The sequence below is a fragment of the Molothrus aeneus genome, chromosome 3 (genome assembly GCF_037042795.1).
Source record: "Molothrus aeneus isolate 106 chromosome 3, BPBGC_Maene_1.0, whole genome shotgun sequence".
Taxonomy (NCBI): Eukaryota; Metazoa; Chordata; class Aves; order Passeriformes; family Icteridae; genus Molothrus; species Molothrus aeneus.
In genome coordinates, this window is record NC_089648.1 from 35,071,294 (window position 1) to 35,193,189 (window position 121,896).

A 121,896-nucleotide genomic window follows, 5' to 3' on the forward strand; every position below is an offset into this window, starting at 1 on the left:
GCTTTCTTGGCTGGATTGCTATTTTAAAGTTAAACACAGAGTCAGTTAACTTGACATCTGTATTATATTCCTCTGCTTACCGTGGAGTCAGTAAGTTACTTTTGCAGAAATCATAAAGGGCATTGTATTCAAATGTGGAGTGTGCTTTTTCACAGTGAAATTAAAAGGGGCGGTAAATGCTCATTCTTTTGAAAATTGAGTCTTTTCAGTTCATGCCTTCACTCCTTTATCTGAAAAAATGAGGCTGTAATATTTGCTTACCTCTGTATGTGAAGAGCATATGTCAAAAGCTGGCCATGTCCATTAGTAGCAGAACATGAGAGTAGGTACTTCATGCATTGCTTGAAAATGATGGAAGTGCAAAGTGGAGGAATCCTTTTATGGTCAAGTTGGAGAACAGGTCTGAAAAAGCCAAAGGAAAGTCATCGACTTCCATCATTCTTTCTAATGTCAAAAAGTTAAACCAAAATTTGTACCTAACCATTTTCTTCTCTGCTCTTTTGACCTCCTGGAAAAGTGACTAATTTCATGTGTCATCTTGTGTGGTTTATGTTTTCTTTTCTACCTTAGAAGTGCCAGTAGAGGCTGATCTACAGGAAGATGGAAAGAAGGAGTGCTACTACAATCTGAATGATGCCAATTTCTGTGACAACGTGCTGACATCCAATGTAACCAAACAGGAATGCTGCTGTACCTTGGGTGCTGGCTGGGGTGATAACTGTGAAATCTTCCCATGCCCTGTCGTTGGAACTGGTAAGAGGAGGCCTTCTGTCCTTTTGCAAGCTTTTGAAGCATCGTGTTTATGTTAACAGAGTTTGCTTTGCCTTTAGAGAAGGCTTGCCCATTAAATCCCATATTTTTTAGTATTTAGTCATGACTTATCCATAGGAACCCTCTACAGAGGAAAGGGTGATAAGAATAATTTGTACCTGGTGTAAATCCATTGGCTTCTCTGCTCTTGCCCTAGGGATTAAAAGAGCCTGTTACTGAACAGTGATTTTAGGCAAATACGGATTCTCACAAGAGCTTTTTCCAGATGCTATGGTAACACTTTAGATTTTTTCCACAAGCTGGAAAACAAAGGTAACCATTATAATATTTTTGAGACTGCAGCTATTCTTTGTAGTGCTGTTTCTACAGCACGAGAGCTTACCAATATATAATATGGCATTAGTTTTACATTTTGCAACTTACAGAACATCAGTTAATAATGTTCTCTGCAGACCATTGTATAACCTCGAAATATTAAATTAGACAAACAGAGCCATGTGATATTTGTCACAAATTTTGAAGAGTACTTGAAACATAAACAGGGATGGCTGAATTTCAGAATCCAGCTGGGAAAAAAATCACATAAGAGAGAACATGCGTAAACCTTGGGATTAAATGCTAAAGATGACTTTTCACAGAAATGCATCATCATGTTTAATTCCTGTTTTAGCTATACCTTAGAATTGGTCAAATTGAAATGAAAAGCAAAATGAAAAAGGGGCCTCTCTGCTTGGATAGGTTTGTTTGATTCTGTATAGTCTCCAAGACACTTGAAATAATTTTTCTCTGTAATGCACACCATGTTCTCCTTTTGCAGTCAATTAGTGTTTTGCCTGTGTGAGGACTGAAGAATGTGGACAGGGGTTTGTATCTCAGTTGGAGTATGCCTAGATTACAGCTTGCAGCGAGCTCAGAGAGGCCCATGCTAGCTTTAATTAGTGTAATTTGGCTACTGGTATTGTTATAACTGCAGTGCACCATGAAACCTAGTAAGGACCACATTCTCCTGCCAAAAAGCAAGAGAAATGAGTTTGCCTGGAGCTGTGTGATGCTGTAGGCACCCTAGTGAGGTTTGGTTTTTCTCTGCAAACTGAGAGCAAGGGCAAGTCAGGCTGTGGCATTTAACATCCCCCATTAAACTAAAGGTGTGTATGATTGCCTGATAGATGTAAACAAGGCTAATATCTCAAAGTACCCTGAAATACATGTAACACTACATATGTGAATACCTTCTTCTTAACAACATAATTTTTTTTCTTTCTCTCCCAGCTGAATTTACTGACTTGTGTCCTGAAGGAAAAGGTTTCATTCCCTCTGGAGAATCATCTTATGGGCTTCTTGCTCAGAATTACAAAGGTCAGTACTGACTTGTATTAAGTTTAATTATTTCAGAAGTTCCGGTAGTTGATTGACTAGAAATATGAGCCAGGAATGTAAGCATACTAATTCAAATTTTATTAGGTGATAAAAACAGTTTGTAGTGCAAAACATTGCTGAAAATCATTCTACGGGTTGTTAAGAATGTTAATTACACAGTCTCTGTAATATTCTGGTTTAATTTCTACTAAGTGCTATATGCTGTGAGAATAGGTGCTGTGACCACAAACCACAGATACTTATTTACATATGGAATACAATGCCAGTTTAAATTTGTAAATATATGTATGAGGAGCAGGAAGAGAGGAGAGAATTCTGTTGAACATTTGACCTGCAAGGGCGAATGAATATTAAAACTGAAGAGAAGTTCAGCAACGATATTTTCATTACAGACCTTCACAGAATAATTACTGTTGGTAGTCCAGTGGTAGTAAAGAAATCAGAGTGATAGAAGTTGGGAGGGAGCTGGCATCACCAAGAAGGAAAAGTAAGATCAGCATAATTTCTTTTCAGTTTTGAGAAGTAGCCATCAATATTAATAATTTTTAAGACTGTCACAGAGCTCATCTAAAAGTCTTTGAGAGTATTTTTGTTGAGGGATTGTTTAAGGGGGTTGTTTATCTTTAGAGATCTAAGATTTCTGTGTATATTCACAATGAGGATTTGGAACTTGCTGTGTGTGAAGCATATCCAAATTAGTCTCAAATAAAATCTGTTTTGTTTTTGTGCTACCTCAGGGTTGGTGATATCTCTAGCTGCTATAAATACTGAAATGTATACTGAATAAATACTGAAATAGTCCACCTGGAAATATCTTCCACAAATCCCTGTCATAATAAGACTTTTTCCCTTTTCAGTAAATTTGTGTTAGGAATGGCACAAAGGACAAACTCTAAACAGATAAATAACTTTTACTAATGTGCTCTTTTCATAATGTGATCTTTCTCTGTTACACTAACTTAAATGTTACTGTTGCTTTTGTCCACAAGCTTCTGCTTGTAGGAGCAATTCCTGTTTTCTTATTGGAATTATCTGTCAGAAGTGAATAGCCTGGTACTTTCCTTGGTTTTGCTTCCAGGATTTCCCATTTTTCTCCAGACACAAATTCGTGTTCCACAGGAAAACCACAGATGTGAACATGACATTTTTTATTAATCTTTGCATTATTCTTGCTGCTAAACAGTCAAAATATTTAATGTTTGTAGCCACTTAGTGGCTGGAAGAGTGGATGTAAAAATAAATAGTTTTTTAGATCTTTCAGTTCTTCTGGAGAAAAGGAAACATTTGAATTATTTCCCTTTAAAACTACTGTATAGCTGGAAATAATAGCTTTGGGATAAAATCTATGGTGCCCCAGAATATAAATGGGGAGTAAATATATAGAAGACAGTGGATTAAAACAATTGGTATTGAGAGAAGAATGACCTACTTTAAGTTGTGCCTTTTATTGCCATTTTCACTGCAAACCTTGCTTTAACAGATTGGCTCTAAGTAGGTCTAGCAAATGAAAAGTAGGCTGGAAAAAAGGAAGTGAATGGAATTCCAACAGTAACAAATACATAAATATAAGACTGGGAAAAAATGTGTACAACTGTGAAAAGCAATATATGAGCTGGCATATATTTTCCATGAAACCTCCTTGAACACGTTTAGCCTCATTTGAAAGCATGGTAGATTCTCTTTTTCAGCCATCGCTAGTTCTGTAGTGATTGCCACCCAGTGTTCAGCCACAGACACAATTGGTCCTGTGAGGGGGAAGGCTGCACTCAAGTTGTGCTTTAAGCAACAAAACCATGAGCAGTGCAGATAGGAAGATTTCCTGCTGTGCACAGCAGAGTCACCAAACTCTATGCAAACGGAAGAGTAGTCACAGAGTCCATCCATAAGCATAACTGATTAGTTAGTTTGGTAACCAGATGGTGTGCTTAAATTACATCCATGGTAGGAACACCTTCAGTAAAGCAAATTATATGGGAAAATACAGGCTATATTGTTCATCTGTTTTGCTTGGAGTTAGGAGCAATGTGGTACCAAAGGAACGAAAGGGAAACTGCAGATTATTCCAGTCTCTCTGTGCCATGGGACTTAATTCTGACAAAGAGAAGTAAGGGTCCACCAATTTTTCCATTTCCATTCTGGCTACATAGCCTCTTCCATACCAGTTGTCTGAGGGGTTTTTTTCTGTGGATATCTGTGCTCCTGGGATTTTCTGTTTAAACTGAAGTTTGCTTGAACAGAGAAGTGTATAGGATTTATTCCATCTTGTTTGTCTACATGGCACCATAATAACAATGGTAACACAGCCTTTATGTTTTCTCCCCAGATGCTGATGAATGCCAACTCTTTGGCCAAGAAATCTGTAAAAACGGCTTCTGTTTGAATACGCAGCCAGGTTATGAGTGCTACTGCAAACAAGGCACATACTATGACCCTGTTAAGCTCCAGTGCTTTGGTAAGTTTATTTAAAGTGGTCTTGTCACTATAATGGTATGCAGATGGACAAAACAAGCAGACTCCTATAGCAGGATTCCCATCACAACTGTGGCATTTCCAGTAAGGGGAGAAACACTGGGCCTCTGGACTCCTGTAGCAGTTTTGTAAGATGCATTGGGTCATTTCCCTTCCTTCTGCTTGGCTGAGCAGCAATTCTGGATGACATGGCTGTAGCATGTAGAGCAGGGTTTGCTTTATTTGCCTTCTTTTTCAGCAAATTACTCCCAGGAGTTTTCATCTCCAGAACAGCCTTTTGTGCTCCTTTGAGTGCACAGTCAAGACCTGGTGCCAGCTTTAATGCAGGCAGCACAAAGTGATCAGAGGGGGCTCCCTCCTTACATGCACACTGCTGCTTCAGTGTGCCAAGGGACAGTTTAGCCTTCTGTTCTTTGTATTTGAGGTGAGCAGTGAAAGCCTGTATATTGAAGCTCACCTTTCATTTGGTAAGTGTTCTGGGTTTACTTTATTAAATCAAATTAATGCAGACTTTTTTTTTTTTTTTGTTTCAAGGACAGCTATTTTCCCCAAGGAGTTAATATACAATGTGAAATTACAGTTGAGGTCATTGATAAGACCATTTTAGCCTGCACAACCTTGTACTCTTTTGGTTCTGGTATTCAACTGAAAATTACTTATGACCATGACCCTGGCTTTTGCTTTGTAAGCAGAGAACCATGTATAATGTGCAGAATGGCATAATGAAAGGAAGAAAGTTTTTGCAACTGCAATAAGAGAGCCTTTTACCTTGGGATTCTATGATTATTCTTTACAAAGGGTGGGATTTTAGCTGACTACATGTAATTTATCTGAAGTGGCCTGCTCTTCCCTTTGAGCTAAATTTCAGCTTTTGCTTTCCAAGACAAACTAAGAAAAATAACTACCATGGCTAGGTAAGGTGATCTCTTCTTCTAACAAGCTCACAAGAAATCACTAAGAGTATGCCCACCTGCCTGCTGGTATTGTCCTAAAGGGAGAGGAACGTGGGAAGTAGTAGCAGCTATACTGAGTGCAGGGTATTCCTGGCACTGCAACCCCTACAACAAGCCTCTTTATCCTCCCAAGTACTTCTCTGTACTAGCTCCATAAGACTTGAGGATCAGAGGTCAGCATCCTTCAGATGTCTGTCCTTCTCCATGGGCACAGGCAGGATTTTTTTGCCAGCAATGGGTATTTGTGGTAATTTACAGAAGGCATGCAGGGAAGTCTGCTCCTAATATAGGAAAATAAAAACATAGATTAACACAATGCAAATACTTTGTGCTGGCTTTCCTTGATACATTTCCTTCCATTTTAAAGACACGGATGAATGTCAGGACCCAAACAGCTGTATTGATGGCCAGTGCATTAACACAGAAGGATCTTACAACTGTTTCTGTACACACCCAATGGTTTTGGACGCAACAGAAAAGCGATGCATCAGACCAGCAGATTCAAGTGGTATGATCCATTATACATATTACTGAAGTGAGTACACCTCTACGAGGTGGTGCTGACATGGCTACAGACCCAAAGTCTAAGCTTAGACTGGGTCATCCTTGGATGAGCCTGCTCTTCTGGACGATTTTGGAAGGCAATGCTTGGACCGTCATCTGATGATCCAGAAGGCACCATGATGTAGGACTCCACAGTGCTCCACTTTGCCCATACAGACAGGACATTGCTGGAAGTATTGTGAGATTAGGCTCGGGCTGAGGAGTCTTCAGCCAGTTCAACAGCTCTGCGTCTGCCTTGTCCAGCCTTGTAGGTAATGAGGCACAGCCTGCTTGCTGTCTCAGTAAGGCTGGGGTTTGGCTGCAGGCTAAGTCTCGAGATTCAGTTCTACCAAAGTAAAATAAAAACAGGAATGACAGGATATAGGAGGAAATAGCTAAAATTGTATGTGTGCTTTCAATTGATTGACTTTGAAGGCACATTGAGCTCACAGTTTCAAGCTGTGGGCTTCAACGTCAGTGCTGAAGTAACATTTTTGCGTGTGCTTTTAATTTCAATAGACACTTATTTCAGAAAAAAAAGTTAGATATTATGAGATTCTTGGAAACCTCTCAGAAATCAGAGCATTATGCGGTCTGTACAGCTTTGTTTATGCCACTCATATTTTCGACAGAGGTGTTACAATGGGTTTGATTTAATGCTGGCACTGTATAGCCATAAATCCAGACCTCTGGTTCCTGCAACTTGCAGTGAATTTTCCTGAGATGCTTCTGTAAAAGGAAATGGGAATACAGACTGAATGCCTGCTTTAGTCACTCCAAATTGTAAGGCTGAGATTTTGAGGAGTAATGCGGTCGCCCTGTTGCGTGAAACTGTGAAAGAACCACAGCATTTCTATTGTTCAATCTTCAGTTAAACAAACCAAGAGCAGGATTGTCCTTTGGGTTCATCTAGGATGTGAAGAGAATGCAAGAGCCCAAAGGGTCTTCTGTCATGAGACATTCGGCTGACACAGCAGTGAACATCTCAGCCAGCACAGAGCACTCAAGCCTTGTGTCGCTACTGGCAATGTCCCCCTCACACACAGAGGGAGGGGGCAGGCTGGTTCTTTTGCTGCCAGCAGAATTTGGAGTCAGTTGCAGAGACCCACTGCTGCTTTTCACTGCATATTCTGGCAAGCTCTTAGTAGAATACGTATCTAAGCTGTGATCACCTTCATGCTTTCAGAGCTCCGTTTTGCTCTTGAGTGAGGTTTCAGTTCTGTACTCAGCCATGCATAATGTAAAAATGCAGTAAATGGATATGCATAGACAAAACAGAACCTTGCTTTGTGACAACACTTATTTTTCACTCTGTGTTGGAACAAAATCAAAACCTTGCAGATGTCTTCACAAGACTATTGTGCTGAGGTTTTTACATTACAAGTGGAAGATTAAGTTTACAGTTCCTCTCCTTCTGATCAGCAGTGATCAGAACTTGCTGGGACTGGGAATGGTTTCTTCTGAGATCTGTGTCAAAACTATTATGCCTCTGAAATATTCCAGCCTTGACAAAAATACAGATTTTTGTTAATGTTCATAAGAATGTGACAGTAGTTCACAGCAGTGTTCTGTCTTTAACAATAGCTGTAAGTGGATGATTGGAGACCAGGAGGGCAGATAAACAATACTCCTCTTCACCCTCCCCAGCACTCTCTCAGCCTCCAGCTATTTTCAGCTCAGGGGATTTCCTGAGACTGATGTAGTTTGTCTGTTTAGTTAATGGGACTCTGTCTTCCAAGTATTTGTCCAGTCTCCCAGGGAGACCATGTAAAATTTTTGTTCAGCTCTGCCCTAGTTGTAAAAGTTCTTTCAGATGCATTGATTGCAATATAAGAAAAGCAAAATAACAACTTTTAAAGATCTATTGTGTGGATGGAGTTCCCCAAACATTCACCTCTCTCCCAATGCTGTTTTTTGTCAAGCTCTGTTAACTTCCATGGGAGCCGAGCTGAATCCCTGTTAAGTGTTCAGCAATGACTATGATTTAGAAAGATCTGGTTTTTGGATATCCAACACAATGTGCTTTTAAATTGGCCTAATGTGACAACTCAGGACATTTTAAGATTTTTCCAAAGCTGAACATTCAAGGGATGAGCTACCTCATGACCTTAAAAAAGGTCATGACTTCTTAGCTTAAATTTGTATTCAGCAAAGTCTGTAAAGCTGAGTTATTTTTCTTATTTAAATTTACAAATTTTATCATTATACCAGCAGCTTATTTAAATAACAGTGCTGTGACAATGACCTAATCCTGTCTTCTCCATCAGAACAAACTGAAGAAGCTGAGGTCTACCAGGACCTTTGCTGGCAGCACCTAAGTGACGATTTCGTCTGTAGTCGCCCGCTGGTTGGAAAGCAGACGACGTACACGGAGTGCTGCTGCCTGTACGGGGAGGCCTGGGGCATGCAGTGCGCCCTGTGTCCCATGAAGGAGTCAGGTAAGGAAACACACACAGCACTGCTCCAACAGTGCTTGAAACACTCCATTGCTTTCATCCCTTGCATTTGTACCTGCACCAGTAACATGAAAAAGAACAAAAAACCCCTAGCCCCTCTAGTTAAGAGAAATGGGTTACCAATAAGGACTGAAGAATTTCCAGAGAATATAGTTTAGTGTGGCATTCACGTTCTCTGAAAAAAATCCCTTCGCCCAGGATTTTTCTTCTGGGAAGCTGAGAGGCCTCAGGGAAAAGGAAAACAATTCTTATCTCATTTGCTTCTCCTGTGCTGTGCTCTTCTGGAATGTGTTTGGAGATTGTTTACCCACAGGTGATATTGTTTCATTGGATTCTGGTGTGAGTTGTTATGACTCATTGGCCAATTGGGGCCAAACCATGTCAAAACTCTGGAAAGATTTTTCCACGAGTCATGAATTTTCATTATTATCTTTTTAGCATTCAGTAAGTATCTTTTCTGTATTCTTTAGTATAGTATAGTATTCTTTAATAAAATATAGTATAATAAAGTATTAAATGAGTCTTCTGAGAACATGGAGTCAGATGCATCATTCCTGCCTTCATTGGGGCATCCCGGCAAATACAATCGTTTAGTGTTAAAAAGAAAGCTGGCTGTTGTATTTTGAAAAGACTGTATTTTGTTTACGTGTTTGGAAATCAGATACTCTTCTGTGATAGTTCAGGTAGTTTCAGGTAGAAGGTGTTACTTGTGGTGACTACAAAAGCTGAATGGATACAGAGAGACATGTCTTCGACACACAGATTTATTTCTGGGTTCTGGAGAAGGGGCTAGTGGAAGCAGCATAGGTAGATGTCATGCTTTGCCTGAGATACATCAGCCCTGGTTACACAGTCTGGTGGCATGATACAAACTTCTTATCCTCCCCCCCCGCAGTATAAACTGTTCCAAGGCCTAGTTTGAATGCAGCTTTCTTACTATAAATGTGTCTTTCAGTGACATATCTTTCCATGTAGGAATACCAACCTGCACTGGTAAAGCATTTTATTGTGAACATTCCTGGATTTTCACTTGGGCCTTTGTTACTCTAATGGTAAATGTTGTGGCTAAAGCAATACATGTTTTACTTGTAGGAAAAACCCAGGAATTAAAAAACTACGTAGAGAGGCTCAGTGAAGCATTAATATGGCTGTTTCTGTCTGCTTGGGTTGTATGCTTTTATAATTTACTTGCAAGGTCCCTGAACCTGTTCTTAGATATCTTTACTTGTTTGAGTTTGCTTTGGAAATGCAGCAACTGAAAAAAAAGCATCTGATTTTGATGATGTTGGCTGGAGTAACTGCTGGCTGATGCTTACCCCAGGAAGAGACTGAAGAAGAAAAACATGGACACGACAGCAACTTGATTTATAAGATTTGGAAATCTTTGAAATGTCTTTGTCAGAACAAATCTTACATGAGGACATCGAATTACTATACCTGCTAGAATAACAAATGCAGTGGAAAGAAATGTAATGTTGCCCTGTATTTGAAAGACAAATACAGGGCAACAGCTAATAGCAGGAATCATTACTATGGCCTGGAACTCCTCAAGTGGAAAGATTGAGCAGATTAGAGGAGTTTTTCTTCTTACAAAGTTCATCACATGGTGAAAGTGTCCCATCTGTGTCATGCAATCCTGAAGGAGCAAAGAAAAGCTGTTCCTGTTAGAGAGAGTTAAATTAGGTATAAGATTTACTTCTGGAGATTTCTACCTAGTTACATTTAAAGCAGGATAAATCTGAAAAAAAGAGATAAGGACCACCAACATGGTCCGGCAAAGAGAACCTGCCTCACAAGGGAAGATGAAAAATTTCAAACATAGCTGCAGAACAAAGACTGCAAATTCAAAGACTCTCCTCTAGAGCACAATCATGGAGGATTCCCAGAAGCTTTTAATTTAAACAAAAGTGCAGGAAAAAAATTGGAACTATTTCAGTCTGAAAATACTAGATGTATTTTGATCATTAGGAACACAGGATTTTGGATTCTGTGCCAACAGTGGGGTATAAATCCCCAATAGCTCTATGAAGGAAATTGAGAAATTCATTTTAAAAATTACATGGAGGTTCCCAATGGATAACATCCTAAACGTCAGTTGGATGATCCTTAGTCAAAGCTGAAGAACATTATGCTGGATAATAAAATCTTTCTCCCTCCGGACGCAAGATAACTTTTATGTGGTTTCATTTGCATTGAGAAGTATCTGCTTTAACTGAAACTGAGGCATACCCTTTGATCCCAAATACTTTAAATTATCCCTATAGATTGGAACATAGCTAAAAAGAAAAGCATAGTTAATGTTTATTATGTCAGAACAAACATGCAAGCTCTCATATTTTTAGTGGATATGGTATGTGCTCATTTGTCCTCACACACATGTGCACTCACCCACACAGAAACCTGGAAGCCTTTCTCTGTGTTCGGGAACATTTACCAAGAAAAATTTGAAGCTGACTGAACTGAATAAATGATTCATTTGACATGTCTTCAGTCTGTAGCCCTTACAGTGATATCATTGGCTCAGGAGAGTGCTTTCACACCTCCAGGCCATCAGGTCACAGGTTCAGGTCCTGGCTGGGGAACCTGGAATTTCTCCATTTTTAAATACTTAGGTATTGTGTTGGCTGGGTTTACTACTGAAGGTGTTTGCTTCTTTCCCCACTTAGGGGCATTCTGAAGATTTTTAACACATGTTAAAGCAGACATGCCGATGTGAAAAGCATTATTACCACAAGACTTCCACCATGAAAGGAGTTGGATCATAGTACAGATCTGTGGTTTCCTTTCACCTTGTTTATAGTCCCATTGTATTTGAAGATCTAGTCACCACCCTTAGAAAGAAGGAAATACAGGCCTATCACCATAAGTGGTACTTTTGCAAGTCCCTTCTAAAGATATTAATGCTTTATTAAAAAATAACCTCTAGCTTTTGTAACCCAACTTGTCTTTAAAGTGCTTCCATTTTTTCATGACAAGATTTAAATATGCTGTTTGAGTAGGATCCAGCATAAAACCAGTGAGAAGATAGAGCACTCTTGTAAGAATTTATCCATATTAAGCAAAAAGAAATACAATCTTATATCAGCCTGAAAACAGAACTTACATGGTTGCTACTGTTTCTAAAAGCTAATAAGCAGTGCTTAATTAAACAAATTCCACTCCAAACATTCAGAGACTGAGACAAAAATAAGTAGCATTTTTTGATATTGCAACGAATATCAACAGCAACATCTTAACAACAGTAAGACTGGTAAGTATTTCGGTGACAACATTGAGAACAAACTCAAATTATTGGTTCAAAGTCCTGATCAAAATACTGCAAACATGAGCTGTACTGCTGTGGTTGAGTACATCTGACTTGTGCAAACAAGAGAAGTAAAGAAGTTGTTTTCAATTACATTCAATTATCTTGTAATTAATTATTTCAATTATCTTAGTATATCATCATTGCGGATAAAGACTTTCACAGATTTCATCAATACCAAAATGTTGACTACTGAAATGTATTCTCTCTGAGCTCACTGTGCCATTAGTCTGTGTTTGCCCAAAGAACAGTAATAGAAGTTTTGTAGTTATTCTTAAAGCACTTCTGTGTTATTTTAGGTTTGTCATTGGCAATTTGTAGAAATTGACCAGTTGACAAAAATTAGAAAATTCGATACTTTTTGGTTTAGAAAACAACAGCAAATCATCCTTTCTTCATTGCACCTACACAAAAAAATACATGTTGGATGCCTGGCCTTTGGAAATTCTGCGTCCTTGGTCAATTTACTGTTAGTGCCTACCAGCCCAACCTTCTCCATCCAGAGTCCATGGTCTAGTAACTGGTAGCAGGACAGGCAGCAACAGGTTTAGCAGCTGGGCCAAAGCCTCCATGCCAGAAAACAGAGCAACTGGCCCAGACTGAAAAAATCTGAAATCTAAAATAAAGCCATATACACCTCAAGTTAACTTGATTTTGTAGGACCTGAACTGTAAATGTTCTGAGACTCCAGAAATTCCTGTGAGACCCTTAGGGGACTGGGATGGATTTTAGGCAAGGTATATGGTTACAGGAAACTTGAAGAGAGGAGACAGAACTATCATCTAGAAAATGTTGAGTGATGTGGTGTGCTGGGGTCAGCATTTAATTTACAGAGACAGCCTATTTTTGTTTTTGCAAAATGATAGTTTTGAGGCTATTGCAGTGCAGCACCACCTCTGCTTCAATAACACCTGAAGTTGCTGTAAGGTGTTATTAAGAGCCCCTGAACCAAAGAGATGTCAGTCAGTTAAGGAGGTAATTTCTTTTCTGTAGCTGTAGCCTGGAGAAGCTTTCATACAGTAAACCAGGGTGAGGTAGGTCTGGGACTCAGCAGTTTTAGGAGATGTTTTAATAACTATTGAGATTGGGGGTACATTACTACATCTGTAACTTAGACTTTTTTGTTGGTTTGAGTACTAAGATAATGTCATGAACACATTCTAAAGTACCTGGAAGAGGCACCAGCATTCTGTTTATCAGCCTGCTTATTTGTGTATCCTTAGAAATAATTTTTCTACTCTTTAACCTTTGAATTCTATTACTTTGTGGGGTTATATGGAACCACTTTATGTTTAGAAGATCTGCAGAAAAGACAATGGTAGATCTCCAGTCAGTAGACGTTTCAGATGTTCTGTGGGATTAGAAATCACATAAAGAACTGCAGTTCATACTGTATTTGAAGTTTCTCTTTATCTCCACCTTACCATTTGCAAAGCCCGTGCTGGGAGAACACTGAGAGTAGTGGGTAATGTGGATCACCTGGGCTGTTGTATAATGTAGGATTTCTCTTGGACAATTTCCTATTGTGGTTTTTATACAGAAACCCACATCAGTGCTGCCATTTTTTCCTTCCATCAGGAAAGATAAATCAGCACCCTGAGCAATATATTCCCCTGATGTGTTCTAGACATGTGCTTTACAATGAGATGCTGTCCTAGAAGTGTTTCTCTCTTTCCATGGATTAAAATGGACAATGAACAACTAATTCAGATGCAGATCCTCAGAGATGCCTACATGGAGTTGAATTCTGCCCATTTCTGGCAGAACAGATTGTTTGGATTGCGTTTTTGTTGCAAAGGAACTCTGTGTATCCTTTGTAAACATTGAGTAAGTTCTGGGCTGAGCTTCCATATTATGAGAACATAGTGTTCCCTTTAAGTTCTGGCTAGTGTCACTCATGAAGATCTGCAAGTACAGGGAAAGCCAATGTGTGTAAAGGATGAGTTTTCATCTCTCCTCTTTTGGGATGGTAAAGATTAGCAGAGAGGCACTGGATTCATTTCTGTAGATCATTGCTCATCTTTCCATTTAGGATGGCATTGTGGCTCCTTCCTTTGTGGTAAGGAATCTGGTCAAATGGATTCTGTCCTCTGGGCTTAAAATATTGCAGTGATTGGGCCTTGAATATTCAAATTCTTGTGTTTGGTTGTGCAGATTTTTGGCTGATTTAATTTCTGTTGATGAAGAGTTTCAGTGCTTTTTCTGAAGGTTAGGAGAGACATGCAGAGTAGCTTTGGCTAAAGGTTCTTTCTCATGGAACCTCACATTCCAAGTGTTCATGGAAATCAGCAAGGAGTCAGAAAGCCATGTGCAAAGTTGTGTCAGAAACAACCTGACTTTTACTACAACTTCTAACTATCTACTTGGAGCAAAAGGAATGACAAGATCATTTTAGGAAACTTAAAAAGCATTAGTAGTGGAACAAAAGGTCACCACCAAGAGGTTTTGAGACAATCAATTTGGTAATTATTTCAGCTTAGCAAGAGCTTTACATCCACTGTGAATCTTTTTCAGGTATTTCATTTAGAGTGTGTTCATGAGAGGATATAAACATCCTTCTTAACTAATAAAAAATAACCTTAAAGACTGAAACCCTTACCTTTTTCTTGTGCTGTAGAATAGATATCAATGCTGTTCACTGCAAACCTTAGCATCTATCCATGGGCAGCATCAACAAAGTTTTCAAAATTGTCAAATAGTACATCTAAATATAGAGCAGAAATACCATTAGCTTTAGTTCTCATATGATGCAGTGTCCTGAGACAGCATAAACTTAACCAGTTTAGAGTGATGTCTAGAACCTTTGCTGAAACTGTTACATTCTTAAATAATTTGAAGGATCTGGTTTGGTTTCTTAGTCTTGGCTTCTTCTGTGTGTGTGATGGTGACAATTCTGAGGAGCTGGAACAGAAATAAAGCTTTCTTTATGGGCAGGAGCTGGACTGGCTGTGGAGTAGTTGTTTCATGGTTGTGTCAGGAAAAGCTTTTTATATAATATTTTGCTTTAAATACATGAAATATGGAATAATGTTTCTGACATTAGGAATTTTAGGCCTCTGGGTACAAGTAAGACTCACAAGAGCCTGCTCAGTTACAACTCTATATGCAAATTAGATGCACATTTGCACAGCTGCCTTTCTGCTAACAAGAACCTAAAAGCCAGTTGGTCCATACAATTTATATTGTGTCATCTCTGTCAGCCAAGCTTTCATCACCAATTACAGCTGACATCTGTACCAGTACACATATAGATATAATCTATATGTGTCTAGATATAATCCCCTAACACTTGTTTAATAGGCAATACTTCTGACTTTAAAAAAATCCTTTACATTTTTGGAAGCATACATCAGCTTCCTTTGATAATAGACACCCTAAGTTATACAACAAGCTGTCTCTATGCTTCATTTGCAAGTTATGAGAAAAACTTAGAAACACGTGGACCAATGTAGACTAAGCTATATTAAAAACAAAGGGTTTTTTTTCTCTTGAACTGTAGTTATATTGTCCCTGATCACAGCCAAGAGATGAGTGTACAGAAAAAATCTATGTAAAAAAGATTTCTTCATTTATTGTGAATTATAGAGTGTTTTCTTTCAACTTTACTTGAAAGATTCATTTCAAAGTGAGCAATAATTTCTGTGACAACTAAAATGCTTCTGTCATTCATGGATAGTTACATGTTCTGTCTTGGTCTCTGCCCCCTCACCACCTTCTTGATCTCAGTCTCCTGTCATCATTTCCCTAGGGCAATGTCATGCTCTTCTTCCATTTGAATACTTGCCTGCAAGTTTCTGTGCACCAGTCATGCTTTCACGCACAAATCTTGCAGCACTCCGTTCATGCAGTTCCCTCCCCTGGGAAACTGTGACCAGCATACATCACAGTGACCCCAAATACATTATTTTTAATTTGAACTCTAAGAACATAGCATAACAAGGGGAAAAGTTTAAAACAACAGAAAGTGTCATTGCTGTAACTTGTTCTATCCTCCACAGGGGCACTCTGATGGGTTCATTTCTGTCAAGGATCCAAGTCTCAAGTCTACCTTATTTCAAAACACCAGTTCTCATGACCTTTCCACAATGTGCCCCCCCGTATACCTTTCAGTCTTTGAACTCTCCTCTCTGCACACCCTTTTTTTCCCTGGGGAAAAAAAAGAAAGAAACAAAGAAAAAAAAAAAAAAGACAAGCTGAGAAAGGTGAAATAGATAACTTACCATTGTTATTGGTCCTGAATTTCTACTGTTGGTTTCTTAGGTGAGTTGCTATTTCTCCCTCTGGGTTTATTGCCTGAGCACCTAGTGACCGAATCAACACAATTTAAAAGACAAGAGATCTAGTCTATACTACTTGGACAGCTAAACAGAACATACAGTATTAAGAGAGTATTACGGGTATAAGACCTAAAAATGCAGACATTCCGAACTTGATTTTTGAGGGACCAGTGGGGCAGGAAACAAGTTTCTGTTGTCAACATTTCTTATTTCTTCCTTAGATGTTGAACAACTTTGCATTGGCAGACATGCAATATAAAATAGTCTTGCACAATCATCAAACTACACAACTCTCATGTATATGAGAGCTCCAGCTGTATGGATTTTCAAAAGTTCCAACTGCTTTCTTCAGAACTAAAACACTGTTTATAACTACCAGTATCGCTAATGGCAAAATTAGCCCTGAGTAATCTGGGAAGCCAGTATACAGGTTCTGCTCAGCCCTTCCCATCAGGTCACATTTATGTGGAAGAGGCAGTGATCCCTAAGAGCTGCTTGTCTTGTCCCTTTGCCTCTCACTGACTGTTTTTATGTGGTGGTTTCCTCTGCACCAGCCAGATGAATTAGTATTTTGTGGTAGAACACAGATTTCCTTTGCCAAGAACATTTGTGGGCATCTGTGAGAAAGTGCTTTTACTATTCTGCATAGCTTTCCTGTGTGTCCATTCCATATGAATGAAGGGATCATTCTGAGATGATAACTTGTCCCCATGCAAGAAGGTTAATCTGGGGTTAGATGTGGGGAAGGAAGAATGGGGTGTTTCTGGTCCTATAACAACTCTTAAAACTGTGCTCATTATCACAGTATCTCAGTGGGAAGCTGTGCAGTCAGGGATGTAAGTAACCTTTGCTATATGTTGTTTATTTTGCCATGCTGGCTTTGTTTCCTCTGCCCTGGGATGTTGCTCTTGGGCAGTGTACTTTGTTCTCTGGGAGAGAAAAGTGGTGTTTGGATATTATTACTGTATATAAATATATTCTGGAGGACATACCTCAAAGGAAACCACTTTGCTCTTGCAGCAAATGTGGTGGGATTTACAATGATTTTTCAGTTCTCTGGGGAGTTCATGCTGCAGACTTGGACTGCCAGCCATGGCAGCTCTGGGTGTGCACAGACAAGCTTTGCCTGTACTGCTCTGTCTTGTGCTCTCAAAGGGCCAAGTTGTTGACCACAGAATTCAAACAGACTATTTGAACACTTTGGTGTTTTCAGTACAAAATAAAATCGTTCCAGGTGGAGGAGATACTACCTGTAAAAATAAAATTACAGTGCTGGACAGCAAGTAGGGCTGTGCTCTGTACTGTCTAGAGGCAGTCTGGACTTATCCAACTATTTGCTGTCTGGGACAGTTCTACACAGTGTGAGGTTTCTGGCTCTGCAACCATCTGCAATTCTTGGATTCTGTATCTGCTTAGGGCTTTTTTTCCTCCCTCTCTTTTGGTGGTTTTTCTTTCCCGTCCTTTCTCTGCCTGATTCTCAGAATACCAGGCAATCTTCACAGAACCAGAAGCTGAATAGACTGTAGCAACAGTAAGGGAGCACCTGAGTTGCTCTATTCTAACAATATTTCTGTTTTCAAATAAATTCCATTGTTTGTCTTTTACTAAAGGGTAGTAGAAACAGAGTTGACACAATTTTTATTTGATTTATAAGAGTCAAACTTTGCTTAAGCATTTCAAACATGGACTCTGACACCTAAAATGAAAAGTTGCTTTGGTCTTAACTTGTGTTGCTCAGCTTTTAGAGACAGGCACAAAATCAGATGTAACTCTTTCTCCTGTGTGTTTCCCCGTGCTCTGAGCTTCATAGCCAAGGAGACTTTGAACAGCACTTACACTTTTAATCCTGTGGGTTTAAGATACAGTTTGTGATAAGTGTGGGCTATTCTAGAAATATTTTCACTCTGATTTCTGCAGCTTGGCTGATACTGCCAGAAATATTGGCTGTACCTGCCCCAGTTACTTCCCTTGGGGAGGCTTCTGCTAGCAGCCATGATGGTCTGGGATAGCCTTTGTTCCACAGAACGAGGAGTATAAACAGAGATAGCCCTGGAGAGAAGTGCATCAGCAGTGGGATACACAGCATCCCTCAGCTCTTGCTTCTCATGCAGAGCAGAAGAACCTGACCTATAACTTTTTGTACAGTTATTGACTCAAATCTATCCCTAGTGTTATCCCTATTATGACTTAATAGTATATATTTGGCTCATTAACATGTTAATGACATCCTTCTTGAAGAGAGAATGCTTTCTGGAAATTTTCTTTCCTGCAGATTTATGGCGTTTCTAGGAAGAAAAGTTTATTTCCAGCAAACATGAACCACAGCTCACTGGGACTAATGTAATGCAGCCTGTGTTACAAGTGTGTTTACTTTTGTATCTTATTTTCTTTCCCCCCCTCAGAGGATTACGCCCAGCTGTGCAACATTCCCGTTCCAGGATCTCGCCGGCCATATGGACAGGATGCTTTGGTTGACTTTGAGGAGCACTACACTCCAGAAACCAATCCATACTTCGTTGAAGACCGTAAGCAAGAGTCTCTGTTATGTAAAAGACTCAAAATGAGATTTTTACTTCAGTTTTTTTTCCCCTGTAGCCAGTTTCATTCTTCTCTTTGCTTCTGGGTAGTGTGGCCTATTTATGCTTTAGTTATTCCTAGGACACTAGCTTTCAGTCAGGTGTTCCAGTTCAAGAGCCAGGTTTGTATGAGAGTCCAGTTGGGCTCAGGGTACAATTCATTTTTAATCTAGTGAAACAGTTTGTGCCAAGTGTACTAAATTTGTGTTTACCAACAGTTTTACAGCTCAAGGTCAAAAGGCTTGCCAATTTTCCTTCTCACAAATTGATTTTCCTTTGGAGCATGGGACAGATTTCTCCAGAGTGCGTTAAATTTAGAAGAAAAAAAAAACTCTTCATCTTTCCATGATTTCCCAGCAGAACTTGTATGGGTGAAATGAGAGCATGCAAGTCATTCTTGCTCAACAGAGAACATGTACAGCACAGTGTGATCAGAGCATACCCACATGTATGGACTTGAGGCTGGATGCTCTGGCCTGCCAAGCAGGGTGTGAGGGATTGCACACAGCATCTTGTTTGTACCTGAGGAATATCAGGGCTCTTTATGTTGGGTCAGGCCCAGCTCACTTTTAACATTTGTATGAGATAAATGCTTACAGATTTCAGCATCTTTCTCAAAATCAGGCAGTCCTGTACAGGTCCAGACACAGTTTTTATTATTTACTTCAACACAGTTTTAGAGAAGAAAAGTGAAAGTATCAGAAGGAGCTGGTAATTTCTCATGCTTTACCATATGTATGGCCTGCAAGTTGCCACTCTGTTCTTTCCCAGTCATTGTTACTGAGTGTTGATGTGTAACTGAAATGTCACACAGCTGAAAACTACTGATTACACCATGAAAACCCAGAACAATGACTGGCTAAGCAATGTTAATGTACTGTTAATCTGGAAAGAAGCATTTCACAAGGTATAAACAAGGTATAACATTTAGTGGTAAATAAATACGATAAATTGTGGAAAGTTTTGAATCCACAGCTGAGACCATGGAATGGCTGCAGTGGGAAGGGACCTTAAAGATCACCTAGTTCCAAACTCTTAGGGACAGAGGCTTGAGAGCTCATGGCTCTTTCTCCCATCCTATCACTGAACCAGATGGGGCATCAGAGACTTCAGGATCACAATCCTGCTGCAGGCTGTGTGAGGAATACAATACATCCCATCCCATGGCAGGGCCATGTACTTCAGTGCAGTATTTGTCATTGTGCAATCAGTTTCTACAGAAGCAAATACATACCTCAGAATTACAATACAGGTCCTATTGAGCTGTTTTGAACTAGAGTATATTTTGTGAAGTAGAACTTGCTGTGAATGATACATATTTTAGTTTTAGCTAGTTAAAATTACAACATACTGAATTCATGACAGAGAGAGAGGGAGAGAAAAAAAATATATATGTATGTACATAAGTTTAGGCACATGCCTATCTGCCTACATATAAGCTATATTTCTAATAAATTGAGGGGCTTTTTATTTTAAAAAATACCTGTGTATTTGGGAGGACATCTTTGCCTTTCTTGGCACTGTTTTCTAAATTAGAAAAGGTTTTTACTTTAAAGGTCTCTCCTGAGCTCTCTACAAGCTCTGCCAGAGAACTCCAGAAAGTAATGAAACTTGGTTACCTACATCATGACAATGCTCAATATCCTCAATACTATTGCACTGAGAAGTGATTTACAAGGCTCATGAAAAAGACCTCAATGTTTCCCATGTAATGTGCACTTGTATACATCCTGTGTATTATATATGTTCTTGAGATATGACATCTGTCAGCAAGTACTTTCTTCACATTATGTGTTCAGTGTCTTCAGAATCCACTCAGCCTATTACTGACCAGCTTGATCCTTACTCAGAAGCCCACCATGCTAGAAAATCCAGGATAGGAACAGTACTTGTAATCAAGAGAGGTGGAGTGGAAATGGCAGTATGGAAGTTAAATGGAAGAAGGTATGGAAAGGGCAGAATAGGAGAGGAAAAAGCAGGTCAGTAGAAAAGAGGGCCTCAAGGACCAAGAGAGGATGGAGTAAATAAGAAAAGACAAGAGAAAAAACATAAGGAAGGGAGAAATTCATATTCCAAGGTAGCTTAGCAAATACTGTATCACAGCTGTTGCAATACGAATCAGTAAACAGTTTTTCAATAAGTTGCTGGCTTGTTGGAGGAGCCACTACCTGTTACAGGACAGATGGGGAGATATATCCTACTCTATTCCACTCCAGCTCCAATTTCCCCTCTCTACTCATTGTGCTCTTAAACTTATGACTCAAACATTCTCAGCTTTTTCCACAGAAGTCTGTTTCATGTGATGGGCTGCCATCTGCAGTCCTGTTACATCACTGCTCCATGAGCAGAAAGCTAGTGAAAAAAATCTTAGGACTTAGAGGAACTTGTTCAGTCCTGTAGACAATCTCTGAACATTTAAAAATGTAAAATAATTTTGTAAGTATAAATTCTTCCTTATATATAAAAGCATAACTGTCACAAAAGCCCTAAGGCAGGGAGCACAAAAAGCATTATACAAACCACTGAATACAAAGACAACTCTTTGTATAAGAGGTGAAAAAAAAAAAGCTCAACTCTTTGAGCTTTGACTGCTCACCATCTAGAATTATGACAAGGAGGAATTGGTAGATTATAGGTATTTGTACTGGCACCAGTCACTGAAGCACAAACCAAAGGGCTGTTAACAAAAAACCACAACAGGAAAGCAGTCTCTGATTTCTCCTTATTTTCCTTATGGCAGCTGGGATTGATTTTTTTTTAATATGTTTTCTTCTGGATAAATTATAGTGCATCTCTTACCCCTCTACACACACACACCTTATTTTTCTACAATCCTGTTTTAAGAAACTTTCCCAAATTGCGTGACCATTTGTTTCCTTAAAGGCTGATAAACAAAACAATTGAAATAAAAGGTGCTATTTAGATAACACTAACTTACCCTTTAAAAAATAAACAAAGAAATTATGGAGTTTCCATTCTACAAAAAAAAAAATCACAGATTTTTAACACGAAATAAAACTTAAGAGTTAAGCAAGTTATTCAGTTTCCATCTTGAAACATATCACAGTACTTTTCTGGTACATTTAAAACTCCAGATGGTGCAGCTCTGCTAGAGCTGACCTATTTTCTGCAAAGTCAAGTCACATTCCAGTAAACTTCTGAGAGAATTTCAGTCTCCCAATATATATTTGGGTATACTGATTCAATATCTTTGTAACCTGCCTGTTTGCAATTATTTTTCCTCCCAGGTTTCCTGAACAGCTTTGAGGAGCTACAAGCAGAGGAATGTGGTATTCTGAATGGATGTGAAAATGGCCGATGTGTGAGAGTCCAGGAGGGCTACACCTGTGACTGTTTTGATGGTTATCACCTGGACATGGCCAAAATGACCTGTGTTGGTGAGGATAGCATATCACCTGTAATATCCCCTGTTATCTCCTGGTGGTCTGTCAGTTTACTTACTCACTTCCCCTTAGAAGGCCTTGAACAAAGGATTTAAGGATGATCACCTGACTTGTATTAAAGATCCAATCTTTGTTTTATTCACTGCAAAGGCTAGTAATTATTGTTACAAAAATGTCTTGGTGTTTCTCAGTGCATCTTGGTCATTACAGCTGTGTCCCGTTAAGAGAGTAGAAGCGAACAGATACACATTTTTGGAATTAAGCTTAAACTTATATCAAGACTTTAATGTACAGACCAAATGTTTTTTAAAGGCTTCAAGTAAGCTAGGAGGATGGAACTGGATCTAGAGCAGAAGAGTGATTTTAAGAGTGGATTTTTAGAGTGGATTCAGAGTGATTGCTTAAATATGCATATAACCAGCTGCTGAAGCTTGGCCCCTGATTTTCACAGGCTTCAACAGTCAACACACTCAACTATTTCTCTCACACTCAGACTAGTTAATCTGCATGTTCACCAACCAAGACCATCTATATCTTCAATTAAAACAACTAAACATGGGAACACCAAATGTCAGTGAGAAGATGAAGCAAAACCACCCCTCGGTGTAGAAGCCTAGTACAAACAGTGTGATTATTTCAGTTTAAGGTCTGCACTAACCTTGTTTAGCATTTTGCTTTGTGACACACAGCTGAAATCTTCCAGCTCTATGAGGAGGAGCTGCCTATGAGCCTTGTAATCTTCAGGGTTTTATGGCAAGCTGGCCTCCTTAGCAAGAAAAGCTGCTGTGTATGTCAGACCTAAGCTGTGTGGTGTTGAGTGCAGGTAGTTTGTCCTCACAACGATTCAGTTGACAGCACCAGCAGCTCCTAAAGTATTCAGCTGGTAAAGTACAGATGTTATGCTGAGAACTTCAAGATTCTTTCTTAAAAGTCACTTTTCAGTCATCAGATAAACACATGTATGTGGTTACTTAATTTTGTTGTGCAGCTGGGCTGAATTTGGACTTGGTAGTCTAACAGTTTAAGGCCCTTTAATACCCTATTGATTTCCTATGATAACTTCCACCTCTTCCCAATTCATCTTTTAGGGCTTTTGGCACAGCCTAATTCCACCCAATCGGAACTGAAAATAAAGCTCCCAGGGCATTTGTGCAGATTGTTCTGGTCCTAACAATGCTGGAACTAAATGAGTATTAACTACACACCAGACTCAAGCACATGTGTCTTTTGATGTCTCCTTTTTGCAGATGTGAATGAGTGCAATGAGCTGAACAACAGGATGTCCCTCTGCAAGAATGCCAAGTGCATCAACACAGAAGGGTCCTACAAGTGCTTGTGTCTCCCAGGGTATGTGCCTTCAGACAAGCCAAACTACTGCACACCACTGAACTCAGAACCAGAGAGTGAACTGGAGTAGAGGAAAATCTCCACATCCTAAGCCCATATACTCTGCACTGTATAAAGAAAAGGAAGAAAAGTATTTAACTTGAGGAGAGAAGGCGCCAGAGTAGCAAACAGAAGGGGAGAAAAGGGTTAAAATGTATCAAAGGTGAGACGTGATGGGTTGGTTGTTTATCAGCTTCACTGAAGTGACAGACCAAATGGACACATTGCTCTGTATGAAAGAAACAAGTATATAGTGTGTTCATAAAAAAAATCTTTGAAAATAATCAAAAACAGTGCTGTTATTTGAAACAGAAGAGCTTTGGTTTTATGTTTTTTTGTTTTGTTTTGGATTTTTTTTACTATTGCTTGATTAATTTGGCATTTAAATAGTGATGGAAATATTTTATATTACTAAGTCATTTTTTTGATTGTTCATTTCCTTGCCTACTGTTTCTTTTCAGACCTTTTTTCTGATCAGTACAAATTCTATGATACAGATATTCTTAGTCCATTTTATAAGAACTGTTACACAGGGTGATGCTCCTCCTTCCCTGGAACATTGGTCAGTGACTTTTTTTTAAATTTGCTAGTTGTCTGCCCTGTGGAGCAGGCACCATTTGTTTTCAAATGTTTATATACCTTGGCGAAAAGTCCTTATATTCATTTTGTATCCTCTATGGTTGTTACTGCACTTAAAGTCTTTAGAACCTTTCTTGCCAAGTTCAAAGCTGCTAGTGGACAACATTGGATTCCTTTTGTACATTAAACCAAAAGATTTTAGCTCACATCTCTATTGTAATGTGTAAATTGAACACAAGAGAGATCTTGTATGATTACCCTAACATATTAAAGCTGTATATGAAAACTCAATAAAATCACCTTTTTTTAGAAAAAAAAAGTACTATTTACTAATTTTGGCTCCTTTCCTCCCTCCCCCTTTTTTTTCTGTGTGTTTGTTTTACAAAAATCGGCCCTCAGGTGTTTACAAGAATCAGCCTTTCAGTACTAGATTTAATTTACATTTGAACAGTCTTAGGGAGTTGACTGGCTGGTTTTTCCTTCTCATTCTGTTTTAACAAGACCAGAACTTGAATTAGTTAATGCCTGAAGTTAGGCTTCCAGGGGGAAGATTTCAAACACAGACCTACAGAAACTGTTTGACTTGGAAGCTGATTCACATGGAATTTTTTTTTCTTTCCTGGTTTAGGCATGTTTCCCACTAAATCTGCAAATAACACTCTACAGTATGATGGCCTGGTTTTTAGAAATACTGAGGAGAAGGGGGAGAATTTCCTTTTCTTGATGAACTGTACCTTCCCATCAGCTCTTATTTTTCAGTGGAAGGAGAGAGAGATTAGGAGACTGACAGATGTTTCACTTTGACCTTCTCCAGAGTGAAAGAGTTTCTTTCAGAAATCCTGAAATAGGTCCTTTTCATATTTTTTGAATGAAATGTTTTGCTGTGTCTTCTAGACATGCCCTGCATTAAAGGAGAAGGATAACTTGAGATTTTTTAAAGTGAGTCAATATTCAGGTCAGCCACAGAACCAAAAATATCATAAGCTCCATCCCTTTCAGTTCTGCACACTACAGTAGATCTTACTAAAGTCCATGTGACTGTACATGTGCAGTATCATCTGTCCTTCCCAGGATGCTTCTCTCTGTCTGCTGGAACCTGACACTAGGACTAGAGGAGATACTGTCAAAATGCAGTAAAACATTCTCAATAAACTCTGGAAAGAGGGATCTTTAGGGAAGAGATACTTTTGAAGTGCCAAACTCTCTTTACTTTTCTAGAATTAGGCAGGGGAGGGTGGAGGGTCAGTTACTCTTCTAGTCAAAGAGGTGGATCACAAACACTAGAGCTGGTCTATAATTAGACTCACAAAAATAATTCTTGCTTACCTGCTGTGGTTAAGGAAGAAGGAAGGAAGGTCTAGTCTTTTTAGTGAATGCTGTAACTAAAGAGCTCTTAGTTGTCCTGCTTGAGGTTAATCCTCAATAAAGAGCAAGGTCACAGTTACAGCCTTCCACTGGGTTCAGGATGAGCTCTGGGCTGCTTTCAGCCACCATGAAAATTCATAGACAAGACAGTGCTCTCCTGACTCCCACCTCCTCCTGCTTCCGTACCCAGCTGTTTTCATCTCTGTAAGACAGCCTGGGGCCCCAAGCCACCACTGCAGCTCTCACTCCAGGCTCAGATTTTCAGCATCCCAGTACTCCATCAGTCCATACACAGGTAGCACCCGTTTGCAGGTGTGAGTGCCAGGACAGGCTGACAGATGCAGATGCCAAACGAAATGTTGTCCATGCTCTCAGCAGGGAGGCTTAGTTGGCTTATTTGTCTCTAGCTGTTCATCAAAGTTCACAGATGTCAGGTTGTGCTGGCCTTTTGCTCTAGTTTGCCTTATAGACATGGTTGAAATTGATCACAACATTGAAAGCTACCAGTAGGTTCAGAGTGATGGCTTGTGCTAGCTCTGGTTCCATGGAAAACAAATTCCCCAGCAAACCCGAACAATCTTTTTGCCTATCAGTTTATATTGGCAGCAGTTCTCAAAAAACATTTTGGTTTGTCCAGCCATCTTCCATTTCCCCTACCTACTTCAAGAGGGCAGCAGTTGACCCAAGCCCTGAATGAAGCTTGAAACATTCTGCTGGTTCAATAGCCATGTGCTCATTACAGCCACACACTTCTATCAATCGCAGACACTGTGGAAGCAGGCAGCAGACTTTGTGCGTGCTCATGCCTTTCCCTTCCACCTCTTTGTACCTCTAATATGCCTTAAAACACACAGGGAGCCAAAGGCAGACCAAGCAGCCTAAATCCCACTTACATCCCAGTGCTTAGCATTCCACGTTTCCTGGCTCCAGGCCTTCAGAAATGCTTTGACAAAGGAACCACAATTGGAGGAATTAAGTGAAATTCAGCCTCTGGAGCCCACCTACTTTGCCCCAGTACAGTGAGGCTGGTTCTGTCATTTCACCTGAAAAGCTGCAGGGCTTAGGAATATAATTTTGATTCATAGTTAAACAAACATTTTCTTAACATGATTAAGACAAGGGATTGGACACCATGGGTGTAGCCATTTTAGTTGTTACAAGAGCTGCGGTTTAGGTGAGAGCCTTCAAAATACAGAAACCACCACGTACAGTTCCATGATTCAAGTTTCTGAGTACAGCAGAATCTGGAACTGATTACAATTTATACCAAATGGCACCAGTACTTTATATATCCATATGGATCCTTTAAAAAAATCAGTCCTTTTTCAGGCAGACATTTCCTTGCTACAAAAAATAAAATTGCTGACATGGTAGAACTGAATTCTGCTAGTTCCCTTTTAATGCTGCTGTGCTAATGAGAATGAAGTTACTATGGAACTGGAGTTATGTGCATTTCAGCTAGAAAGGTATTTGATATGTACAGATACTTTCATGTTGGGATGCTATTCAGTGAAAAAACTAGCCAGTGTTAAAACTATCATAGTGACCACTAACATTCCTTGAGAAAAGACTCTCACAGCTGAACAGCTGAATTTGGATCCAAGAGACAGAGCTCACAGTGATGACAAATATTCAGCTAGTCAGTGGCAACTGACATAGTCAAGTAAATTCCTGACTAAGAGAAGTCCTGGAATGCTAAAGGCTCTGAAGGAGTTGTCATGACCTATTAGCTCACATTGATCGTTACCCTCGTGTGGGCTGAATCTGTGTTTGGCAACAGAGGGGCTCCTGGCTTTGGCACTTTCCTAATTCCTCAAAAAGAAAGGTGACAGACCCAATTAGAGCATGTCACAGGCCTGATCTGGGCAGCAATTAAACCACAGTGCATTCCTTCAAAGTGCATGGCAAACTCAGGAACCCTGCTGCTGCCTCTAGAAGACACTACAGTATTGTTCTTTTAACAATGCCACCCACTTTGAAGGGCAGTTTGTGCATGCTGGGGCCTCTTTTAACACCAGGCAGGCCAAGGGAGTTGTTAAGGAGCCATTCAAGCAAAGAAGGGGTGAATTGCTGTGTGTAACAGAGGCTACTGTTCACTTCTGAGACCATGACTGGTGTAGTCACTGCCCCTGAGAGCGTTTAAGGAAAGACTGGATGTGGCACTCAGTGCCATAGTCCAGTTCACATGGTGGTGTTTGATCATAGGTTGGACTCAATGATCTCAGAGGTCTTTTTCAAACTGATTGATTCTGTAATTATTTGGTATTTGTATAGCTTTTTCTATCAGAAGATCTGAAATTTACCTAGGGAAGCTGAACGTGATGCATCCAAAAGAGAAGCAGAATAACTGAGGGAATGAGGAGAGCCAGCCACATGCTGAAGGTTTCTCAATGAGTGACAATGTCACCTTATGAGAGTAACAGAGGCTGCTGCAGGACTGGCCTACTGTCACTGCTTTCAGCTGCAGCAATAACCTCACACAACAGAAGGACTAGAAAATCTGGACCCATGTACCAACAAGAGAACATGTAATGAAACAGGATTATCCTGTGACAACCTGTATTGGTAAGAGATTTTAATAGCTGTTGGGGAAAGAATGACATAAACCAAAGAAATGCAGGATGTCAGCTATGTCAGGTTTCCTTCAAGACCACTGGATCACCAGACAGATATTTTGATAGTCTTCAGGCTGCGTGTTTTGTCCCACATACATCTGAGGTCTGTGCTCACTTTGCTCTTTCCCCTCTAGACTGGAGAAATTACTGCTGAGTAATTTCACTGAGTTCTCACTGAACTCTCAAGTGCCCTGCCCAAGGTAGGAGATTGCCTTAGGCACCTCCAGAGGTCCCTTCCAAGCTACATTTTTCCATGAGACCTGTGACCTGGCACAGCAGCCTCTGCTGCCTGTCCTTAAATGAGATAGGTAAGGGGACAGAGGGAACATGACCTCCTCCCCTATTTCTCCCACACCTGAGCATGTGCCAGGTGCACTTTGGAGAGAACAGAGCACCAGCCTGCTCAGCCCAGTCAGGAGAATCCCATCCAGAAGGAGCAGCATGCACAATGTGCTCTGTTGCTTGCAATTAACCCATATGTTCTTCAAGAGTTAAGTGGCAACCTCAGGAAGAAGGGAAGTTCTGCATTTTTGTCCTGATAAAAGACACAGAGGAGAGAGGAAATTAGGGTATTCTTATTTTATTCAACATTGACTTTCCCTTTCCCTTCCCCTCAAGTCATGCTTTGCCACACACTGCTTTCCATTAGCTCTGAGCGGAGGAGGATGGAGAGGATAATGCTAGCCAGCATGGAAAATTTCTACGTGACAATTTCAGCATCACCTCCAATCCCTATCTACTCAGGCTGCCAGGATCCATTCTGAGCTGCATTTTTCCAAAGCACTCTGTATTGATTTAGCTCTCCTCCCACTGAAACCTGTGGCACCTACATGGATTCCAGTGGGAGCTGGGAAAAGGCTGTGCCAAACTCTTTTGAACAAAATCCCACCATGTGTGTCTAATGAGGAATGTCTCTGGCAGAAAAGTTTTGAGTGCAGCTAAGCAGATTTTTTGTTTCTTTCACATTAAAAGTTCAATTTCTGCCACTTCTCATCCAGGCAGTAGCTGCCCAGAAGAGTGGGTAAGATGTGTTCCAAAATCCCCAGCAGGATATTGTCTGTTTTCAGCTAAAACTGAAAGAAACTTTACTGTTATCAGGGCAGTCCCTGTAACTTTGTGAGTGGGCACTATTCTCAGGATGTGACACACCTGTCCTTCTTGCTGCAGCTCAGCTCTGGGCGCAAGGGCATTCCCCACTTTCTGTTCATTTGATACCCCTTTCCAGGAGCTGTCTGCACTGAAGTCCTGCTTTTGCTATTTTGCCCCCAGTACATCCTGTCATTTGCTCATGATCCAAAGCCTCAGCATCTCATGTATCCCATCCTTCCTGTTTGTTGGCATTGGAGGCCACAAAAGCAGTTTTCAGGCTCTAAATAAAGATTTGGCATGTGGTGAAATTGATAGCTGCTCTCCGGTGTTCAGGAAGACCTTCCGCCAAGGTAAACCGATCATTCCCTCACAGTGATCCCTCTCCTCACAGGAACAGAAGCCACCACCACCAAGTAGCAAAACTACCCAGAGAGATGGGACATCTTTGTCCTTCTTTTACCATAAGCAAGAAATTTCAAACATGCCTTTAGCAGTGAATTTGTTCTTTGGCCTGCAGCATCACCAACCGAGCTGAACAGCAAACATAGAATAAGGAAGCTTCAAAAATAAGACAGGAAAGGGAAATCCTTTGCTTTGCACAACAGTGAGCTGAATGAACACAGAATTTTCATTCACATTTGCTCATGATTATACTTTTTTCTTTTTTTTAAGGGAGAATTATTATTTTTAAAGTCCCTTAGGCTGCTAAGGAAGAAAAGGAACTATATTAGCTGTATTGCTGATTGTGATGTTGGTTCATTGTAGCACACTGGAGATAAACCAAAGGGAGCTTTTGAGGATTTCACTGCTGAGTGCATAGTGCATTCAGACCTTTATTTTAATTTTGCATCTGGTAATAGTTCTGGTATTGGGTTATTTCACCAGAAGGCAGCAATAACTGTTTTTAGCCAAAATGGCCCTTACCTCATCCAGTAAAATTCAGTTTATGTTTGAGGGTTTGCTAAACACATCTACCACACATGAGACCTAACAAAACACTTGCAAACGTGTACCCCAAGGACAATACTGTAGGAGACTCTAACACCAGGGGTATTTTCCCTGTCTAAACACCTAACTCAAAACAGGTCCTAGAGACCCAGGAGCAACCAGGACTCAAGGGCAAGGACCTGGAACAAGAGCCTCTTGCACGTGATCTACTGGCCTCCTGGGCAGGCCAAGCAAAAGGTCCCTGCAGAGTCTCTCTCACATTTTGATACCCTTATACTTCTAATTTAGTTCTGGTTTAGTTCCCTGTGATTTCCACTGTCATCTCTTCATTCTTCTTACAAGTACAGTTGACAGTATCTGTTAATATGAAGACTGTCCCACCTAATTTTGGTGCAACTCGATTTTTGGTGCACTCAACTGACTTCAGTGACTCACACAGGGAGTAACTCTGCTCCCAGTTTATAGGTGATTTTCTAACACTTCAAAATTTTAAAAATTAAAACCATTTAAAACTGTGAGGCATGAAGTGTCTAAAACCTTTTGAAAGAGATCTAGCAACCCTAGAGATATTTGCTAATTATAAGCTTTTTCTCTGTGTTTCATAACAAGTAGTATCTCACTGAACCCTTCCAACTCCCCTGTTGGCAACAAGACATATCGACTGAAATGTAGTAAAAAGGCAAATTGTAAGAGTCAAAACAAGGATTTTAAAGCTTTTTCTGGGTTTCAAGGGTTATCTTCATATGAATAATTTTATTGTAGGATTATAAATGGAATGAGGTATCATCAACTTGCAAAATTTGTTTATTTTATAATTAATAAATATTAATAAAAGTTAATAGAATTCTGCCATTGCACAGCCAGCAGATCTGAGTCCGACACCAGCTGTTCAACAACTGGACAGAAATTTAAGCAAATATTATAAAGGTTTGGAGATACTGTGGGAGAGATTAAGCCCTTAGGGTTTGTTTGGGCTGAACGCTTCAGGAAAGGGGGATGCTCCGAGGGAAGCTGCTGTCGGTGGGTGTGAGCAGCAAAGATGCTTTCTGTCCTCCTGACCTGTCACTAGAGGTCAGCGCAGCTCCTGCTGTGCCACGCTGCTCTCCGCAAAGGAATGGTAAGAAAAGCCCCAGCTCCGAGAGGCAAGCGGCGGAAACCGCTCCAAGAGGGCAGAATCTGTGTTTCTGCAGCGGGAGAAACGGGAAGCCCCGGAAAAAGAAGCACATAGCTGGAACGGAAAAGCTTGAGCCCCAAATCAGCATAAAAGGGCGCTAGAAGTTGAAAGTTTCCCGCGGATCAATTAAGTGAAACAATGGCTATGTTTAAAGCAGCCTAAGGTAGAAGTTGTCTCCTAACAAGTCCAGCTGACTCCCACTCCGAGGGCTCTTCCTGATGCATGGAAAATAAACTGCTCAGTCTCCCTGCATAAAAAAATTCCTAGCCCAGGCTGAGAACAGCTGGTCTAGCTCATGTAAATCTAGCTCGTACATGCAGGACGAGGAGACAGGGAAAGCATTAACTGCTCTGGAACAATTCCTGAATGGAAAAAGGAACAGACACTCATCTTCCCAACATAACAAAACAGACATCCACTGTGATCCTTGATGTCACTGAATAAACCTGGTGATTTGGGGCTCTCTCTGCCCTTAGTCCTGTCCTGGCAGGGCTCCCCCTCCAGCCAGGACCAGCCAGGAGGTGACAGCTATCGCAGCACTTGATGGGAATCGTGGTGGAGCTCCTCTTCCTCTTGCTTTTAGAAGAGGAGACTGCAGCAGTCATCGGCTCTCAAGACAGGTGCAAGGGAGAGAGATTTGGCGCTGAAGAAATGTCACCTTGTGGCAATCAAATTAGTCACTTCCCCTCCTCGCACATGTTCTGGTAGGATTTCTGGTGTTCAACCCACCACTCTAGCAGGAGAGCACAAGTTTTATAAGCATGACTCAGGCTCCAAAAACAAAGAACTGCATAGCAATACCCCAAAAAGCCTTTTAGAACAGGCTGCCCTACCTCAAATGGCAGCAAAGAGACTTGGGCTGCAATCTTTCCATAAACTCACACGAGGACATTTAGCACAACTTAACCTGACCTGTCTCCCCTGTTCTGGCAGATGCAGGAAATCAACACCTTGAAATCCAAAAATGTTTGGTCAGCAGTTGGTTTCACCTCTTGACGTAGTGGCAATGGAAACCAGGAGAATAAATTCATGCAGACATATGGGGGAAGTAATTCATCTTGGTCAATGAACTATAACTAAGTGAAACTAATGTAAATGAGAACCTAATTCCATAACCCAAACAAAAAGCAGAAATATTTTAGCCATTTTAAAATATTTTCTTCCCTAATCTATATTTGACTCTGAGGATAAGTAAAATTATATACACAAGCTTCTACCAACCATGAAAAAGTCAACTGATTCCTGTAGGAAGTATTTTTGCCAGGGATGCATTAGCTGTAAAACAGATTATCACTCTTTCTTTAATACATTATATACAAAGGAGGAAAAAAATTGTCACTGCTACGTGCTTTCTCACTTTTTTCCTTGGAAACTTCAATCCTAAAAGACACACATTATAATAAATGCAAGAGTAGAAAAGATCTAAAGTTTGAAGTGCAGGACTGCCTGAGGTCATCCACCCATTACTAATACTTTTGAGTCATAGTGTTTGGGAGTCAAAAACAGGCACCTTGCTGAGCCAAGTGCTGTGAAAAAGACTTTCACTCAACAGAGGTATCAAATGAGAAAATAAGATGGACAGAGGTGGAAAAAGCATGCAAATAAATGAGATAACACTAGTAACAGTGAGAGCAGCTGCCAACCCTGTACAAACACGGGATGCCATCAGGAATGGGGATTTCTGGCACGGCATCCTGAGCAGTCAGGAGAGCAGAGACACCACCCACAAAGATGGGCATTACCAGAAGAACCTGTTTGAGATAATTTCTGATGGTCCAATAACTTGTTGAAATATTATGTAGCCCCTTTTTATATTCCTGGAACAAAACACCACCTGCTGCCCTGCAGCAACAGCGTTGACATTTTTGGAGGATGGTGGCACGAAGGAGAGTTTTGCCAAACAGTGTTGTAATGTGGCAGTTGTTTGTAGCAGCTTTTCAGACAGGGGGAAAGAAAGCACATGGGTGCTTATATGACAATTTTACAAGTGGAAACAACATGAAATTGTGAGCTGTCTGGAAGCAAACCAAATTACACACACCCTGAGCAGGACAGAGGTAGCACACAAAGAACCTTGAATATAAAGATGTGACTGAAAACGGAACAGGAAAAACACAAAATCCAATTAAAAAAAAATATTAAAAGCAGGAACAACAAACAGCATAAGCTTTCCAAATAAAAGTATTACTTCCTGTGAGACCTTTGGCAAATTACTCTATTTCCCCATCAATATCATGGAGATAATATTTGCTGGTGTCACCACATCTATAAAAACTTTAAACTTCTGTTGTTTGTAGAGAAATCAATCACAGGGAAAGGTGGTGGGGATGTACAGAAGGTTTGGGCCTTAAGAATTTCAACACTCTGTAAGCAAAGTTTTAACTTTAATCTTCACTATTATGCTGCCATCAGGTTTAAGGCACGTTCTTCAACATATGGAATGAAAAAATATGCATTCTGTTTTGGTAAGCAAGGAGGTGAAGAATAAATTAGACTTCTTTTTGTGGTCACCCTTCACGACCACACAACCCATCAAAAGCACAGAGAGATAGGTTATGGCATAAGGGGTTACAGCCCCCAGCTGTGCTAAACTCAGGAGGCCACAAGCACCCTGGGCAGACCGTCAGTCTGTCACTTGTACGCTGACACACAGCCCGAGTCTGACCTGTGGTTTCCCTCCCTTTTATTAAGAGCACCATGAACATTTCTTCACCTTGCCCCATGGCTGTGAGCAGCAGATCTTTTGGGATGTGTCTATGTTTGGATGATTTGTTTGAGTGGCAGAGGGGAGAAAACCAATAAATCTATACAGTGAACATAAGCTACAATTAGAAAGGCCCTTAAACCCACAGCTCCTCAGCTGCTGTGAATTGGCACAGATACATTAAAACTAATTGGCAGGAGTCCTCAGGCAGCTCAAATCAGTGTCACTCTACTGAAGCTTATGGAGCAACCCCAATTTGTAGAAGCTGGGGATCTGGCCCACAGCCTGTGCTCCACTCCAGAAAGACCATCTGTGTTTAACAGAATCAGAAATCAAAAGGAAAGTCTTTACAGTTTACTCAGTATTACTGAGGCAACTGATTTTCATGGTGTTAAGTCAGGTAGACTAAACAAGAGCTATAGAAGATAAAAACTAGCTCTTTGTTTCTGCCTCTGTATAGTTTTACCAGGAAAATTATGTAATTTCTTGCAACATATTCCACGAGGCAATGAAATGTGAAGGCAAGAGGGAGACAACTGCAGAGGTAAGAGGGACAGGAATAACAGAATAAGGAATTCAAGCTACTTAATGAATTACAGGCACTAAAGTGTGCTTCCCTGCTCCTGTTGAATTGATGTCAAACCCATTCCCACTGATGTCAGTGGAAAGAGTGGCATTACACAATGCTGCTCAGCAGCCCAAGGGAGGGGCAGCATAAAAGCAGAGGAGAAGGTTCAGGTAGTTCAGCTTTTTATTTTGGAAGCTGTGCTGAAAATCTTCCATATTCAACTTTCATGGGAATTTGGATACCATTGTCAGCATTCTAATTGTTAAAAGCCAGATGCAGAGTTAAAACTAGCACAGTAATCGGAGTGGGGGAGTGGTGAGGGGAGATCATATCAATGCATCTAAATTCATGTTTAGATGAATAGTGGTAGTGAGTAGTTCATGTTTAGTGCTCTGTGGTAGAAATCAATATTGTTTGTGCAAAGCCCTTCTGGGATGTCCAGCAAAAAGCAGTGCTTTTGTCATGCTGCCATGTGGTAACTCAGTCTTAAGTATCCTGTGGTGAGGAACTTATGATTCTCTTTACTTTGGAGAAGCTGCATCTGCACACAGGAAATCACTGAAAAGAAAGACTTTGTTTATGTCTGTGACACATGCACACATGCATGTATTTTCAGGGCATGGAATGTAAATGAACTGCTTTGAATTCCAGGTGACCATGTACATCCCAAAAGTTCTGGGCACCACAGTGTTGCCCTGTATCTGCTCATGCAGTCACTGTTTGTCCTAGAGGTCAATGCATAAGGAAGAGTAAAAATGAGACAGACAGAAAATACATTTCTTCAGCTTTGACACAGGAAAAATTCACTGCACTTTACAAGCATCTGCCCTGAGCAACAATTTCTCACCCTACTCCAAGCACACTTGTGGCTCCAACAGCTACCTGATCCATTCCCAGGGGAAAGGCTGTAGTGAAAACTCTTTCAGGACAGATTCTCCTCAAGACTGAAACGGTGAAGTGGGAGTGAGAAAGTTTGCACACTGGGTGAAAATATCTTCCAGTGTGCAAAGTCAGAACAACTGAGGAGAGTAATTCTGCTTTAACTTTGCAATCTATTTTTAGTGTTTAGAGATGTTTTGAACGACACTGAGAAAATATGTGTGTGGTTTTGAAAGAAAAGCTACCAGCAAAATCAGTGCAAGCAGTCTTGTGCAACTGGGCTCTGCTGGCACAGTGCTGGCACAAGGCAAGCAGCAGTTCCAGACTAAGCCTCTCCCGGGCTCTGGCACTGCTTGGTGCTAGCAGCACACAGAGCATGTGTGATGTAAATTCAAGTCTGTAACCTCTAGTAACTCATTGAGAGGATTTAAGATTTCAACTCAACTACAGCTGAATAAAGGTATGTGTGAGTTTATTGGTGCTAAGCAGCTTTGCATTTCAGTGCTGTTATACCATGGAGACCAGCTTTGCAGAAACAGAGTTAGTAAGGCCTATTCCACAGCTGTTCAATTAACCTTTACACATTGCCAGTCCCTCAGCCTTGGTCTGAGGTCCAAAAGAGCCAGAAAGACTGCAGCTTGCCTTCAGTCGTCTCCATGGCAGAGTCTTTTAAGCAAAATCTGGTTCCATGTTTCAGCTGAAGTTGGTATTTGATCCACTATTCACTACAAAGAAATATATTTCTCTCTAGTCAGATATGTAGGACATGATCTGCAAAAATCAACATCCTCCAAAGGCTTTCTCCTAAGTATGATTATTAACACAAGAAAGAAGTACCGTAAATATGGTAACTGTCAGGTCCTTCTATAAATTGAATTCTTGATTTTGAAAGGAGTTTTGCCTGAAACATTCCATTTTGGTTTATCTTTATTTTAAAAGGTACTTTCAAGGAATACCTTGGTCCTGGGTCACTATTAATTCTCAAAACATCAACAATGTTTATTCACACACCACTAGTATATCTCTTCTTTTTCATGAACAATCACAGTCTTCTCATGGCAGACAGGATCTTTGCAAAGTTTTCAACAAGGCAGGCACTTTCCTGAAGATGACTTTTATATAAATTGCTCTGGCATCATGTAGTCTGCCTAAGGTTAACGCAGATTTACTAGTTTGTATACAAAACAGCATACAATCATGATCCTTGCCTACATAATGTCTGAAACAAAAGGTTTAACATTCTCCAAATTCCTCAAGTGCCACAGGTCCTTAAATCTCACCACTTTCAGCGTGACCCCTCATCTGTATATTTCAGACACAATTCTTAAACAGAAGAAACATTTTTCATCCACTTAGCAACAGTTGTCTTTCAAGTCTCTACCTTCCCACTTAAATAATCACCAACCCCAAACCATGCATTAGGGTCTTCAGTAAACACACAGCTATTCTAACATAAAAACTACCAATGTAAAAAGCAGCACAAAGGTTTTTTACAGCAATTTACTTAATTTATATAAAGTGAAGGAAAGGCATTGACAACAGAAAATGTTGGGATAGGGCAAAGAGATAAAGAAATACCACACTATATTCTCATCTTAACTGAGTATAATGTGAAAATCATTAGTTTCTTTTTTCAAGCTTGAAAGAGTCTTGGAAGCTTGGTATGTATTTTTAAGACCACTGAGCTGAAAAAAATTATATTGGAAGTTCTGATTTTTAAAAAAAGCGTATCAAAATAATTCTTTTTCTCAAATTAATTCATGGAACATATTTGAGGATTTCAACATAGTTGCTATCTGAGAGGTATAGCTGCACAACCATCTTCATTGAATACATGCAGCAATCTGTTTCCCTGCATGTAAACACAGTTTGCTTAAACACTACTAGTTTGCAAGAGAAGTTCCACTGAGGAAGAGAGTACTCAGACAAGAGGAAGATTCATAGACTTTATAATGTCATTCTTAACCATGGAAGATTTGCACATCCTATAAGACATATTTTGTCTTCTTAAAGCATGTTAGCCAATTTTGTCCTCTTTTTTAAGCAAAAAAAAATCCTTTTTCCAACACTCCAATCCCAAAGAAATTCAAATATTTAACCATAATGAAATCCTTTAAGGAAGTAATAATTACTCAAGAGACTAAGGCCTACTGCTGCTGTCCCTCCCCATTTTTTCTTGTGGACCACAAAAGATGACATCCTAGCATGTTTTTGAACAAGTGTTTTCCTCATGCAAAGAGAACTGTGTCTGCAGACCAATCCCTATCAAATTCTTTTACATATATTGGCAGGGGAGGGCAAAACCCCCTAAGATCTTTCCTTTGTTTAAATGCATTTCCTGCCTTCCTTACTGCTATAGACTGTGTTGTGACAGGCCTATTTATAGTCCAAAGAAAGGAAAAAGCAACACTGGAGGCAGGAAAACTAAGTTGGGAAAGAATAGAAGGAAGTGTGGCTGCCATTTAGCCAAACAATCTCGAACTAATTGAGCTCAAAGGAGCCCCAGCCCCAGTGAAGCTGCTGGGAGGGATCAGAGCACAATCCTGCTTCTCTCTGCAGGGCCCTGCCAGGGCTGCTGAGTGGGAGAGCCATGGGCAGGACACTGCTGGGAGCAAATCACCTCAGCATCTCGAGATCCTGAGAAGAAATCTTCGAAAAAGGAGAGTGGTGCAAGTTGGATCCCTGTCAAATTAAGGTAAGTGCCTCCTTCTGGCATTTCTGCTTGCTGCATGCTCCACTTCTTTTCAGGTGTGGCCAGGCTGGTAAACCAAAAAAGAATGATCTTTGGAGAAGGAATGGCAACTGACTTTTAGCTAAAGGTTTGGCAGGATATCTGATTTTTAGATAAAGAAATCTGAATTCACTTATGGACTCCTCAGAACTTCTCTTAAGCAAAAGAAGCCTTTGCCATAAATTCATGACATAGCTGCTGTTTTCCTGACTTGTGTCATGTTCATCTTGCAGATTGTGATTAAGTACTTGAGAAATGTTATGGTAAATGTATGCCCCAAAGGAAAATATGATGTTAACTCTACATTCATTTAAAAATATAGATTTAGAGAAAGACAGAGGGAGAGAAAAGTATATGAAAGATATCTTTATAAGAAAGTAGAGACTTCTCCCAGAAATCTCTGTGCTATCAGAAAGTAAGAAGTATATGAAAGATATATATATTCTATATGTGTTAATATGGAATATAGAAACACATCAAAATGTACATAATGCAAGTTTTGTGATAATTTAGTCTTATGATGTAGACTTGAAGGTAGGAACTTAGCCTGAATTAAAATAATTGAAAGTTTCTAGAGTTTTAGAATTTATTGTGACAAGTAATTTGTGTGTGTGTCTGCGTGCATATATACAAAAATATACTACATATAGATATCAAATCAAGATATAGTATTCATTGTTGCTTGCATTGCAATACTACAGGCTGTCATTCTGAGGTCTAATTTAAATTGACAGTAGAATATGAGTGGAAATTTCTAATCTGCTGATTTTCAGATACTATACACAATATCACACTATCATGACTGAGTGTGTAAAAAGCACCATTTTAAGATAGATCAGTGTACAGACCATATTAATTCACTGAGTCACCATCAATAAGACAGGCTTTTTAGATGGAAAAATTGTGGGTTTTAAGATTGTGTTTGATTTTTTCGACTCTCAGCATGTGATTTGAGGCAGCAGAACAGAAGCTGTAGAATAACAGACTCAGGTTTTCATCATGCAAATTTTATCTTCTTTGAAAAGGTTATTCTATGAGAATAACCTTTGTATTAGTCTTATTGGTGTTAACACATTGCCTCTAAGCATATGCTGTTCAGATGATTAATTTGTTATGCAGATGTTGTCTAGGATTAGGGGTTTATGGTAAAAAGTTGTGGTGACTACAAAGGAAGTGTGATGTGTTGTTATTCTACTGTATCCCCATAGGATGCTATTATGTTTAGAGTCTGCTATTGTGAAGATAGCAAGGCAGGATGTCACCCATGTAGGTGAAAAGCCTCGATAGGACAATTGTAAACAGCAGCAGTCTGCTGAAACCCTGAAACACCAGGGGGGTGCCAAGCAGCAGCTCCAATGAAGGAGATGAGAGCCAACACTCATGGAAAGGATCAGGCCTTTCTTTGTCTGATTTCAAAGTACTCAGCATTTACAGTGATTCTCAGTAATTTACAGTGGTTCTAGGTGGTTATAAGCCTGGTCTTGTGAAGACTAAAATGGCAGTAAAACTAGAAGCTTGTACAGATATTTGCAAGAGAAAGCTCTTTAGAGTGCAATTTGAGTAACTAGCATAGCATGCTCCAGTGCAGGTAGCATTCCTTGTTTTCAATTTCAGTAACTGATTGCCCTGTGCAAAAACTAAGCAGAAACAGAAAAAGAGCATTTTAATTTAAAAACTTAGGAACCATTGCAATTTCTGGTGTTGAATAAGTGCAACCATTTCCCTGAGATGCCAGCTGCACAGCAACTATAATACAACTACAGTCCAACTAAACAGTACACACCCTATCATTCAGATTTATTTACTCAGGTCAGCAGGACTCACCACATTTTTTAAAAGCTTGATACCACTGTATGAATGTAGCAAAACAGATACATTTCCTTAGCTCTAAGGAGAAGATCATTTACAAATCAGCCAGTTGTTGTAGTTTACAGGAAAAGGTGATCAAAAATGTACTGATGCACTCTCACATTTGTCTTTGGAAAAAATATTACCGATGGTACTTAAAAATTCCCTAATTAATACTCTTAATAAACACACACATATAAAGATGTGTTTCTAAACTGCAAGAGTTCACATGTTCATGAGTTCAAAGTTTGCGAACAGAGGGTTTTGTCCTGAAGATAGAATCATGAGGAAAAATGCTTCACTGAAAGAGTGATTGGGCACTGGAATGGGCTGCCCAGGGAGGTGGTTGAGTCACCATCCCTTGAGGTGCTTAAAAAAAGACTTGATGAGCACTCAGTGCCATGGTTTAGCTGATAAGGTAATGGTAGGTCACAGGCTGGGACTCCATGATCTCAAAGGTCTTTTCCAACCTAGTTTATTCTGGGATTCTGTGATTTCAGAAGGCTTAGAATGAAATTTACACCCCAGCACCTTATAAAATCTTACCACCTGCTAGGGTCTAAGTACTCTGCAGGAGATTCTTTCTACATAAACACTTTAGAGTGTTCACAAGTACTAACAGAGCTGCAATTATTAAAGCTCCAAGCTAAAAACTACATATGAGAATTTGATATACCAGAAGGAAGTTGAGGTTCACATGCTTCCTACCCTGACATTATTTTACCAGGTAATTAAAGAGGTTTAGGGTTGTCAAATAAATACCACAGTCAGCTGTCACTACTGTGTGGGCAGTATGGATTTCTGGTTCCAGGAAATCTGACTGACTTGAAGAAAAATCACATGACTTAAAAAGTAATGCACTTTGGGTGACAAGTCATGCCATGCTTTCCTGCAAAGCTAGTTCAGGTTTAGTAAGATTTATTATTCCTCATGCAATTGCTCTGGTGTAAGTATCTTAATTTCTCTCTAGGCCCTTATTCCACTCTACCAGACACTGTTACAAGGAAGCTTTGTACGCAAAGTCACCATTTAGTCAGGCCCACTAACATTATAGAAAAAAAAGAGCAGAGAGTTGTTTGGAGTAGTCAAAGCAAGATTTTTCAAGAACACATGTACAGTCTACAGTAGTCTCACTCAAAAAACAGAACAGGGGAAGAGGGAACACCAAAAAAAACCCAGTTAAAACACATTAGGAAATCAACATTCCATATTGGACAGCATCAAAATAGTTCTCCAAAGAGATGCAGCTGCCCAACACAACAGAAATATTAGTGTTAACAAATATTTTTTTATAATGTCTAAAACACCTAGCTCATAACTATGTGCTGAATAACATCCTGACTCGTGAAAATGTTTATGCAGGTGCTTAAATTTAAGCGTATGGGCAGTCTCATTGATTTCAAGCAAAATTATTTCAACAGACTGATAAAATTTAAAGCCTGGCAGAGTCATTAGATCATCTAGTCTGACTACAAACACAGAATGTTAATTTCACCATTTCTCTTATCCAAAACCCAAAAGCTTCCCTGCTTACAACAGAAGAGTATGGATAAAAGTTTAAGGGGAAGATCACAATGTTCTACACGCATGAGTAGTGACCCACAACAGTGAGACTTGTTCAGGCTGACACAAATCCTTTAGCTCAAACAGGAATTAAATGTGCAGCCTTTGCACCAACTTACTGCACAAGGGTGCAGGTCAATGTGTGTATGGAAGATGGACTGTTTCTCCCAGAAGCCTCTGTGCTATCAGAAAAAGCCATTAACTTTACTTGGGTTGCTTTCCTACTCTTCTAGTGGACTAGAAAAGTACTGTTGCATAAGCAAGGGTTTTTAAAAAAGCTTCTTTAAAACCAATCTTTATGCCAAAGTGCAGATATATTTTTTTACCTGAAGTTCTCTCATTCACCCCAGCAAATTGTGGTACAAAATAAGGAGCCATTGTTCAGGAACAGATGAAACATAGATACATTAACCAAATAGAAAAATACATCTTGAATAAATCTGTCAAATCTCTTACTTGGTCACACCTAGGCAGTTTAAAAAGACTTATTATCTGAACAACAGATGAGAAAAAGTGGGAGACTTGACCTGGGCTCTCCTTTCCAAGGATTAGTAGCAGTGGGTTTCTGCTGCATGTACACACAGCAGCAGCAGCGATGTTGAAGGATATGTACAATATATGATATTAACAAAAAAAAAAAAAAGGAGGGGGAACAAGAAAGACTGTCTTGGAGTACAAGTTCACCTGGTCAATAACCATGCAGGTATCTTCATATCTTAGGTTACCAAAAAAAAAATTGGCTTTGAGAAATATTTTTGTCTTTATCTTCTTCCTATGTAAGTTGAGTTTCAGGGTTGGTAATCTCCTTGTTACTTAGTATAGTACTTCCTGGGAAGCAGAGGGGTACCCTAGGGGAAGGAAAAGCTTTTCCCAGCTTTTGGCAGCAGAGGGAAATGGCAAACACTCTACCTTATGTAGAGGTAGATTCAGTCCTCTGCTCTTCTCCTAAACTCCCTGCAGCAACTTGCTCTCACCTGGATGTCATCTCTGCAGTGTCCCTTCCCAACCCCCTCTCTAGTCCCTGCTCTAATGGTTCTGTAGTGCAGCACCACACAGCCCCAGGAAAATGAAAATGCAAAGTGGCCACCCTGTTGCCAGTATTGCAATGAAGATGTGCCAAAACAGCAGAAATGCAGTGAACAGCCAGAGCAGTTATGGTGTGACACAGAGCACTGTGTGCAGTCTGCTCTGCCTGCATGGTCCAGCCATGCACCAAATAACTCCATTGGTGGGGCTGGACAAAAGTTAAAGTCAAGCTAACAGATCTAGCATGATCTCACTAATTGATTAATGACTGTTTACATTATAGAGCTGTAATTCACCTGGGTTAGAAAGAATAGAAATTAATGTGTACCAACATCTCTGTTTAGACAGCTCAGCATCCTTAGAATTCTTTATATTCTAACACACCTTTTTTTTCCAGCCTAGTGTTTCAGCATAGTGTTCCATTGTTATTTTGGATTATTACCGTACCACAATTATCTTGGAAGGCTGGAGACAAAGATAAATCTTCAAAGATGAGGTCATTACTAAAGGGAAAAGGAAAATCAAATTCAGTCTCAATTGAACTACAAAATATGCTTCATAACTTCATAAATGGGAACAGGCAAGAGTGACAAGTGGATTAATGCTGATTTTTTTCCATGCTGCTTGACCTCCTTCCCAAGCATGGGTAGTCTCTTCTTTCTCTCTTAAAAAAAAGAACTTTCATACTGCCTTCATATAGTGCTGTGCTTTCATACTGGAACACAGCCTGTGTGGAATTCTGGACCCAGCACATCACTGATATCCTTCTATTCATTCAGATATATTCCATTAGGAATAACTGTCTTAAGCAATAGTTAAAAGCAGTAAAAATGTAAAAGAGGAGGATAATGTCCTTATAACACTAGAAGAAATTGAACTGGAACTAACAGCAGAGAAGGGTCCAGAGTAAAACAAGTGTAATAAATCCAGCAGTTATATATAGAGACCTTGGCCCCAAGGGGCTCTGTCATACAAAATATTAAGTGTTGTGACTATAATAAGCAAATCTCCTCTCAACTAAGGAGTATGGAAGCAATAGACTCTCTCTTGTCTTTGCACTGAATACTTCATGCCTAGTAGGAAGGCATAGATGCATGCAAATTCACTCATCTCAGAGTAAGCTGGGAGCATGAACCCTGAGACATTTGCAGCAGATTTCAGACAGGCTGCTGGATAACAGAGTCTGGCTGATAAACATGCTGTGTGTGGGACTAAGTGGAGATCCTGCCTGACAGCTCTGTCAGCGTAGGCATTTGTGGTCCATGCCTCATTTTACATACAGTGCATAAAAATGCTACTGTTCATAGGCAAGCAGTGCATTCATTTTTAGTATTCTGACAGAAACTGTTAAAAAAGGTCAGGTTTTTATTCTAGAGAGAAGAAAATAGCCTTGGGTTTTTTCTCTTTCCTGGGTCTGTTAGCAGTCTCCATTGTTTCCACTCTTGCCATGTCAATGTGAATGGACTGTGTCATGCTGCAGCTTGGCACCTAGTGCTCTAAGTTGGTACTTACTCAGTACCAGCCTGAGCTGCATCACTGGGGAAAAACTGACTGACCAAAGCAAGAACCACTGTGACAGCAGTGGTGACAACATGTTTGTCAAAATTATTAAGGTGAAAAAAAAAAGTTTTTCACTATTCAGATGTAGCACAAATTTGGCAGATAACATTCTCTCTGTTGTAAAATTTGAGTGAAAATAATTCTCAGAAATTATTTATTCAAGACAAAGTTGACAGCAGTTGAACTTACAATAGGAGAGACAAGTAAAATGCAGAAAGCTAGGTACTTTCAGTAAAACAAAAATAAGTGCATTTTAAAACATTTGTTCACTGAATTGAAAACTTTCTGTGCAACTATAATTTCATTTAAAGTCTGAGAGAGGATGTCATGAAGAACTCAGAAAAAAGCTCTGATGTTATACTCTTGGTCACTTGTATTAGTTTCCACCAAGTGTGGGGAAAAAAACCCAGACTTTCTGGAGATTTTTAAATGGTAAAGGAAGCACTGATTAGCTCAAAGTTACCAGATGCAGAAAAGACAACAAAAACAGAGAGCTGCTGTACATTCAACATTACAGCAATGTCCCATCTTTGCTCAGCACATCACTCACAATGAGGATGGCTGGAGAAACCTGGAGAACAAATCTCTTCCAAATACACAAGTCTGTTTAGAAATCTTCAATCTAGACAGTATTGGAAAAAAAACCTTTATGACAGATGTGTTTTTGTGCTACTGTATCTAAGTCTAGAATTACTGGAACACACTCTTCAAGCTCTGTTTCTGAAATGAGCATATCCACCCTGTGGAATATAACTATTCAATGTAGTTGGTAACAGACAATGAAGAGCTTTTGTTGCTTTGGTTTTTTGGGGGTTTTTTTGTAATCATGGGTCTATTGTCACTGCTACAGAAGCTGTCCTTGGTGCCTGCTATCACTGCATGGCACAATTTCACCCTATCTCTTAGCAAGGGAAATGTCAGCCTGCTTTAGCATTCACAGTGCAGAACAACTTTTATTTTTCATTCCACCTCTGTACTTCAAGGTGAAACAAAATCAAGTAAAGTGAACTGGAAATAAAGAACAGTGCTCTTACAATTTTTGTAACAATTTTAATAATTAAAATTTCTTACACATGTCTATATAAGGAAGAAAATATAAATTTCCAGCTTCTCTGTGAATACTGTGGGCTTTGGAAAGGCAGGAATAAGTGTGATAAGGGTTGTCTTGTGGATGGGGGTATTTTTGTTTGAGTAGGTTTGAGGTTTTCATTCATCCCATCAGTCATTGTCATCCCCTTTCTAAATCTGAGAAGATAGATAAAAAATAAGACCATCCCCTATTTTTCATGCCAAATTTGTAATCCCTGAAGTCTAGTATCTCCCTATACTTCTTTAAAGAAAATATCACAAAAGTTAAGATACAATTCCCATTAACCTGCAGCTGTGAGTGCACAGCATTTCCACAAACCAGTGTACAGATTCCAATCTGGACATCAAGAGGAGGAAAGGAGGAAAAGGAGGGACCAGTAATGTACATGAGAGAAAAGGCTGCCTTCCACCTTTATCTTTAAGCTTCATTCTTCCACCTCCCATCTCTACCTCCTGGATCCTCTCTCCTTTACTCTTGTAGGTCTGTGCTTCACAGCTGGATGATGTTCATCCAAACAGATGATCCTCACAGGTCTCTTCAAACTGAGATATTCTATTCTATTCTATTCTATTCTATTCTATTCTATTCTATTCTATTCTATTCTATTCTATTCTATTCTATTCATCCCTTCCATTCCAGGCATACTGCTTCTGGGTTTTCCACTAAGCAGACCAAGTGGTTAGGAGAAAACTAGGAGCCATCCAAAGGTGGTGGAAAGGCAGCCTAGAGGACAAGGCAGAGCCCCTCTGAAACATGGCATGAGAAGCACTCAGGGCACAGACTACTGGCAGAGTGGCTTAATTCCCAGAGAATTCAGGAGTCACAATAACAAGTGAAAACCTTGGTCAGAGGCTTATAGCTGGGCTGAATGTTTACTAGGTCAACAAAAACATCCCCCATTGCCTGCCATGGTGCAGCTGAGCAGTCAAAAAGTAGGTCTGTACTTCATAGACTAGAACTATTACAGTTTTTCAACTTGAAAGACATTTAACAGAGCACAACAATTTTTTCCATCCATAATTTCTGACAATAGAGTTATTGGATATTTTAGCTTAATTCACAAACTCTGAATTTCAGGTGAGTACACAGCATATCAAACTTCCATTCAAATTATTATATTCTCATATACTTAAATCACTGAAGGGCACTGCTTTCCAATGAAAAGCAACCAGCAGCCTTGACTCTAAGCATTGCTCTAGGTTCCCTTATGACATTTAATTGATGATATAAAGGAAGGACTGATATCAAGGCTCATATCCAGGGATGCCCTAATTTGATAACTTATCCTCTCAACTCTTACTCTTTTAGAGGGTGTGACTACTGCGTGTACCCTTGGGCACGAAAGGGGAGGTACACTGGGCATTTGCAGTACTCCTGTGCCCCCTAGAGCATTGCCTTGAAGAACTGGAACTGACTTAGATTGCTAGGGATGTAATATAGCCCATAAATGTTTAAAACTGATTTAATGTAATGTAAGGTTGAGAGCCTTATATGCAGTATTTTCAGCAAAATTTCTTATCTGATCTGCCCCTCATATGTCCTTTAGCTGGAAGCTGCGTGTAAGAGCTGTTGCACTATTTATAGCAGCCCCTTTAATCAGACTTAGGTATTTATAAAGCATCCTGTCTGGTGAAGGCTTCTATGGTCTGTTTTCATTCACTTCAGCTGATAGTGACAGCTATATAAGATCTGGGACAGTGAGGCAGACCAGCAAACCAGGCAGTTTCTCTGTTAGGTTTGAGTTTTCTATGCTCTAAAATACTGAAGTCTAATATAGTGCAGCCATTTAGGAAAAAAACCTAGCAACACAGACTTGCAGTTAGTATAACCTGACATTTATGTCCACTGAGAGTCTTACACCTGTTCCATAAATTCCAGAGGATCATATTAACAGAAAAGAGACATTTTCAGGCAACCCACAAAACAGAGGTCCATATTGCCACATGAAGAAAATAACTCTATAGTTCAAAATTCTGCACAGAATCAAAGCACTGATGTTGAGATAAGCTCTCTATCAGTGAGCAATTTCTAAATTAAAACACCTACAGTTAATTAAATGACACAAACAAGGCATAACCAAGTGCATTAAAAAAAAAAAAGAGAAACAACAGTTTAAAAAAGCCATGAAATAAAGCCTCTCCTACCATAAGGAGAGGCTCTGGACCCATTTATCCAGCATCAGTAAAAGCAAAAATCTTCCCAAACCAAAATGGACAACTGTTCTGTTCTTTAATTCCTTAAGGCTGTTCTAAAAGCCATCCATACTATGTGGCATAAAAAATTTTACCTTACACATCCCTATCGCAATTCAGTGCCTTATTCTGCACTTATTTTTTGTTACTCCTTTTCAGTACTTCTCATGTCTCATTTCAGCATGACTGAGAAATCTGTGTTCATCTCTCAGTTTTTATTTGAGGCATTAATCATTGAATCTTTTGAGTTGTAAGGAACCCACAAAGATCATCATGTCCTACTTGCAAATGAATGTCCATGGAGAAAGAAATGTACCCTTTTCAGTCCAGTCTTCATTTGTTTTCTCAGCAGAAAGGGAAGGCAGAATACAGTTGTAGTCCACACAGCAAAGCTTTTGTCATATTTAAGATGCTATCTGATAGATGTAAGAACACAACACTTAATGTTTTGTAGCTGCATTAACTACCTGATCTTTTGTATGTTGGTATTTTTTTAAAAAAACAGGAAAGAATAGAAAAAAAGGAAAACCTCCACAAAATTTTAAAGACCTTTATTTTCAGGAATTATTTCCTTGTTCTATTTCACAATGACTTAAAATTGTCTGTCTAGCATGAGGATAGATAAACTTTTTCCCACATAAACCGCAGTTTATGGTAGTATTTTCAGAGCCATAAAAATTAATTTATTTCTCTACTCATTTCGAAAGTACAAAGGCTACTTTTCTTTTTAGGGAGTGTATCCCAAGCTGTTTGTGGAATATTGCCATTCAGTCATTCTCATCAAATTATGTTCCTATGTGGAGCATGGCTACCAAATGGAGCCAGCTATTCAGTGCAGAGTGATGACATTGTGCTCTGTGCTACTTCAAATGGCCCAGGTACAACCAATATTTAATCAATTATATGAATGGTTGCTGATAAATGTAAAAGAGTGCAGATGATATTGCATAGTCAGAGAAATGGGCAAAGTAATAACAATGGTATTTGTGGACAAATAGATTATTTTGGAACACATTTCAGTCATGTTTTCTTCAGTATCAAAAAGGAGTAATTTTGCTCAAAGTTCTAAAGAAATTTAGGATTTAATTTAATTTTAAAGTTGCATGTAAAGTTACCTTTGATCTCAGTGCATTTTAGGGGAAATTAAATGGCATTTATCAAGAATAACTGATTTGGTCAGTGGGCTGTGCCTTAAAGCACAGTGAGTGCCTTCTCCTTTCTCTGAGCGAGGCCAGGAGTTTATATCCAGTTCTGCAATCCATGGCCAGGGTCTGCTGGAACTTTCAACTCAGTTCTGCCAGGGCAGCTCCCACTCCCTTTTGGAAATTGCCATTCCTCCGGTGGCCTAAATTTAAATGAACTCGTTCTTCGTGGGTTTATTTTGCATTTTTAAATTCATAGTTTTTACAGCCTCCTTTTTTAGAGCCTCCTCAGCAGCTGTGCTGGGTCACAGAGCCCCATGCCCTGGGACAGTCTCCCAGAGTCTCCCAGGACAACATGAGGAGCAGCTTGCTCAGGTGCTGCCCAGCCTGACTGCACATCAGGACACACCTGCAGCAAACATTCCCTGTTTCCAGGCCTTCCTCCTCCCTCTGAAATGACCTCACTCAGGCCAAGAGGAGGCCAGGTCTCATGCAAAGCTCAAGCCTTTTGAGGAGGAACCCCATCCAGAGCTCCTTTGCCCCCAGGCTGGGACAGGCGCCTCCTTATAGCTGGATACACCCATGCCTGGCTGGGTTGGGAGAGCTCCTTCAGGGCAAGACGTTGTTCTCTGGAAACTTGTTTCCCAGAGAAACAGGAGAAGCTCACAAAGGCAGGCGTGGGTAATTAGCACAAGGGCTTCTTCCCTGCTCCAGGCTATGCTGGCAGCACTGCTGGCTGCATGGTTTTGTAACCATGTGCTGGTTTATATAATATGAAGAGCTGGGTAAGGTCAAAGGAAGCGACCCGAGTTACCCTTTGTCACTGCAGACTTCATCTTCAGGGATTTGCTGGCTTTCATTGGATTCTGACAAATGTGCCAGCTAGATATGCAATTCTATTTTAACAATTTTACAAACAGACACTGGGTCTGAGAAATTCCCTTAATCTGCCCAAATCTTGGTTCCAGCACTATCTATTGGTGCAGTTTGTATTTCAGAAAAATGCCCTGTAATGCCCTTTGTAATCCAATGAGACTGTGCCGTCTTGCAGGATCTGGATTGCTTACCAAACATCAAAATACCATTACCACACCATATCCTGATGGACAATTGCCTGTGTACCTTCAATCTTGCCAGTATGCAGTACTGCAAGGGTTTCAGCACAGTGTATCCTATATGTGGGATGGGAATTTCAGAAATTCAGAAAATGATCTTTTGCACCTCACCCTTGAAATACCATTGACTGTACGCCTTTGTCCTTAAATACCTAAATATCTTTAAATGTGTGACCAAGCTAAAGGGAGTTAAGCGTAAAGTCTCAGTTGAATTTCAGTAATGTCACTACATATCACCCTGGAAAATTCCATCAAAATCTGTTCCTTTCTTGACTTCAGCATTTCTCCTTCATTTGTCCTACATCTGGGAACGTGGGGATAAGGAAGCTTTTTTTTGCTCTCTCTGTTTGGACTGATAGTCCTCACCTTAAAGGGTCTGTCTCAGCCTGACTATACAATGTCTGGCAAAATGCAGCCACAAAATCCATTATGTAAAAGTGCCAGATGCCAAAATTAAAATGATCTCCTTTATTAATACGCACCATTCTACTGTCCAAACACAAAAGATAAGTAATGTTACCCTTACAAACAACTAATCTCCAAAAGTGGGATCGTTCACATATTTTGCGTGATCACTGGAGTGGCCTGGTATTAAAGACACTAGGAATGCAACAGTATTTTAAATTTTACTCTTCCTGTTTAAATTCCTGCATTAAAACACAGCAAAGTCTGAAGTCAGAAAAAACCTGAAGCAATCAACAGGGTTGTGTTTAACTTTCCACTTGTGCTGCCCCTACTGTTGATTAAGGCTTATCTACTGTTTGGTGTTAGTCATTAAAAAAAACCCTACCAACAAAAAACCAGAAGTTATGGAGCACACAGCGCTGTGTTCCAGTCAAATGCTCCAGCAAAGGCTGCTATTATGAAAAGGATTTTCTAATAGGGGGAATAATGATCTTCAGATTCTAACCTCCTGGCACGGCAGTGCGATTTATCAGGAGGGGCATGTGACTAGTTAAGACACACAGCCCCAGCTTGAAGGAAACAGCTGCTCATTTCATGCTTTAGCACTTGGCAGCTGGACAAGGAAGGGTGATGTTTGTGTTGAATACCTCTGCAGAACCAAGTACAGTAAGTGATTTTCCCTGTTTTTGATTTTTTTTTCCTAAACTGTCACTGCTTTCCCATTTTCATCCTAGACCTTTCATAAAAATACTTGAAAGAGTGAAGCATATTTTTGAAACTTCATTGATAAGCAGTCATTCATGCTCAGATTGCCTGCATTTTTCTGACCTGTGATTAACAGCATTGTTTTTGGTCTTGCGGGAACAAGGCAGGAACGGCGTTTTGCCCTCGTGCTAGCCAGGAAGGGACTATGGTGCTCATTTACTCAGATGATGGAGTGAGGAGGCTGTTTGTGATGATTGTATTTTCCTTTTCCTGTAGAGGTAGTCAATAGGTAGGGATGCAACTTGAGTATAGAGAAATTTCAGTGTTTGGCTTAAAAGTACCAGTGTAAGGAATTGACAGAGGTACTCCCTCAAAACAGTGCGATCAATCTGAGCAAAATTGCTTGTGACTGGTTACTTTCTGAGGGTGAATGGAGAGATTTTTTTAAAGGAAAAGGTACAAGTAGAGAAATGCAGGAAGACTGAAGATGTACTGATTAAGATACTATTGAGCCATTCTGAATAATAATGAATAATTAGACTGTGAAGATTGAAAAATTGCAAAAAACAGGGAAGGAGTCTCCTAAATTTCTTCAAGTTCTTAATTCAATTTATTTTTGGGTGCTTGCATGTTTTGTGGTTTTGCTTCATGAATGATTGATGTCCCTGTCTGATAATTTTTGACTCTTACAGTCTGAAGTTTTCTTTCAAAACCAGAGTGTAGGATACATAAAAAGGAACTTTTGATCAATTATTTACATAGAGATGAATCAGGTTTCTTTGGAGGAAGACTTAGGAGGAACAGGAGCAGGTGAATGAGTGATGGACCTTGATATGTGATAAGACTAAGGTGCTCTGGGGAAGGTTAAGGTGGGGCAGACAGAGCAGTGGGGTCCTGTTGAGGAAGGTCTAAGAGTAAACACTGACAGGTTGCATGCAGTCTCTCCTTTAAAGGTGGGGAGAATAAGCTGTTCAAATATTTCTTTCATAAGAAAGTGAAACATTATTTCTCTTTGAAGACTTTTCTTTTAAATATAGTTTATGATTTTGACAGTTGATTGGAAATTTTATGGGAAAATGTCAATCGGTTTCAATTCTTCACAAAACCAGAAGTCTGTGTGGCTTCCTGCCTGTTTGTGTCTCCAAGGGTAGACTGCCTTTGAACAAAGAGCTGAAGCACACTGCAGCCCTCCCACAGGGATACTGTGGAACACCATTAACAGAGCAGACCCACAGGTCCTGAGGTGCCTGGTGCTGTGGCAGGAACCCGGGCTGCCCTGGGCACCTTGGCTGCAATGGGGCCCCTCCAGCCTGTCCACATCTCCATTCCATGTGGGGCAGGGAGAATAACTTGTTTCCTGTCACTTTTTATTACTGATCCCAGAATAAGTTTATTTTTCTTCAGAACTGTAAGAATTCTGATTTTGAGTAAGATTATGCTGTGGTGTGCTTGTTTCCAGCCACTGCATTGTGTATTTGTAATGAGTGCTCTGTGTTAAGCAAACTGCCCAGGACTTGTTGTAAACCTAATTTAAACCCCAAATCCACCAGAAAATATGAGATATGAGCTCAGTCCATACCTGCTGTTGCTTCTTCCTCCCTGCTTCTCCAGAACCACTGTGCCAGGGTTGATGCAGGAGGTTGATGTAAAGCCATAATATGGCTCTGCACCAGCTGGACTGGGAGCCAGCTATGTGTGCCTCTTGTGCAGCTGATTAATTCTCCTGCAGAGCTGGGAGTTAAGTGTAATATAAAAGAGGCAACATCATGATTGCAAAGTAAACATTAGATAAGTGCACTACGGAGCTTGCCTTCAGGTAATAATGTCTGAAAACATCTTCTTACAGTGATAACTGAACTGTCTCAAAGAAATGTGGTGGGAGAACTCAGTTTTGTGCCTCTTTACTGTTGGTTATAAAGGTAATTTGCAATCAAGAAGAATAACTCAACACTTGGATCTGCAAAGTTTAAGCCAAAAAAAACCCTGCTTTATTTACAGCTTCCAGCTGTCATTACTGTATCTGATTCTGATACAGTAATGTAAATTCAGGACTCATGATGAGACTTTTAAATTCTCTGTCCACAAAATAAGGACAACCCGATCATCACAAGATTCTCAAGAGTGTAACTGTTTCAATCCTTATCACTAACTCATTTTGATATGAATATTTACTGTTAAACACAGCCAGTGTACATTGAGAAATAAGTGCAGTCTTCAGGCTCTTCTCATTTTTTGGCTTTTCTCATGAATTCTAACTGCAATATCTGTCACTGCAACACCAGACATGGAACACCACTGGGGCACACACTGATTTTGCACTTGAGCAGAAAACACAACCTCTGTACCACCACCTTTTTACATTATTTTATCATTTCCTGATCTCATAAAAAACAATGCTCAGCTTCTTGAATAGACACCCCCATTACGTTCATGTAAGTCAGGCAGGTCTGCATAGGCATGAAGCACAGTAATTAAATTTCAGCATTCTTTGCTCTGCCCTTGGATTGCCCCTTGATGGGTCTCTAGAAAGCCAAATATATAACTGAAAGTTCATCCTGGATGGTTTTTTATTACATTGTACAGGAGACTGGGTAATAGTGGGGACACTGCTGTCCCTGTGCAGAAGCTCAGTGCAGACCCTTGTCACTGAGAGTGTCGTAAGGTTCCTGTTAAATCTTTTCCCTTTACTCTGAGGAAATGATCAGGGCAGCCTGGCAGGTCTCTGAATGGGTATATTTCTGCTCTATATCAAAACATGCAGCTGAGAGGCAGCTGCAGTTGTGCTAGCCCCTCTCTCTATTTGAAAATGCCATTGTACCAAGGAGCCACTCCCAGGATATTTCTGAATAAAGAGAGGAAACTACTTTTAAAAATATTGTAAGGGCACTTGTGTCATTTTCTTTTTTCCTAAGCTACCCAGGCCTGGTTACAATACATTTGTACAGGTACTCTAAACAACTTGCACTGAGTGTTTTCTTTTAACATATTTATGGCATATTCACTTTTCACTGCTGAATTTGATAAATTTGTTTTCAAGTTGGCCCTTCCTTACAAGCCAGAAATAGCAAGGTTCTATACCTAAGAGTTTGAATCAAAAGCCTGAAACAAATTCTCAGGTCTTCTGATTTTCGCTCTTCATTGCTTTTCTCTGTGGTTTTTCTATTCAATGTGAATAGCCAGTGAAGTAGTACTTTTTCATTAAATGGTTTTCTTATTGGTATAACATATCTAAAAACCACCTGACCACCAGAATAGAGGTGTTGTAATAGGGGGGGAGCTTTTCTCTTGTAATGAATGTAAAAGATTAACAGCTACAAGCACCATCAACAGCAACAAAACAGATTTGGTGAGTCCAGTTAAGCTACAAAGACTAATCCTGCAAATACATAGGTGTTTGCTGGGCTGAATTCATGAGAGATCCCATCAGAAACCTCTAAGTGTGTATGAGGTCAGGATCAACGTGTGGGTGGGTGGAAATACCCACAGGGCTGATGTTTACAGCTCAGCAGAAAATACAATTACCCCTGAGAACTACTCTGGTTGTTTTGGTGGCCATCTGCTGTCTCAGTTCTCTGAATAACTGCTCCCCTTGACCACATTCAAATAAGTGAAATGGTTTGACTCTCTCTACAGAGTACTCTCCCACCTGTGATTTATGCATATGCTCCTTAATAATGATCTGGAGTTTCTCAGGCAAGGGGAGTGGGCCTGAGCATCTTGAGAACCTGCCAGGCATAATAATTTCTGCAAAATTAGTGAGACCTGAGCTATTCTTGTTCAGATACCTCATATATTTAGTTCCTGCAAAGAGAAAATAACTGTATCACCTTAAATTAACACAAATTTAATATTAATGATTCAGGAGTATGTCTGCTTTGGACTACCACAAAAGTCATACCAAGCTTAATATACAGCAGCTGATATACACATATATTGATATTCCATGTTATATATATCAATACATTTCCATATACAACTCCTTCCACTCCTGTTAAAACTGCCTCTCTTTTCAACCCCTTCTATGGAAACCTGTTCCACTCAGAGCAGTGATGGGCATGTGCAAGGGGGTCTGGAGTGCAAGTGTGTGCAGGAACAGGATCTCCAAGATGAACAAGGATTTTCCATTACTTCTGAAGTATATTTTACTCCTCATGCCTGAAACACATTGAAAATTTTCAACATAGAAATCAGTCTTAGAGACTGGAATTTAAGTCATACATGATATGATCAAATAGACTGAACATTGTTTGTATGGGGGATATTTGCTTGCTTGCTAAACCTGTTGATAAGGCTGCCTTTGACACATGATCAAAGGTTCATATATTCTTTGTCATAATGCTGTGTTCTTGTTCATGTTCTTTAGAAAGATGAACATTTCTCCAGCTTAAACTCTGGTCTCAACAAATTGAATTTCCCTAATCTGAAGTAGCATTATTATAGAAAGGCTTCAATTCATAACCCATAATTCAATTAGATTCACCCAATCCATAACCTTGGTGCTGATTCATGTGGCACACATTGGTAAATTGGTTGTTTCACAGCAATGCGTTATTCAAGCCCAGAGCTTGTTTGGAAATTTCTGGTGTTTCCAGTGGGAAGAAAAAAAAACCCCAGCTTATGCAAATAGATAATTGATTACAGTGGGGAAAATTACATCAGAAAAAGTTTGCTGAATTGGGGCTTGAGTCAACTCACTATCTGGATATATAGTGATTTATCCTCCAAATCAGAATAGCCATGACATTCCAGCCTTATCACACTGTTCATGAAATAGCTTCCTTAAAAGACTAACAATCTCCTCTGCTAAAGATGTCTTGCCTGCTTTAGCTTGGTTACTCATGTTCTACTTTGCTGAATTCATGAACACATACTTCCTGGAACAGCTGCCACCCTTCCTAAAACTCTTGGTTTCCAGGCCCTGCCCTGATGACTGTCTGTATATTTTTATCTTAAGTGGGAATTGGGGCAGGAACTAGAATTCACCTTTTCCCCCCCTCTTGAGTGAATGCTCATCCCCTTAAATTACACAGTCATGCTCTTGCTTGCTTGCTCCCTGCAGACCAAAGAAACTTCATTATTTCAAGTAATATGGAACTACACTGAGGATCTGAGGATGATGAATCTCCTCTGTAGTCTCAGCCAAGATAGGGTGAGGTCTGGAATCCTTCCATGAACTGGAAGAGTTGATCCTGTGCCTCTCATAGCTTTAAGGAGTGTTCAGAGCTCTTGGAAAAAGGAATCTGGGCATCATGATTACACCTATGTAGCGTGGGATTGACATGTTAGGTGTGACTAAAGGATGCTTAACACAGACAAGGCAGAGGACTTTCATGTGTACAGATCCCAAAAGGATTTAGGAGTGACCAAACTAGGGAGCTTCTTGATGTTACTGACTCAGACTTTAATATCAAAAGTACAGGGAGTGGTTACAAGCTCTAGACAGTCACCTTCTGGGGTGAGGAGGTGAGAAGTGAGAGACCAGGCTGAGAAACACACCCATGGAGTCAGGCTGTAAAAGGGAGCCAGGATTTGGGCTCTTAATCCTCCTTTTGGATCTAGTTGTCAGCTCATATTGCAGAACTAAAATAAGAGTCATGGTTTTCAGATGCATGTATCTTAAGTTTACCTCATGTCTGTGTTTCAAAACCATCTCCTTTTTGAATACTCAAACTGATTTAATGATATTGAATTAGAAATTGGTGGAGAATTTGACTTGAGCATGCTTACCTGCTATTCTACTGCTTATAGAATGACAGTGTGTTCCTGTAAGTAAGCTTGAAAAAGACCAAGGTGTTTTGAAAACTTGACTGCAACAGCAGCCAGTCTTTCAATGAGAAATACTGGGGGAAGAAAAACAAGTCCCTAAGCCTCTAAATCAACTTTTAAATCAATATCTTCCCAGCTCCTTCGTCCTTTAATTTCTTCCCCTTACTTGACCATATTTTTCACTTGATATTAGCTTTACTAATAGCCACAGGATTTTTTTTTTTTTTTTAGAATTATTGGAGTTTAGCAGATCCGTAAGGAAATTTTGATAAGGTCCTTAAATTTGATGGTAATATGTAAGGAGTAAAGAGTTATGGGTGTCCTGTATGAATTCAAAACAAACAGTTTTGGTTTAATTCAATAAGAGTCTTTCAAGTTGCTTGGGATGGTCTGAACTGGCCACTGCAAAGTTGTTATACTGCCAATTGACTGGCAGGGTTTTATCTACCACACCAAAAGTGTACTGGGTGCAGAATGTGATTCTCAGCTGTTACAGCTGCAGCAACTGCTCTTGCTGCTTTTCAAATAATGGTGAATCCTTAGCATACATGAGCTTTAAAGAATTACAGTGTTGGATCTTAAGGCATGAGCTTCGCAAACTTAACCAAGAGGTTTTGATAAGGTTTGTTTTTCTGAAGTCCTATGGCAGTAGTGTGTTCTGTGGCTGTGGAAGTGGGATATTTGTGTAGCTGCAATCCTGTGATAGATATTCTTTCACACCATAAATATATAACTGCCAAAATAGTATTAGCAAAATAAATATCAAAGTTGCTTGTTTGAAGTATTACTTATTAAAGCAGGAACTGTTTTAAAGACACTTTTCCTCTTTTTTCTTTGAGATTTTATTTTCACACTGCTCCTTCCCCTTTTTCAAGTTGTCTTGCTGTTCTGTGTATTTTTGTATACAGTACATTCTTAGGTTACTCTTTTTAAAGAAGGCATTTAACTTGTTGGCTGCAAGCTGTCTTATTGTTAGGAAGGTATGTGGTTATTAATAAAACTCACTCTGGCCCAAGAGCTTGGATATAGGAATATAGGTGACACTGTTCTCATATCCTGTACTGTGGTGACACTGTTCTCATATCCTGTACTCTGTAGACTTCTTGTATCATAAACAGCTTTAGAGGTTTGCTGTTTCTTTGTGCTTGTACAAACCAGTGCATGTTTCTTAGTAGATTGCTTTGTGAGGAAACAAAGTTTTGTCAGCTCACTGATGGTTGTTGCCTCTGAAAAAAAAGAGTACAAAATCTAGTCAGACACACTGAAACCAGGTAATAATCTCTTTGCTGCTCTTCTCTATTGGAGGTTTAGTATTTAGAAAAACTCTGAAGTCGCCCAAGAAGCACTGTATGCCTATGTTTAAAATGCTCTCTTTTCACCATTAGGAAATCTGAAGATGCCATTGTTCCACCCATCTTCCCAAGGGAAACTCAAAAATAATAACTAGAGGTGAGAAGCTGCTTACATATTTTGATGCCCAGCATCTGCTGACAGAATTCCAAAAAGAAAGATACTGGATCTCTCCTGACCCCGGGGCTGTTTTCACTCTACAGCTGCTTGCCTGTGAGTCGTGAGGCGCTCGTGACTTCTGCAGCTGCAAAACCACCCAAGCCAGGCACCCCTGTTCCGTGGGAGTGTGCAGGAGAGAGCAATTTGCACGGGCTCCAAGGGTCACACAGCAGGTCTGTGTGCCCCATGCCTGTCTGTTACCTCTCCCTAGTGCTGTTTTCATTGGCATTCTCTCCTTAAAGAGCAACGCTCCCAATGGATGGCAGCTGCCACCAGGGACTGAGAAGGGTTGTGGCCATTAGCAGCTGGCCCAGCCACACTCCTAGTGTGGGACCTGTTAACAGGTCTGTGGGAAATAGCAGTTCCATGTGAACCACTTTCTGCACTCATCAAAGGGAAAACAAAGGATTATCCCATTACAAATGCACAGTAACAGCCAAATGAGTGAAAGCAGCCAAAGCTCTGTCCTGTCCTCTGTCCTTTTAACTCTGTCTTGCTCCGTCTCAGACATCCAGTTTCCCATTACTTAAGTCTCTGAAAGCCTCTTCCTGCCTTTATTGTTTTACCAGTTGCTGCCTTCAATTTACTGCACTGATAAGTACTTCCCAGGCTGTAAATATGTGGTTGAGACATTTCTGAAGCCAATCTAGGTTTTGATTGTAGTCACAGGAGGAAAGGTCAGCAGCAAAACTGCTCTCACTACACAGGGAGGCCACTCCTCACTCTAGGGTAGGTATAGATTGTGAATTCATTGGGAGAGATGTGAGGGAATGTAAGGGTTAACAGGACTGAAGAAGAAAAAATGGAACATTGCACTTAACCTCCCCTTTTCACAAGGTGATACCCTTGCTTTTAGTACCTGTACAGTAACTGCAGTTGTTCTTCAGTTTGGGAAAGGTCAGAAGCCAGAAAGAGGGAGAAATCAAATATGATCATTGCTGAAAATGATAGCAGGTAAGTAGGAGGTGTTGATTTCTCCCTAGTGGTATCTGTGACTGCAGAGAATGCTTTTCTCTTTCCTTCATACAAAATAGTTGCAGAGATGGCCAGTGGAAGAGGGAGAATGTTTTAAAATTTTACTTTTTGGAACACTTAACTATAATCTCTACTGTTTGGGAAGCCAGCAGAAACCTGTAGAGCTTGGTGGGCTTGAGAAGCTCCATGTGTGTCTGCAATTCCTATGGCATCATTAGAAAGGGGGTACTGATGTTTGCAGGGGGGCTGTCTCCCACTGTAGGGCCCAGAAAATATTGTTCCATGAGTAATTAGTCTACAGTGGGAAACAACTGGAAATTATAGAATTATATGGAGTGAAAAAAGCTTTTTCTAAGGGAAAAAATTCTTTAGAAGCTATGGGTTTATTAGAAAAGAACTTGATACCTTGGTAATTTACTGAATTTTAATATGAGTTACATGCTCTTATGACTCCTCTTAGCCTTAAAATTGATTGAAAAGTTGTGTGAAACTAAAAGCAGTGCTGATTTCTAAAACTGTCCTAACTCTTGGAATATTTCACAGCTTGAAAGAAGTCACTACATAGGGACTATGCTGCTACTGAAAAATTTTGGCTTAGTTAAAAATAAGACATAGCAAGTGTTGTGGTAGATTTTCAAGCTGAACATACAAGAAAGTCTAGGCAGATAGGGCCCAGGATTTCTTAGTAATCTAAACAATAAATGTGATTTTTCTGGCTTGTCTTGAAGAGAACATAGCTGGTTAAGGTAAACAATAATAAAATATTAAAATATTTTGTAACAGATATATGGTAATAAATATTCTGGGGGTTTGTCTTTCAGAACTGAAGGGTTTATTACTTCCCCAGATGTTTTTTTAAAATACCTAAAATAATTGCTTTTTACTTGGGCAGTACCAGCCTCATTATAGGCATGTAACAGTGTAACAAGTTATGAATATATGCTGATAAGATATATTTTAACCCTGACTTGAGTAGGTTAACAAAGCAGACCTACTCTTGAAAGATGCTCTATGCAAGTCTGTGAATAGCAAAGGTAATCTCCAAGAGTTTCTCAGAAGGCTTACAGGCAGTAGCATAACTTGTAGAAGGCATTGATGGTGTCTTGCTTGGCTTCTGAAAAAAGATCAAGTTAGAGTGTGTGAAACTCTTACTACTGTTGCTGTCCTCTCCCTCGGTGCTAGAGATCTCTAATGTGTCTGAAGCACAAAGATTCTCAGAAGAGCTGCATCCCCTGGTGTCACACATGTTAATCAAATGTCTGATATTGGTAACTTCACTGGGAGTAGCAAAATAAATTTCATTACAAATCTACTGAGAAATATGGCTGGGAGTTTTCTTCTTTTGAAAACAAATTAAAGTTTCCTTAGCTCTCCCTTTTAACCTGATGCATTCTGGGTAACTCTACTACCTTGACCTATGCAAAGTGGAAGATGTCATCAGCATAGTATTGGAACAAACCAAGGATGTCTGCTCAGATTTTCCTGACATTTATTAGCTGGAGTTAAACTACAGAGGCAAATACCAACAAAATAAATACAGGAAACAACTATAGAAGTGGATGGGACAAACCTAAAGTATGCTAGATAACCAATCCAATAAAATGCTTGTATTGCAATTGGGAATGTAACCGTTGTTGTTTTTACAAATCCAGTTATTAAGCTGTCTATTATTTTAGGTGAATTATAATCGAGAAAACCTGGGGGGTGGTGGTGGAGGTGTTCTGCTGTCTCTGAAATCCTCTTGGTTATGTTTCACAGGAAGAATGCTAAACAAAATGCTATCTAAGCAGCTCAAGCCTTAATCAAGTGACTTTCTGATTACTGAAAGTTTTTGGTCATGTGACTGTCCATTGCCATTCCTCATGATTTCTGTAAGCTTCTTTTTTATCTTAGGTCAGCATGCATTGTACTCCATATGCTAATTTATCAACTTGTACCAGACACCGTGGTCTTCTGTGTGTGGGTCTGAACACACACCTGGGTACTCCATGGGAGTGGATCCATAGATCCCCTTGGTGTCTTACCTGTGGCCCTATAAATTTAACCTCTGTTTCCATAGAAGACTAGATATCTAGGGCTTGAAATGGCTTGTAGTACCCTTCTGTGTTCATTGGGTGACTTGTGAAAGTATATTTTAAGCTTAGTGGAGCCTTCTCTCAAAATTAAGCATAATAAAACATATTTCGAGTATTTGTAACATGAATACTTTTGTGCTAAGGCACAAGTGCTCATCCCTTAGAGGCTAAACTGGATGCAAATAGCCAGGGTTTAGCAGCAGAGAGTCTGCAGGAATGGCCTCTGTGGGAGAAGGCAGGGGCTGCCCTGTGTCAGACACAGCCATTTCCAGCTGTCTTTGCAAGGCACCCTGTGCAGCTGAGATCATCAGCCAAGCTCATGGCACCTCTGGAAAAACATTTTAAAAAAGGCAGAAAATTCTGAGGAGGGGGAAACATGGAAAAAACAAGGGAATGGCCAGGAGGAGGGAAGAAGAGAGGGAGTAATAAGGTCAGAGGACAGAGAGGTGCTCTGTGGCAGAGCAGGTACTTTCCTGAAGAGCCTCTGGCCCATTGATAAGTTCATGGAAGAGCAAGTGCACTTCTGAAGGGACTGTGGCCCACAGAGAACCCATGCTGGAGCACAGGACAGAGTGAGAAGGGAGCAGCAGTGGAGAGAAACTGCTGAGGACAGTCCTTGACCTCATGCACTGCTGGCTGTCTCACCAAAGGATTGGCTTCAGCTAGCCACCAGCAGAGTACCTCTCCTACCTTCTTTTCAATCACAGACATCCCACTCTGTTGTTCAGTGTCTTTTGAAGTTTCCCTTTGATCCGAAAAACAAAAAAAACCAATGTGAATCAAAGCAATAGGCTGCAGACAGTTGCTGTGGTTTACCGTGTACCATCTGAAGGTGTGCAACAAAGGTGAATGAGTCCTGGGAAATCAGATGAGCTCAGGACTCCCATATTCCATTTTCATACCTCTCCTGCCCACAGCGAGACTTGCATCTTGCATTCATGGAGCAGTGCCACAATGTGTCCCTTGTTCTGTGTCCCTGCTCCATGCAACAAAGGCCACTGGTAAGCCAGATGTGCCGTCCTGCAGCCAGCTGCACGTGGTGCTGAGGTCATGGGCTGGGCACAGGCAGTGCCATTGGGCTGCCTGACAGCCCAGCTTCTCTGCCCTGCCCGGTGTCCAGCTCCTGCCTGTGTCACACCCTGGAGAAGAGTCTGTGACACACACCCTGTGTCACTTGGTTGGACTTTTCTAGAAATAGAGCTGTGTGCACTGTAATAAATAAACTGCTCCTGCCCAGCTACAAGAAATACGCAACTGCTGGGAGAGAGCAAACTCCAGGAGCCACACAGTAGGCAACCTAAGGTCTGTGCTGACTTGAGCCCAAACAGATGTCTTGCTTGCATCTGTGAGGCAAAGGTGCAGTCCCAACTGGGATTCTTATTATGGTAATTACACTCATATTTGTGGAGACTAATAACAGGAAAGGGTCTTACTGTGAGAGCCTCCATTACACCTACAGGGTAGCAGGTGACCTCTGTCCTGAAGAGCTTGCCCTGGATGTGATTAAGTCAGAATAATGGAAAGAGGTGTAGCAAAGGAAGGTACCCTTAAACTTTCTCATGAGACTCATGATTTCTTCTCAATTCCTTTTTCTGCATACTGCTACTGATTGGATTTCCCTGTTGAGCTGCTCCCATTTAGCAGCTCTCCAGCTGCCAGGTGGAAGCTGTTTAATGCAAGCATCTACCGATGTGTTGTGTAGGCTTGGAGGAGGGGAGATCTGGCTTATTTAAAGCCCCAAGAATGTCCTAATCTTGTAAAGAATACAAGTCTTATGTGTGCAGGCATCTGGAAAGTTTATGGATAAACTGGGACCCAAAGAGGTGCCTCTGTATCAAGGTGGGACTCTTTGCATGTGCCTCTATTTATTAGAAGTCTTTAATTAGAAGGAAAATAGCCCACTTTTAATAAATGGGGGAAATACTACAGGTACATTTAATTTGGCCTGACTAAAAAGCTGCTTGAATTTAATTTAGCTGAATAAATATTACCCTAGATGTCAAATTTAAGCCTATTTAAAACTGACTTACTGATTTAGCTTGCACCTGTAACCGATACAATTTGCCTGAAATCCACACATGGAGTGCCCACCCATGGATTTGCACAGACTTGACATTTTAATATTATTTAAACTGCTGTAGGTTATGGGTGTGGACCCCCCCTTTAATAGCCTCCAGCAGCAGAAGTAAAGTCTTTTGGTTTTACCAATTTAAACCTTGGCTTCATGCTGCCCACCCTGTTTACATCACTTGGTGCTTTTGCATAAGATTACAAGTTTGCTGCCAGGGTATCCTTTTTCTTCTAAAAACTAATGTATTGCACCTGACCACATCTGTCTCAAGAGCTCACAGCCTACATATGTGTTTCAAGTAACCTATCAGGACAGTCCACAATAGCACCATCTCAAGACTTCCAAAATGTTGAACACAAAATGCAATTACACTGCACAAAGTGCTAAAGAAACCCATCTGCTCAGATGAACCATGTGTATGTGGCACTTGGGGTGATGGCAGGACTTGGAAGGAGCTCTATGTTTTGTAGTTCAGTCCATGGCAAGCTTCTAACCTCTGAGCACATCACTGCAGTTGTTTCTGCTTTCTCCCTAGGGAGGAAGTGCACATCCCATGACAGAAATATTGCATAAAATAAAGCATGACATGCCTGACACCGTGACTTGGTTCATAGGGATATTGTGGTTGTTTCTATTGCCTAAATGAAGGAGAAAAAGCTGCTGGCTTTGAGTGAGTGCTAAGGTCTGTGCTGGTGGCATTGCTGCTGTTGCAGTCTTCACCTATTCCTGATTATCCCTTCCCAGCATGAGGTGGGTTACCAGCAAGACTTGCAGGGGAGATTGCCATTCCAAGTGGCCTGATAAATAAATGAGAACGGAGGGCTGTGTGCCTCTTGTGTCCTTAACAGCCCATGTCAATCACAGTAAACCAAATCAGATTTATAATTCCATTATAAGGAAAATATTTATTTGTTTCATTCTAGTGGGCAATTATTCCCAGAAATAGCTGGATGGCAATAAGATATTTCAGTGTTATGCTGCAAAGCAGCTGAGGGCAGAGATTCTCAAAGTTATCTTTATTTGAAAGTCCAACTGTACTTTTGGCAATCAATTTTTTAATAATTGCCACATATTTCAAACATTTAAAAATTTTTATTTTTAGAAATACTTTGTGATGATTCTATTTTATTTTTAATTTTGTGTCTTTCTTGCACTGAACTGTTGACAGAATACAGCTTATTTAATTTATGTAGATGAAATTTAGAGTTTCATTTTACTCATTCATCTCTACAGGTGCTGGTGTGTGGTTGGATACCATTGTGGCATGGTTATAGACAATTCCTTTATTGTTTTAGTAGAACAGCAGTGCTTGATCACACAAGTAATGATGTAATGGTTGTGGGTTTTGGAGTCTGCAGTCAAGAGATGTGATATCAGGTTTTGACTCAGACCCAGCCAGCCAGTTCTTCACTTGGTGGAAATGCTTTATTTTCTTTAAGAAGCATTATTATAGTAATGCTCTGACCTTTAGTGATCTGATAGGCTGTTTGGGAGGACAGCTCTGTCAGGATCTAGGTGTCTGCTACTTAAGTAGTTGTTGTAAAATTGAAGAAAAACACCAAACCTTCAATTTTACCAGGGCATTATTTGTTGATTACCATGTGGCTGCCTTTATACTGTTGTCAGTGGAAGACAGAGATGATACTCTCCTGTGCTATATTTTATGGATGATGGGAATACCAACAAAATTTAAAAGCCAGATCAAATCTCTTCCACTCCTATATTTCATGCTCAACAGTTTTCTAGGCTTAGACAGAAAATACAATAGTTTTTCCCCATTTAATTTTGAAGCAGTGACTAAAAGGTATTTTGAAATGGCAAATTATTTTATTTTTCTCCTCTTGAAAGAAAACCTAAGTCAGATAAATCTGGAAGAGCTAGATAGCTGGCTTTGTGGAAATTACACCAGTTATTTAAGCACTTAGAGAAGGACTTGGGTCTGGTCAAAAAGGAAAAACATGGGGATTCTAGCAAAAGTTACATGTACAAGGTTGTGATCTTGAAAAACACAGCACAGCTGCTGGTTAACTCTGAAAGCAAACCAAACAAATGCTCTGCTTACTTTTTTATTTTTTCATTTTAAATAGAGAAACAGTCTTGGGAAGAAAGACTAACCCTAGGGTAACCATAGCTCTTGGCCTGACCAGCAGGTGAGAGAATCACATCTCTCTGCATTCTCCTGTTCACGTCACACAGCTTTGGGTTTCAGTGTTAGCCCAGCTCTAGCAGGAAGGGTTGAGGCTGCCCACTCCAGCCCCAGAGCCAGCCTGTTGGGCACCACCTGCTACACAGGCTTGAAGCCAAGGACCACTGTGTACTCACCTCCCCTTTTGCTTAAGTGCATGCTCTGTTTGCTGTTGTGTGACAGGATTAGTTTAGCTTCCCCTCGGTTCATTGCAAGTAGCATCTCTGTGTAATTCCAAGAGAAACAGGCGTGTGCTTTCAAAAGGGAGTCCTGCACCACCAAATTCAGAGGAGAGTGCTTCCTTCCACCTAGGAGGGGTGGGATCTAATGTTTGCACCTCTCTGATCAAGTTTCTTGTTGGCTGGCTTGGGCTGAGGCATTGTGTGTGCAGTGCCTGGTAGAAACTCCCTGTTCCATGAGCTGTGCATACATCCTCTAGGATCTTCTCAGCTTCAGGGAAGAGAGTGTTGTGTCTAAATCCAGTGCTGGATGGGACCAGAAAGAACCTGGCTGTGGGAACACATCTAAAAATAATACTACAGAATCATAGGATTGTTTAGTTTGGAAAAGACAACTTTAAGGTCATCAAATCCAACCATTAACAAAACACTGCCAAGTCCATCACCAAACCATGTCCCTAAGTGCCACATCTACTCATCCTTTACATGCTTCCAGGGATGGTGACTCAGCCACTTCCCTGGGCAGCCTATGCTTGGCCAGCCTTCCAGTGACGAAGTTTTCCCTAATATCCAATCTAAATTTCTCCCCTGGTGGAACTTGAGACCATTTCCTCTCATTATGTTGCTTGTTCCCTGGGAGAAGAGCCCCAGCTGCTAACAGCTCCTTTCAGGCAGCTGTAGAGAGTGGTAAGGTCTCCCCTCAGTCTACCTTTTTTCAGACTAAACAATGCCAGCTCTCTCAGCTGCTCCTCATAGGACTTGCATCTTTGGCTGAATAGAATATTTTGAAGTTCTTCCAAGCAAAACACTGCTGCATGCTTCAAACAGGCTCAGCACTGCAGGACTCTGGGTCCATAAAGAAGTGTCCAGTGCAGGACACTTTCCAGGTGCTGGGATGCAGTGCACTGTGCTGCCAGAGCACCCCTGGCCAGTCAGTGGTGTCCTAAATGGAATGAGGTGCAGGTGGCAGCCAGCACAGGCCAGCAATGAGCAGCTCACATATGCCAAGGCTGCCTGGGAGCTTGAGACACTTCACTGATGGAGCTGCAGGCCAGTCTGGGCATGATCAGCAGTGCAGAGCTACCCTGAATGAGAAGGGATTTCCCCTCTTTCTGGGAGCTGGGAGTTGTGTCAGGATGTGTTGGCCCTGCTTTTGCTGGAGAAGGAGCACTCCTGCCTGTGCTGTGGGTGTGAGCTGCCTGGCTGGAGTAGCACCAGCAGGGACAGTGAAGCTGCCACTGCCTGGTGTCCCTTGGGTGGCTGGGCCACAGTCACATTTGCAGGGCTGCAAGCAGAGACACAGCTCAGTGTGTCACTCTGTGTTCACTGTAACCCTGGCCAGTGGCAAGGGGGTCAGGGTGGTTTTGTAAGAAGGGTGAAGAATGTTAGTCCTACCAGGACTGCAGGCTTTGCAGTGTGAGATCTGTGTTACAATGGGTTGGGAAAACTTGGTATTTGTGGGTGAATTACAGCAGGTATATACTTCATCAGTGCTTTGCATGACCAGCTTTAAAAAGTTGATGTTATGGGAAATGACTTCTGAAAATGAATTTCCCAAATTCCTGTAGTTTCACTTCAAGGACTATTTCAGTTCTACTCTTGGCTTTCTAGATAAATTGCTGGATGTACTTGTTTGTCACATTTCAAACACTTGGTGTGATCAGGCAGTAGTGGGGCTTAGTCACAGATAGATAATAAAGTACTGTAGATGATTTGTTCTTTAAATATAACCTGTAAAATTACTTCAGAAAACTTGTAACAGAGTATTCAGTGCATCTTCAGGTAAACAGATATTTGATATGTAAATGCATAGTAGATGTATAATAAAATTTAGAAGTTTCTGTATGTGTTTATGCCTCTGTGACTGCCTAGCTACTGTGGGAAGATTTATTTTATTTTAAAAAGCTGACCTAAAGGTCCTTTGAAAAATTGCCTCCTATGAACTTCATTAAACACCTTATGTGGTCTGTGCCAATTAAGACCATTAGCATTATCATGAACCAGTAACCTCAGGGGGAAAAATGGTTATGCTTAAAAACATAAAAGCAGGGTTATTAACAAAAAGTGACTTATCAAGTGTAAATAGAATGACTTGAACAAAATGTGCGTCATTGTACATGCAGGCCCTCATTTGCCATCTGGTGTCTGTTTTATGGCCCTAGCTATGGATTTATTTTGTGCTAGTGCACAAACAATTGGACAATGCTTAGAAACACAAGCTGGAATGTAGGGAAAGCTTATGGCAAGCTTTCACATGCTCTGTATCATGTGGGGGAAAAAGCAGTTTATAGAAAAGATGAGTTGAACTGTAAGCATTCTTCCATATAGTCATATAATTATGATTTCTTTTACTTTCTTCAGATTTTCATTGAAGTCCAGCTAAGAATGCAACCAACAAAATAAACTGAAAAAGCTGGGCATTTGAAGAAGCATCCTTCTACTTGGTGAAAATGTCTCTTATTTTTTGACAACGATTAAAAGACAATGGGGTCAAACACTCTTGGAAAGGCTGCAACATTAGATGAGCTTTTGAACACTTGTATTGAAATGTTTGGTATGCTCTTTCATTATTTTATTTTGCTGTTATTGAAATTAATCTTTTAATATAAATCCTGCTGTTCTCTGGTTTAGCCAGTCTTTCTCTTGGCTAAGAACATTTCTGTTCTGTAAAATTTTCCACATTTCAATTTGGCCCAGAATCATACAAGCCAGAAATTTAATCACATGCATACTTTATTAAATTTTCTTAATACAGATAATGCACAATTGTGGGTATGGTGGTTTCTACAATGCTGGCCTTTACCAAGAGAAATGTTTAGATGAATTATTCAATGAGTTATTTCTGGCATTGATCTTTGTCTTGAGTGGTTATACAGCTGTGGTTTTGACCAGTCATTTTTTTAAAGGTTTTCCAAATCATCATGCAATAATTGGTAAGAATATGACCTAAGGCTCATGTAATCTTTTTACTCTTATAAAAATGTGATGTACCAGGTCTGAGGGAAAGAAGTGATGAAAAAGACCTTGGTCCATAACACCATTAATCATGACACATATCACATTACAGTCAAATGAGTTCATGGATGGGCTTAAGTGTTTTCAAACAGGGCTTTGATTCACAAAGCTACATTTAGATTCCCTGGAGATGCAGGACAGATTTTGATTGGAAGGAAGTACTAATTTTGTATGCCATGTGGAGAGAAAGAAGTATCTAAAGGCGAGAGATTGAACAATTGATGGATGGACAGACCTTCCTGCAGTGAATCCCATACATCCATTTCCGTAGGCCACCATCAAACTGGTTGCTCTAGAACTTCATTTAATTATTAGCAGAGCCCATGCACTTGTTGTCTGTTTGAAATAGTGTCTCCTCTTGTGTACACACTCTCTTGACAAGCACAGTCCATGTGTGGCTCCTGTTTTCATACATCATCTGCTGTCTCCAAAAAAAGTGACAGACAGGATAATCCAACATTGCAGATGCTGGGGAAGACTGATGGTCAGCCAGTCTGCCAGGGAATAACTCTGTGTAGTTTCAGTGGCTTCACTGCAAAGACACAAGGATCTCTGTTAGGCAGCTGGAGATGTGACCTTGGGCACAGATGTGAGGTGCTAGTGCTGCTTTAACATTGAATTCCTTGAAGCAGATCCATTTAAAAAAAAAATTAACCGCTAACTTAAAGCTAAAAAGCTGCAATAAAATAAATATTGGATGTAGTTGTACATAAATCATCCTCGCCCCTCCTGATGGACTAATTTTGGATTTGTCCCTTAGATTATTGGCACTGTCTTTATATGAAGTTTAGCACAGTGCTGCCCATGCCTTATTTTTTTAGCTGTGGCCTGTTATCTGAACTGGTTTGGGTTTTTTCCTCTGTTTAAATAACACTCACTGCATTTAGCAAGTTGCTGTTCAAGGGGCATTTTTGTGCTCTGGTGCTCTTTCTACCTTTTTGATAGATAACGAACCAACACTTCCACTTTTGATCCTTTTTGTCTGACTGTGCTTGAAGAGTAAAAGCTCCCCCCCTTTTATGGTGGGGTTAACTCATTGTTTCTCTTTTGCAGATGACAAAGGAAACCCCTGCTCCAGCCATTTGCCAAGAACCTTTCTTTTAATGCACCGGTGGTATCTGCCTTCCACAGAGCTGGCTGGCAAGCTCCTGTCCACATATCCTTTCACAAAGTGCTGCAAATTGGCGTTGCAGTGTCAAAAGCAGATTGTTTTCCTGACTGCTTGTAAAAATGTGCCAATTAATTAATGACAAACAAGGTTCAGAGGTGAATTTTTCTTCAGCCTAAAAGGTGGGAGTTTGTGAGCTTCTTTACGCTCATACATAAAGACTTTGTAGGTTTTCTACACATGTACGAGGATACTAACTGTGCATCAACTGAATAACTGTAAATATGAGGCCAAGATAATTTTTCAAGTGTATCACAGCAGATTGACCTTTGAGTACTATGAATTTTCAGTGATATCTAACTACCTACATGTCATTTATACCTCTTAACTCAGTTATCATAACTTTTATCATATTTTGTTAGCCAGAGCTGGCAAGAAACCTTGCAGCAGAATATTCAGAATTGTAGAATAGAGGCATTTTTGATAGGAGGAAAAAAAGGGGCAGCCAGGAAATAGTCTCTGTCCCCTATGATGTTGTGAAAGTGAATGAAATACCAGAGGCATAATGTGGTTATCTCTAGAAGAAAAGTTTGATACTTTTTGATAAATTCAGCTGCTCTAGTATCAGCCTCCAGTGAACAAAACCAACATTGCTGAGTCAAGGCACACAAAGGTTTCTTTAGCTGACATACTTACAGAGATGCTGACGGGGAGAACTGCAATGAATTCAGATTGAAAATCTGCTACTTCATGAGGTAAATGCACTTCTGGTCCTCTAGCATTTTGGTTTTATGCTTCTGTTAATACTATCAATGTAATTTTGTTCGTTTGGGTTTTTTACTTGGTCTCCATTCTAGAGTGAAGAGGCAATTTCTATGTGTTTAAAACAATTAAGTTGAGCCATCCAGCTTTTAAGACACTTAACTGCATCAAGCTAAAAAGCTGACAGAAAACTTGTGTTATTATTTATCTGGCTCATGAGTGCTATGATTTTTCAGCCTCTCAGAGAGTGACAAGTTCAGTGCCAACAGAGGAGAGACACATTTTGCTCCCAGCTGTAACTTAGTGTGGGAGAAGAAAATTGTCTCTGGGTTGTAGACTTCAGTTCGTGCAATCCCTTGCAATCCCTACATAATTTATGGTGACAGGAGTGTGTTAGTGATGCTGAAGTTGTTACACACTGGGTGTGTTCCAAACCTTGCAACAGCTGCTCTGACCTTGTTTCCATGGGAAAGCTTTCATGTGTTGGGCTGTTCTCATGTAGGAACATTTCTCTGTAAAAGAGAAAGGGTGAGTTTTTAACTAATCATTATATCAATTGCTTTACTCAAACAAAAGCTTTTTCCTCCTTCCTTTGGGTGAAGTTACATCACTGAGAGGAAAATGAGGGGGGCTGATAAAGCCTTTTCCACTCTCCCTTACACAGAGGAGGGGGCTTGCATGTTCTACATGTAAGTTTATGTGGCTTACACCTGATTTACACAGTTATCCTGGTGGAACTGCCAGTCAAATGCATGTTTGCATTTTCATTGGAAAATCTTTTCTGGGCAGACAAAATTTTCTCACTTGGACAGGGAGTAAGAGCACATGTTATCTGGGTGTCCTGGCAGCCTGAGGCAGGACATTCTGTGTGCCTTCTGTGGGTGTCACCTGAGATACCACTTTAATTTAGCATTTCAATGGGATGCTGCTTTGTTATGCTGTTGTGAGCTAAGCAAAAAAAAAAATTAAAAGATAAAGTGGCATTTTGCCATTTCAGTGTCACAAATAATTACATAAGAAACAAGCTGAGTTCACTCTCTCTGTCTAAACAGTGGACCTGAAATAAGTCCTATGGAAAAAAAATGCATGTAAAATATATGCAGCCACTGAATGCTATACCTGAGTCTCTGGGCACCTCTTAACTGCTGTCTGTGGATTTCAGATACTGGATTTTGGAATTTCCTGCTGAGTTTAACTTGGATCTTGGGCTGATTCGTTTGACTGAAGAGTTTCAAGAAGTAGCCAGCCAGCTTGGATACGAGGATCACATCCATCTCATTGATATCTCCAGCATGTAAGGATGTCATGCCAAGGACATCTTTGTGTCTGGAACAGCAGAATTCTAGTTCTGTATAAAGTACAAAAATATTAAAGCCCATCTTGATCTTGAGAGAACAAAAAAAGTGCAGCACTTGCAAAATTGTCTTTAAATTTGAAGCTACTAAAAATTTGAAGTAAGAGTTACACAGTAAGGAGAAGATTCCTACCTGTATGTAAATTTTTCATATAAATAGGAAATAAATTATTTTTCTGACAAGGCACAAGCCAATTAAGTGATTAGTATTACTTTTTTCTACAAGTTTTCATACAAAAAAGCAAACAATGTAGTGACTGGCATCCTGTGTAAATCTCAGATCTTCTCAGGGAAGCTTTCTCGTCTTCTCGCCCGTAATTTGTTAGTTTTTTGCAATATTTTCTATTATTTACCTGGAGAATCTTTAGCATTCACATATGTAGTTGCATTACATCAAAATGATTACAATTACTATTTCTTTGACAAGCTGGGATGAAAGTTACTTTTTAAACATCACCAGACATGCTTTTGCATCTCATCTGATATTGTAGATTTTCTTTTAAAATATGACACATTCACAGTATTTGGCTGTCTCTGTTGTTCCATTACTTCAGGGACCTGTGGACTTACAGAGGAAAAATGAATCCTAGATGTTATTCAAGTATGTTTTTATTCTGCATCAGAAATTGTTTTGAGCTGTTCTTGTATTTTACATCATCTTTAATTATGGCTTCCTGTATCATGGGGAAGAAAATGTTGTCCTTTTGTTGTGATATAGACCTGCTATCATTTATCACTTGGACTAGTGCATGCAAAACTCCCAGCTTCTGTTACACTCTTCTGTTACACTCTGTTTGTCATGTGCTGGATGTCACAGGGCAGAGGTCTCATGGTCCTTCTGTGGTCAGTTTTACATGACACATTCCAGCTCTGGGCTACAGTGACATACACCCAAACAGAACTGAGACTTATTCCTATTCTGTTGCAGTCCTTCCTACGACTGGATGAGAAGAGTTACACAGAGGAAGAAGATTTCCAAGAAAGGAAAAGCCTGCCTGCTGTTTGACCATCTGGAGCCCATTGAGCTAGCTGAACATCTCACTTTTCTGGAGCATAAATCTTTTAGGAGAATTTCTGTAAGTAGCCCACAACTTTGTCACTTGCAATTAGGAGCCTGTCTTTAAAGAATGTTCACATGGTTTCACATTTGTGACTTTTTTCTCAACATTTCAGTGTAGTGAATCTTCATACTCTTTCATATGATATACATAGCAATGCACTTCCTGGACCTCTTTGTGCCTGATGAGTTTTGACACTGAGGGAAATTCAGGCACAGTTGCTTCTTTTCACAGAGGATTGTACAAGGGCAAGAGGCAAAAGTGGATGAAAACTGAAGTTGAAGCTAAAACAAAACAAATGAGTAAGACAAATGGCAAAAGAAATGCTGATTTCTGCTGGCAAATATCCATATGAAAGGGTGGTCACCTGATGTTACTGTATCAGGTGGCAAATGGAAGCAGTAAGTTCTCAGGATGACAAATGAGACTTTTTTAGAAGTGTTCAGAAGCATGAGAGAAATCAAACTCCCAAACTAAGAAAAATGTATGAGTTTTTTGTTTGTTTCAAGGGAGGAAGGAAAAAGAGATCAATGAGGAGCTGAGACCAGTCTAAATAGAATCACTTTTGATGTCGCTTAATAATGTTCAAAGGTTAATGACTCTAGACTTCAAATCGTAGGAAAACACCCTACTGTGATCCATGCAATGCTGACCTCAAAGAAGGAGGGAAGGACAAGAAAAAAGGCATGGATTTCTAATTAGATTTAAGATGCATTTGAATTCCCTTGGGGATTCCAGGAAGAAAACTCAAATCTGCAATGAACTTTCTTTTCTTTCCTTGCTGTTTCTAGTTTCTCTGTTAATTCTTCAGCTTGAATTTTGCTGTCAGAGATGATTCTCTGCAACCAGCAAGAGTTAATTGATCTTGTACCACTTGTTCTCTCAAAGATATGTAATTGCAGAATATGATTAGTCTGAATCCTGTGTTTGGTTTTACCTGCTTAAAAAATTGGGGGAGAAGGAAGGGCAGCATTAACTATAATAAAAAAAATTAAATTATCTGAAAACTGAACTACTGTCTACCTGCAGCTAGGAGACAAGCATCTGTTGTATTAGGGTATATGCCCTCATGTTTTTCTAGCAGGCTGGTTTTGATCAGCTAAACCCATCTTGTCTGTCATTACTAGCAACTCCCTACACAAGCTAAAATGATGTCCTAAATTACTGAAAACCTCCCTTTAAGGGACTGCTGAAAACTGTTTTTCAAACATTCAGGCAAATTTAATTTTTGGGATCCTATAGAGTACCGTGGCTTGAAGGTGTCAAATATAACTACCCAGAATAAAATGTGTTGAGCACATGATGGGAAAGATGGAAGTAGCAATCACACTCATTTTGCAGGCTTCTGTATTTCCTGACACACAAACAAGTTGTAAGTTGACATTTAAGGAAAAGCCACACCAAGACAACAGCAAAAAGACTTTAAGGAGGAGATGTGCAGCAGGCTTTGCTGACCCTGAATCATGGTCACTTTCTAAACAAGAGAAGCTTTAGAAAGAAAAGCATCAACGTTTCAATTTGATTCTCCAGTTTGTCCACTGTTTTACTGCAAGTGTCTTTTCTCTGTTAGTTCACAGATTACCAAAGCTATGTGATCCATGGCTGCTTGGAAAACAATCCTACTTTGGAGAGATCTATTGCTTTATTTAATGGTATCTCTAAATGGGTCCAGCTCATGGTTCTCAGCAAGCCAACACCCCAGCAAAGAGCAGAAGTAATCACAAAGTTTATCAACGTTGCACAGGTAAGACTTGCAGATGAATCTTTTTCTTCCGGTACAAAGCAGGAATATAAATGGAGATTACAGTAAACAAATCAGCTGATGCTCTTTGTGTGATTTCCTCAGTGAACAGCCTGTTCAGCATCACTGGAGATTATTTGTTCAGGTATGGTGTGCCTGCAATTTCTAACTAGCAGACATAACTTTATAATAATTTTTCTTTATTTTATTCCACTTGGCAACCATCACTATTGTGTGTTTCTTCTGGACCTATAATAATTAAAAAACGAAAAGCTGAGCCATTCTGTTATGTGCCCTGGCTTATTGGTTTGTGCTTTAGCCATGATGAGTTGTCTCTTTTAACTTGCTGTTTATGACTTTGAGTAGCTGCTGCTTTTATTTCGCTAATTTTCAATTATGCATGATTAATCTCTCCTGTAGAAGCTCCTTCACCTCCAGAACTTCAACACACTGATGGCAGTGGTGGGAGGTCTAAGCCACAGCTCTATTTCTCGCCTGAAGGAGACTCATTCTCACCTGTCCTCAGAAGTCACAAAGGTATGATGGACTCCAGAATACATATTGAGGTGAACATCACCTCTTTGAGGTCTGATGGGTTCTGCAATGCAGGTGTCTCACCAGCACAATATTTGGATCATGGCAGAGCATCCTGAAAGGAATGGGTTGCATTCCTCTCAATGGAGCAGGATAAGCTCACAGAGATCCCCTGGCTGATTGCCTGTGCCAGAGAGGAAATTAACTCTGTCGACACCATGACTAGAGTTGTGTTCATTTAAAACAAATTAAGGAAATGCAATGGATGCTTTCACAGGGACTTGCTTCTCTGGCTATTTGTAGGACTGGAATGAAATGACAGAGCTGGTCTCTTCCAATGGAAACTACTGCAACTACCGCAAGGCTTTTGCTGACTGTGTTGGCTTCAAAATTCCTATCTTGGGAGTCCATTTGAAAGACTTGATTGCTGTCCATGTCATTTTTCCTGATTGGATAGACGAGAACAAAGTTAACATCGTGAAAATGCAGCAGCTTTCCATCACCTTGAGTGAACTGGTTTCCCTGCAAACTGCTTCTCATCACTTAGAGCCCAATTTGGATTTAATTAACCTGCTAACCGTAAGTATTGAACATGTTTCAATTCACTGCTGTGATTCAAATGTTGAGTGTCAGTAGGAATACTCATATCTGTAAAGTTAAGTGCATATTTTAATCTCAGTTTTGAAAAAGAAAAGGGAAAAAATACAAAACAGAAACAGGTTCACATGAGGTGTTAAGAAAATCAAAGGGTTTTAGTACAGTTGTATGGGATGGCTGGAAGCAGCAACAGGATTTTTATAAATTACCTCTTTTAAGAGTGACAGATGGAGGGCTGTATTTATGTTAGAAGAAGTAAAACTCAGTTCTGACTACTTAGAGTAGAGGTTTATGTCTCCTCTGGAACAACTGGGAGACATGCTGGCATCAACACATGAGAGAAATTCCAGCCTGAGCATCACTCCAATTTGCTCCCCTGTGCTTTCCTTGTGACACAGTACCCTTCCTGTCCAGTAAATAAAAATGTGATGGATTTATACTGGGACTGATCAGGTACAGAGCTTTACACTAAGGAAGCTGACAAATATGAGCCTGATCTTGGAGCAACCAGGCTGATGTGGATATACCTATGGCTTCATTGCAATGAGGGCTGGGAAAGTTTGGGGAAGCTGGAAAACCTCCTTCAGTTGTGCCTTGTTTGGAACAACCTGGGAACAAGTCTTAATCCTGATTAGTGGGACAGGAAAGAGCAGGCACCAGATGTTGAACCCTGCAACAATCCTTTAACTTAAATTTTGAACCGTAAAGGTAGATATTTATTGTCTTGTTTTGTTTTTGTAATGACTGAGAGCTGCTTTCTTGTGACACTCTTTCCCTTCCTGGTCATTTCTTACAAGCTTGGCTTTGAATAGGGGGAAGTGGAACCTCAGGCTCTGAGGAACTGAGTAATAAAAAAGTGAGTCCAAAAGGATAGAAATTAGACAATGTGAAGTGAGAGATGGAAGCTGAACTGCTGCTACCACTTTCATTAGCTGTTCTCTCTTCTTGGTGACAGCCTGTTTTCCAAAAGGAGCAGAAAGCTAAGATTTTTTTAAGACCTTGCAAGTCTTCATATGTTTATCATTGTATTAGCCTGAGCTCGCATAGTTTATCTGTTTTTCTATTTTTAACTTTTTTTCCTTGTTTTCTTTGTTTTCAGCTAGTTGACAGGGATTTTATTTGTATTTTTTTATTTCTTTCAGTGTACTCCATTTACTAGGAGAAGTAATGTAGTACATGATGGGTACTTTCTCACTTGTGATACTCCAATGCATTCATTCATAATATAACTCTGCTGACTTTGTTACAGTTGAGCCAACCTGATAGTAAAAAAGTAAAGTTGCATTCTGAAATGTTGATTCCAGACCTGATCAAGGGTTATAAATAAGGTAGACAGGTGTGGGGAACCTAAAACCTTTCCAGGGTAATTCTGTCTTCACATCAGTCACTGGAAGTGTAGTTGTGGATCAAGTAGGTTTGTGTGAGAGTATTGGTTTAAAATGGTGACTTCTGGAAAGGGAAAAAACAAAAAATTTCTATCAAAAGATCAGAATTTTGATACATACCACAATATGAATATTCTCATTTTTTCTTCCTGTAAGTAGATTTTGTCCTTATCAGTGTATATTAATCAATACTTTTTTTTAATGCTAGTCTCTTAAATAGAAATAATGGATTTATATTGTAGATTAAATGTTTCTGTCCATCTTTTTGTTGAAAAGAAAGTTTTAAATCACTGTCTGGGTTCAGAGAAAGAGGACAAGAAAAGGGTTGCAACCCAAAGCTGACAACAACTGACAACTAAAACCAGTTGACCTTGCTATGTGCAAATGGTCTATTAGTAGATTTAGCCTCCCCTGCTGCCTACATCATCTTCAGTTTTCAGAGCGTGAAGAATTAACAATTCCTTTTATTGCTAGGTCTTATCTCTCTAATGTCAACTGTAAAAATATTTTCCATCTTTACCTTATTTAGAGGAATTCCCTTTCAAATCTAGTAAATAAATATAAATGTGTAGAATGCTTTTCAGTTGTGTGTGAATTGGCTGACCCAACTGTTTCTTCCCTTCTGCTCTTTTGCCATTGAGCAGCTTTTATCTGGGCAAGCTTTTAGCTGGTCTCTTGTCCTGATAAGCAATGTGTAAATCTCTTGCCTGGCCTCCCTCCCTCCCAGTGCTGCCTTTTCCACCACACTTAGCAAGTGCCAGGCCTGTGCTTGCTTGACAAGTCACTCACTGGGTTCTGGCTTGCTAGTCCAACAACTTGCACAGAAAGATGAAATGGGCATTTCATGGCCATGTGGGAATTTGGCCTGGTTTTCCCCTTCCTCAGTGGTAGAGTCCTATTTGCTTAAGGGAGATGATACCTTTCAAGTGGCTTGGAAATGGTGATGTCTGGGGAGACTTTGATAGGAGCTATGAAGTAAGAACTTGGGTTAGATGCTTGGATGAGAGGTGGGTAATAAACTTCAGGCCAATTCCTCAAGGGGCTTATAGGCATTTTAAAGATGTTATTTTGAGTATAGATCAAAAGGGTTCATGGGGAACAAGAGGACTCTTGGTTTCAGTGGTAGCTGCTGAATGGTCAACGGTTTGCAAAGTTGGTCTTCTCATCCCTTAAATGTCTGCACACAAACTTAGAGTCTGCTCTCACCCATCCCCACACCCCTCCACCCCACCTCATCTTTTTGTAAGCATAAAAAGTCAGCCTCTAGCTCACTTTAGCTTTAAGCCAAAGCTAAAGAACTTTAACTTTGAGCAAGCAGCTGAAAGAAGCCAGCAGTTTGCATGGAAGTTAGCATGCCACCAACAAGGGAAAGTTTTGGTGTATGGACAGCAGGGACACCTGTCAGGTTTACTGGCCCAGACTACAAAAGCTGAGGGGGATGCAAGTCCTTCCTTGGGCTGAGTAAATGAGTCTGAGCTACATGGGCAAGCAAAGTAAATGTGTTACAATTCAGCAGCCAGTGAGCCAGAGTATGTCACAGGAAGATGGATTCAGTTCTTAGTGCATGATTGCTCTTAGTCTGTGATTATTCCTCTTTTCCTGACTTACTGGCCATGCTTGCTCCACCTTCACCCAACCTTGTACCTGGTTCTGCACCATGTGGAGCTAAGATGCAGTGAAAGAGGACCTAAACACAAGCTGGGCAGTGCAGCAGAGAGGAAAAACAGCTTTAATGACAGTTTTGCCTTTAGAAAACTTACATTTGGTAAGGATGCTTAACCTTACCTGCTGTGCACTGGTTTGGGGTTTTTTTCACAATGTGAATAAAAACCTGTGGGTACATGTTTCATCACTTTCTGTGGAATGGAAGTGGATCTCAGTTTCTCAGCTAGACCACAGTGTATTTATATGAACTGTGTTAAAACTTATTCGGTGCCACCTTTTTTCCTTGCTATTTTTATCTCTCAGTATCTATTTATCTAACCTGTTCTGAGACTCTATGCAAATGACTGGAAAGTCCCAGGCATTTGTACAATCTGGTGAAGAGAATGAGAACTACCTAAACAATCAAACTGAAAGACACCCTCCCTAACTTGTGTTCAGTAAGTTCCACTTAAAAAAAAAAAAAAAGTCATGTGTTTCTGATCACTCCCCTACCTTTCTCAATGCCCCTCCAAATTGCTCAGAAAAAAAACAGGACAGCAATGATAGTCAAAGTAGAATAGAAACTGCCACTCACTCTAAAGCTTATTCTAGGAAAATTCTTATTATACTTTATTTGTTGTAGCAAAACTGTAAATAAAATATAAAATTAATGCTTACATAACATAATCATCATGCTTGTAATTTTTGTGCTAATGTATGAAACTTCTGACCTAGACAATACCTTGTCCACCGCATGCTTGCACATTGTGCCTAATGAAGTTATGTCCACTGCTTAAGATAAGGTTATATAATTCAGGGAGGGAGAGATACAAGCTTGCTCAATAAATACTAATACATTTCCACTCCCAAATCCACACCCAGCTCATCTGGCCTGCTGAGAAAACTGTGCTCTTTCACAGGAACCAGACAACACCTTTTGAAGTACCATTTCTGCTCTCCCAGTCTGATCTGATAACATCATGCACTCCACCAGAGTGCTGCTTGTGTTCCACCAAGGAACCTCAGAGTGCAGTCACTGAACATCTCACCACATCATCAATATTTATTACAGCACCTACCTACTGGTTCAATTCTGTCTTTAGGACAGGCCCTTACCTCAGCCTGTGACAGCAGCATGCTGGCTGAGTAAAGGAACCTGCAGGATGCACAGCTTTCACTGTGCCCTTAATTACAAAGTGCAGAAATCAGCAATGTTTCAGCTGGACAAAATGAATAATGTGATCTCCAGACTCCTCTAAAGCCATGTGTTTGCTTTGGGAACCTATCTTGGGAAAAGACACAACTTGTGTCTTACTCATCACACAAAATTGCACCTAAAAGAGGGTGGTTCCTAGAGGTGGTTTTTCAGTAGGTGTCACTGGTCCTGCTTGCTACTTACTTGGCACTTCAGATTCTCTAAAAATAACCTTCTGTCCCAGTCATTTAGTCAGTAGTAATTCTATCTGTCTGCTCGGGAACAGCAAAAAATCCTTTTAACTCAATCTTAGCTTAACTGGGGATTTGCAAGGTGGATGATAACTTCAAATCATGTCAATCCTTCAAAGCCAGTTAATGCAGGAACATGATCACAGGAAACATGCAATGTTTGTTTCCTCTCATTGTCAAACATTAGCTACAGTGTTGATTACCTTTCTCCTGCATCACTGCACAGGAGGAGGAGTTCACTGCAGACATTGATCAGTGCAGACCCCAGCTGCCTAAATAAAAACAGATTCATCCTACTTCAAGTAGATTTATGTACCTTCTTTTTTTCCTCAATAAATCCTCCAGGGAAAAGAATGAGAACATGATTGACAAATCTTTCATTTATCTAGAAACAGCTGGAAGGTAATTTGCCTGACTTGCTGAGAGGTGACCAGGAGCAGGCCAAGCTGGGCTAAACTGGGACTGCTCTCAATGGAGCACTTTTCTGCATCACCAGCAGTGGCAAACCCAGCCTGCCTCTCCCAGGCCTCTGTCTGTCCAGGGCTTTCCAAAGAGGCATTTTCTGCATGGGCTGATCTTTGTAGAAGAGCTGCACTACTATGACCCTTCTTGAGGAACAAAATAAAATCTGAAATCCTTCCAGCCTAGCCCCTCTACAACTACTGTCCTGAAGTTTTTGCATTCACCAGGCTGCTTCTCTGAGATCTCTCATGAGCACTGAGCAGCTAGAAGAAAGGTGTTTGTGTAGGGGTGCTCTTTGGAGCCCACGTCCCTCTGTGCGTGAGCATGCAGCTCCTCTCACCCGTGGGGTCAGGCTGGTGCCAGCCCTCAGGTGCAGCGACATGAGCCGCAGTGTGTTCTTCACCAGCCTGGCTTGTCTTCACTCTGGGCAAATCCACTTCCCCAGCAGCTGCACAAGGCTTTGGCATGCCTCCTGAACTCAGAGTAGCAAAATGTTGTGTTTGCCTTCAGTGGGAGCTTAGAAGCCTGTCATATCCAACCCAGTCTAGTAAATATTACTGTTTTCCATTCTTTCTTACGTACAGCTGTCCCTGGACCTCTACCACACTGAGGATGACATCTACAAGCTCTCGCTGGTGCTGGAGCCAAGGAACTCCAAATCTGTATGTCATTTTTTACTGCTTTTTGACATATTGCTTATTTTGTCTGCATGCAGTTGATTTCATTTTTAAGTGACAGTTAATGTGTTTCCTTATTCATATATATATATATAAAGCTTTTTAGTGTTATATTTGTGTAGAAAACACAGGAACTATTTATAAAACTAGGTTTTATATATTTCTCCCAATATGCACTTTTATTTTAGTGCATATTGGGAGAAACAAATAGTGGAACATGCCAGATGTCACTGTTAATTATTTTTCAACAAAACCTCTGCAAGTCCTGGAAAACAAAGTTCTGCTTTAGATATATAATCCTTTATAAGTTTATATAAATTATTTATTGTGTGACCCTTAGCTGATTTTCTGTATGCTGGTGCAGTTACATAAAACAGCACTGAGTTAAAAGGTTTGTTTAAGGCAAGGCAAATAATTACTGTAGTAGTTTAGAACTGTCTGCTTAGGTATAGTTGGCTGCATCTTGGGCTCTCAAGCAATGTTTAAACAGATGAGAATAGATATTAGTCTTTATTTGGTTATGTGCAACTAAAGATAATGCTGCATTCATGCATTTTTCTTTATTTTTGAAAGTCAAAGAATACAGATAAACCTCATAAGTTATAGTTGAGCTATTACTCAATATTATTACTCATAATTAATAATTGAGTTCCACTTCAAGTATTAATTATTCACTTTCTTCTGCTGCCAAAGGTTGGGGACTCTGCTTTCCTCCAAGCATTTCTTCAGTGTATCAACATTCTTATTACCTTTCATATCCAGCCTGTGATGCTCTCAGGCTGAGCCCTCTCAAGTCTGACAGCAGTAGAAGCTGAGAGTGGCTGGAAATCTTCACAGAGGATGAGAGCAGGGTCCAGGAGTCTGACATGAAGCATTCCAGTGCTTTTTAAGGTTTTGAAGCATTCTTAAAAGCCAGAAAGGAAGCAGAACCCTTAAATTTCCAAGTTTAAGGCTTCTCTGAGGTTTAAAATTGTTAATCACTCTTGGAGACCAGTCTGAGGACTATGTGTGTGCTCCCAGTGATGTATTATGAGCAATGATAAGGAAACTAATGAATATTTCTACAGTCAATACTAGCTCAGCTTGAACATTTGAAATTTCATTACTGAGTCTCCGGTCCTTGTTGGGTATGATTTGACCACAGCAGTTGTTTATTTCAGTCCTTCTGGGTCCCTCATGCTCTCATTACTGCCAGAAAAGTTGAAATGTCACAGCCCTATGCTGTGGAAGGACTGACGGACCACTACCGTAAATGAAGAAAATTATCACATTGCTGCTTTGATCTCCAGCCTTGCTTTAAGCAGGACAAAAGCAATATAAACAATGCTGTGAACTTTAACAGTGCCCAGCAGTTAAAGTGGGAAACTTCTGCATAAGGATCAATGAACAGCCAGTGGCATTGAGCTGTGGCAGCACCCTGATGGGTAAAAAGCTGCAGCTGAATCGACAGCAGCCGGACTATTTGAAGCTTTCTTCTCTTTGATGGAGTGCCAAAGCACACAGGGGAAAGGATCTGTAGGGCTTTTGTATGTGGAAAAATTTGTCAAAGGCAACGTGACAGCATGGTTATGTCATTCCAACTGCTCCTTGATTTATTGTTATGTGGGTACCACTCCCATGCAGGTGCACTCTGGAGGAAATGCCTCATGCTGCTGCAATCATTTTCGGGCAAAAGTGGAGCTGATCTGTTAGCATATCAGTCTGCTGTCAACATGGACTTGAGCAAGACTTTCCTTCTGCTGAAACTGGGAGGAGACCCTTCAGTTAGTACAGCAGCCTTAAAATAAATCTGAGGAATGACCACCAGCTGTAGTATAGCACCTCCTTGTCACAGTGTCCTGCTTTTCCACAACCATTAATGATCTTCTTGTTGGGAGTTTTCACTAATACAGCTATTATCTAGAGGACAACTCTGCCTGGTGCAATTATACCACTCATGATGCATTTAGATAACTTTTTTTGTTTTCAGCAGAATTCACTTCAATGTCAAAACGCATAGATGTTTGCAAACATCTGAAAATGCTTTCTCAGTCTACAATACCATGGTCCCTGTGCTGGTGAAATAAATGGGAGATACAGTGGGAATCACAAACTGCATGGCCAGATACAGTGTTCTGGAACATTTAATAAATTCAGCTTGGAACTCACTGGACAGCTAGTTAGCACCTTTCCTCATAGGATGCATTTCAAATACATAAATAAAATCACCATTGTTCATTTGAGTCTATGAGTGCAATAGAAGAACAAATAATTCCCTTTGGTTAGCAGTCAGTAACATGAAGATTTCATTGCAACTTGTCAAAAAAACCATAAAAACTGAATGAGACTTCAAATGAAATAGCCCAGAAATAAGAGGAAGGCTCCAGTGAATTCAGTTTCTTTCTGCCACTTCTCACTGAGACCAGCAGATGTTAAAAGCTCTTTGTGAGGTCTTGGTAGTCTAGCATCACACGGACACTTTTAATTTGGATGCTTTGAGTCCGTGCTTTTAGCAGATAGAGCTGGATGTTCAGGTTCACTGTACTTCTTATGAAAATTGAATTTTGTTCATATAGGGGCATTTTCCTCCCAAACTTACTTGTGCACATTTGTATGGGTCAAAATCTATCAAGGTGTTGATAAAAGCTGTTCTAACACTTGAAAAAGGAAAAACCAAATTAATAAAGCAATCCCCTAACAAATCCTTTTTTTCTTTTCCAACCAAACACAGTAAAATATGAACCTGTGACCATTTCTCATCTGGATGTCAAAGTCTACAATACCGTTGCTGTACACAATGATATGTGTAACATCTTTACATGAATTAATTGTCTCCCTTTCAAGTCACACCAATTCAGAGCAAGACAAATGAGATCCAGATTCTTTGCTCATCAGCTAACACAGGGGCCTTCTGACTGTGGACCCTCTCCCTTCTGATCCAAAACACTCTGAATTTTTTCTGCTTGACACAGCTTCACCTGCTAGATGTCACACAGACACAGACACACAGAAATTCTAGGTTGGAAGAGACCTTTAAGATCATCGAGTCCAACCCATGTTCTAACACCTCAACTAGATCATGGCACCAAGTGCCACATCCAGTCTTTTTTTAAACTCTTCGAGGGATGGTGACTCCACGACCTCCCTGGGTAGATGATTCCAGTATTTGACTACTCTTTCTGTAAAATACTTCCTCCTTATTTCTAGCTTGCATCTCCCTTGGCGCAGCTTGAGACTGTGTCCTCTTGTTCTGTCGGTTGTTGCCCGGAGAAAGAGACCGACCCCCAGCTCACCACAGCTACCCTTCAGGAAGTTGAAGAGGGTGATAAGGTCAATGTCCAGTGCAGATGCAGGGAAAGGCCAGTTTGTCTTGCAGCATTGTCCATGCTAACTGGTTTTTTTTAATCCTTACCTGAAAATGTGTTCAGGTTTGTCTAGGACAATGTTCAATCCTTACCTGAAAATATGTTCAGGTTTTCTAGGACAAACCTAGATTCTTCTACTTGAAGAATCTGAGCTGCATTCCAGAGCTACTCCCAAAGCACTGTAGTGGTGTGGAGGGAGTCAGGTTGTGAAGTCTGTGCATCCAGTGAGCTGTCAGCTACTGTTCTGTCAAGACCAAGACATTTTTAAAATAAAATAGTCTGGCTGGTGTTATCTGCAGAACAAGTCAAAGGTTAGAGCCTTTCTACTCAAGCTGCCTAGATGAATCAAGCTGTGCATCCTGGCACATCTCAGCTGGAAACCAGCAGGATTGCTGAGCACAATTCTGCCCTGCTTCTGCATCCTGCTGTCCTGCTGGTGGCACACAGAGCAGGAGCATGAACTTATTCTGGTTGAGGCACTCCCTTGTGTGGCTTCAGGGCATGGGTTCCTCCAGCAGGGAGTTGGGGGCAGACTGTGGTGAACTCCTCAGAGGTTTTACAGAGGAGCAAAGCAGGTTTCTGGGCTTACCTATTTCTAATGCCCACTGTGTTCACAAACCCTACAGACCCTCCTTCCTTCCCCCTTCCTTCAAGTCTCATTGCTATTGAACCCTCTGGAGATGTCAGTGAGGAAAGACTGCTTGGGTTTGCTTCTGAGCTCCCTGGGTGGTGGCAGTGAAGCTGCAAGGTGGAGCACAGAGCCTGACTGAAGCTGTTAGTGAAGCCCTTTAAAACCTTGCCTGGTGTTTTGCTGAGCACATTTTTACAGCACGAGCCCTCCAGCAGTTTGCCGTTGTAGCTCTGACATTTTGAGCTGCTTTTCCTGGAAAATTCAGCTTCTTAATTCAGATTTGAAAATCCTTGTGTTCTGATCCATCTCGCAGCAGCCTACCTCCCCGACCACCCCCAACAAGCCAGTAGTGCCACTGGAGTGGGCATCTGGAGTGGTACCTAAACCTGACCCCACAGTCATCAACAAGCACATCCGGAAACTGGTGGATGTAAGTATTTGGAACATTACACTGGTCTAAGAGAATGGTGAATTTGATATTTTCATCATTATAATCAATTTCAAGCTTATAATGACATTGTTATGGTTGGGGTGAATTTCAGACATACCCTAACAAATTTGAGCCGTTACTGATACCTTCAGAAATATTTATTTCATTCCTGCAGTCACCAATGGGACTAGTAAACAGGTTTCTGGGTGCAAAGGAGCAGACTTTCAGAAGCATCTGGCTGCTGTTTAATAGGTTTGTCTAGCAAATATAAATTCAGAGTGCAAGTTTATTTTCTGCAGCTCTAGCCACATAGCCACAGCTGAAAAGAAAGCAACTCAGAAACAAGGTCTCATACATTAATAGGTCCAATGAACTTTTCTAGAAACTCTATTTCTGATTTTCAGCTTGCTGTTAGTTTACTGTCCAGAGCACGTTATGTATGGTAAAGATAGCATTGTCTTGGTGTCACTTTAAAAATGTGAACACAAGGTCACACAGAATTAGAGCTGAGATCTTCTAGCTCCAGTTTGGAAGGTGATGTGTTGTGCTAGGTAATGTAAACAAAGCTAAACACCTCCAGATTCCTTTGGAGAGACGGAACTTTTCTTTTTTCTTTTTACAAATTAATAAGTATCTCCGGGAGGAGCTATTAAATTCTGATTTTGTTTGTGTTACAGATCACTAATTGGGGTTATGTTGTTAAGATAACCTAAACAAACTCTTCAGTTCTCTCACCCAGATTTCAAATATAACTTGTTGTTTATTTTTGTACATGACCTTTTTTAAAAAAAGTTTAGCTTTTCTTCTAATGTGGGATGCCAGAAATGCACATGCTGTTCCTGAATTGCTTTTGTCAGTGCCATATGTGTTGATAAAAATGACTCCACATCCAAACCTCTCTTTGATATCTTGTTAAATAGGAAGTCTGCCACAATTCCTTAATCTTTCCAGAATGTGCTGGGTGGGAGTTTATGTTTGTTCCTATAGTTGAGGGAGTTGCAGTTCCACATTCCACAATTTTGGCCCGGTTCAGGACATGTGATTTGAGTTTGACAGGATTAAAACATGGTTTGGGGCTTTTATGGATACAGCTTACTAAAAGGCTCACACCACTCTACAACTGTTTTCACTTTGCCAGTATTTGTTGTTTACTTGCTGCTTTGAGTTGTGCTTTTAGCCATTGTTTTTATTACAAAAAGTGTTGAATACTGCTTGGGTTTGTGTTTTAGTTCCGTCTTTGTGATGTTTTTTTGAGGTCTGCCAGTCATTTCATAGAAATGGGTTTCATAAGGTTCTTGTTAAAACAGATGTAGTGTCCCTAGTGACAGGGACACTACAGATGCCTTTCAGGGGTCTTGGTATATTGATGTAATGTCTTTATCAACAACATTTTCATCTAATGAAGGAGCCTGTACTTCACTGTGTGCCTCTCAGATAGCCATGTTGACTTTGACACTCATGTTTTTCCCATCAGCATCACACATGGCTTCAACACCAGAGATGTTTGCACATCTCTGCAAACAGGAAGACAGAATACAGTGACTCCTTAGCAGCTAAGGAGGACACCCATCACTGTATGTGACATTTAAATTTGATCCCATGTCTGTTTTTACTTAGTGGTGGGTTGGGGTGGGTTGATGGAAGAGAATGGTTGTTAGGCACAAATTGCTCATGATTGGGGTGTCAAAATATTAGTAAACAAAATAGATTGAAACAGTACTGTGGCAGAGTAGAGGTGACCACCTGAGAGAAAAATGAAGCCAAAACCATCTGAAATACTCATGGGAAAGCTGCTGTTGTTTTTGTTTTATTTCTTTCTTTTTTTTAATGATTAAAAAGTATACTTAATGAAGCAAAGGGAATATGTCATAACCTGGGGCAGAATTTTAGTGACATTTCCATCAAAGAAGAAAAAGTAAAGCAAGAATAATTATGTGTGAAGACATGTGGAGGATCATCACGAGATAAATGCTGATGTCAAATTTCCTTTAAAATCAGCAACTTTTCCCATAGAGTCAAATAATATGCATATTGAAATACTAAGGAAAATAAAAGGAATAAAAGAGATGCAACAGAGCATCTGAATAGCTGAATAAAACACTGGTTTACATGTAATTATATTGAAGAGGCTGGTATAGACTCAGGATAAACTAGATATTAGTACAATAATATTTTTTTTTCTCCCCAGTCTGTCTTTAGGAACTACGATCACGACCATGATGGTTATATATCTCAGGAAGACTTTGAGAGTATAGCTGCCAACTTCCCCTTCTTGGACTCTTTCTGTGTACTGGACAAAGACCAGTAAGCTTGGATATCTCTTTGTGGTGGCTTTTTTCCCCTTTTCCTCAATTTGAAAATTCAGAAAATACATATATTGAAGAAGCAGTGCTCCCAAATTTCTTGTGTCTGACAAGATTACTGAAAGCCAAATTCTGTTATCATTTAAATTCCTATACTCCAGTCAGTTCTTTAAGTCCTAGGTTGGAGTCCTGCTTTACCTGGTAATTTAAAAATCATTTATGTAATAGCTTAATGACAAATTCCTGCTGGGACTGACTCAAAACCCTAGAGTATTGTGCAATTACAGTGGAGATACTCTGCTCAGGCCAGGAATCAGACTGTACAGCACATGGAAAATGAGTGCATGCAGCAGAGAGGGGATAACAAATACCCTAGAATGTATATGTATCACCCATTTCCTAGCCAGTTGGGCTTGATTATTCTTGTTATCCAGAATCTCTTTGACTGTGAAGGCTGGTGGCCAGCCAGAGGCATAACCTTGTTCTGTGTGAGCAGTAAGTCAAGTTCCTTCATTTAGTGGCCTGGTCTGTGCTCTCATACCACTAACAGGTGAGATAGCAAGGTTCAGTGTTACTGTTTAAAGAAAGATAAGAACCACAAAGGCTGTAAGGGCTTTTTTCCTTCCAGGTCTGTTGCAGCTCTTTCAAAGGATGTGCTTTGTGTGCTGCATGCTTTCTGCAGCGAGAAAATGCCAAATTTTTCAGTGCCATGAGCAGTGACAGATCTACTCTACTTTTTATTTCCCTTACAGAGATGGTCTTATAAGCAAAGAAGAAATGATGGCTTACTTTCTGAGAGCTAAATCACAGTTTCAGTGTAAAATGGGACCGGGGTTTATTCATAACTTTCAGGAAATGACATATCTTAAACCAACTTTCTGCGAGCACTGTGCAGGATTTGTAAGTATGATTTTAATAATAGCATATCTTAAAAACAACTTTTAGCTTTTAAAGTATATAAGGTGGAACTGGCTCCCTACATTGCTAAAGTATCTCATAATAATATCTCATGGCATTCAGAAGCATAAAACATTTACTCGTGTTGTAGCTGTGCTATCCAGTTTTGATTTAGTGGTTTCCTAAAACTGCTGTTTGTAGGAATTTCTGTTGGGGGGGAGACAATTATGTTAGCTAAAGGATGTGAGAGACTATATGAATAGTCTTACTTGGTTTATCTTCAGTTTTTTAATTTGGCTTGATTTCCCATGTAAACAAGCTCAAGGGAAAATAGATGTCTGGAGCAGAGGATGTAGATGAGGCAAAAGCTGTTGTTTCTCAGGAAATTGCACATGGCAACCTAGATATGTTCATAATTCTCTGAATGGCTGTAACAGCCCTAATTTTCCCCCTGTTGAATTAACAGATCTTCTAATTTGGTAAAGAAATCAGAAGTGCTTCCAGCACTTTTACAATAAGAATTTTTAGAATTTATTAGTTGGAGTGGGTTCTTTTAATTTGCTTTTTCTCTCAGCCATAACTTACCAGATGTCATTTATTAGAATGCTCTCTACATATCTGCGAAAGGATTGGCTTTGTGGACATTTGTGCTGCTTGTAAACCTTCTCTAAGTATTCCACTTCAAACCAAATGTAGTAAAGAATCACTGTGATATCGAAGTTACTTTAATGGACACACTTGGCTGAAACCAAATGTCCACATTTAGACAGTTAAAGCAGTAGGGGCAGAGGGCCATGTCCTCTGTTTGTATGTGGCTCACATAACAGCCTGTAAACTCAGGCCCTGTCCTGCTCTCCAGAACAGATAACTTTATTCCATCATCTTTTCCACTAAGCAATATTTCTTCATGATGGTTGAAAGTAGCAACAGCAGCACTGCAGAGTGCAAAAATGTGCCTCCTTTCAGCCCCGCCCTGGTGTTCCTGCCCTAGCCCATGCTCCCATTTTCCACTCACATCTTCTGCGACGCATCAGTTCTGCTTGGGTGCCTGAAGCCCCTGTCGCAGCCGCTGCCGCTGATTAGCACCACGGGCAAGAAGGAATTCCGCCTATTTCCGCTGGAGCTGCAGAAGCCCTGGCTTCTGGTGACATGGTCAGTGCTGACGTAGGAGTGTGCTGCTGGCTCTCAGGCTGACAGCTCCAGCAGACCCACGGGGCAGGGGCCTGTTGTTCCAGGCTGCCTTGGGAAGACGTCATTGCATTCGTGACACTCGGTGCATGTTTGGAAGGCTTCCACAGCAAAGCAAGGCCCAAGGACTGCCCTGAAATGTCCTCTCCTGCAGATATTTTTCTCCTACTTCAATTTTTATATTGGCCATTGTTAGATTTTTCACGTCTCCCTGATTACATCCAGCGCAGGAATGCAAACGAGTAAGGGGTTGTACAGGAAATGGAAATAAGGTCATTTTTCCTGTCAGCTCACTGAAGTCATTGGCATTGTTCTGTGGATGAGTTGGGCTGATAGGACAGGAACCAACTACAGGATCTGCTGCATATTTGTTCTGCATTTCAGTGCTACTCATCCACGGGTGGAAACCCAATTTCAAACTGATGCACTGATTCACAGTCAAAATAATGTGCACTGACCATGCAGCAGGATGAATTGACATGACAGTGCAATGCACACAGTGTGTGCACATGACAGTGCAATGCACACGACAGTGCAATGCACACATTAGAATATTACAAATGCTGAAGGTCAAGCTAACACCTAATGCCATTAAGCAGCACAAAGTTGATATGCCCATGGCCAGTCGCAGTTCCGTCCCAAAGCTTGAGTTGCACCACATGGCAGGGTGGGTGACCGGCTGTCCTGCTAAGCTTTATAATCTGAATTTGCACAGATCCTCTTACCTTGGCAGCAAAGCTGTGTCAGACACATTCTAAGCTTTAGGTCAGAATTCATGACATGACACTTCAGCTAAGCTTCCACTGCAGTGTGTAGCCACAACAGTAGTGGCAAATTTGAGGGGGAGGAAGGTACAGAGATAAGAAGGTGAGGAATGACTAGAGAGGCCTTCAGTGGAAACAGATTAGAGCTTAAATTAAATAAGTAACAATAAATCTGAGAATACAGGTCATCTCTGCTTTTTCAGGAGGGACTGGGGTGCTCCCCTGTTGCTGCCTGAGCACAGCAGCTGTATTCCCTGTGCACATAAATGGCATTAGCAAGAAAAGAATAAGCCACAGACCTTGTGTGGACCCAGCTTCCACTGTTGTGCTTTCTGTTCTTTTGTTCACCATTCTTCTACCTTGTCTAATCTATTTCTGCTCTCTCCAGAGCCCCATTTTTGCTTGCTATTTCTTTTGTGCAATGAGTGGGGTGGTTTTCTTTTTCACCCAGAATCTTTCCATTATGTTTGTTTTACTCTTTCCTTTGTATTCATAATGATCTTCATCTCTTCCTTTTGAACCTTTCTTTAATGGCCATATTCACCCCCTGCTCTCTGTGCATGGATACTTAGAGATCTGGTGATGAGCCATGCACAGTTTCAGTTGCCTGGATGTGCTCACCCTCCCTGGTGAATGAGTTCAGGAAAAAAAAACCATCAGAGTCCCCAGTTTTTTTTTTCCTTTTATGCTGGAGTTAGAAAAACTGCTCCTTCCTCTCACTGCCTCTCAAGAGTGGAAATTCTTGTTTTTATAATGCCGTGGCTGTAGATACGATGCTGCTGAGTACATAGAAAACAATTTACTAGGGAGTTTCCCTGTTTCCAAGCAATCCTGCTCATGTGGCAGTGAAAGCTTCCCAAAAGTGGGACCACACACACTGGCCCTTGGATGTTTAGCATTTGGTAGTTGCAAGTGTATGTTGACAAGAACAGCTTCTGAGGGAAGGTAAAGATGGAATTTAGTGGCTTTTCTGCCTGTTTCATTCTTCATCTGTTTGGGTTGGGGTTTTTTTAAGTTAGAAAAGGCAGGTGCACAAATCAGATTGCTGTGGCTAGGTGTGCTGGGAGCCAGTATGGGAACCAAGAACCTAGTTTTTGTCCCCAGTGGTCTTTTTTTCTGCTCTGTTTGAATGTTTTGGGTCAGTGATGTATCTGGAGAATGGACGTACACAGGAAATTCTCCTGCAGATAACATTAAGGGAGCCTGGAAGCAGAGTGTGCTCTGCTGTTTTCATTGAGCTTGATATGATAACACATTTTAACCCATTCCTGGAAGCAAAAGTCATCTGTGTCTCTCCTTCTCTGGTAGCCCCATTACTACAAGTAAGTAGCAGAAGTAAAGGAGAAGCCACACAAGTCTTATCACAACTAGAGGGGGAGGTCTGCCTGACAGGAAGGGTGTTAAGAGCAGTTGTATCCTGTTTGTGCTTTTGTAGCCATTGGTACTTCCTCATTGTGACCTTGTTTTCCTTCCAGCTTTCTTTTCTGATTCCTTGACGTTCTTTTGTCTTTCTTTGCAGCTCTGGGGTATAATCAAACAAGGCTACAAATGCAAAGGTAAATAAATACTACAAGGATTTTTTTCAAGCTATGGGTGGTGGGTTGTAGTACAAGTTAGTCAACCATACCTTTAACTGAAATGGCATGTGTTCAAACACATCTTGCATCTACATTTGGTATTGTCCATGAGCACTATGAAGTTTCACTGCATTAGAATGCACATTACTGCATTAGAATGCAGTAGGAATGCGAAGATTCTGTGGGATAAAGGTCCAAAGCAGCCCCTGATTCCATGAGCTGTAACTTTCTACCAGTAAAGACCTTGTAAATTGGAAAACCAAGTGTTCTTATCCTAACACTGAGAGATCCTGAAATATATGCCCTGAGACTTGGTTCAGGAAAAAGTCTGCTGGCAACAGTTTGTACATCCATGTACATCCATGCACCTGTAGTGAAGCCTACATGCAATTTAATAGTGGCTGAGCTAGAATAGAGAAATATTTAATTCCTAGACTGCCCAGCAGGTCTCATTCCAAGACCTTCTTCAGACACTCAACTCATAAAAAATGCTAGAGCTCTTACATCCCTCTCCTTTGCCTTCATAAATATTTAATTTCTTATGCAGTACTTGTACCCTATTAAGCAGGTCAGACCATAAAGGACATTATAGTGGTCCTCATTGGCTTTTAAATCCTGGACCTATTTGTTTCTCAAGCAGCCCAATTCTGGCTGAAGGGCACTGTTGATTTTCATAGCTGTGGCTGCCTCTCAGTTATTCAAAGGGGAAGATTCACATTTGTACTCTTTTCACTTAGGCTTACATAGACTCCAAGGAAAAGGAAAAAGAATTCACAGCAATTTTTTTTAGGATACACCATACTCCTGTCTCTCTCTGTCTCCAGCCACAAACCTCTCTTCCTCAGAGTGGGATGGGAAAAATGTCCATGGCTAAATCAACATATGTAATTCAGATATTCCTGATTACTTATCTATCATCTTAGAAGCTTTGAAAGGGCTGGTTGCAGTCTATAGTTTTATTGGTAGGGTGAGGAAAGGAAGGTAAAGTTTTGTCACACCAAGCTGTAAACTCAATCTGAGATCTGAAAGTTGAGCTTCTGTCCTGCATCACTGCCTGTAGCATTGGCCCAGTGGAGACTGAGAAAAAGTGGTTCTGTAAAGTCAAAGTTACAGGCAATGAAGCGTGAAAGTAGGAGAGCAGAGCTGCTCATTCAGATCCTGCAGTGGTCAACAAGTGCGAGGGTGCTGCCTTTGTTGCAGCAGCTACCAGCTGCTCTGTGTTCCAGCATCACTGCAGTGTGACACCCATTAGAGATGAACTCTGCCTTCAGCACAGAGCTGCCATCCTCTGCTTGAACACAGCAGGCGGAGGGAGGGAGTTCCTTCTCCCAGGTGTGCTGCTTACTCCAGCACTGTGAGTAATGAGATAAAAGCCAGACTGCATGGTCTGCAAGTGATAGAAGGAGTCCTGCACTTCAAGAGAGATCTTTAGTGTATCTGAGGGAGTGTGTTACCTTTGAGGCAGAAAAGGGCAGAGCTGGGCATGGGCTGCTGCATTAGTCATAAGAACAAGGTGTTGGCAGAAAGCAGAACTCTCACCCATCATGCCAGTGCTGCTGCCCTGAGCAGAGAGGTTCCTACAGCAGAGCCATAAATGCTTGATATTTAAATAAATTAAATAAACCTTGACAATGCTCACCTAGAACAAAATGTCGGGCTGTGGAGCAGCAGAAGAGAAATAAGGGAGATGGGAATTTTTAAACAATGGAAAAGGATATAGAGGAGAGCGAGATTGTGTTTGGGGCACATTCTCCACCCTTCAGCCATTTCTTGCATGTAAGATCCATACTCCAGCCACACTTCAGATAAATGTACCTAGTCATGATGTATCCAGTGATTTAAATCCCAGCAGAGGTTTGGAGTGCAGGTACTCAAAAAGTCTTTTCTGAGTGGATGATAACTTCCACAGAGGTCATTCATGTGTTAATGTTGCTTACTGAGCTACTTAGACTATTTTTAACTTACAGTAGTCACACTGACTTCCAGCAGTCCTTCCAGATGCTCAGGGTACGGATGCTCTGGTGTCTTCTAACCAAACCTGCTTACTATAATGGGCCCTGCTGGGTCAGATAAAAGCCAGCCAAATAAATAACCCCCCCTCTTGGTGGGAGCAGAAGAGCAGAAGTTTTATGTAGGGCATACACAGGATCATATCATTCCACATCTCTTCTTTGAGACTATTTTATGATTAAAATATCATCTTCCCTCTTGTCTTCTGCTGCCATTTTTCTACAAATGGCTGTCATGGAAATGATCCATTTTTTTTTGTAATGCCCTTCACACCAAATGATCCATTTCTGTGACACCCTTCACAACTTCTGTCAAACTTTTTGTTCCTTCAAAGTCCTTTCTTGGTATCTGCCTGCTAATAGCCCTGAGGGATTACCAGATAGTTGTGGCTTTCCATTTGATGACTTGACAATTCCTTTTTTTACAGATTGCGGTGCCAACTGTCACAAGCAATGCAGAGACCTGCTTGTGCTGGCATGCAGGAAATTTTCCAGAGGAACTTCAGTAGGCAGCAACCATGGGTCTCTTCCTAGCAGTCCATCTCTGCCTCCAGGTGAGAACAGTTTTCTTCCTGTTTTAAACCATTTCTGGAATCCTCTCTAATGGCCAGTGTCCTTGCTGCCATTTTTAATTTTTCCTTTGCATCAACACACAAAGAGGCACTTGTCCTTTTTTCTGCACTATGGCTTGTGTTCAGACCTCAAATTACAGCATCTTTTTTTCCAGCGATGGCTTTAGTGTTCTAGTGTCCTAAGGCTCACTATCCTCCTTACTGGCACCTCTATCCCAGCTGAAAAGAAATGAAATGGTATTTCTCCTTTTTTATCACTTAGGAGCAAGGAGATGTAGGGCACAATTCTAGCATTGCCTTATGCCCTGAGCATGCAGATGGTGAGACAATAAGATCTGTGCACACAGTGTCAGAAACAGTTTCCAAGTAGCACATGGATATTGCTAATTATAGCACTGCTTCATACAAGGGGTTACCTCCCCACCCTCCCCCATGTTTGTTAACTTTTTGTAAAGACCTTGAAGCAGAATACTTAAACAAAACAATTCCACCCTCTCTTTCAGTCCAAGATGAAGTATTTGAATTTCCCAGTGTTGCTGCAGAACACCAAGACCTTGATGGCAGAGCTATCACCCTCGTCACTGGCTCTTCACGGAAAATTTCCGTGCGGCTGCAGCGGGTGACCACCAGCCAAGCAACACAGACAGAACCACTCTGGCATGAGCCAGGTTGGAATGATTCAGGTTCCCACACTTTCCCCAAAATGAAGTCCAAATTCTACGGAAAAGCTGGGAAGAGCAAAGGCTTTGCAAAGTGGGAGAATGAAAAGCCCAGCATGCAGGCTGATGTGGAGCTAGAAGCCGAGGCCCCACAAGATATAGAGGATCACAATGGAATAGAAACTCTCCCAGAAACACAAGAATCCGAGGTGAGTTCCAGAAGAAGCCAAAGCAGTTTAAAATCTGCTAGTCTGAAGTCTCATAAGGTTATTTGATGGATTTCAGGGTGCTTTTTCATTCAAATTTGTAATTGCTTCTTGCACAAGAGTCACTTTCAGAAGAATGCTAAATCATCCATAGATCCCTGTTTTCTACACTGCACTACACGTGTGCTACAACACTGTAAGTGGCAGTTTGGGTCCTGGTGTCAGCGTGTGCTTTTTAGTAGTTGGTACTTCTCATTTTGAAAACCATTAAAGTAGCCTGGTGGATATCTGGCCACCTTTTGTCCTGTTGTACTCTTGCAGTGCACAGTTCAGGACTCCATGAGAGAGCAACACCCACAACAATTACCATTCTGACAAATACAGGAATCCAAGCCAGGGCAGGGTATTGATCTGATGTCTGTTGCTGTCATCCATTAAGTTTATGCTTCCAAAGCCTCATGCTTTTATTGACCTTCTCTGCCAGCATGTAAATGCTTATTTTCTTCTGCTTGCAGGATAGCTGATTGCTCACCCTGAAGCACAGAAAGCTAAAGATGACAACTACAGCAAGTGTTGATGGACTGTCACAGACCACATTTGGCCATAAGGAGTGTTCCCATACCTCATCCTTTTAAAGCCAACCATTGCCCTGTTTTCTTAGCTGAAAGGTGTTATAAGGCACTATTTATTTTCTCACGAGTAAGCCATTTCGATGAATATTGCACAGCCACAGCAGAATGAATCTCTGTGCTCAGTGTTTTCTCTTGTATGACTTCCATGGAAACTTCCTCTATGTGCCAGTGAGGATATATTCAGCCTTCTTTAAAGGCACTGCATCATTTCAGTATGTCTGCCAGCAACAGCAAGGGTGAGGACAGAAGCCAAGCATCCAAGTTTGTTCAATAACACTCCTTTCCCAAGGCTTGTCATGATCATTTAAGGAAAGAAGTAGGTGTGTGTGTGTGTTGATTAAATCTCAAACAAAAATCTCTCACAAAATACTCTATACTGAAATTCTTCACGCACCTGGGGTTTTGAATTTTGGCCGTGTTTACATTGCTGCAGTGAAGATATTGGTGTTCAGCACAGTGATATCGGTTCCCAGACTGGGGATTCTTCAAAGAGGCAGCAGCTGGCTGAGACTGAAGGAATTCCAAGACACTATGTGTTTTTCTATGGAGAAGGGTCATTTTTGCCAGCACTGATTATGGTAACATTAGCATGCAATAAACACTTTAGTTTTATGTGTGTGTGTGTATTTGTGTCCATGTATGTATGCGAGTTTGGTACTTTTCTCTGGTTTAGAAAGCTGTACATGTTGAGACTAAATGTTCTGAAGAGCAATCTCCAAATCAGCAGATTGCTAAGGTAGGATCTAGCACCTGAATTATAATGGTCTGGTTTGAAGTTGCATTTCCCAGAACTGTTAAATTATTGAAAGAGGACAGCGCTCATCTGGAAAAAGAGATAAAAACAAAACACCACAAAGCTCAAACCTGAAAAACTGGCACACGTGTTGGTCTTCTTATCCCATCTCCCCACAAAAACAGGGCTAGGGAGTGTGCATATGTAGCACACGCTCTGATTTAAAACCCAGTTATAAGATGTCCTACAAAATCCAAGTTATTGCACCCTTCAACATGTTATAAACTTTCAAGATGAGAGTAATTTCATAGACTTCCCTAACACAAAACTGACAGCTGCACTCCTCTGTGGTAATTTGACTGTAAACTGCACTGGGACTACTTGATACCTGCCCAGGTTTGCATCCTGCAGGTTTGCTTTCCAGCACAACCAGTACCAATAGTAAATGGTAAATCTGTGGAGATAAATTTTTTTTTTGTCTTCATTCTCTTTACTGTTGTAAACTCAAGAGAAATAAGCACTCTTCAGGTTTCCAAACTAGGATGAGGGCCAGAAGCACACTTCATTCTTATGCTGCTGTGGGCAAAGAGCAAGCATTAGCAAACCCTTGGTGTTCATTTCCTGTGGTGGGTCAGCTGACGGGTCACTGCCACTGCTACCGTTACAGTGCCCGGCTTGCTCACAGTGAAAATGCTCTGCTGGAGAATTTGAATAGAGAAATTTGGTTACCATCCAGGCTGTTGATGGAGCTGTTCAGATAAGCCTCTTAATGCTCTATAAATGAAATGTTCAGAGCAACTTCATTCTTAACATCACGTAGTTTTGACCAGCATTTAGTCTGTAGACCTCAGCTCATTTCTTGCAGGCTTTTAAAAGTCATTTGTAGCTCTTGACTTACTCATCTCATCAATAAATCTCTTGCAAGCCTGGAAGCTTCAGTCAGTTATATGCTTACCTCAGCAGCAGTTGCAGATCAAGGATAGTCTGCAGGCCCACACAACTGATCCTGCTAAGAAAAATATTGCAGCCTCCAAGGAGAATCACAAAATCATCAAGGTTGGAAAAGACCTCTAAGATCAGCAAGTCCAACCTTTGACCAATTACCTTGTCAACTAAACCATGGCACTAAATGCCACATTCAGTTGTTTCTTGAACACATCCAAGGATGGTGACTCCACCACCTCCCTGGGCAGTCCATTCCAATGCTTAACAACCCCAACCATGAAGAAATTCTTCCTGAAATTCTTCATGAAATTGAGAAGGAATAGGTGAAAATTTCAAGTACCTGCTACAGCTGGAAACCCTTTGCTTCAGGCATTTAAGGAAGGGGAACAGAGTGTGTTGTTGGCAGCAAGTGATCGTGGCCATTGAAAACAAGAAAGACACTGGGTAGAAATGTAGCCATTTTTCTCACACACACACCTCTCACTGCCCAGAAAGGAATAGATTTATCTTAGACAATGTAATTATTTATTAAAAAAGCATTCACATGCTGTTTACAGAATGTGGATCTCCTAGTCCACAGCAAGAATCTGAGTAGGGAGAGTTCACAGGGCTTGAACAAACATTTTAAGAAGTTGCTATGAGCTTTTTTTTTTCCCCTGTGGGGACGCCTGAATATAGGAAATTTAGAAAATCTTTTTCTTTTCTTATTTCAAGTGGACATCTTTTTCTGAACAGGGGAAAGACTTATTTTCACAAGAGCAATTTTAGTTACCCAATCTAGGCGAAGGAACAAAGAATTTCTTGTTTGCTCTAACTTAACAAAATGCAGAAAGCATCAGCCATCAGAGTTCCTGCCTGATCTATGTGTCTCTGCTGGTCTTGGTGAAATCCTGCCTGCTAGAAGTACAGCAATTCCAGGAGAGTGTCCAGGAGAAAGTATGTCATAATGACAAGAAGGCTGGATTAATGAAGTAGCTAAAGTCAGATACAATCCCAAATTATGCTGGATACTTCCACCCCATCCATTCTCTCTCCTGTCTCAGGATCTTTTAAAAAACATGGGGGGAGACTGAGGGATTGTTTAAGAAACAAACTCTCCAAAACACCACACAGAGGAAAGAAGGAAGATTGTGTCAAACCTTATTTACAGCTTGGTCTGCAAATGCCAAAGAATACAAGCAATAAGAGTAGGTGAAAAATGCAAGTGCTTGGATAGACCCTGTAAGAGATTATTTGGCTGTTTGAGCCAAACCCACTAGGACTTTTTGTGCTTGTTTAAAACCTCTGCAAAGCCTCATGTTGCACATAAGAGAGATTCAGCTTTGCTTCCAATTTTATGAAGTGCTTGAGTGCTTCTCAAGGAGTCAGGGGGACATCTGGCTCTCTCACATGGAAATGCAAGGTCAGGTTTGAACCCCAGCTCTCTCCTCTGCTCTAAACCTCCCCAGAGTCTTGCCCTCCTCTGCCCCCCACACCCAGTCCTACTCAGCTTTTAGGCTTTAAAAGAACAAACCCAGCTTTACAAAGAAACATCTTCCTAGACAGAAGCCATCTTCTCAAAGGCACCTTCCTCAGGCAGGTGAAGTCTTGGGCAGGGGCAGGGAGAATATACTTGCTGACCAGAACTAGTCTGAAGCATGGATTTTCCCCAGCTGGGAAAGGTGAGCCATTTTCCTTTCAGTACAGCAGATGAGCTGAGCTGCAGAGCAAGGTTAGGGGCAGCCATTGCCTAAAATGTTACATTTTTCCAAAATTAAACAGCCCGTCACCTCTGTGAACTGTTGCTCAAGGACTCCTCTACAGAAGTCAAAGGGAAAGCATGCCCGACATGCCCCTCCAAGGTCTTCCTCACGGGAAGCCCAGAAGCCTTTGGCTGAGCAGCCACAGGAGGATCCTTGCAGCCTTGGACACTAGTTCTAGAAGCTTTAGGCAACTGTATGGGAAATATAGATTTCACATGAAAGAAAGCTGCATATGAAGTATACTGGACAGAGGCTGGGAAAAACCAACAAAACAAAACAAACTCCACAAAAACAACCAACCCAGAAAACCCCCAACCAAAACAAACCTCACCAAAAACAGAGAACACAAATAACAAGACAGACAAAGAGTAAATGCAGGAAGAAACACACTAAGAGACCTCTTTCTCTATGTGACACCAAGAATGGAAGGGGATCTCAATGGAGGGAGGGAGGGAGGGAGGGAGGGAGGGAGGGAGGGAAGGAAGGAAGGAAGGAAGGAAGGAAGGAAGGAAGGAAGGAAGGAAGGAAGGAAGGAAGGAAGGAAGGAAGGAAGGAAGGAAGGAAGGAAGGAAGGAAGGAAGGAAGGAAGGAAGGAAGGAAGGAAGGAAGGAAGGAAGGAAGGAAGGAAGGAAGGAAGGAAGGAAGGAAGGAAGGTTGGTTGTTTTTGTAGAGAGAGAAACAAAGGTTTGTTTGTTTTGTGACTATAATAGCACAAAGAAAATCTAATCAAGGTTTGTTTCATTCAACATCAGCCTACTAACAGATGAAAATATCCATACAGCACAAAAAATAGCTCCAAGTACTTCTCAAGAAAGCCTTGACAAAAGAGCTGGCAGGGTCATTGCAGAAACGGATGCAAGTTTGGAAAAAGTTTTTGAGTTATCAGCACTGATCTGGATTTTCAAAAAAAGCATTGCAGCCAACGGGGTAAACTCATTGGAAAATCCGTGTGCTGCACTTTAAAGTGCTGTTTACAGCTGTGGACAATCTGGTCCTAGGAGACAGAAAAGCCATCAGCAGAAGGCTACTGCTGGGGCAGTATGAAATTTAGCCAAAAAGTCTGCTTTTTCCATGAGTGGAGCTAATGCCGGAAAGTTTAAAGAGGCCTTATCACCTTCATCTCTGCTCCATGTGTGAAAACGAGTTATGACCTTCCACCTGCCCACAGCACAGGCAGACTCCCTCTTTCTTTGGTTTTACAATAGTGTTTTCCTACTTTTTGTACTTGTTTTTCTCTCCTGTGTTGTGGGAAAGACCCACGTGGACAAGAGAGGAAATTACTGGACAATAAAAGGGAAACAATGACACTGACAGCAGTCAGAGCTATAAAAAGCACCAAGTAAACACAAAGGAAAAATATTTTTTCCCTTCTTCCCTTGTTTGTCAAGCCATTAGAGCTGTGACTTATTTTCAGCCAAGGAGGGGAGAAGGCAATGTTTACAGCTGGTAACAGCACTTGCTTTTTCAGACTTTGTCCCCTTGAAAAGTCATAACCTGAACCAAGCAAGGACATGAGTATGCCAAGAGCCTACACAGGGGAAACACCTTGGCATACTGCTCTCCAATCACAACACTGCTATGACTTAGGTAGTCTAAGGGTTTGCTAGAAAAGCAAACTTGGGGTTTGATAAAGCAAACTTGGAGTTCAGCACTAGCCAGCTTGCTTGGGACTGCTAAATCATGTTCAACACCTTAAAAATGCATTGATACATCCATATCATTCCTGTTGTCCAGGGAAATAAGAAGTTCAGAGAGAGCAGAATCACAAGCCTAACAGTCAACAACACTTGGACTCTCTACTGCAGTCTAAATATGGCAGAACTAAGACTAAATTATGTGCAACAAAAAGGTACCTGAGCTTTTGTTTGCAGGTCTTCATTAACCTCACAGGGAGCTGAATCAACTTCCAGTACCACAAGAATTGACACAAGCCTTTTGGACACTCAAAAGCCATGAGATCCCAGTGATAATCCTTATTCCCCACTGCATTCTTTCTACTTCAGCAGTTTAATTTTCATTTTCTAGCTGCATAACCTGTCAGGGAATATTCCTACACCACAGGACTTGTCAAGCTCCAACCACTTCTCATAACTATCTACTGCCACGAATCTTGCTTCCCTTCTCCCCATTTCTATCTTAGACAGTTGACTGGTAAGCCTCTAGGTTCTAACTGAGCCTGAGGCTGGTTGAGGCACTTGCCACTTTCCTCAATTCAGATGCAAGTAACAGTCTCCTGGAGACAGACAGCTGAAGCCTTAAGGCAGGTTACCCACAGGCTCTGGCTGAGAAGCCAAATCCATAGCTTGAGGAGCCCCTCTGGGGCCATCAGCCATCGTGGCACATCACCATGGAGCTACACACTTCAGGATTTTGGCTGCTGAAGTAGAAGAATCTCATCAAGAGAGCAATTACCAGCCAGCTAAAGAGAAAACTACTTAGGGAACAGCTACAAGACAAAAGGCTCTCTGGGGTGAGTTATGTACAGTGCAAGCTCAGTTTGACCCACTTTCCCTGGTTGTGGTACTCCTTTACTCACAGTAAGAAATCAATTTTTACCTCTTCCTCAGACCTGCAAGGAAAACTCAACTATGACTACAGTGCATATGCATCATGGTATTCCAAGTCAGGTCGTAATGCACCTGATGTGGGAAGCAAGTGTGCCCCCCTCTCCCCATAGTTATGTTACTGCACAGTGACAATGCTTGAGAGACAGTGATCCTAACACAGGGAATGGAAAGGCAATGCAAGTGAAGCCTTTAGGAAACAAAAGCTGCTAGAGAAAAAAAGGCAGATGGAAAAAACAGAACAAGATGCCTACAGCTTGTGGGAGAAGAGTGGCAAGGAACAGGAAGGCCAAGAGGAAGAACGCTGTTCCCTGGCTTGCTTACTTGCCTTTTTAATCTGCTGGAGTTCTGCTTTTGATCATGATGCACAATGAAATCAAACACGCATATCCAATCCACCACAGTCTAATAACATCCACAACCCATCTCACTTCTCCCAGCTTCTATTTAAGAGATTCCTCCCAGTGCAGCAGTGCAGAAATCATGTTTGGAAAACTGTAAATATCAGAGCATCATACAGAGAATAACAAAGCAGCGGCTGTTTGCTTTCATTAATCAAAGCTGCTCTCTCCACATACACAAAGCTTGTTTTCTCTGGGGAACAAAGAATTCACAGCACACTAGGAGGAAACAATAGAGTAAGGAAAAACAACAACAGCTGGCAGAAGCAAAGTGTTTTCTTTCCTGTTGGAAGAGTAAAGCCTCCTGGTTTTGACTTTTTTTTTTTTAACTTTCCCCCTCAAACAGGAATAAATTGGGACTTGGCCTAAGTCCTGGAAGAAGAAGGAGGAGGAGTATTTAGATGAGAAAAAGCTATCTGGGAGGAGGAAGGGGAAGCTCCTACCCCACCCCAGCATCAATTCACCATGTCACAGTGTGCAAAGGTGAGACTCTGCACTGCAGCAACAGCTATAGCCTTGCAGAGGAACTGGCAGTTCTGGCACAGAAAGCAATGTCTGAAGGCACTGATGTAACTCCAGCAGGGGCTCTCTGAAGAGCCTCCTGAGTTCCCTCTTGCTAGGAACAAGTTTACAGCACTCTTAATGCACTGACAGAAAGCACCATCCTCTTTACACTGAGGAGTGTGAAGAAAAGCAGAAGCTGTCAGCTTGAAGAGATTACATTCCCAGCAAAAGGCTCTTTTTAATTTGTCAACCTCTTTGCATTTGCTAGTCCAGGACTGACCCCACTGTAGGAACCCTAATTCTTAAAAAAACCCCACTAATTATTTTTGCAGGAATGCGGCTCATCACCAGCTAATGCTTATGACAAAGCATTACAGGGGAGACACCTTCTCTGGAGATTGCTGCTGTAAGAAATCATTGATAAACCTTTGTGTAGCAGCATTCAGTTTTAGATGCTGATAATTTGAATGGTGTTAGGCACAGATAGATGTGTATCAGTGATCCTCAAAGACCTGAATTCAATACAGAAAGCTTTTCCCTCATCAGGCTTGTTAGATTTGTTTGAAACATAAAGGAGAAAAGCCATTAAGTCAGATTCCCAAGTGCCTTTCTCAGGGACCTTTCCTTCCAAACCCGTGAATCACTAGCAGCATCTAGTGGCTGCAATAAATCAAACAGATTTTCAGGTTGACTGTGGCATGAAATACAGAAAACAAATTCTAAATAATGTTTTTTAGCTTATTTACACGACTACCTTGAATTACAGCAACACCAGTGTTAGAGAGATTGTCCCAGATACTCATGCATTACTGTAAGCCTCCTGCCTGCATCTATCTGGATTCATCCCCAAGGAAAAAACAGGTAGACTCTGCCATCATCACAGCCTCTGCTACAGTGATCTGAGCATAGTAGCACAAACCTATATTTCCACAAGGCTGCAGAGCATCAGGAAGTTCCCAGAAGCAGCATACCAAGTTCACATGGCATGCAGGAGCATAACCTAGGAGACACGTGCTCACAGAGCCTAAGCATAACTTTACACAGCAAGAGAGTACTACGAGCTGCTACACCAGGTCAGAGGGAGGAACAGAACAAAGTCAGAGCAACTGAAGATCAGTTCCTCCCACCTGCTGCTGTTCTGACAGCCCCTCAAAGGGCAGAATGCATGGTACAGCTGGGACAACTACAAAATATAAAATAGGTTACAATAAAAAAAGAGATGAAGAAGACAGAAATCCCCATGAATTCCCAGCCACAGTAGCAACTGCTTTTTACTATCAAGGAAAAGAAACTAAAGCAAACAGAACATACAGATACTTTTATTGCTCACCTTTTATACAACAGCACACCTTCAGCCATTTTCTTTCACAGCTTTTTGACAATGTTTATGTACACAAAAAAAAACCCAGCAAGAAGCATTATGTGGCTTTCAGTAAAGAAAAAAACCCAAACATTAGAACACCAAACTCAGCCAGGTTTTGTTTTCTGCAGCAATAATAAAAGGGCTTCCTCCAGGCAGGAACTAATCTTCCCAGGCCGTAGTGCATTTCTTTAAAAAGACAACCCCCAAAACAAATTGCCCTAGATTTGCTGAGCCAGTGGTATTTAACTTGTAAATAAAATAAACTTCAGTTTGTCATTTCTTCTAGCTGATTTCAAGTAAAAATTAGGTTTGGAGGAGGAGCAACTTGTTTTGGATGGATGCAGGTCAGTTTGAATTGCTACACCTAACTACAGGCCTACACACACTATCGGTTCACAATTTAGCTTAGTTTGAAATGATCTTTGCAGATTTTGGCGGCAGTCAGTCTTCATTGTTGAGCAGGTGGGAAAACGTGGTTTAGCAGGAGATAAGGCTACTGAACATGGCATCCATAGTAGAGCTCAGATAACACAAAACCCCGTTTGTCAGAGTTCCCTGTGCGCGCACACACGCGCTGTAACAGCATCGTGACTGAAACAAGAGGTCAGCGAGAAGAAAAGCAACACTCCAGACTGGTTTAGAACGTGTAACTCAACAATGATTTGGGGGGAAAAATGCAGAAGTTCTAGTGTACACTATAACAGACAAATTTGACAGGTCTTGTTATTTCTCCAAATCAAAATAGAAGGCAAACACAGCTGGCATATTTAGAACAAAAGTGTTTTGAGCAGAGGGAACCTGTCCAACATCCAAAAAGCATGTCTATTAGTTGATGTTTAGGGTGCAGGGGGTAGTGACAATATCTTTCATTCAGACAGGCAGAGGTGGGTGGGGAGGAGAGCTCTACACAAAGTTGTGCTTTGCTCTAGGCAAAACATCCCACCCAAAGAGCTTCTACCTGCTGTGTACAAACCTGTACTAATTCAAGCAGCATTTAAGTCAGGCCTCTGAAACCAGGTTTCTATTATGTGAGCTCTGCTGAAGTGTAAATTTTTAGCAGCCTCAGCTGGTGAAGTGTCTTCCTTGTCCAAAGCCAGATTGATTATACTGATAGCCTCCATGCTGGAAGTGCTGCTCAAACTGCCCTCCTTGATTAAAGTTCTGTCCACCTCTGCCCCCCCAGCCGCCTCCTTGACCTCCTCGGCCACCGCGACCGCCACGGCCGCCCCTCCCTCCTCCACGGCCACCCCCTCGATCACTGTGGGACCCACCATCTTGGTATCTGTTGTCTTGCTGGTAACCACCACCACCACCACCCCCCTGATAGCCACTTCCAGAATAAGAAGACGACTGGTAGCCACCATAGCCTCCTCCTTGGTAGCCACCACCACCATGGTAGCCACCTGCTTGAAAACCTGCATCTCTGTAGTTGCTCTCCCTGTAGCCGCCATCCTGGTAGCCACCACTTCCACCATCTGTCCAGCCTCCTTGAAGCTTGTTTCCTCTTCCTCCTCCTCTGCCACCATGATCATAACCACCACGTCCTCCTCGTCCCCCTCGATCATGGCTCCCTTGTTCGTGACCTCCTCGCCCTCCGTACGATGAGTCATAGCCTCCTCTTCCTCCTCGGTCATGACCCCCGTGGTCATAACCTCCCCGCCCTCCGTAGGAAGAGTCGTAGCCACCTCTGCCTCCTCTGCCACCGCCTTGCTGCGAGCCACCCTCTGGTCTTTTCTGCCACGGTGGCATCTCAGGAGGTGGAGGTTCAATTTCATTGGGCCTTCCTCCTCTGTCAGGCACTCTGCCCATTAGCACCTGCAAAGGGAAAGGGAAAACTGCCATAGGAGTTGTGACACCTCTCACAAGAGTCACATCTACTGAGACACACCACAGACAGCACCCACTCCAAGGTTTTTACATCCAGGCAAGTTTTGTGTTTGAATGTGACAGACCTCTGTGTCCAGTTAATAAAAGTAAAACAGGGATTATCTAGTACTTGAAGCACTGCTAACAAGACATGTCAGGAGACCAGTGCTTTGTGTTCAAACAGCAGGCACACCACCATGGGCAGCCCCAACACAGTCTTTCACTTAATTCTTTATTAGTGCAGAGTGCTAAACTCAAATAAGCACAAGTACAATGTAACATACTCTCTCTCCTAACTAGTGCTCTGAGTTCCTATAGAAGCCATTGACTTAGTAAATAAAGGGCAAAAAATTATATTTTTCAGTGAGGATATGCAGAAACTTAACAACAGACAGGTGTGAGCACTGATCAGAGTGGAACAAGACTCTAGAGGTCTTTACCTGTCTAAGGATGGTGTGACCTTAAAATTTAGCAAGGCAAAATGGGACAGGACATTTGTACTGCTTGAAGTTTTGAAGCAATATAACAAAGGAACTTTATTGGAAGAAGGTTAGTTTGCTATTTTATGCTACTGTCTTGGAAAATATTTAATATTGATAATGGAGATAAGTTAACAGATTGTACATCAGCAGCAGGGCAGTACTGCAGACATACAGCCTGATGGTAGGGTCAACCTGTCTTACTACTTAATTTCTTTCACACCAACAACACTAAAAAGGTGCAGAAATTATTTGGGTTGGATGGGCTGTGGCCAAATCACACCACTATTCCCTCCTAAATCAATTAGAACTTTACCAGAGGTACAGTTGGTACTCAAAAGGTAGAAGAGCATGCACCTATCATCACAATTTTAAAGCACCAAGTATGCTGCTGTACATAGCTACTGAGCTGCAAGTTCAGCATATATACTTTTTGAGCCTATTACTCCTGTAAAATCATAATTTTTGAAACAAAGCAAAATTGTTTGTCTAAGTCATGTTTCTCCTGTGTCATTATTAGAACTATACACTTGACTGTAATCTATTTATGTACTCAGGGCAATCTAATTTGTGGGGGTCTTGCCTAAAATGTCATTTTAGTACATTCTATTTACACAGACCAGAAACAGAGTTACTATGGAGATGCTATTTTAGATATGGTGACAGAATCAGGTAGCAACAGGGTAATGGCTTCAGTAATTCTGGTAAAACAGAGCAGGCCTACTCCCACTGAAAGTAATCCAAGGTATTTCACCAATTTTTACTGCTCCAAAGAAGGGACACTGCGACCCTCAAAAGCTGAAACTGCACTATCCATAATCCACTGATGCATTATCTGCCATACATAAACACCAAGTTTCTTATCCTTTATTTCCAAATTCACTTACAATCCTGAAAAAAAGTAGGATTTATTACTACATTCAAGTTACTTAAATATTCCTAAAAGGAACACAACATTTGTCCCCAAAGGTACCTTATTAATGGCACATGCAGTCTTTTCTCGGATGGATCCACTGCTTGTTCTCATAATCTTGGACAGATCCTGCCGAGCTGCCAAGAGATTTGCAATTGATATAGTGCACTTAGTAGATAAGAGGGCACGTTTTGGCTGGTAGACTTTAGCCAGTTTTTCTGTCTGACTCTGTCGGAGCAAAGAAAAATAAAACCCAGTCAGTTAAAGCAATGGGACATCTCATGAAAAGAATCAAATCAGCACTGAATAACAAGCCACTAGTGCAAATAGAACAAAAAGTTAATATAAAATCAGTGAGAACCACTTTATAACTGAGGATTACTTCAATCAAACTAGCATTTGTCACATTAATTTCTTAAGTAAATAGGAAGCACAATTCTGACTGAAATGCCAAGACACCAAAGAGCTGACAATTTCAACATACACATCAGATTGAATTACTTCCAGGCAAACACACAACAGAAGTGTGCCATATAGTTACATGAATTACTGCTAAAATCCAGAAGACACTGCAAGTGAAACACATCTGTTTAGGCTCCAGACCCCATTCTGTGCCTTCACCCTGACCTGCACCCATTCCAGCTGGGCCAGCATCACCCCATCTCCAGCACTTATCGGCAAAAAAAGCCCTGATAACTCATTTCACTCTTCACTCAAGCGGGCTTCTTCACAAAGACAAGGCACCAAGAGGCCTGGCAGAGCTAGAAATGAGATCCTACACTCAACTTTGCTTTGTATGCAATGTCTCTTCCTCTACTGCCTTTCAGCATTAACCACTCTGGCTTTCTTGAACACCTCAAAAGTTTTCCAGCTGAGACACGGGAGAAATCTGTGCTACCACACATGGGTTACTAGACAAGTTACATCTCTCTTCAGTCATCAACAGAGTGTAGTGTGCGATGCAGTTAAGATAAACCACACTGCCATCTGAATGCAGATGATGGCAGTGGGGACAGGCAAATCAGGTTTTCCAACATATCTTAACAGTGCAAAAACTTAGAAGCACGTTTTAAAATCCTAAAAAATCTTGTTTTCCATCCAAAGGCAGAAAACTGGAATATGGCACTGGCTAAAGGTAGGAGAAGCAAAAGTATTCACCAGTGCGTTTTTCTAGTACTAGTGTGTTTTTCCCTGCTAAGTTTGACTGAGCTCTGAGCACAATAATTTGGTCTTGTGATACTGTTTAAGGTGAAACTTGGAATTTTAAGTTAAAAAAAAAATCTCTAATAGTAGACTGCAAGGATTTTTTCCCTGGTGTTTCCACTATCTGGAGAAGTGGCTATTCAGTCATACAATTATATTCTGATACTTTTCAAATAAAAAGAAAATTATCATATTTCTAAAAGTTACTGTTAAAACAAACTCTTTTGTGTGTCTGGAATACTACAGCAACATTCTCCAAATTTGTATTGTTATGCTTAAAAAAAAAATTGCATTTTAATAGATATAAATGCATATATTTGTGGGTTTGGTGAAAATATTTTGTGTACCTAGTCAAGTTCTAAAGTATCTGAGAATTCCTAGGAAAAAACACAAAACCACGTGGATGAAGATGCCAAAGCTGTAACACAATTAGAAATCCCTGTTTTTAAAACATAATTCACACTTTTGCTCATTTTTATTCATTACTAAAATATTTAAACCGTCAGGGAGTTCTTCAGTTATCTACTAAAAAGCCTGAACAATACAAGGTTTAATAGAGAGTACAACAGTAGAAGTCCTACTCAGATGAAACAAGGTCACAGTTTATTATTAAAGTATAGCTGCTTTTTGAAAAACCACTTATCAAGAAAAAACACTCAGTGATTCTATGTGTCACAGTTTAGCACTAGTAACTGTCTCAAACACTGTCAGCAGTATACTTAACACTATGTTTGCAGATCTGGTTTAGTCCTGGAAAATAAATTATATGTACTATTTTTTTAAATCCTGTAATTTCTTTCTGAGACATAGGAAATGGGGAAATCATGTAATTATTTCTAAAAGCAGAATATGTATCATGTACTCAAGGGAGAACAGATCTCACATCACAGCCACTTGCACAGTTCAAAGACAAACAAGGCACATAAAGCATTACTCTGTCTATAAGGTAAGAACAAGTAGTGCCTTAGCAGCTTTTCTCATGTGCATCTGTGGAGTTGTGACTGCACACACGCTTAGAGTTAAGGAAATCTGATTGCTGTGGACAGCACAAAGTAAGATAAGGGATGGTCAACAGGAAGGTGCTTTTCTACCATCACAAGACACAGCACTTAATAGTTCACATTATGGTACCCAGAACACAGTTGGATCAGTAATCTCTACTTTTTCCAGTGGTTTTGGTGTGTAGCTACACACAGTCTGACTTCTCATTTTATAGACTGGTTTAAAATCCAACAGTTTTAAGTAAAATATTTTTACTCATCTTCCATTGTCATAAACCTCTCTAGAAAATCAAAACAAAGCCAGACAACTCCCGTGATTATTTCTAACTCATGAAGGACACAACAATGATGCAGTTTTCCAGAGATACTTATTATAAAGGGTTACCATCAACCAGGACTTCACAGCAAGCTTTCTGTACCTTAGCTCTGTCTGACCAGCCGAAGGATTGCACAGTAACATCCAAACGTTTGACTAACAGTTTTCTTCGGACTTCGTATTCATTGGCTATGGCTTGATTAATTGCTTCAATTTTTTCCTGAAACAAAAATTTGCAAACAATCTATAGATTAAAGTCATAAACTATGTGGATGGAAGACAGAGACAGTGATAATAACACAAGAGATAATATGCATGTCTTAAGATTGCAATTATCTACCTTGTCAAATGGACTCACAGCCAAGCTGTGCCTGCTGATGTTACTTTCCTGAAGATTCCATGGCTCATGTTCAGCCTTCTAAAATTTCTAACAGCACAAAAACTGCACACACTGCTGAGGCACTTCTCAACATCCACCAGGACAGAGAGACAAAGGTGAGAAGATACTATAGACAACAAGCTGAAGCAAGGGCATATGTAACTCCTAAGAAACAGGATGTTTGTGCCTTCTTAAAAAGTAGAAAGCTTAAGGATAAAGATAGAGCAAAGATAAAGGACTGAAAGTAAGTACAGTACTGCAAGAGAATCTTGATTGAAGCATAGTCTGCATACAGCCAAAACAACAAAGTGCCCTATAGGAAAAAATAATCATGAGAAACAGCTGGTAGCAGACAGTGGTTTAGTTAGAGCAGCAGGTGAGATATGCACCATTAGAGGATTAATATGTATATTTAAAGAGGCCTGGCTGGAGAGAGGGCAGCAGGGCCCACTTTCAGTCTCAACAATACAAGCACTGAAGGAAGCAGACTGCTGGGGGAAGATGTGCTTCAGCCTGAAGTTAGAGAGACAAGAGAGACCTGAAGTCTTGCAGCAGCAGCCATAGCTTTGAGCTTGGTGCAGCAGCAGTGACTAACCCAGGCACCAGGCTCCTAGTACAGCAGGTAACAAATCCCAGCTGGAAAAGATCACAGCTCTGCAGCCTGGGCGTACAATGTCTCTCCCAGCTCCTACCTGCATACTCACTGCCTCTTGGAGAGGCTGTGAAGGAAGCAGACTACTCCAAGTGACAAAAAGAGGGGGACATCATGAACAGACCCACAGCTTAGCTAAAAAGAAGCCCCAGAAGCAGACATGCCACCATCTCAGCAGGACTAGGTCACAGAGACAGTGCTGGTAAAGGGCAGAAGAGGAAGGTTTAAGCTACTGCACGAGCATGCTGGTCAGCACCACCACTGCAGGTCTCTGATTTTGGAAAAGTTTAGCCTGCACCTGGACCTAGAGATTCATGAGTCTAAGATCTTAGCAGTTGCTGTACATTTATTGCACCAACATATACATTATACTGCAAGAAATTATCTTCTTGTCTTCAGAAAGAGAAAAATTATTTTGCAACACACAGGATCAATACTTTGTACACTTGGAAAAGGGAAATGGGCTCTAATACCTGCAACTACTCACCCAGTGAGCTGGTCCCAGTTGTTTCTTTAATAAAGGTTTTCCAACATGATTAGGTGGAACCTTTGCTAGAGTTTCCTTCAGCTGTTAGGAGACATATAAAAATATAAGCTTTGGCTAAAAAAATTAGTTTTTCAAGATTCTAATTAAAGGAGAGGACTGTTGGACAGTGAAAGGCATGACACTGCAACCTCCAATATCAAGTTATTTTCTCTGGAACAGAGAGCCAAGCACACTTCTTCTGGAAAGTAATTGTTTTTAGATTTCTGATACTCTCAGCTATAATTATTTAAAAATTAAGAGAAGGGACTATAGAATAGATCAGCAGTAAAAACAAAGACACCATCAGGTACTGCTACTCTTGAAGCCATAAGGATTATTCTACACATCATCTCTTTAATCCATAAAAAAACCCACATTTGTATCAAAAAGCTTATTTTAAGATGATGTAAAATGTAAAATGATCCAAAGAAGGACCCCTCTTTATAATCAAAAGGAGAAAAATCTTTAGTATGAAATTTTAACTATCTTGCATTTTAGGAGTTTGGACACAAATTATCTATCCCATCTCAAAATTTCTTAGGACTTCAAGGGGGAAGTAATGGAGCGGCAGTGGCAAAAACTTCCAAAGCAGTTTGGGAAAAAAACACCAACCTGTTCATTCCAGCATGTGACCTAACACATTCAGTGACCTGGTTTTCAAATGATACTAAGCCAAATTTATTTAAGATTTTAAACTAAGTGCCTTCAAACAGCACTGTTTTGGGGAGCTTTGTAATCACAGAATATTCTGCACTGGAAGGAACCCATATCTGTTCTTTAAAGTTAAGGGTTGTCTTCTGCCATTTCCTATCTGCTGTTCTGCTCTCCCCTATCCTGCAAATTAAGTCACTAAATGTGATTTAAAAGCTTTCTGCCCCCAACCCTTGGTCTGTGCACTGGACAGTCCATTCCATTTATTTTCTCTGATTTATAAAAGTTACTCAGAAGTTTGGTTTTTTTTTAATTACAAAAGCCTGGAGAACACACACATGCAAGGAATAAAAATAAATGGAATCACAAGAAATTATGAAGTCTTAGGGAGAAGGTGTTACGTTTTACTTTTGTTACACCACCTTTTAACCAAAACATCTTTAAAACATTAGGTTCCCATACAAATTTGTTTAGGTGTATTTCTTGAAAAACATTTCTCTTTAACATTCTTCCTGAGGCCTAAGATTAGCATTTTCTATGTCTTCTGCAACAAGTGATGGGATCAAAACCTAGAGCAGTCACCCTGAAAAGCAATGATAGCAACAGTCCCTGACCTCATGCCTTGGCATGGAAAAAGCCTTCAAAATAATTTTCAAAATTCTGACTCTTTGTATATGCAGTAAAACACCTCAACTCTCCTTCACAATCCAAACACTGGAGTTTCACAAGAGGCAAATCTCACCCAGGTAGAAGCACTATTTTCCATCAAAACAATAACATCATAAATATTCAGAATTTTCTTCCTTTGGATCTTACTTTTTTTTCAATTCCGCTGAAGAACTGGAACATCGTTATGTTGGCGGGAGGCTTGGACATGCCTAAAGCAATGCAGATGCCTTTCAGCTCCTGAAAGACTTCACTGCCACCCCCTTCCTGGGCTTTTTTAGGAGGGGCATTCACACACAGCATTCTGGCAGCTTCCAGTTCTGAGATGAGGTATGCTGGGGTAAGAAAAGTTAGATTTGACCATCAGATATAAAAGAGTTATTTTAGAGCCAGTGAAAACTCAAGTGCTTACTACCAACAAATGTGCAAATTGACTGTTTTAGATAGAAGGAGGGCTAGAAATTTTGTACCTACAAAACTTCTTGTATCTTCAAGAACACTCATATTTACAATTACTGAGTTCAGTGCTAGAAACACAACAAACAGAGGACGGGTTTAGTACAATTAAAGCCTGGAAAAAATCTCTATGATTCCAGCAAGTATTAATCCCAGAGTTCAACAGAGCACAGCTCCTTTCCTTCAGGTTTTGCCCAGCAAAGACAGGAAATTAGGAACATGGAAACAAGCAGGATGAGGGACTGAGATGTGCATTTTAGGGTAGACAAGCAAGCACTTCTTGAGGCTCTAGGAAACAAGGAAGGAAACGACTAGAAAGAAGTGAAATGTCAGATGAATCTCCTCTACTTCCCCACACAAAATGTAGAGTGGAAGAATAATCCCACTGAGAAGTATTGAGAATTCATGTTTACAGTAACTTCAGAAAGAAAGGCTGTAACTGATGAAATAGAAGCTAGAATGGCTGAAGTTTTCTTCAAGAAAACTATCAGAACTGTGAGAGCCTACCATTACATTGTAACTCCTTCACCAAACAAAAAGAGAAAAAACTAAATCACAATTTCTGAACACAGTATATGCCCAGAATTTCAGCATCAGGTGTTATTTACAGTGATATAAATTTACAATTATATAAACAGCCTTTGTTTGTGGGTGTCACAACATTAAGGTTTGAATTTTAAAAAAAGCACAAGTTTAACAATACTTTTCTCATTAATCATAGTGAGTGACCATAGCAATAACATACATAAACACTTCTAAAAATAAGAAAAACTAATACTGCAGACACTTGTGAGCAGGGAAGTAAACCCACAGATATACAAAAGAAGCTTATTATTTATAAACCTGGGACAGATAAAAAGATTAAGAAAAGAGCACAGCATTTTAATGATCTCTAGAATGTCGTCTACTGAAGATACAGAATACCTTATAAATAAAAAAATTCTTAGAATATGTAAAACAGCGAAGCATCCTTTGTAAGTTCTTTCAGCAACACTTTATACAGGTTTTTCTCACACTGAACTTTCAATTATTTACACTTTTCAGGCCTACTAGAAAAGAAACTAGCAGGAGAATTTTGTCTCAAAAATTTAGAGTTCATATTTAAGCTATCTTCTAACTTCCTCAAACAATGACAGAAATTTTAAAGTCTATCACTAAGATGAATGTTCTTTAGATAGCCATTCTTTTTTTGCACAACTTTTCTGAACCAGTCTGAATCTCTTGTACTTTTTGTTTTGCAGATGCTAGTGCCTAACATTGCATTCTAGTGATGCTGTACATTAGGACAATCAATCCTAATTACTTGGGTTTATTTGGTGCTTTCATCTCCCAGCAATACTGCTACATCTTCCAAACGACAAACTGTGCTGCATTTCATTAAAATGTAAAATACCCTGACATTTCACTAGAGGGTTATCCTGTTTCTCCTGAAAAAAACTAGTTTTATGACTCACATTCAAGAGGATACCTAATAAGTTCACTTAACACAGCTAAAGAAAGTATGCTGCTATGGTGGGACACTAGAAAGGAATTTGGCACTACTGCAATTTCACATTTGACAGTAAACACAGCATTCCTGCCAGATGGGATACCAGAGTTCAGCTCCTGAACGCGGCCTTATATTACCAAAATGTACATCCCAAAGGACCTCTGGGGTAAACTGTGTGTCACAAACAAGCCAAATTTATTGAATGGCTTGGCTTACAGAAAACAAGCTGAAGAGAAGATTGTAGCTCAAACAAACTATTTCAAATGAAACAACTACCTCACTTCATCTGACATTTTTAAACATACTATAAGAAATATTCAGATTAAGTCTAATCATCTTTCTCCTACTGCTGAAATACAGGAACCTACTCTGTAAACAATTTCTTGTATCTCAGAAGGCAGAACTAAATTTCTGTTTTGAAAAGTTAAAGAATCAGCAGCAACTGAGGAAGCAAATAAAACATTACATCTTGATTTTAAAATTAGGTTAAAATTAGTACTACAGTTTCTAACTCAGGCTTATATTTTTTTATTGTAATGTGAATTAATACCACACACCTTTTACAAATTCAAGTACTATTTCTTCTCCTCTAACATTTCATAAGGAGGAAAAACAAACAATTCAGCTATTGAGATCTGACAAGTGGAAAAGGAAAGACGTCACCATTGCTAATGTTAATTTCCTTTCAATCAGCAGAAAGCAACAGTGAAGCTATTTATTAAGGATGTTGATCAAAAGAACTGGGAGCTGGGATAAAACATTCTCTCCTTCATAACAATTCTGACTGCTGTCAGTGTAGGAAAATGCAAGTTTTGTTGCACCTTGCAAGTCATCACACTAGGAGCCTCTAAAATTATGATGCATCTGATGTTAGTCGTCATTTTTACAACCATGCTAAGTAGAGTTCAGTGGCTAGATTCTGGCAGAAGTCTTCAAATAATTCCCTCTTTGTTGTGTCTTTTGAGAAGTGATAGGACAGGCTTTTTGTTCGTGAATGTCAAAAAAGTAAACATTCAAAGTATTTTCCCTCATCTACTGGGTACATATTGACTGGTAAACCCACAAGTATAATACTCTGATGCTGCAAATTACAGTAAAAATAATGCATATTTTTAGGTAACTACAGTGTAGTACATTGTGATAAAGTAACCAGTATCTCGTTAAGTGTAAGAAACAATACTATAAATCTTGCAGAAAATCAGGTTTGCTTGCAAGCACCCTTTTAACTTACTAAGCAGCAAGAGACAGTTCTTTTGATTATGAAGGCGTTTTGTCACATCTCCTGACGTTAATGATGAATATGGACAGTTCATTTCAGACAGCAGCCCACTCATTTCAAGCTGAAATTCTTCTGCTTCATTTGGACCTTAGAAAGAAAAGAATAATTCATTCACTGCTAATATATAGGGGGTATGATTAGAATGAATTAGCTATTTTAAAAGAAAATGTTAAATAGCAACCCGAGCAAAATAAGTTAAGTCCCATTTTTAATGGAGGCCAAGTGCATTTCCTGGGTTCCTCCAAGACACCGCAACCTATTTGGATCCATGATATGCTCCATTAATATAAAATTATGTTTCACTGACAGCTTTTCCAAGCTACAACAGACAGACACTGGCAACTTCTAAAATGAAAGGGGACATTAAAAACTATCGTGAATAATAAATGTGGCTTATGAGTTCTCACTTTTTTCTGTAAGCTCACATTTGTCAACTTATTTTATTTCATATCAATATCCTTTAAAAATAAGGAAGTCACATAAACCAAACTTTTGACTGATATTTCTGTCAAAAATTACTGAAACTAATCAGAATTTGTTAGGTTAAAAAAAAACAGTGATGAGAAATAACATTTTTTTATCTTTTGGAAAGAGACTTCACCCCCGAATGTCTGTTATTCCTAAACTCAAGACATACAAAATGAAGGTAGGACTTCATGGTACTCCAGCTAAAATGTTTCTGTCACTTGTGTTTAAAGAATTTGAGATAGGTGTTGGAAGACTTCTGGATTGTGTTTTTACATAAAACAAAGAATAGGAACCTTGTACTACTAGAAGGGGTCAGATACTGTGCTGTTACAGAGAAAGAAATGAAATGAAATACACTCAAAGAAGAAAGAATGAATATGTCAAAAACAGAGAGAAAGGAAAGTAACAGATGTTGAGGTAAAAGGCAGCAACCTTTGGCCACTGAGTAAATATAAAGCTAAGCTCATAAAGGCATTATGAGTTAATATATTAAGATACTCAGGAATGTGGGTTATCACACCAATTTAGTAACTTAATCTGTAGATGGTCATGACTAGCTGACCAAAATTAACTTTTTTTTTCTGAAAGCTACAGTTTGCTTCCTCTACCAAAATGAAAAACAATCATTTTCGGGCTCCTTCCCAAAAATTCATAGCAAGCACAGAGTTAAGAGAACTAACATTAAAAAGAAGATATGGTTACTGTAGTCACAAGAATGTTACCTTGAACAGTAGTATTACTGACATCAAAATTACAAATAGAAGCATTGAAATAAAAGTATTCCCACAATCTAGTAAAAACCCCACTAGCATTAATGTTTCCCTAAATCCATCTAAGAACTTTAAAAAACAATATGGTTGAAAAATTAACAGAAAAAGCTAATTTCAGAAGAAAGACTCTTTGATCACCATATTGTTTCAATCTCTACTGGCTGTTCATCAGGCAAACTTGACGTGGAAATTATCCAAAATCTGGCAGTGTGCAGGCAACACTCCCTGGTACAAGAGATATGGCCAGCCCTAATCTCTGTGGCATGCAGGAGCACACACTAAGTGCATGTTTGTGCTGGAGTTGTGACTACTTACTGTTGGTTGCCTGCACGTTCTCCTCCAGTTTACAGAAGAGCCGTAACTCAGACACCAGCCAAGCACAGAGTTTGGTGAATTCAGGGGAGCTGGCTCCATGGGAGACCGCCTGAGCCAGCGCTCCGTCGTCTAACAAGGGACCTTTGTAACTGAGGGAAAACAAAAGCACAGTTTATTAATCTCTGCTGTGACCAGTGTCCTTGGACAGATTTATTTTATGCTGGACACATTGAGAGCTACAACCACAACACATCTGCAGTGCTGATCTCATGGAATGGTGATTCCTGGACTGAACTGTAGCAAGAACCACACTGAAAACATCAGAGCAAACTCAGAATTTGTGTGCACCTTAACTCACCATCACAGAGACTGTGCCACGAAATATCATCATCAGAGGTTTCCTCCTGGAGAATGTTACCATGTACAGTGGCAACTTCTCTGCCTCCACCTCCTGAAGATGTTACTGACAACAGACCTATCCAGGGCAACTGCAGTCCCAAGGAATCCTTCCTGAGCTCTCCATGTGGGATAATTACTGCTGAACAAGTGCATCTTTTCTGTCACTTCCTATCACGTATGAAAAGGCTCCTTACAAAACAAAGCCTTTGATAGAAATATTACAAAAGTGATCTGCATAAAAATATCATCTCTTGAAAAACCAACCTCTCTAAATATACACAAGAAAAATTAATGGAATTGGTTCTTTGCATAAGCAAAATAAGCCAAAAATCAGACCTAGTGTAAGAAAGCATGAGTTTATAGATGAGATCTTAGAAAACATAGCTTTTAGAACATCTGTGTACTGATAATCTCTCAGAGGGAGAATGAAGAGTAGGGAGAAGGCTGCCTTATCAACCAGGTAGAAGCTCAAGTCAGAGTTTACCTCAGTATTTTAGGAAAAACATGTACAATATTATTTTGATATACTGCCCTCAAAAGAGACAGACATCCAAGAGTGCTCATAACCAAATGAAATCTCTCCTGGAAACTTCCACGTAAAGTCACCCACTACCTCACAACAATCCAACGAGTCCAGGCAACTCTTGGCAAACCTCAGCAATAAAAAAGCATCTCAAATTGAAATGTAATTCTCCTCACTCTGCTCCTGTGCTTAATACCACAGAGAAAGGATTTGGCCTTTACTGTAGTGGCCTGTTACTTCAGCCAAGGAAGATGAAGAAGCCTCACTCAAAAATAACTTTTACCTCACAGAGCAGCTCGATTGGTGCCACAGTTAATCTACTGGCAGCTGGTGGGAAGCTGTAATCTCATGTATTACAGCCCTACTGCATGACCACAGCAAGCTAGACACTTCAAGAGGATAATCAGAGCAAGTTCCAGTCCCATCCCACAGACGTCTCAGGCCTACATGTGTAGGTCTGGGAACAGCTGGGGCTCAGAACAGAAGCATCCAGTTATAGGTCAAAGTAGAAAGGAAGCAATGGCAAGCCTTGTGCTTTGGCAGGTCTGTGATTTAAGTGCCTGCTCAAAACCTCCAGAGGCACCTCTTCTTTAACAGAGGTAATATCTTGAGTGTGTTATTTCTTATAATTATGACTTCAGCTACACATCAATCTGGCCAATAATCCAACTTGCAGATTCCTAACTGCAAGCAGCATTTTCCTTCTGTTTCTGCCAATGGCACGTGTTCCAGAGCTATGCTCTCTTTGGTAACATTGTGCTATCCCATCTGTTTGCTTTTTCAACAGTTCAACAAACTGATGCACAAGACAAGAGGCCACCATCTGAACACCCCGAGCAAAATTACAAAAAGAAACAGCTCCCTAACATGAGAGCTCTCTAACATTTCTCTCTATGAGAAAAAAAAAAATCAAGTGATATATTAGGAATATCTTCAGTATCTGATGGGAAAAAATGAGCTGAACCACGAAGACCACAGAGCTACTGCCAAAGCAGAAAGCCTCAAACACCCCAGTCTTTCCAGACACCAAGGATCAGAAGTCCTTTAGACACATGCAGTAGTTTTCCCAGTTGTTACCAATATTGCTGAGGTCTCGTGTCTTTCATCCTCCAGATTTTCTTTTTTTCACTGTTGCCAACTGTGCTTCGTATAACTTACTTGTTCAACTACTTTCACTGTTTGCTTTACTTATTTATGCCAAAAGTCAACAACACTTTCTGTCTATAACTGCACAAATCACAACTCCTTCAAGCCACTAGTATCCTTTTAAACATATGAAAGAAAAAAGAAGCCAATCACTAAAATCAATAAAATCAATAATTTTCAATATTTTCAATGTGGCAGAGCTGCCTTTTCACATTTCAGTCAGAGAAATACCTGCTAAGACAGAAGCCTATTTGTCAAGCTTTGAAACTATCACCACTAACCTAGCCTGGAAATACAATCTTTGCTGGAGCATAATGACTTTAGCCACAGTGATTTATGGGAATGGGGCCAACGTCAGTAAATACAGCTGTTTGCATGCAACCAGCAGGAGAAATGAAATTGTAGCTGCCTGTCCTCTGAACTCTCAACAGTTTACAGACATAGGAGCTTAAAGCAGGACGTATTCTCTACGCTCTCTCTTTCATACTTATGCAACCTTTCCTGACTCTGACAAAGCAACAGGTCAGTAACAGCAAAAGGTTCCTGTGCTATATTACCCTGAGAAAATGTAAAGAAGAAAAACACTTGCTCATTTGCAATTCTTTTTACTCTTCCCCCCCCCCGCAAAAAAAAAAAAACATGAAGCCTTAAAGTTTTCTTATTGTCTGACGTATCTCTTTATCCTATCCCACCCTCAGCTAGGGCCGCTGTGCAGAACAGAGCAGCAAGAGACCAGATGGCATCCAAGAATCAGGGGGATCAGCTCGCACGGAGAAGGGACTCACTGGACAAGGCCGTGCAGCTAAAAGCCAGCCCAGCTGCCATGGGGCACCATCATCAGCCGGGCTCCGGGAGAGGCTCTGACCGAAACGGGCCATTCCAGGCGCGGCCCTTCGGAGCGGGGCGGCCCCGCCTGTGCGGGGCGGACAGCGGCGCCGTGCCGGGGCCGCCCTCTGCTGCCGGCCCGCACGGGGAGCGCCCCGCACCCCCAGCCCCGGACACATACCCCAGGTCCTCCAGCGACTCCAGCACATCGTTCTCCAGGAGCTCGAACTCCATCCTGCGGCGGGGCACGACGGGTGGACCTAGGCGACACGGCACTCAGCGCTACCCGTACTCGCACTCCCACCGCCCGCCATTCCCCCCTCCTCTCGCCCATCCCAGCCTCGTGGGGGAGACTCAGCTCTCACCCCGTGCCGTGCGGCGAGGCAGCACTCCCGGCGCCGCAGCCCCTGTCCCCGCGCCGCCCATGACCGCCCGGCTCCCCGGGCCCCACGCACCACGCTCGCAGCTGCGCCGCCGACTGCCGGGTTGGCATCTCAGGGCGGGGAGCGCGGCGCCGCAGGCCCCCGGCCTCCCTCTTCACCCGGCTTCTCTAGGGCCGCCTTCACCGATGCCTGATGGGCGCCACCTCCGTCCGCGACGGTCTCCGCCTATCCGCCGACCGGAGCACCATTGCTAAACTGGGACACGGGTGCGAGGCCGGAGAACGGGCCGGTTTTGTGGGAGAGGAGCCCGGGACGAAGTCACTTTTGTGTTCAGGCGCCGGCGCGGGCAGACCCGGAAGCAGGACTCCTC

General features: G+C 40.6%; 3 protein-coding genes across 12 annotated transcripts in view; 2 read left to right on the top strand and 1 right to left on the bottom strand.

Moving 5' to 3' along the window:
• Positions 1 to 24,408, top strand: part of LTBP1 (latent transforming growth factor beta binding protein 1) — a 188,097-nt gene extending 163,689 nt beyond the window's left edge. For 5 of the 6 annotated variants that reach the window (XM_066546655.1, XM_066546650.1, XM_066546652.1 and 2 more), the window contains 8 exons: positions 571 to 753; positions 2,041 to 2,127; positions 4,472 to 4,600; positions 5,938 to 6,078; positions 8,381 to 8,551; positions 18,553 to 18,675; positions 21,975 to 22,124; positions 23,378 to 24,408. In XM_066546655.1, coding sequence (XP_066402752.1) covers positions 571 to 753; positions 2,041 to 2,127; positions 4,472 to 4,600; positions 5,938 to 6,078; positions 8,381 to 8,551; positions 18,553 to 18,675; positions 21,975 to 22,124; positions 23,378 to 23,547 — 1,154 coding nt within the window. In that variant the 3' untranslated portion in view covers positions 23,548 to 24,408. The remainder of the gene's footprint in view (positions 1 to 570; positions 754 to 2,040; positions 2,128 to 4,471; positions 4,601 to 5,937; positions 6,079 to 8,380; positions 8,552 to 18,552; positions 18,676 to 21,974; positions 22,125 to 23,377) is intronic. The other variant, XM_066546651.1, reaches the window with a different exon arrangement.
• Positions 24,409 to 50,626: 26,218 nt separating this feature from the next.
• RASGRP3 (RAS guanyl releasing protein 3) lies at positions 50,627 to 97,181 on the top strand. 5 transcript variants are annotated; one of them, XM_066546659.1, is made up of 18 exons: positions 50,627 to 50,775; positions 57,966 to 58,029; positions 67,936 to 68,128; positions 69,643 to 69,743; positions 70,388 to 70,452; positions 71,622 to 71,753; positions 72,742 to 72,889; positions 74,442 to 74,615; positions 75,033 to 75,149; positions 75,450 to 75,725; positions 81,265 to 81,342; positions 85,649 to 85,762; positions 87,951 to 88,066; positions 88,818 to 88,965; positions 92,434 to 92,470; positions 94,929 to 95,054; positions 95,576 to 95,940; positions 96,453 to 97,181. In XM_066546659.1, exons 3-18 carry the CDS (start codon positions 68,059 to 68,061, stop codon positions 96,459 to 96,461), a joined length of 2,076 nt encoding a protein of 691 aa, XP_066402756.1. In that variant the 5' UTR covers positions 50,627 to 50,775; positions 57,966 to 58,029; positions 67,936 to 68,058; the 3' UTR covers positions 96,462 to 97,181. The 5 variants fall into 5 exon arrangements, with proteins under 5 accessions (XP_066402756.1, XP_066402753.1, XP_066402754.1 ...); XM_066546656.1 differs by having other exon boundaries at positions 50,630 to 50,775; positions 85,646 to 85,762; XM_066546657.1 differs by lacking the exon at positions 57,966 to 58,029 and having other exon boundaries at positions 50,630 to 50,775; positions 85,646 to 85,762.
• Positions 97,182 to 104,761: 7,580 nt separating this feature from the next.
• On the bottom strand, positions 104,762 to 121,694 carry FAM98A (family with sequence similarity 98 member A). Its single transcript, XM_066546662.1, has 9 exons — positions 121,599 to 121,694; positions 121,325 to 121,403; positions 118,251 to 118,399; positions 116,650 to 116,784; positions 113,624 to 113,808; positions 112,118 to 112,198; positions 110,703 to 110,819; positions 108,140 to 108,307; positions 104,762 to 106,636 (listed from the first exon to the last, which is right to left on the bottom strand). Exons 2-9 carry the CDS (start codon positions 121,375 to 121,377, stop codon positions 105,884 to 105,886), a joined length of 1,641 nt encoding a protein of 546 aa, XP_066402759.1. The 5' UTR covers positions 121,378 to 121,403; positions 121,599 to 121,694; the 3' UTR covers positions 104,762 to 105,883.
• Between the last annotated feature and the right edge of the window lie 202 nt (positions 121,695 to 121,896).

Bases quoted from the DNA above. Each gene is read 5' to 3' on its own strand.
- RASGRP3 (XM_066546656.1), top strand. From the start codon at position 68,059: ATGGGGTCAAACACTCTTGGAAAGGCTGCAACATTAGATGAGCTTTTG. The intron at 69,744-70,387 runs ACATATCCTTTC...TTTAGCTGACAT, and splicing joins TGGCTGGCAAGCTCCTGTCC to ACTTACAGAGATGCTGACGG. The intron at 85,763-87,950 runs GTAAGTATTTGG...TTTTCTCCCCAG, and splicing joins ACATCCGGAAACTGGTGGAT to TCTGTCTTTAGGAACTACGA.
- FAM98A (XM_066546662.1), bottom strand. From the start codon at position 121,377: ATGGAGTTCGAGCTCCTGGAGAACGATGTGCTGGAGTCGCTGGAGGAC. The intron at 118,400-121,324 runs GTATGTGTCCGG...GTTTTCCCTCAG, and splicing joins GAGTCGCTGGAGGACCTGGG to TTACAAAGGTCCCTTGTTAG. The intron at 112,199-113,623 runs GTAAGATCCAAA...GTCTCCTAACAG, and splicing joins TCAGCGGAATTGAAAAAAAA to CTGAAGGAAACTCTAGCAAA.